This window comes from Papilio machaon, chromosome 1, assembly GCF_912999745.1.
Source record: "Papilio machaon chromosome 1, ilPapMach1.1, whole genome shotgun sequence".
Classification (NCBI taxonomy): Eukaryota; Metazoa; Arthropoda; class Insecta; order Lepidoptera; family Papilionidae; genus Papilio; species Papilio machaon.
Genome location: NC_059986.1, coordinates 3349999 through 3488178, shown reverse-complemented (window position 1 = coordinate 3488178; position 138180 = coordinate 3349999). Strand labels below are relative to the sequence as shown.

Sequence of the window (138180 nt, the reverse complement as noted above, 5' to 3'; positions counted from 1 at the left end):
AAATATCCATCCATCCATACATCTTAAAATTCGCATTTATAATATTAATGTGATAAAACTAATTTTACGCACATCCTTGTCTTGGTTTTCCACCGACACCTGTACAAAAATATAAATACGATTAAAACACATACATAATTATGGTACATGTACGATGGTTCCATGCGCCCTGACAGGATACAGCTAAATATAGCCGTCGTTTGCACCATCGTCAATATTGAGTTAATAAGTTGTGACAGAGGAATTCAGGACGCCCGGAGGTACGGAGCATTCGACCGTTAGCTCACGAATATGACCTTTGTTGTTTAGTGCTTTACAGAGCATAATGTATCTCAAAACCCATTAATGACGAAATATCTACACAAATATTAAACCACGAAAATAGGTGCCTCAAGTCTATTGCTTTCATTCTGTCATCCTCAATCTGCTTTTGAATTTCTTGCAAAACTGTCTGTGCACCACGTCGTTTAAAAATGGGTAGGTCACTCTTTAACAAGCTGGTCGCTGGTCGTTTAGTGATCGACGTATAATCATACATTTTCTACAGTTTCTACTGCGAATCAAATTATCAGGTCAAGATAAATAGTTTGAAGGACATGTGAAATAGCCGCCTGTCTAGAAACGAAGTCTATGTCCAATAGTACATTTAAAACCTATTCCATTGAAATATATTTCGACAACAGTCGAAATACTTCACGAAATCTTCATTCAATTAAATGCTACTGAGTATTCAAATTGTTATACTAACGCAAAACTTAAAAAGGTCTTTTTATAGATATAAAGTAACAAATAGACACCATTATGTACGTTAAAGCGGTCTTTGTTCTCCCACAGGGCTAACAGGATTCCAGTCCTTGAACTTCAGTGTCGGGATGAAGACATTAGACGTAGACATAACGTATTCTTTAAAATGATAGTGAAGACAGTACATAAATAATATAAGAGAATAAAAGTGGTACAACTATGAAGGTAATTGCAAAAACATTAGTTCATCAGTGATTTCTAGATCAACTTAGGCACGACTTAATTAATATTTTTGTACAATAACTACAATGCAAACGAGATAAATAGATATTTTAACGTGAATTTCCTTTATCATAACAATTGTAACACATATTGATGTCTTTGTTTTTGTTGAAACCCTCACTTCGAACAGTGCAGTATTGTGGCGAATCCGACATTTGAAAGGAGTTGTATAACACATGCTAACATAACCGCAAAATGGCGCGAGTCTCGTCATTTCTTACGTCACAGTATTCACTTCATATTAAGCAGTGCCAACGACCAGACGATAAAAACAGCTTCAATACAAAATTCAAGGTCGCCTGGGAAACAACTTCAGACTCCTTTTCTGTAAAAGAATTTGACAGGTTCTATAAAAATGTAGATCACTCGTTACAGTTAATTAACTTGATGACATTACAAATGATCTATATAATCTTTGAAATGAATTAGAAATAAGATCGAAACAGGAAATTTTGTGATACTGGTTACGTGAATATATTTAAAAAATGACCCAATTAATTATAATTTATGATACAATTTATATTTTTTAGACATCGATTACCTATTTAAATATTAATTTTTGCTAATATAAACTATGTTTTTTTAAGAAAACCTAAACGTGTCTTTGATCCCCCTTTTAATACAAGGACACCTAGTAAAGGAGCCAAGGTTATACAAAACCTGAAATCAATATTCGATCCTTGAAACCGATCCGAAGATTATTTTAATTACACTCGGACCTGGATACGCGCGAAACCTCTATAAACGAGTCATTATCCAGTCCCGATGGACGACATCAATAAGCGAAAAACTTCTGTTAGAGTAAAGCCTCTATAAGAGAAAATATTGCGTTCCTTGTACTCTCGCTTATCTAAGTTTGAATGTACTTTGTTTCTACAACAGAATACAAAAATGTGTTTGTGTCATCTAAAATTTCACGAAAATTGATAACCAATAATTTAATTTTTTTTTACATAGCTTTTTATAATATATAGAAGGTTCTCATTGAATTTAGAACAATGAGTGTCAATTCTTATTTACTTTGATAATATTTGATTGATAAGTTACGTTCGCGAGTTTCAATGCAAAGCGAATTAAGATAAATGACTTTAGTATTATGATATAGAACATTAAGACAATAGAAATATCCGTCGTGTGGCACATTATGTGAAGATATATTCAATATACTTATTTTCAGGGTTATGCATCTCTGTTTAAAGGTGCAACTAGACTGTATATGTATAGAGGTCTTGTATAATCGACATCGTTCATATCTCCTTTCACTTTTGGCGCCGTTCGGATCTCCGGTCCTATTAAATAATTGTATTTAAAAGAAAAATATTATGTCACTTTAATTTTAATGACAAAAGTGATTATGCAATAATATGGAACAAAATAAGTTGTCTTGATTAAATGTAACAATTGAGTAAGAAATTTTTTCAAAGTTTATGTTTATATAATTATATTTACATTTGGAGATTAATTTTCAATTAGCAATTGTTAAAAATTATTCGCCATTACTTTTACAACAAAATCAGACATTTTTTATGGGACATGCTGCATGCAAACAATCTTTTCGCATAATCAAAAGGCACCCTTTGACTTTAGACCTTTTGTCTCTTTGTAGGTAAAAACTTTTTAAGTGGTTTACATTACAACAACTTTTCGACTACTTAAACTGTGTGCTTTATAAAAAAAATCAGCTTGGTAATTTTCTGATACAAAATTATTGCATATTTTTTCCATTGCTGCTGCGAAAAAGAATAAAGATAAGCATATTTTTGTATAGCTGTTTCGTCAATAGAAACTCACAGTTAGAAGAATTTGAATATGTACTATTTGAGTTGTTTGTCTGTAATAACATGTTCGGCTAACACAATTCGAAACGCTACGTAACAACAATAATGTAAAACGCCAAACACGGATTGATATTTTGGATTTTTTTATTTATTAATTTAATGAAATAAAACATCGATATAGTATAAAATATTTTAATTGCTTATAAAATTAATGATATAAAGTTCGACCACAATATACTTTACGAGGAGAAAAACAAGTTTTTAAACAGTTATATGGTTTTCATTATTTATTAACTGGGTATTTGAGTAAAAAGTTTATTATAGGTTTATAAGTTTTGTAGGTTACTTTAATGTTTGCAGAATAACCACCAAGACAATTCATTTTATTATCCTTTGGCAGTCCAAAAACGTGACAAAATATCTGGTCCTCTCAAAATAAATAATTTGACTATAAACCAAGATGCCATTTCGGCCTAACTCTTGTCTCACTTGATGAGTCTTTGATTTATTTATATTACTATACGGAATATAAGAACTATAGAATAATTCAATTTGTAAAAACTTATTAAAATTGTATACATTAGTTTTGTTCTTGCGGCATACGTATACACTTCTCCCAATAACGATTCATAGTTCCGTATCTATGCATGTTCACGCCAGCCAAACTGTGTGCTTCGTCCGGGTAAGACTGTAAAAGTAACATTAATCAAATAAATAACACTTAATAAATTGATATAATTAAGTTAAAGTAATTACGGCTATTATAACCGTGGTATTCCACTGACAATCGGTGATCGGCGACAATTAAACTTACAGTTAGGACCTTCGTACACAAGGCAAGTCGCGAGTATTTGTCCGCGCTTCGTATATACAACTTTGAATTGTTTAAGAGACTTTTCTCATGACGATCTTGACTAAAATATTGCAAGCGACTGGTTTTAGTGAGTTAATAACAAAATAACAGCGACGCGTGTCTTTGTACAAACCTCTATGACATTGCATTGCGTAAGTGAAGATTTAGGTTGCCTTGTATACAAATGGCCTTAAACTTTATAGTGGCTCGTGGTTAGTTGCAGTTTTTTAAAGGTGGGATGCAAGTGGTAATAAAGGAAATCGCAGGAATGTGTCTTGCCTCTGCTTCAATTTACATCCTGCAAATACCGTCATGAAGTTTGGATAGCACTATAGAAAACTTGACAGGAATACTATGCGTTCATAACAAAAGAAAACATAATTTATTTATTACAATCTCTTGTTCTCTGTCCAAGTATTTAATACTCTTTTCATGAGTTACAATTAAAATTAAAATATTAGTACTGGCTGTATGTAATTGGGAAAATTAATATTTATTTGAAACTTCTTTCTGACAGAGGTTTTTTTTATTAAAATCGGCGATATTTTAAACTAGTTAGTAATAAATCGGTTAAGATATTTAATAGTACGCATGCACAATTTCACGTGCATGCGATATTTCACGCATACTTGAGTTCAGATATATTCTTTAAAATGTGAATAAAATCACGCATTTATAACAAAACAATATCGCACTGTCTCATTGAAATGTGTAAAAATAATTTATAAATAGCTTGAACGCATCCTAGCAACTATTCGCAGTCGAATTAATTATTTGTCATTTACGCCTGTATACTCTATTTCACAGCTTGCATTACATATTAAATGTCGCATTTTGAATTTTAAACAGATCGATAGCGCTTCTAATGAATACTAATTGTCAATTGCCACTGATAAGCAAATTGATTTTTGATGTCTTAATACAAGGCAAGGTTCATGAAAGCTAAACAACAATATAAGTGAATGAAGGAAACATATTAAAAATACTACTCCATACTTTTCTTCGCCCATTTGTAATGTTCTTATCCCTTTTTCCGGAGTATTTTTCTTACCAAGTTGTTTTTGCACCATAAAAAGATTGATTTAGATGCGGATGTCTATTGATAACTCTGGTCACTTTGGTTATTTCGATGTAGACAATAGCTCTTACAAGAACTAGCTTTGAACAATATAGAAATTGTCTCTGCCGCACAGCTTCCATAGATATAGCAGTGCCAAGAGACAAGACAAGATCGTGTCGAGGGCCAATTTGAGAGCGGACTTGAAACTCTACAGCAGAGTGAAGGAGGACGTTGAAAAGACGTGTATTAAAAATCTGATACTCTTTTAGTAAATGAAAATGTAAACTTTAAAAACTTTTGTTTATAAAATAAAGCGCGCTATTCATTGTAGTTATTTGGTTATTATGAGATATGAAATATCTACTGAAAATAATGTTTGTCTTAATGTTGCGAAAGGTAAAACTTTAGATTAGGAACAAGCAAGTCGGCGGCAGCAACTTTTATGGCGAACACAGTTATACCTAAGGACTTACTAGCCAAAGTTAAAATTTGCGGAAATTCGTAGATTTTTAGTTATTGAATAAATAAAATTCGTATTTTAGGTTAGATTTTCGACTAGTTTTGACGTAACTTTGACAATTTTTATGTATAAGTGGCCAAAGGCTTTATTTTATACAGCCTTACTTAATTGGAATAAATAGTTACAAAGACTTTTCACACCCCTATATCTTTATCATTAATATTTTATGACAATAAAGCTAAATATCTAACCATTTGTTGGAAAGGTATATTGAGTTCCTGAAGCGCCCGCATCAGCTTGGCCGCGTTCTGATAATGCACGTTATCGTCGGCATTGCCGTGCATCAGGTAGAAGTCGTGGCCGCGCAGCTTCTCTGCCAGCAGAGTGACGTCACCAGCCTCGTACCCTGACAGGTTGTCCTCAGGAGTCGGCAGGCCCATGTACCGTTCCGTGTACATCGTGTCTAAGTAAAAGATGCAGCTATAAAAATTGTTCTTTAATTTTACAGTGGAAAAAAGTAACTAGTTATTCAAATTCGAGTTTAAAAAATATTCTAAATTTGAATTTATCAAAATTCATTCGTTTATTCAAAAAAAAAATGTAAAATGTTGGAGAAATCCTAACGAATTTGGTAGATCGTATCACTTTCGCTCAAACAATCGAGGCCTACTTACTGTAATAAAGCCATGATGTGACAGGTGCGGTGGAGACACCGCATTGGAAGAGATGGTCATCATCATGCACCAGAGTGAGGAGCGTGGCGTACCCGCCGTAGCTGTGGCCCCAGATACCCACGCGGTCCCGGTCAATGAACTCGTACCGGTCGAGCACTTGTCTGCAATCACATTCACTCTAGCATGAACACTTACGTAACCTACAAACTATATTTGTGCATTTATAATACATAATGCTATGCCTCAATTATTTTGTCCTATATAATTTTTTTTTTTTTGTTACACAATGAAAAAATTTTGAATTACTCCTCGTATACTTTTTATGTTTTAATTTGTATTTTATTGTATTAATTTCGCCATGTATTAAGGTTATATGTGTTGGCGATACATGTTATAAAGTCGTGTTAGTTAAACACAATATAATAACCTTAATATGACAAAATGGTCTTCAACTTCGACAGTTCCCAGGGCGTTGTTGAGAGAAAACAATATGTCCTGCCCATTGAGGCCGGAGCCGCGGCCATCCGCCAACATATATATTGTGTTACGGCTCGTCGTCAAATATGAGAAGTAACCTGACAAATAAAAAAACACAAAATATTTATAATTCTCGTTAGTATTGTACCGTGTAAATATTTGAATTGTCGAACAAGAATTGAGGAACATAATAATATCGAAACATGTACTTACCAACGGTGAAAGAATCAAATACTGTGTTCGTGTTGGGACCTGAGTACACATAGTATACCATGGGATATTTGGTGTTGGTATCATTGACGTCTAAACCGGGAGGTAACCAGAGGCGAACCGGAGCTGGGTATCCATTTTGCAAAGGCACTGTGAAGATCATACTATTCGGTCGGATCTTTTCCCTCAAACGCTCACGAACAATAGCATTGTCTTCCCAGGTAAAGAGCACTCGATTATTCTGTAAAAAATAAAAGCTATATTCCTATATTTCACTGAATATCATATAATTATCTAGTCTGGTTAGGTATTATTGAAGAAGAGACATCAAATATTGTCATAAATAATAAAGATGGAATGTTAAGAGTGGATTAGTCATACCAAAGGGTCAACGATGTATGTCGCGGAAGGTTCATTGGTAGAGGAGCAAGTGATGGTGAGGTAGGAGCCGGCGCGGCTGGCTGTGGCCGTGGCCCAGGTGCAGCGTCCGCCGTCCGGCAGCTGGATGTTGCAGCTGAGGCACTCGGCGCGAGCCCCCGACACGTGCACTTGCGACTGCCATGGCGCCCCCGCCACCGTGCGTGTGTAGTAACTACACGAAGATTTAAATGTGTGAGTTTTATATAAGAATTTACTTGTATAAAACTCACACATTGTCTTCATCTTTTTATTAAAAGTGCTCATTCAAGATAAGCAAGCTATTTTCTTAATCTTTGTTAAAATGATTTAAAACAACATCTGCATACTAACTAGGACAAATTATCCTCATCCATGCCAACGTAATTATTGACAGTAAAACCACCAGGAGTGATAGAGCTGGATATGATCTGTCCATTAACGCGGATGCTCACGTAGAGGTGTTGCCATATTTTGCCGTCCGCCTGCTCGAGGGACCATCGAGTTGAGACGAAGAAGTCACCATTTCTACTAAATCGGGGCAATGCAATAGGGACCCAACCATTTGGCTGTTGACGGGTTTCTTCCTGAATACAAACATAAATAAATATAGTTTTTATTCTTCATGAAAACGATAAAAAGTAGAGTTTGATAAACTTACCTCACAAAAACCAGTATTGACATTACAAATTCTGAGCACAGTATAATTCTGTCGTCTGTTAAGCCAGTGCGCGGCAACTTCATTGGCAGTGGGCCACACCACGCCACCCAGAATGTGGTCTTCAGTCACCGCAGCTGGTGGGGCCAGGGTCTCCCAGCGAACTTGATTTGTTAATACGAGATCCGTCAAATTTACTAGACGCAAATTAACTGTAGGATTAGTACGACCCACCTAAAAATTAGTACACCATTTTTAAATTGCAGCTTACAAAAGGCGCACTTTATACTGAGTAGGATATATATCTCAGTTTGACTCTTAATCTTGGAATAATGTAAACAGTGTACTTACCTTAGGATACTTTAGATCAAAGAGTTCAGGATAAAGATCATCAGGGTCGGTCTTATCGACAAAATAATAATATGAATACGCTTCGACCTCAGTGTCGTTGAAGCTGGCAAAAGCCAAGTATGAGCCGTCAGTAGAGAACCACGTCGCTTGCCCAGTGTACATCACATCCTCTGTGTACGTAACGTAAATTAAAATAAATTAAAGACATTTTAAACTGTGGTAAATCTTGCAACAACAATGTTTGTTGAGTGTACGACAGGTCAACCGATGAAATGCCACGACTACACAGAAGACCGGCGCGATGTAAGTAACCGCGTTTCGTCTGATGAGTGTGGTGCCGGTGACCTAATTAGTTCTGTTTCTCTTCCCACCCTTTTCTCATAAGGATAGAATGAGATGAGGCAGTGGAATTGACGGAATCTCCCAAAAAACTTAATAAACGGGCCACGTAATAAAAAAAATCTTGTGTAGTAGATTATGAGATTTGATACGTTACCTTCGTACACCCAATCAGTGTGGCCATTGTAAATAACTCCCGGTATTCCATCGCTTGTGATTTGTATAGCTTGTGAGGAGTCCTCGGGGAGATAGTAGACGTTGTTATCCAGTACATAGGCTAAAGAGTGACCGCCGCCGAAAATACATAGCTGAAGACGCTGGTGGTTCGCTATATATCTTACATTCCTAAAATGGTATAGTTACAGTAGTTGAGTAGATAAATGGATCGTTTACTATTTAGTTAGAAATAATTATAGAGACCTTACCCAGTAGCTATTTCATAAAGCGCGAAACGAGCTGTAGTAGAATATCTGTAAACCTGAAATGGAACAAAATGTTATCGCATTTCATTGCAAATGGGACAAATACCATTTTCATTGGTATTCCTACATACTGAAGGGCTTATTCAAAGAGGAGCGCTATGTCTCTAGAATCCTTACGCGACAAAAGTAATTCATAAAGTTCGAAAATCTGGAGTTATATTAGACGCTATTTTATTTTTAATTTCTAATTTTAACGGATAACGTCGCATAATATACAGCAGATAGATTAAGATAATATTAGAGATAACTTTATCATTAAATATTTTACTACACCGTGATAAAAATATTTATTACCATATGACTTAAACCTTGTATAATTTGTATATATCTTTAATTCCTATCGAATCTATTTCAATTTCATGTAAGAAAAAGCTGGAGTTAACTTTTCTATCTTACTAACATTATAAACGCGAAAGTATAGATGGATGGATGTTTGTTTGAAGGTATCTCCGGTGCGGCTGAACGGATCTCGGTGAAATTTGGTACAGATGTAGAACATAGTCTAGAAGAAAACATAGGCTACTTATTCAGTTTTTTTAATTCCGCGCGGACGGAGTCGCGGGCGACAGCTAGTTATTTTATATTTTAAAAATATTAATCAATTGTACTATATAGAATGCCTTTTAAATATTTGAATAATTAAGGATACTCAGACAGAATGGAGCCCTAATTACTTATGATTAATGAGTTGGCTTTAGAGTTTCGTATACACAATGTAGCTTGAAATTATGATTTGCTCCTTTAGGCGTACATTCAATTGGGAACCAAATAACAAAACACTTAACATACGAATAAAATACTGGATCTATAACTTCCAGGCTTTTGCCTGTCTTCTGATAAAAACAGAAATATACTTACAGATTGAACTTCACTAGGCGCTAGAATATATTGTCTGTCTGCTGATAGAATGGGATTACTGGTGTTGAGGAAAGCCTGTAAAAATTTTTACGTTAATTAATTAAAGGCACTTATTGACTTATATAGTCCAATATTATGATTATACATAAAATACGTACCAGCAATTCGCCTGACACTAAGACACTTCGAGTAAGAGTCGAGACATCAAACATGTAAATACCAGGTTCTCCAGAAATTGTGTAGGTGAACTCCTTGTCTAAAATTGATAGGAATTATTTACATTCGTCATCAGCCTTTTTATCTTATGCCTTAGCTCCACATTCACCCAATCAATTTGTCAATATTCCATAACCTCCTAATAACTAGCACATTATAAGTACTCTTCGTTGCGTTAGGAAAAAGAAACTCCGTAGGGTTAGAAACCTGCATCAATTATTACCTGAAATCCATGTTCCATTAAATGCCCTTTGCGCAAACTGGCCTCTTACGAAATCTTCTAGAGTAAATGGGCTTTGTGCAACAGCGAATCCCACCAGCACGGCCCAAACAAACCATAAACCCCGCAACTAAAAACATTTTTTAACGACAAGATATTATATTCGTCTATATAGAGCAGGAGTCCAAATTCCGAGATAAATATTAAGATATAAATAAATAATCATTTTGCCCTTATTTTTAACCGACTTCAAAAAGCAGGAGGTTCTCAATTCGTCTGTATGTTTAATTTTAATCCACGATAAATCATTTTCAACTGGGCCTCACTAAAATCTACTTGTGAACCCATTCCCATTTAGATAGATTCATCATCATCATCAACCTGCCCTTATCCCTATGGAGGGTCGGCACAGTATGTACTACTCCTCCATACATCTCTATCAGCCGTCATATCTGAATTAGATGGATTATTTTATTTTATTGCACACTGTTAGCTAGTACTCGTGTTTACTTGCTCTCGGACTGGATACCAGTCTAGATGAAAATTAGCGATAATTTGTGTAAAAACAGTTTGCATTAACTTACCATTCTGATTATATAAAAATCCTCTATCTAAATAAACAGCGGTTGACGGTTTTGATCCGCCAACGCGACTGTTCTCAAATAATCTATCATAAAACTGCTTACTCTTATCCCAGTGATAACATACTATCTATTGATAATAATAATTATTGAATTTACAATCATTTTAATAGGTCGATTTATATCACTTACCAATTACATTTTAGTAATAACAAAATCCCTATAACTTTTTAACTTCCTAATTAGCTAAACATTGTGACTATTTCACATTAGGGTACTATGCATGTTTTTTAACACGAGACCAATAAGACTATCATATCTTAACTTTTGGGTCTTCTATTTTAGCCTTCTATAGCTCAATCTTATTTCAAATCGTTTTACAGTACTTTTTTTCTATGTATCCCCGAGCATCCTACTGATCAATCAGCCCAATAGGAAAAATTTCCCTTTGGGGCAAACGACTCTGTGGATTCAATCGGCTTAACGGGACACAACCGTTTTTTATTTTAACCGGCATAGTTTACGACTATGTTAAGGTGTTGTAAAAATTTATAATCTTTATCATGTTTTGTTTGACTTTTTTTTTTTGTAACAAACAAAATGATAACACGTTAATGTAAAACTATTGGCATGTCCATTTCCTTTTAAGGAACTTTACGCTTTGACGTAAGAGCTTGGATCGCCTGTAATGCTCAAAAACAAAATTGAGTGTATACTTAGAAAAATTTGATTGTTTTCATTGAATGGGCTCCTCAATATCGAATCGAACAATTCTTTCATTGTTGCGATATTATACTATCCCTTTGTTACATAGGCTAGACTATATTTATTACTTTTTATTTAATTTCATGCGAACGAAGCCAACCACTAGTATTTTACTATTGTTGTATTACTGACCTTGCCCTCTCACGTCATTAATAACAAACATGTAGCAAATCTTATATCCTTCGTAAATCCGTGACATTATTAGTAAAGGTTAAAAAATTAAAAAAAGAAAAGTTTGTCGGAAATCCTTTATTAATGCCAAAGGAATGGATTTACAACACATACAATACAGTCTCCCATACTTTTATAAAAGTCGAGGATTTATCCTGGCTACATAACTATTTTCAATTTACTCCTTCCTAAACGTTGAATCCTTTCATATTCTCCTATTGTCAAGACTTCCATGTTTTAGTTCTGGTACAATGCTTAAATATACTACATATCTCATAGTCTCCATGTTTCACCGTAACTGCCGAAGAAGTTTTGAATGTCCACATCTGCATTCAATATAGATTTTTCAGAGATGTTTGCGCATACTGATGATTCATATCTTTGCAACGGATTGCTTGTAGCAAGTTACATGATTGTTTGATGACTGGAACGAGGTCAAAATTAAACGAACGTCGATTTCAACACATTGATTTTCCTCCAGTGGAATTCCATTACATCTCGTCGAAGCGAGTCCCCGCTCACCACTCGCGACCACGTTCGCGGGATGACTTTCAAAATCATTGGATTTCCTCCAATCGTGCCTTTCTATAACATTTTGTGTAAAATAAATCCAACCGTTCAATCTCTTGATATTATCATCCTTTAAGGGTCGTCAATTTTTTTTTTAACCTAAGCTTATTACATAAGAAATATAAACAAAATACTAATTTATGAAGCCAATAAAAATAAAACATAATATTCATTGACTGCTGCAAAATTCTGAAAGAAATTACTGACAAAAAACAATGTATTAAAAATGTAAGAATGTGTGTGAGTGTATTTTAATAAGTAAAATTGTGTGTTAAATGTATGTATGTGTGTGTGTGTGTGTGTGTGTGTGTGTGTGTGTGTGTGTGTGTGTATGTGGGACGGACCATGCTAATGTCTGCGGTGTGAGCCACGGCGCAGTTCCTGCAGCCGCCTTTCGTGCTCAGCCATATGCTGACGTCTTTGCTCCTCCTTTATGGCAATCTGAAATACATTGAAAAAATAATTATACAAAAATATATTCGATACCAATAAGTAAATATAATAAATTTTCACATGACATTAGCTCACCGTTTCAGCTGACAGAGGCAACCAGTAAATGCAAGGAGTGGTTTTTGTCTTTCTGAATAGATCATCCAAAAGTTTTGCGGGTGCTTCCTCTTTCTTCTTGAACTTCTTTGCTAGAATGTTTATAAAAATCACATTAATTTCCTTTTATAATTTAATTTCATTTATTTTGTTATAATTTGAAATGTTATGAATAGTTTGAATAACTTTAATACCTGGTTCAGGACTCCTTTCAGGTGTATGATGTCTCCTTTTTTCCAGAACTCTGTCATCTTTTTGTAACCTATCTTTTTCTTTCTCCTGAATTTTATCATTTTTACCCAGATCCCATTCCCGCGTCGACTTTCGCTCCCATGGTCTTTCCTGAAAAAGTAAAAAAATATACCATAAATTTCAGATACTTCAGACTTAAAATCAAATGCAAATAAGACGCAAGAAGAAAGATGCGTAGAGTAGTTAAATATTTATTATTTTTGAACATACCATTTCTCCCTTTTCTCTTTTCATATCCTGTTCTCGTAGCCAATCTTCTACAGTGCCCGGTATACTCGTCACTTGGTTGTTTTCATTTTCTTCATTATTCTTTGCGTGGTCAAAATCTTCTTGAGTTGAAAAATCTACATGTAATGTTTTAGGATTTGATACAGGCCATGTCACTCCATGAAGGGCATGTCTCGTTTCTACTGCCTGACTGTAAAAAAAAAATGTAAATTACAATAATTGTTTATAGATTAAAAATAAACAAATATACTGAATACAGCAACACTTACTCTTCATTTTCGTATATAACAAAACATTTCGATTTAATTCTATCAATCCAGAAACCATTTTCAGTTATCCTTCCAGTCCTTTGTAGTAAATTCCTCAATTGTGATAAAGTAAACGGCCTCACTAGGTTTGTTATATATAAAATATTAGACTGTTTATGTTTTGGGGGGCTCGGTGGTCTAATCACTGCAGCATTTTCAGAATCCTTGACAATAGATATTTTTCTACTTGAAGTTAAATTATTTGTCTCTTTCATGGGTTTGTCAATCTCATTTCTTTCTTGATTTCTTTTATGCTCCACATTTTCTGTGTTGTCAATCACAATTTTGGGCAATATTGGTCTCTCTATTTTTTCTAAAACCTCAAAACGCTTTTGTTTCTTTTCTTCAATAACCTCTTCAAACTCCACTGGCTTAACATCTGGTATAATTTCCTTAAGCACATCCGTAGAAATTGTTATTGACTTTTGAGTGGTCAATTTAGGACGGGAACCCCACCTGCGTTTTCTATTAATAACAATAGTTGAATTATTACTTCCTTCATTGATTACTTGTGAAGATTCTGATTGTTCTGGAACTTTCTTCATAGCATCATCTGCATTTTCACTTTGTTCTTGCGGTGAACTTTCCTTAACTACATTATCCGATTGTGCTACAACATCAGGTTCATTAATTGACAATTTTATTTCACTTTGAGGTGGCTCTCCATTTTCCTTACAACTTTCCACCATTTTATCTTCAGATTTACTTACCTTATCCCCGGACTCCTGGCTTATTGCTTGCTGTGGTTCTTGTTCTCCTGGAACTTCATTTTGAGCCTCAGTAACTTCCTGATCAGAAATATCGGCTTTACTTTCTTCAGCATGTATCTCAAGTATATCAGATTTATCAAATGTCATACTTCCTTCTTGTGTTGCATCATTTTCTAAAGTGTCTGTGACTTCATGTTTTTCTTGATCACTTTCCTTAGAAATATTCTCAGATGATTTGCTCTTTACATCTGAAATATTATCTGATGGTTTGCTCTCTACATCTGCAATTTTGTCAGATGGTTTGCACTCTACTTCATCTTTATCTACTGTTGAGCTACATGTTTCAGGCGTTGAAGTATCTGTTTTTTCTGAACAAACCACATTTTGTACACTATCACTAGTTGTTGACTCATTTTGAACCTGACTCAAACTTTCTTTTATCTCAGGCGGTGCTTCTTTGGCTTCACTTGAGTCTTCTTTTACACTGCTCGAGTCTACAACTACCTCTCTCAAAGTTTCTTTTACCTCCACTGTTTCAGTTATCAACTCATTAGAAGTTGAAACCTCAGTTACTTCTAGTTTTACTGAATCTCCAGTTTTAACATCACTTTCTTCCATGTTAACCTCATCTTTTAGATTATTTACCTTATCATTCATATCAGATTTACTAACTTCAGATATTATTTCATTTGATTCAGTTGGAACCTCTTTTGACTTAAGTTCCTCATTTGATGAAACAGTTAGTGAGTTTGTTTCAATTTGTGAGTCCCCTGTGTTTTTGGCAGGAACACTGTCTACAACTACATTTTCTTTCTGTATACTTATTTCTGAATCAATATGAGTAATATCATTACCCTTTTCAGAGGTTTCACTTGAATCGCATGCTGAGCGCCTCGTGCGGTGTCTATTCTTCTTTTTATCATCTGGTGTCTCAACACTCGTCGAATCACTAGAACTCGTAGCACGAGTATGTTTCCTCTTACTTCGAGGAGATTTATCTCCCGCCTCGGGAGTTGACGGGGGACGTTTTAAACAAATTTTTAATTTTTGTATTTCACCTCCATCACCAGAACCTTCAGCAGTTTTAACTTGCCACACTTGATCTTGTGTCTCTGGCGGACTTTCCTCTTTATTTGATGTTTGAATGTCGCTTTGAGCTGGTTCAGTTACCTTTTCCGGTACTAATGCTGCAATAACTTCTTCACCAGATTCATTTCCAGAAGATGTGGATTGTTTTCTACGCCTACCTCTTGTGCGCCTAACCTTTTCTACCTTCTTTTCCGGTGAAGCTTTGGATTTAGCAGTGGTACTTCTTTCTCGTTTACGGCGCATTTTTACCTTTAACAAAGAAAATTTTATAACTCCCTCGCGTTAATAAATAATATTATATGCTTTACAATTAAAACTTACCACTTTTAATAAGAAATTTGATGAAATACAAATCGCTACACGAAATTAGATTGTGCAAAAAAACAGAAGCACAAGCTTATTTTCGGCCATGTTGAATTGTTGTTTTCAACCAAAGAGTATGAAAGAAAGATCGATGACAAAGTCCAAACTTGGTTCGATTGTGTTTAAAGATCGATTTTTTTACAATTATCGAACAAAATAGAAACAAAGTTTGATTATTCTTGTTTATTTGATCAATACTCCGTCAAGTATTACTTGTTGTTTTGTCTTCTGTTTTGATTCACAGACTCATAGACAATCTATTGCGTGTTAGCTCACTGGCTACATTATGTACTACTATGACTTCTTGCACTTTTTAAAAGTTAAAACGTTAGAACGCAAGCAAAGAGGTCACGGTCTATTTTCATGTCTATGTATTTAGTCTATGATTTTTCTTAATATTATCTATATTGTAACTACAATATCTCAGATGAAGAATTATATAGATATGGCATGCGCGTTCACCCGTAAGGGACAGATAGAGAGTACTATAGACTATACCTATATATAAGTAAAAGGATTGGGGTTACCAGTTATTTGTTTTGTCCCGAAAATGAATAATTACGATATAATTTAATATAGACCAATTTATATATTCCCAATTAAATTGTAATTAATAAACGTAATAAATATAAAAAACAATGCGTAATTTTTGTTTATGTGACTAAGATTACATAAACAGATTTTTTTAGTAATACTTAGTCAGGTCATAAATTCTGTTACATGTTTAATATAAAATAATTGAAACAAGTTTATTCATTATGTGACCATTTATATACCAAAATGAACTTAACAAAACATAGATTCTTATGACACTAAAGTTTATTCAAAATGACATCCGTGATTTTGAATACAGGCCTTCAATCTGCTCGGCCAGTCGTCTATCACAGCACGAACGAGGTCCATGTCAATATCGGCGGCTGCCTTAATCAAGGATGTCTTGAGTGACTCCAAAAAAAGAATTTCCCGATATTTTTTTCCCGCGTACTGCTTCAACAAAGCGCGGCATCTCTTCAGTCTTAGGTCCATTAGACGAGCATTCAAACGATGTCCTATTTTTCTTCGATATGCACGAAGCCCTAAGTCTTCATAAAAAGCTACAAAAAACATACCAATATTATAGTCATATAATTTTAAATTACTCTGTATATCATTACAGTGAACACTACATGTAAAACTACTTAATATTAAACTATTTTGATTGTAATTTCTAAGAAACAAAATTTACATGGGACAAATTAAAAAGCATACTCTTTAAAATCAACGGGATAAGAAAGTATCAAATATTTAAAAACACAGCATATACCAGAATTAAAAACTCCTTTTGAAATCTGTTGAAAATAGTATAAAAAATGTGAATTGTTTCATTTATATACATTATACATACTATAATTTATTTCCCCTAAATTCAGGGTAATTTTTACAACAAGATGGTGGTATTATTTTTACGGGTAATAACCAACCAATTTGAAAAGAAGTTTAATATGGCCGCTTGTTTCCCAGATCTACAGTATATTATTTGACACAAATGACATCTGCGTTTGGGCGCATAATGTTCGAAAAATACTATTTTATTTTAGCTGATATTACCCGTATTTTAACATATTAGTTATTACAAAGACTGTAAAGAACAACTAGTTTGTATTTTCTTCCTTATTTTGTATGAATACATGTGAATAAGTGCGTAGTTTCAGTACTTACGAGTGAAAGGTTATGTTTTTCTCTTTTCGCTCACTACGGCTTTTACAACCGACGATACAGCAGTATACCATGTTTTATAAACTTTACCTTACTAAAACTGTAATATCAAAATATTTTTGCACAATTACAGCCACTAAGTACTCACAATTTTCGAAAAATAGCACGAATGTCAAACTTTGTTAGGGACAACCTAGGTTGTTTGTAGGGGACAACCTTTGTTCCAAACAAAGCCCAAACCCTGGTACGCAGAAAGGGACGGAAGATAGTTATCCCTGTCTTTGTCACGTCACAGGAATTGTGTATAACTGTATCTCTCTCACTTACGGTATTATTATTACCGTGTCATAGACTTGTACAATATGTACTCTTTGTTATACAGCTTAAAAAATGACGTTAGCTTGCTTCATAATCTTGCTTTGCTTCTGTCAAAGTTAAAAAATGAATTCTGGTTAAGGTTGTTCTTAATTTATGAGAATGATATATTTTAAAATATAACTACAGAATGATAAAGGTACAAAATTTATTACGTTCTTCATATTAGAAATTGATTTAATACAGTATACTATGTATGTTATAGAATATTCATAACTTTTGTTTCAGATATTATGGGCCATATATGTCACCTTTGCGAATCGGCACTCTATTTATGCGTGACTTAAAGTGTGTTAGAATTTGCAGAATGATAATTAGTTGTGTTTAAAGGTCTACATTTACGAATAAAATGGGAAACCAAAACAGTTGTTGCTGTTACCGTAGCCCGTCTCCGATCAGGAAAGATATCGTAAAGTTAGAGGAATATCCCCAGGAAGGAGATTTAAGTTCTAATAACATACAACATATAAGTGAAAGAGAACCCGATGACGGAGATATTGATCCTTCTCAAGATCCTATAGCAGGTACTATATTTATGGAAAGATCCAAAGCTTCAATTGAGAATGGCATGACTAGAAAGCGTAGCCAACATCAAATAGCAGATAATAAGTTGAAGAAAAGTAGTTCCTGTTCTACGATTTACTTAGATGATAGCACAGTCTCCCAGCCAAACTTGAAAAACACAGTTAAATGTGTAGCACTGGCAATTTATTACCACATAAAAAATCGAACATCTGAACGTAGATTAGACATATTTGATGAAAAGTTACATCCTCTGAGTAAAGAAGGGGTCAGCGATGACTACGATAGATACAACCCTGAGCATAAACAAATCTATAAATTTGTCCGAACATTATTTAATGCTGCCCAGTTAACAGCGGAGTGTGCTATTATTACATTGGTGTACTTAGAAAGACTCCTTATATGTGCCGATTTAGATATTGCTCCTTCAAATTGGAAGAGAATAGTTCTGGGTGCAATTTTATTAGCGAGTAAGGTTTGGGATGACCAAGCCGTTTGGAATGTGGACTACTGTCAAATTCTCAAGGACATCACTGTTGAAGATATGAATGAGTTAGAGCGACAGTTTCTAGAGATGTTGCAGTTCAACATTAATGTGCCCTCAAGTGTTTATGCTAAGTATTACTTTGATCTGCGCACACTTGCTGAAGCTAATGACTTAGCTTTTCCCAGTGAGCCACTAAGTAAGGAAAGAGCACAAAAGCTAGAAGCCATGTCCCGAGTAATGGAAGATAAGATATCTGCTGAAATAGTAAAGAACGGTATTAAAAAGTGGTCCAGCTTGGATAATGTCAATTCAGGTGCTGGTGTGAGGCGTAGTGTGGCCATATTGTCTTAAAAATTTAGTCATGAGTCGAAATTTTGTATCAAAATTAAAAAATCACATCCCAATAGGTATTTAGAAAGTTTTGCAAAATTTTTTTACAACTAATTGGCACATTGCTTTAGTATTTGTGCATGAAAATGCTAATAATTATTAGATATAAAATTTGTAAAGGATTTCTTAATAGTATTTGGATAAATTTTATTTTATTTCCAATTCCTAATTGATATATAATTAAGTAATATTACTAAAATGCACAAATGCTAAATATAATAATACTGAACAGTTATATTAATATTTTGTGGTCATACAATATTAAAGGGGATAGTTAAGAAAGAAAGACTTGTAATGTGGTCCAATACTTTTTCTATAAAACTGATGATTACAGTTTTTCTACTTAAATCTACTAAGTTTCTTTATCAAGTCCTATTTTTAATCATTTTATATTTTGACACAGTAGAAGTATTGGCTTTGAAAACTAAAACATCTTAGTATAATGTTAGATTAAAATTGTGCATTTGTATTATGACTGAAGTTTTTGTGATTGTGGTATGAATGTAGTAATTATTGTTCTTTTTTATAATTTTACATTATTTTATTGCATTTAGACATCTGAGATAGCGTGTATATGAAATTATGCCAAATTAATTTGTAAATGAAAATCATGTAAATTGATAGTCAAACATGTTTCAATTAATTAAATTGTACATTTGATATATACTTATAATGTTCTCAATATGATGTTTACATTTATTTTCTATGAAAATAGGAATTGATTAAATAATTCATAACTATCTAGATTATGTTATACAACCAATATTTTATGTATCATTAATATAAATTAAGCAAAATAAACATTTTATATGAGACTTTCACACTGTTTTTTAATCAAACTAAATATGTGTATATAGGTAGACTTAGGTGTTCCTCCAAAGTAAGGTTGGCGACAGGCAGGCGGCCGGCCGTAAAAAAACTAAGGTTTATAAAACCTACTGCGCTGACCCCACGTGAGTGGGAAAAGGCCAGGGAGATGATGATGGGTAGACTCCAGAAGAGATGGAAAGGTGACATGATCGAGAAGGAAGTAAAGATTGATCGGTATGGAGGACAAAAACCTGGTGAGTGGATCCTACATAAGTGGAATAAGATCAGGGAGATGACAATTACAAAGCAAGAGTACATGTAAACCACCTTGTGAATGCTAACCATTTATCATCAAATGAACACACAGCTTACCTTCATTATTAGTAAGAAGAGTTATAGAGAGAAGAAACATGTCCTTAAAAATAATACTTTGAATTAGGACTGGATTTTAATTGCATTTGAAATGGTCCGGCCTCTATGCTAATAATTTTTAATCTCAATTAAACAAGATTTTGTTTTCAGAACAAATATTTACTGTGGTATAAATAATCTTACTTCATGAGTCTATAGAAACAGTTAAATGTAGCTCACATTTGTTTGGTTAATATTAGCACAACTCCACTTGCTTGGATAAGCTACTGAAAAAGTTATTGGGTTCCACTTGTACAGTGCCACAAGTTGTCAAATGATTGGTTTGGTAAAGATATGATTTGACGTGACAGGCTTGAAAAGTGTTAACCCTTCTTTTTGCATTCATCTCTCATAGGTTCGTTATAAAATGAAATAGCTTTAGAGTTACACCCATCATCATAGACCAATCATAGCCCCTTCTACTATAAGTTAGACCAACAACTGTTTTCCGTTCATATAATTAAAAATCTGTGTTGGAAAATTAACTTCTTCTAACTGGATTTCAATAAAACAAACTAAAATTTGATAATTTGATTTATATTGTTTACCTTTTTGTTTTTATTTATGTCTTAAAAACTCTATTCATTATCTATCTTATCTATGTTAATTGGACCCTGTTAAGCAGACAAGATCCAACCAACATTATGTTACTTTTGAGTAAATATAATTTGAAATTTTGATGTGATTTGATAGAATATGTGTTGGTACATATAGTATGTTTGGAGAAAGTTATGAGACTGCTTAGATCTTTTGTGCATATATTTATTTCGATTAGTAGAGTATTACTATATGTAACTCGACTTTTGACAAATTGTTGGTTATATCTTTTCTGCTTAAGCGTCCAATTAAAAAGCTACGTCTTCAACATCTGTTACAATAAACTTTATTCTAAAGGTTTTAGATCTTTTAAATATGAACTGTAGTTTTCAAATATGTCTACAACATCACTCTTCTGTGTCATTTTCTCATCATACTCTGCACCGACTGCCCAAAGAGTTTCCAAGTCATAAACAACTCGAGCTTTATCTGAGAATATATGAAGAGCTATGTTACCTGGAAAAAATGGCATTAAAGCAATTATAAAAATGTAATTTGTCAGACGTTGTCGTTTATTTAAAACCATATTTATCTATGTTGTAATTTTATGTTTAGATCAATGATTAGGTAATAGGAAACACTAACCTCCCTAAATTGCACAACAACAAGTTAATGTGGAGAATAAGGCATTAACCTATTTTTGTAAAAAAAAAATATTTATATCTTTTTTATTATGAATCATGGTCAAATTTTAATCAATAAGTGATTACTGCCATAAGAAAAACAATTCTCATTTGGAAAATTACAAAATTTTAATTAGATTACCTACCTAAATCTAATGCCATCCATTCATCAGAATCCTTTCCTTCTATTCTAGGTATATGATCAGATTTGTAACATTTTTTCTTATAAACCTTCCTTACAAACTCTGCTAATGCTTTTACATGTCTTTTACTGCGGCCACTAACAACGCAAATGTATTCCACATAATTAATTTCCTTTGGTACAGAAGCCACAAAGATATTTTTGGAATTCTCCCTCTGCAATAAATCAACAAGATCTTCGATTTCAAACACTCCATTTTTTCCTCCTAAAATAAGAAAAATACAAGTGATATTTGTTATTACTATAGCAGTTATAGCATGCAACTGTTATATGGCTATTTAGAAATTTACACATAAATCTGCAATATGAGTAGTGCATCATTGGACCAGAACTTTTATTTTTTTTATTGTACCATACACCTACAGTTCTAAATACAGCAAAATTGTATGATATTGGTCAATTAATTGCCGATAAGAAAAATAAATGAAAAATTAATATTTACTCACTTTCGAGATTAATTCCATCAAACTCATCACTAAGAATGGGATATTTTTTATCCATGTGAATTTCATCTGCAGTATGTTCTATTACGGGTAAATTTGTTTCATTAAGGATTTCATATTTTCGCGATATAGCTGCGGGGAAGGATTTGTCTTTTGGTACATTTCTAGGACTTTCAAATACAACCGATCGATGTAGAAACCTTTGGAATCTGTTAAGATCGTATTTACATTTTAAACTAATATTAAATTTATAAAAATTTGATGCTGATGATATTAAAATACTTTTAAACATTTCGTGTTAAGTATAGTCTTATTTTTTTTATATGTTCTACTACAATTTCTGTTTTAGCATTATTTATTTTGCTTGTTATAGGTTATAAAATCTGACTTTTGGTAGTTGACACTTGACAGCTTGACAATAACATCCGTCTTGAAAGACGGAAAGGTAACAAGAATTTCCTTTCAACAAAGTAATATTTTCATGGACTATTTATCGACTTTATTTCAAAATTAATTGCATTTGGAACTAGACTTATCAAGTGTTACTAAAAAGGTTTATTCTGGGATAAGATATTCTACACAACATGAGTTAAGTCGTAACCGTATTAATCCACAACTTACAACGTTATGTTTGAATTTTTTTATTCGTAATAAACTATCTTAGAATAGGTATCATATCATCTATTAAAATTAATAAGATTCTAGTTTAATTTAAATTTTTTCTCTAATATGTGACTGAATATGCATTAAACTTAGTTGTTTCGAACGATACGTAAATCAGCTACTGAAATTCAGTTCGTACAGAAAAAGGAAAAGAAAACAAAGTTATCTATTGGCATTGTACAATAAAAGTATGCCATGGTTGTTATCATTCTGAGTCAAAAGAGTTTTATCTAATCGGAAATTATCAATGGGTGTGGGGAAAACATTGCCAAGTTTTGTTTTATTCACTATTTTCAACTTTGTAAGATCGTACACGATTATGTTTAACAGCGAATATTTAAATTTATTGTAACATATCTACTTTAAAGCCAAGTTGTCTATAAAAAGTTGTGTTTAACTTTTAAAAGTCCTTCTTTCTTTTTCTAGTTAAATATAATGTTCATAACGTAGTGTAATCAGTGAAAATGGTAGTTTGTGAGTTAGACAAAGAAGTTTCAGGGGAATTATTGGGCAAGAAGTTACCGGCATGGCAGGCACTCTTTTTACACCGGGTCCTGCCATCGTGTGGAGGGCTTATTGTCTACTTGACTGTTATTTGTTACGATATTACACTTATCTATGAACATTTTCGAAATGGTGATGACGGGTAAAACATGTTTTTAACTTCTTCTATCTATTAAAAATTAAAAATATCTCTTTCAAATCTTAGGTATCTTTGCAATTTACAATTGTATATTTTGGTCTGAAGGTCAAATACTAAATGGTACACTTTTTGCAGACTTGCAGTGTTTTGTATTGTCCTGATGGTTTTCCCGTCTGTACTCTCATTAGTATTTACTTTGGCATCACCTCCTCCGGGCCTGCAGACTGAATTAACTGCATATACAGTGAAAATAGAGAAAAATGATATCAAATGGGTTTTAATGCAAATTGTAAATGCTATATTTTTTCCTATTGCTGCTATTGGCAGGTTAGTATTGCCTACGTTTAAATATTATGGACAATCTACTTGATCTGCTGCTCAATTTGTATATTATATACAAATTAGTACAAGAAATGTTCTAATGTTTCGTTTTCAGGTATTGTTACCTAATTTTCTGGTGGACGGAATCTGTCTTCGCATCGCATTCAAATGATGAGGAGCGAACTGAAGAAGCATTATCATTAGCAAGGGCTGCTTCACCACTGGAACTGTATTTGTTCTTACAAGCTTTTATACATTCAGCGCCTCATGCGATTGTTAACATTTTAGACCTTATGTGGCGATTTTCAAATCCAAGTTACGACAAAGGTAATTAAATGAAACATAAAAATAATCATCGCATATTTATTATCATATATAATGTCTCTGTTTATTTCTGCACGCCGAATATACATTTTTATTTGAATACGCTTAAATACTGTATTTTTTTACATTTTTCAGGTTCAATACAAGCTATCAGCATAATTGTGTCGTGTATGCGAATGTCAAGTACCGCCACTTTCTACAGAAGATTTGAAAGAGAGAAAATTTGCGGTCGCAAATATCCATGGAAAGACAAAGAAAAAGTGGAAAAATGTGAAAATGAAAACATAGTTGTTGAAAATAACGAAGATAAACAATCGGAACATATTTATGAAACCATTAAAAGACAATCTAGCATTTCTGATAAATCCAAAAATAGCAGAAGTGGAGCAAATGATGACTTAATTCAATTTTCACCACGAAATTCAGAGATGGCTTCTTCTTTCTACAATGACAGTGCGTTTGATTCAGATTCTAGTTCAAGCATTTTAGCCTCAACGGATCACGGCAATCTTGAAAGCGACGATGAATACGTTCGTCCAATTACAATAATTGACAGAGTAGCACCTCGGCGGCAAACAAGGGAATACGTTATTGAAAAAGTGTACGTTCCTCCTCCGCCAGCAATGGACGCACCGAGACCTGGTTCACTAGCGCAATGGGCTGAGAAGTTTGTTGAAAACGCGGAAAATATACCTACTTGGTTGTCTGCCCCACCGAGGAGAAAGCATTGGGAAATAGTTCATTCGGAGCCTGATATTCCTCGTCGTGTGCCAAGATCATTTGTCCGGGGCCTCGAACCTCAGGACGTGACCGCTGGCCTTGTACAGTACTTGGGCTGGTACGCCTTTTTCATTTCACGATTGCTGTCTATTGCAGCGTTCATTAATTTTTTTCCTTTTGTCGCTATCATAATTCTGTTCTCTCACTATCAAGTAACTTTACTGTTTTTAATTGTTCCTCAGGCGCCTACAGTGAAGCGAGCGTTTTATGTGTTCCTCGCTTTTATTTATTTGTTTTGTTTAATGGAATTTAAGATACGTTTCCGACACGTGAGAGTGTGGCATATGGTATGGATCGTAACGTGTACCATTGAAAACATTATTTTCACCGCGTTATGGGCGACCATTGACAACTATCTCGATAGCTGGTGGAAGAGTTTCGTCGTGTATGTAACGTTTGGTAGCATGATATTAAGTTATACGTGCCTTCTTGTATATTTTGTTTTATTAAAACCGAGAGAAGCTATAGTTTACATAAATAATAAGGAAATGGTTCAGAAATGACAATTTGTTTTATTTTGTTTATGTGATCTATGCATATCTGTGCATAAGTGATGGATACATCATACATCACTTAGCTGTTTTAAAAAACCATTGTTAAAAACAAAACGCAACGAAAACGTCTTAGATGTTAAAATTGTTATGGACGTCTACCATAACTTATCAAATATTTTTGTTAGAAGCTTCCGGAAGTGTTCTATTTTGAGTCTCAATTGTACAAAAAAGAAAAAAAACTTTGTATAATAAATTATTCAAACAAGGTAGTATCTGTCAGTACCGTTATGGTATTTACAATGTGAATTGTTTTAACCCATTCTTCTATGTACATTGCTGTCTGGTGTTCCGTAAGAGGTGCATAGCGTAACACAACAATGGCAATAAACACAGTGCTTTGTGCTGCGTACTTCAAAGGATATGCTCCTCGACGGCTGCGAGTGAAGTCATCCGTTTGGTTTGTTAACGTTATCGTACAATTTTTAGCCATGTCCGTTAACTTGAACACATAAAAGGTAAAAATATCCACCTGCTACTTACTCGAAGTATACTTATAACGCCATTCGATATTAATTTTGTCCGAAATTTTATTCTAATTATTTTAACAATACTAGAGTACTTGGATAATTTAAAGAATAGGTACCCATCTTCTTCATTATCAGCCTGGATTTGTCCACTGCTGGACGTAGGCCTCCCCCATCGATTGCCACAATGCCCGGTCCTGTGCCGCCCGCATCCAGTGCACTCCCGCAACCTTGACCAGGTCATCGGTCCACCTTGCAGGAGGCCTACCCACGCTGCGTCGACCTGTCCGTGGCCGCCACTCTAGGACTTTTCTGCCCCATCGGCCGTCCGTTCTGCGGGCAATGTGGCCAGCCCATCGCCACTTAAGGTTTGCAATTCTTCGGGCAATGTCGGTTACTTTGGTTCTGCTGCGGATCACATCATTTCTGACGCGATCTCGCAGAGAGACTCCAAGCATTGCCCTCTCCATTGCCCTTTGAGCGACTTTGAGCCGCCTAATGATGCCCGCAGTGAGTGGCCACGTCTCAATTCCGTAAGTCATCGCTGGCAACACACACTGGTCAAAGACTTTCGTCTTGAGACACTGCGGTAGATCTTGGGACGAGAGGATATCTCGCAACTTCCCGAACGCTGCCCATCCGAGTCGGATTCGGCGATTGACCTCCTTCTCGAAGTTGGACCTACCTAGCTGGACAGTCTGCCCCAGGTAGACATATTCGTCGACAACTTCGAGAGTATGGCCTCCGATGGTTATCGGAGTGGGTGGAACATGGATATTCGACATAACCTTCGTCTTATCCATGTTCATTTTTAGACCCACTCGTTCGGAGGCTCTATTGAGGTCATCGAGCATTGTACCGAGTCCCTCCATGGTCTCAGCCATGACTACAATGTCATCGGCAAAGCGTAAGTGCGTTATGTACTCGCCGTTAATGTTGATGCCAAGTCCTTTCCAATCGAGGACTTTGAAAACGTCTTCTAACGCGGCGGTGAAGAGTTTCGGAGAAATTACATCACCCTGTCTTACACCGCGCTGCAGTTTAATCGGTTTCGTATCCTGACTCTGTACTCGGACTGACATCGTGGCGTTTTCGTACAAGCACCTTAGCGCTTCGATGTACCGGTAGTCGATTTGGCACCTCTGGAGAGACTGCAGTACCGCCCAGGTCTCGACCGAATCGAAGGCTTTCTCGTAGTCCACAAACGCTAAGCATAGTGGCAGGTTATACTCCTCGGTCTTCTGTATTACCTGCCGCAGCGTATGAATGTGGTCTACGGTGCTAAAGCCTTTACGGAAACCGGCTTGTTCGGGAGGCTGGAAGTCATCAAATCTGCGAGCGAGACGGTTCGTGATGACCCTCGAGAACAACTTGTAGACATGGCTCAGAAGTGAGATGGGCCTATAGTTCTTCAGAAGGGCTTTATCACCCTTCTTGAAGAACAGTACCACCACACTTCTGCTCCATGCCTTTGGCGTACGTCTCTCGAGAATGACGGAATTAAAGAGCCTCTGTAGAACTCTGAGTGCTGGCTCTCCGGCTGCTCTCAAAAGCTCTGTTGTAATTCCGTCATCCCCGGGCGCCTTATTGTTCTTAAGGTGTTGGAGGGCCACACTAATCTCGTCGAGACTGACGTCTGGGATGTCTTCGGTATAGTGTCGGGTTAATCTGGCTCTGGGGTCTTCAGTCAGATCGGTGACGGGTTTCTGCGTTGCGTAGAGTCGTCCATAGAACTTCTCGACCTCACTCAAGATGTCAGGTCTAGAGGACACAACCCTGCCCTCCTCAGTTTTCAGCTTAGACAGTTGGCTTTGTCCAATAGACAGATCTCGGGAGAACACTTTGGAGCCTTTATTCTGCTCAATAGCCTTTTTAACACGATTTGTGTTAAATCGGCGTATGTCGCGCTTAATGCTCGTCGAGATCTGTCTATTGAGCAACCGATACCGTTTCGCATCATCTGCAGAGTGCAGAGTCATGTCTCGCCTTTCCCTCATGAGCTCAAGAGTATGGTTCGAGAGTTTTCTGGACGAGCTTCTACGGTGGGTCTTAAAGAACTTAGTACCCACCGCCTGAACTGCTTGCACGAACCCGTCATTTATATCATCCACGCTACTCCCTAGGCAATCGAATCTGTTCTGGAGTTCCAGCTGAAAGTTTTCGGAGTTTTGGATTAGGATTGGTGCTGTCCGGAGCGTAGACTCTAACAGCCGACGGCGCTCAAGCTTTACGTCGATATTCAATGTGCCTCGGACAATTCGGTGATCGCTCCCGGTTTTAACCGCATTGATCACTGAGACATCATTGAATATTTGCTTTCTCGTCGACATGATAAAGTCTATCTCATTTTTTGTAGCACCGTCTGGGCTCATCCAGGTCCACTTTCTTTGCTCTTGCTTCCTGAAGAAGGAGTTCATCATGTAGAGTCCCTCCTTCTCCATGAAGCCGGCCAGCAAGTGGCCCCGGTGGTTGCGCTGTCCATATCCAAAATTTCCCACTCGCAGCTCTTCTCCGTCCCGTTTACCAAGTTTCGCGTTGAAGTCCCCCATGACAACGGTGTAAAAGGTTTTGGAACTATGCATGGCTCGTGAAATATCCTCATACATAATTTCAACCTCTTCATCGGAGTGTGTCGAAGTCGGTGCGTAGACCTGTATGACCTTCAGCGAATACCGTTTGGTTATTCTGAGTATCAGGTACGCCACCCTAGTCGACACACTCTCGATCTTCACTACATTGTTCACGAGGGACTTGTGGACGATAAACCCGACACCACCCTGCGACTGTTGGTCGCCCTCCCGGAAGAAGAACAAGTTACCGGATTTGAGGATTATCGTGTCCTCCCCCTCTCTTCGGACTTCTGATAACCCTATAACGTCCCACCGTAACTTGCTCAGTTCTTCTTCCAGCTCCGCGATCCTCTCATCCGTACGCAGTGTACGCGTGTTTAGTGTTGCCAGGGCCAAGGGTCGTCGTTTGTGGTAGCCGGATCTGAACCGGGGATTCTTAGCACCCCTTGCCCCACCGTTACCCTGGCCGCTACCGTAACCAGGAACAGTGGGGCCGCCGGGTACTAGGGGCCATGGTCGTGTAGCCATCATTGGGGGGGTTTGTGCCATAATCGCCACGCTTGGCATGCGGGTTGGCGATCGCAGTAGTTCCACCGTATCCTAGGGACGCTGCTGCCCGTCCTCCGGTGGTCTGGACGCAGTTTAACGACGATACCCGGGTCAAACCCATCTTCTAGGAAGTAACAATTCGACCCGCTTGAGATAAATTTGAAATAAAATATAAGTCGTATAAACTGGTACAAAAACGTTACAGAATATTCCTAAAAGCTGCCAAAAGGATTTTATAATAAACAAGTAAATTATTGTAAAAATATCTTTATTTTCAATTAATATGTATCGGAAAACCGAACAAATATAGACAGTAAATGTTAATAAACTACAACTACTAACTGACATTGCGCAAACATTTCGATGAAGTATTAATATTTTAATCTGTATTTTATAACAGCTTGAGTTTAGGTCCATATAAGCTTTGTAACATGGCCAATGACCATATATAAAACTCGACGTAAACTGCAAGCGCATGCAAGCAGTAGTGCAGTATTACGCTATTATTTTTTTTGTTATTTTGCACTTTTAGGAATGCCTAATGTACCCATTGATTGCTCGCTACTGTTTAAGTAACACTTTGAATTTGCAAAAACACCAGTTTACTTAATAACCAAAGGTTTAATGATTTATCTTTGAAGCAATGTTCAAAGTGGTTGCAAAATCAGTTTTGTGTACTTCCTTACAAAGATAAATTCCTTACTTACCTACCTTTAAAGATGATGCGAAAGATTATTAGGAATGAGTATATGATTAATTTTATAATGATTTAATGTCAGTATTCAAGACTTATATTAGGGTACATTGAGCTCATGAACTCAACATACGTTTAATGTAATTACGCGGCGGTGTCCGCAATCGTTCGATCTGAGATCGAAACATTGCCGGGCGGCACTTTGACGATTATTTTTTGCTAATTCACCGTGCCCCGTGTCGATGGAAGTCCGGAGATGAGCGAACGTAATTACCATCAGACGAACAAGAAACTGCATTATAATATGCACTCCCTCTCTCCATCGGCCGCGCCTGTCCGACCCTTACTTACCTCGATAAACACTTGATATCTGTCTGTACTTATTCAATAAAACGAAATTAAATTTTGCCTTGCAGATCTCTGAGAAGATTTCAATTCGAATTCGAACATTCGTCACGATTTCGTAGTTGGTATTATGTTTTTTTTTATTAAATTTAAGATAATAATAATATTGAGAAAGTTTTCGTAACGAAGCAATCCTTTCTGTTACAGTTTAGTATTAAGCAATTTTTACCAAAAAAAAAAAAATGTTCTACAATTTGTCTTTTCAAATAAGGTAAGATATGATAAAGCAAGTACGTTACCTTACCGCTTAACCACAAAGAAGATAATGAGCTTTCATTTCGCTTCTATTTTTTTTCTTGTGGTTTTAGACGTAAATTGTTTCTTGCTATCGTATAAGGATAGGCCTTGAAAGCTTATTTAAAAGTTCGTATCTATAGCATTGACCTCAATTTGTTAAAAGCTCGCTGAGTAATTTACGTAGGTGTCTGAATTTCGGTGGAGGACTGACCACGAAGTGCGTTGATAACTATTGATGTTTTTTTCCTTATTTAATATAGGTAACTATATAATAATGAAATTCAAGACGAAATATAAACTAATATTAAATTCAACAAATAAGTAAAGAATTTTACATTTAGTTTGTTATACTATTACTTTTGAAATACTACTGATTTTGCTCTGAATGGAAAATCAGTGTAAAGACTTGCAGGGCACGATTAAAAAGCATTGCTTGTTTTGTCTATGTATAGAGCATGAATGGAAATGTCCAATACGCTCGTTGTTTTCCCATCGCTCGGTTTGACAATCTGGCTAGATTACAAATGCCATGACTGCTTGACGGTCTCATACTTTTATTACAATCCATTGTATTTTTTTTAAACATGTTCGTCAAGATTCAATATTTTACAATAAAAAGAGAAAAAGTGATTCGAGTCATTAAATAAATTAATCATGATACCGATCTCTGAATGCAAAAAAAACTGTATAATTTATAAAATGTGCATTTCAAGTACTGCAATTGAAAGCAGAAAATATAGTGTGTACGTGAATTAGTGGTCGGTGCAGTGGAGGCACGGGCCAAGGGCCGCGTCGGACGCCCGTAATCCGATACCTCTTGTACTTGATGTTCTCTACTAATTTGCGGGTCTCTGCGCACTAGGGCTGTTAACATTTATTTCATTAGCTTAAGTTTTAATAAATACTTTAGTTACGTTTAGTTTTAGAATTGAATACTTACCTATATAAAAGTGACTCCTCCTGAAAGTCGAAAGTTGTAACAATCGTTATAAAAACAAAAGCTTCCTAGGTAGACTAGACTATACTAGACATTTTCCAATGATTGTATCTTTGCGATTGTTCAAAGAAATCAATAAGTGTTGGTTTATTTGCACAGTTTAACACTATTTCAGTCTGATTGACCATTAATGAAACGGCGGCGGTAGTTGGACGAGTTCGTTAGAGCGGGTAGAAACGCGATAATATCGGATGTCGATAGCCCTGACGGACGCCATCTTGCGACCAAAGAGGCGGAACCACACAACGGATCGCGTTGTGTCGACCCGACGATAAATCGAATTTCGCCAGGGACAGCGGTGAAGTACGTCGAGATGAACACCACAGATATTTAACTATGTACTTTTTTAAGATAATTATAATTAATAGCTGATTATTTGAAAACTAATATTATTTTTATTATCTCAACTAAGCTCTAAACTTGTGCTAAATATCGTTCACAACAATATTCGCGTAGCAGGACGAACCCACGACCACTTTAATGGTTTTCCGTATCCTTAACCATTAGGCTAGTGGCGTAGTTAGTTTTTTTTTTTTTCAAGTAAAAGCTTTTAATTGAAGACTATAAAAGCTTTTTGTAAGAATATAAATTTGGCGCAACTTAGACTCCTTCGGAAAAAATCAAGGACAGTATTTTTTTCTAAACAGTTAATATTTTTGCAACATTTTAACTAACATCTTGTTAAGTAAATAAAGTCATCAGACGTTCTATACTGATTCGATACTATTTCTAGTTGCGAATTGCATATTTCGATTTCATTTTATTTTTAGCCTAATAAAGTGCCTTGACAAATGTTTAGGTGCACAAAGTTCAAGAATTATAATCAATAAACATCTCTTGGTCACGCAGGGACAATGCGCCTGATAACCGGCAGCGGGTCGTTGTTGCGCGCTGCGGGCGTACATAGATACATTTCTCTTCGACTCCCTGCCTGATAACGTAATGACTTTCTAGATTGACTCACTCTCGCCTCGGACACATGTAAACAACGACACAATATATACACGTATATACGCGAGTAATTCAAGTTCTATGAACTGTAGACAGGGCGATATTAAATTTATGTCAAGACTTATCTGGAATGAATTTTGTAATGGCACGCGCTTTCCGGTGCACTTTGCGAGACTGTTATTGGTGAAATTGTTTTAATCGAATGTTTAATTGCTCACTTAAATGTAGAACAATTAAAGCGAGACGAATATGGTAGCTTGTCTTAAGATTAATGAAGTGAAATGTGAAAGTTTGCTGTGTGTTTTTACTTATGGACGAGTTGCGATCATTTAAGTATCAAATGCAAGATGTTTAGAAATATCTAGATGATGTAGATGTAATTAGTAGTTATACACAATTATATATTACTAGCTGTCGGCTGCGACTCCGCCCGCGCGGAATTAAAAAAAACTTAATTAGTAGCCTATTTGTTCTTCTAGACTATTTTCTACATGTGTGCCAAATTTTAGCAAGATACTTTTAGCGGTTCTGGAGATACATTCTAACAAACATTTATGCATCCATCCATCTAAACATTCGCTTTTATAATATAAGTAAGATACGTGGCTCTTGTCGTTATATACCCGCAGTGGATCATTGTTGTTTTCTTCTTGAAATTGACAATTTTTTTTTTAATTATGTCCTTGACATACTAATTTCCAGTAATCGCATATCAGTAACATATAAATGAGTTTGCTGGTACAATGCATATTGTCTTTGTAATCTGCGACACTTAAGTTGTGTCAAGAAAAATGTTCCCAACAATAGTATTAATTACATAGTTAAGTTTAAACTAATTAGCCGGCTTATTATCTTAAAAGATTGTAACGATGTTCGTACTTAAGATAAATTTTAATTTATTACTCTAATTCGGTATTAAGGACAGTAGTCATAAATAGTTTGTTAATGTTTAGAAATTAGCATATGTATTCTAGCCTAGATATAAAATCGGAGTGTATTTGACATGATATTACTGCGAAGAGAACTCCGGGAAAATCCAACATTTAGTACCTTTTGCATGAGTTGAATTCTACCACATTTTCACGGAAAGCGGATGTAAAGTAAGTTATAATTTCATACTATGATGTACAATGGAACATTCCGTTTCTTCTGTACATCCTTTGGTTTCATTAAATGTAATTTCTTTGGATACTCTGTAAGGCACTGTAAAAAGTTGGCACTAGTAACTATAATTTACTACCTGTTGCCCGCAACTCCGTCTGCGCGCAATTAAAAAAAACATATTAGATAGCCTATGTGTTCATCTAGACTATGATCTACATCTTTGCCAAATTTCATAGAGATCCGTTGAGCCGTTCTGGACATACCTTCAAATAAACATCCATCCATCCATCCGTTCATCTGAACATTGGCATTTTTTATATTGAAAAAGCTAGCGCTTATAATATAATATTAGTAAGATTTTAAATAATCCATAGATAAAATCAATGCCATTAAAAAGTATAGCGCTTTACCATAGATTCCTTTTATAGGGTAAGCTTCCGATATGGAAGAAAGGGTTAACCTATCGTATGTCGTAGTCTCATATTTTGAACAAAAATAAAATGGTAATTTTTAATCTGTAACATAAACTTACACTTGTTCCGGTTGGGATGCGTATACTTCCTTTTGTTTCTTGATTTGTTCCGTCCGTGCATTCCTTTCTTTATGTTATTCTTACTTCCTGAGGAAATGCTTCCTTAGATTATATTTCAATAGACATTTGTGATATGTTAGTTTAACTTATCATTACTCTTTTCTCCAGTAAGATCAGTAAGATCGCATAAAGATGATAACTTTCTAAAAGTTATTATTGAAAGTATGACAAGGGTTGATTACTAAATATTTTGAATAAAAATTTTCATTCGGTCAAATAACTATATATATTTATGTCCAATGAATTAAATTAATGTTTAAGAATAAATGTAAACAAGCGTCTCATAGATGTTACATGGATTACTGATTTGCTAAGTAATAAGTTAAGATGGTACTTAATATTTATTTACTAATTCATACGGATAGTACTCACAACGATTATTACATGATCATTTACGTTGAGTAAAGTTAAATCAACTAAACATGCGTGAGACCTAAATGACTAGGCAGATGTAACAACACTTTTCCGACAACTAACAAATCTGTTAACAAACACACTAATTAGACAAATAGTAACTTTCTGCTGTACACAAATAATAATGTAATCACTAAAGCTATTTGACGAGTTTGTATGCGTAGATGTATTGATACAGAAGAATCCAGAGAGTGAATGTGTAATATTATGCTTACCCTTGTAGGTTCCAAGTATGATTGTTAATCTAAGTATAGACCAACTTTTGATTAACTAAACACAAACCTATGATAGTTTAGATTAGATTCATCGTTGGTTTCTAAGACTAAAATTCCCTCTAAAATTTATTGTTATCTCTGTTTTGCCAAATGGACAGAGATGACGTTATGTTTTATACAGAGGTCTTGGTTTATTTATTTATTAATATTTATTTTCATCAATCGAATTCGATTTCACGATAATCGAATACAAATATTCGATTAGTTGCATAGTTCGTTGTATCAAGTCGTAACATAAGTTTTTGAGTTACGTTACACTAACAACAGTTAAAACTAAATAGGCTCACTATTTAATAACTGAGTCTGACAACGCAGTTGACATTGTGACAAGTCAAATCATCGTGTGTGGTCAAACGTTGATTGATATATCATTGCTGCTGCATTGTAATGTTCCTCAAGTATGGATTGGTCAATCTCCTTTTGTCATCACTTGCGTCATACTTCCTAAACAATGGGCACGATTTGACATATGCCACGCTCTTTGTTTAGTTAATAATATTCCGAAAAAAATAGTAGAATGTCAAAGAATGTATTAAGAATAAGGACTAACATACATGGACTGCTATGCAGTAGGCAGCTTCTAACTAACAGCAGTTAATGCTTCTGTACACGAACCGCAATTTACAGACGCCTCTAAAAAAAGATTCCATCAGCTCGCCGATTGCTTGAAGTACTTCAAGCATCTTCAGGCAATCGGAATTTCATGCAGTCATAGATGTGAGAATATACCAGGAAAGTTCATAATCAAAATCCATAATCTCTGTCTACCACTCTAAGCTAAAGTCGTGAGTGTACTCAATTGCGGGAAGCATTAAAACTTTGATGTGCACTCTGTAACTTATTCATACAATACAATAAATTGCCGCGAACTCAATTTAAATGTTATTCCTAGTTCAACAAACATTTCAACTACAATGTAATTGCGGTAGCAATTCAGAATAGCGCCAAAATTAAATGTCAAGTACATTTAGTGTCAAATTTGATCTATTCTGTAATCTTACTAATATTACAAACTAGCTTTTACCCGCGACTCCGTCTGCACGGAATAAAAAAAAACACATGATAAAAAAGTTCCTATGTCCGTCTCCTAGTTCTAAACTACCTCCCCATCAATTTTCAGCTAAATCAGTTCGACCGATCTTTAGTTATAGTGTAACTAACACGACTTTCTTTTATATATAAGATTCGAATGTTTACATGGATAGATGTTTGTTTGAATGTATCTCCGGAACGACTCAATGGATCTCGATTAAATTTGACATAGACGTATAGTCTGGAAGAACACATAAGCTACTTGCGGACGGAGTCGCAGGTGACAGCTGGTGCTATAGATTAATAAATTTAAAAAGTACAAATTAAAAAAGCGTCAACCATTGTTTTTTTTACTCTATGTTTATTAAATTAGTATCTATTGTATATAGGTTAGAAGTGACATGAATCTTATTATAGTTAGGTTGGTTGACCTAAATCTATTACAATTAGTGCTTGTTCCTCAATCGTGCAGCGTACGTTTCTTATTTATAGTTTGCTATTGGTCGATAGATTTATATAAGGTTTTCATTAAGAACAGTTGTATTTCATTCTTGTCACGACTATTATAATTGGATAGGGAAAATAAATATTTTATGAGAGATTGAGAAAGCTTTGGCTTCGAGTTGATTACATTTCAGATACGATTTTATAGGCTACTTAAAGTGATTTCAAGCTACATTAAAGCTACTTTAGTAAATACAAGTTGTTGCTGTCTAATTACTTCAATCGAGTTCCATAAATATAATAATTTATTTTATATAATTTAAACACTAGATCCTTCTTTTGACGAAAGTTCTTACAATGCTAACAATAACTAAATACTTGTAATTTTAGAATGTAGTCACAGAGTAAGTAATTTATTGTGTTCCTATTACTTACTACTGCGTATTGTTTTCGTGATGCGTTATCTACATACGAATTGTGCAGAACCTAGAGCAATAAAGAGGAATTGTTGAAGCGGTATAACAACGATCGTTTGGCTACGTGTGGAGAAATACGTCGCAGGTCGCGAAACAGCTCGTCTTTATGTCGTCTTATTATTCAATCAGCAGTCGAGTCGAAGAAAGACATTATTGTGAAGTATTTTAACGGACGAGTTGTGAGAACAAAGACGGACACAGCGCGTACTACGGTAAGGTACAGTCAGCGACAAATCAGCGTCTAGTGTAAGTATTAAAATTTTTAAATGGATACCAGAAAAATATATTTATTTTTACCTTCACAGTACCTGCTCAATACTCGCCATATTTTATTACCAGTTTAATATATGGAATAAATCAATTCTATAAATTATATGTATAAATATTGCGATGCAAGTGTTATCTGATGTTGTCATAAGGAGCTATAGTCAGGAAGTCAAACAAAAATGTATAAAAATACACAATTACAACTTTAAATTAATAAAATTATATGCATAAAATATAAATAATATGACAAAGTATTCTTACAACGTTTATTAAGGCTTTCTAGATGATTCTAAATGACTGTCTCAATTTATATATTGACAATATTAGGCCGATTGGATTCCCTCATTCGCCTTTCAGACAGATCATCGATGTCTTACCTAGTCCTTTAGACTTATCTACAATATCCAACTAACATATAATTTAGCGGGTTATCAATAGAAATAAACGCACTCAGAGGCGTAACTGTAATACTTAGAGCGTCCTTAGTGAAGTTTTAGTATAAAAATGTTCTCTAAGGGACGCTTATGTGTAATGTGCGCGAGCGTGCGTGACGGCGTTAACCTATATCACAACAGTACGTCGGCGTTTACCATTCAAACCGCGGAAGCTGACGCATCTCATTACCATTATTTACGTATTGATGCTGCGCAGGATTCTCACCTCAACTATCTCTATTGGCAACCTATTGAATCTATATATATCTATATATATTATACTCTCTACTTATCTTGAGTAAAAAGATATGTACAATAGTTGGCAAACTTCAAACATGTTTAGCACGGTTCAATGACCCCTCAACTTATGACCAAATTAAAACAAATAAAATGGAATAGGAAGAAAATAAGGAAAGTGATACAATGACTCCTAAATTTTGGTGGAAAGGTGAAAAGAACACATTTAACTCCTATATACTTAGTTTTGATGGATAGTGTCTCCTGAAAAACAAATGGTTCTTAATTGTTTATTTACTCAACCCCAACATGTTACTATACTTTCTGTTCTGTTATACACTTTCTCATAACACAGAGAGGCTTGTACGTTTCGCATACTAACCTTCCCTCGAAGGTTAATCGTGTCTAATCAGGCGTCGCGATTTGATTAATTTGAAAGCAGTCACGCACTCGCGGATCGCAAGCGGCCAACAGACTTGCATACGGTCATAATAACAGGAAACATTCGCTGGGTGCCAAGTTCTATGGGAAACATTTCTACTTGACTCACACGAATTGGACTACATAAATTTGTATGTGAATCGACATTTAAATGACATAATTTTAAAATAATTTTCCGCTTTTTTGTCTGCAAAGTGGAGCCAATTTTGCAGAAATACTGAGATAAGAAGTAAGGTCATTTTAGGTTGGTCAGCGACAATAAATGCCAAATATATTCAAATTTATTTAATTTCCAATCTTGCCACGTTTGGACAGAATCAATTTGATGAAACGTATTACGAATTTATTTGAGATCCATAAAAGTGTGTGTTTTTTTTAATGAATCAAGATGTCCAATGTCGAATACGTTACAAATGACTTTACCTTAAATATTTTAAACGATCATGAATAGTGGCATCTTAAGTGTGACAAATGACTCGAAATGTTATCATAAACTTTATGTGGTTATAAAACTGTAAAAATGATCAGTCATATTGTGTGCCTGACTACGTAAACGTTCCATCTTCGGAATAAGGGCAGAGATAACTCTGTATCTCAGTGAAGGAAGCCCATATTTATGGATGCTGCACAAAGGTTAGTTTACATGTTTAACCTTAAAAGGGTCGTCTTTGTTTTTTCGATAAAAATACATTATACGACGTATGTTCGATGTTAATTTTATTGTTTTTTAATGTCATCGTTTTATTTTGTTCTTTTTCGTTTGTTTTTATGAGGTTATTGAATTGAATTATGCAACTGCATACTTATTTGTTGTTTACATTAGCAGGATTATTTCAATAAATTATTTTTTAAAAACCTACAAGAAAGAAATGTTGATTATTAATAAAAGAATATCCCGATATATATGTATTTATTTTTAAAAGTGTTCAACATAAGTTATTAGTAAGCAAAATTTGTTGATTATTGACAAATAAATATTGTCTTTAAAAGTGTTATGTTATCACTTATGAATACTGATAGAGTAAATATTGTGTTTACAAATGTTACTCATAGCACTGAGATAATTTGTAATAGTATACGAAATCTAATGAGATGTTATTTGTATAGCAAAGGGGCAAGGACACCGTATACAAATTGATTTGAATAATTAAACATGTGAGCGTCGTGATTCGTTCTACGCATTTTTATCGAATGCACCGTAATATTTAAATTGAGTGCAACGATATCAAAGATGTATCGGGTCCCAGTTTGTATGATTGATTACTACATGAGTTTACTCAATCTCAGACATTTAAAAATCAGAATTTTAACGTGACAATACAAATATTTACTCGACAATTTTATTTTATTGTATTCATTAATATTTTAAGAGAATATGTAGAGATATAAACTAACTTTTAATAACGTTTTACCAATAAGAACTTGAATATTAGGGGTAATGCCAAAGTACAAGAATTACATTTTTTATTTATACAAGACTGAGAGAGGAGGGAGAGGCAAAGGGGTATTATAAGAATGTTGGCATTATGCCATACTAGCTGTCGCCCGCGACTCCGTCCACGCTCAAATAAAAAAAAAACTTAATTAGTCGCCTATATGTTCTTCCAAACTGTGTTCTACATACATGCCAATCTCAATTTCAGCGAGATTTGTTTAGGGATTCTGGAGATATCTTCTAACATCCATCCATCCATCCATCTAAACATTCGCATTAAAGAGAGTACATATCATCAGAAAATATCGATGTTAAATATCCCAACCGACACACTATCAGTTAGAGACAGACCTGTGATCGGAGCGGATTCATAATTGGAGCCGTGAGTTCTGCGACACAAATAACCAACATAACTCGTCTTTAGGACGATAAATACTAAATAACAAATCGTTTTCCAGCATTGACAGTGCAGGTAATGGGTGCCGGCATGGTGGTAACCATTCAAACGATTTATTACCCTCTTAAAATATGCCGCGGCACGCTTGCCATATAGGCGTGTGCAAATTAAATCATGACTATTCCAACTTTATGCCGCTTTCTCTCTTAAAATGTTGCATTCTAATTGATATTACTTTTGTTCATACATTTTTTAATTAACATGTGTTAAATTATATGGTAGAGTATCGCACCATCTTTTGCTATTGTTGCCAAAGACTAAATGTTTTCAATTTATAAAAAAATAGTAATACCAAAAAGTTTTAAAATAGACAGAGATTCACCGAATATAAAAATATTAGATTCAAAACTCATATTGTTGGAATTATTTAATTAAAATGAGAAATATTATTGATAAAACGAACTTCGAAAATATTTTAAACTAGCTTTTACCCGCAACTCCGTCCGCGCGGAAAAAAAATAGAAAACGGGGTAAAAATTATCCTACGTCCGTTTCCTGGTTCTAAGCTACCTGCCCACCAATTTTCAGTCAAATCAATTCAGCCGTTCTTGAGTTATAAATCGTGTAACTAACACGACTTTCTTTTATGTATATGAATTATTCACAGAAATTTTATTTCACGACCCTGAAACGATACCTCAAACAAACACTTAAAGATTCGGAGCTTTTTAAAATAACTTTGTGTACTAAACCGTTTTATTATTTTTTAATCTGATATTTTTTATCATGATGAATTACTTCATATTTAAAATAACTTTAACTAATCTGATTTACTTTATGGCGAACTCTAAGAAACCCGAAGTGGATCTCCCGTCCGCCATATGGACATCCTTATTGGAAATATCTTTGATCTCAGCACAACAGAGGATGTAAGTATAAAGCAAACGGAATGCGGAATTTTATTAAAAATCAATAGAATAATATTATTAACAATGAATTAAAATAAATACCTAAGAGCCCGTCCCTAATGGCAAAGAGTGAAAAGTTATGGAAGAGATCATAAGTTTTTTTAACAATTTAGTTATTCAAATCAATGAAAGATGGCCTCTTATTTTGTAACGGTTACCTTTTAAAGGCAACGCTTCGAAAATTAAGTTAAATAATTCTATTACAGTCATTTAAAAGACTACAAAATAGTCGATCGAAAGTTTAGACGCGTTATTGTAGTACTTACTTTTTTGCTTTATGGATAAATTTACAAGAAGCAACATAATATATGAATGCTTATTATCATAAACATTTATACGCTAACATCTACATTGAAACCTTCAAAGCTATTGATGGATAACTTATTGCGAATAATTTGAGTTGCCAATATTCCGAGTAAATCTGTACTCAATTTGTATTTGTTCATCGTAAGTCAATAAACATCATAGTAAAAGATTCTAAAATTAACAGACAAGTTATAAGCTTACGAAATATCACGATAAATTAACGCTTTTGCAGTAAATCTATCAACATAAATTTATTCATGCAATATATCAATTTGCTAAGTGAACACCATAAACGATGAGATTTGTTAAATGCAATACTCAAAGGTAAGAACCTGAGGAGGTTGCGTCGCCGTCACCCGCCTTTATAATATTACTATTTCCAATCCACTTTGATCGCTTACGTAAATTTAATTAAACATTTTATTGGCTCTTATTTAAATATAATATCTTGTATAGAAATTATCGACTCTAAAATTAAAGTTATCTAAGAGAAATCTTCGTTAATGCAACTACTAAAAGTTTATCAATGTCGTTCCGTAAAACAACAAGTCGTATTAAACCCTTGGTAAGTCGGGTTAATGTCGACAACCTGACCAGATACTTTTAATGTATAGAGAAGGATGTTACAAGCTTCTGTGCTATGCCACTTAGAGTCAACTTAAAGGATAGCTTAAAAATTACTCACAAAGTATTCTAACAAATCTGTAGCCGATCAATTGAAGAATTGAGGCTCAACACAGGTTATGGTTTCGTCCAGTACAGCAAATAACTTTAATCAATCAGTTAAGTTACTAAGTACTATAAACCATATTTTAAAATAACCAATGAGTCAATGAGTAAGAATATATAAAAATTTATAATTGTAATATTTGTGTAGAATCTCGACATGGCATGGCCGGGACTGAATGATTAAGTGACGTTTTAGGTTGATTTATTGATGAGGTACCCGATGTAGCAACAATGCGGCTCTCTGTTGTATCGGGTATCTAATTAAACTGCATTGTGCGATGTGATTTGATGATTAATGGACAACTCAACGACCCCATACATTCGATGTATCAATTTGTTATTCATTTGTTTCGATACGTTAACTTTTATACGAATTAATTTGGTTATACAGTTTGTTTATTAGTGATTAACTAAAATCAATCTAACTTCATACTAAAAAATAATAGTAATTACCGTAAATGCATGGCGTAGTAGGTATACTTTTTGTAATTTACGAGTACCTTTCATCTATTATATTATCAAATTAACTATCGAAGTTTACATTAATTAGACTTCTCAGCATATCTGTAATTACACACAAGAGGAAACTTAAGACTTTTGGAACGTAAAATCTTACAATCACCTGAATTACATGCATTCATCCACCCAAATAATGTTTTTATTGAATCCTCTATAACCTTACTTCACAAAGTAGTGAATACATTTGTACTAGAAATGAACAGTAATTTCTTTAGAAAACTTTAGTTAAATTGCTACAATCCTAGCTACCATCATCATGGTTTTCCATTTGCAATAGGGAAACGTGTAACTAACTAGATTGGAGGCGCGTTACGTCGGAGTTTTGTTGTATTTATTTCCTGTACACTTTAATTTGTAACGCAGTTGAACTAGAAGTACGTTAACTTGTAACCACTGCGCTGGCCGCGCTAATCGACTTGTCAGTTTCAGTCGCATTTAATTGAATGAAAAGATTATTTTGTTATATTGTAATGATGGAGAGACTTTTAATTTCTTTAATACTTTTTAATGCTTCTGCATTAAGTCAACGTTACAATTGGCATGTTCAGGTAATTTAAATTAGTTCAGGACTATTCTGACTTTTTTAGGATTTGCGCTTTAGCAATTTTTAACAAATTGATACAATGGCTAATTGACCAATGCATCTCTTTTCATATATCTTGGCGGTCCAAGGCGCGCCCCGTTAAAGCTAAAATTTTGTTTTGCGCAACGACTCGCTCTAAGTAAAGTTAAGAGCCGCCAAGATATCTGAAAACTGTACTATATACATAATTGTTCTCTTTTGTTCATTTACTATCTGTTGCCCGCGACTCCGTCCGCGCGGAATTAAAAAATAAACTTTATTAGTACCTTATGTGTTCTTCCGGACTTTCTTTGCCTTCTACATCTATGGCAAATTTCAGCGTGATCCATGCAGCTGTTCTGGAGATATCTTGTAACAAACATTCATCCTTCCATCCTACCATCAAAACGTTCGCATTTATAATATTAGTAAGATGAATAAAGAATAAAACAACAGAGTAAACCACAGCGTATTTATCTACGGCGTTTTATAAAATTTGATTGATCGCTTGAGATTAGAGGCTCCTCAAAATGACACGATCTTAATCCACGACCTACTGATATGGAGTTGGTCATTTACCTTGTAATGAGTCATCCTATTGCTACCACTTTGGATAATTTTAACAGTTGCTTTTGATATAATTATTCAAAAATATTGCAAGTACTTAGTTACAGAGTCACACGTAAGAAAATATAAATATTTACACACGCACTGTAACAACACTTTAAATATGTAAACGAGGATATCGAATATATTAAAAAAAGTCTAGGCTCTACAAATACCGCATGTAAGCCAATACTACTGCACAAACTGCGGCAGTGTACCAAAGTACTGTCACCGATCTGTTATAAACCTCGTCACTTTCCAATTAGACTAGAACTTATTAAATGTCAGCATGTTGTGGAGAAAACGTATCATCTGTTATTTGATTCTTTATGAAGATATTTTGTTTAGTACAAAGTAAACCATCATTGTCTTTCAGTTTAATTTACACTTTAAATTATTTACACAATCAAAGGTTAAATTCAATAGTTCTTATTTAACGTTTATCTACTATCGAGAAATTATACGTAAAATAGTGGCTCCATTCTCTTTTTCATTAACAGTATGATTATAAAATGTCGAAGTTCATAATTTGTTGGTAACTGCTAAGATCAAGTACAATTTGTATGCGACGTCAATACGAAGAGACGTTTATTACTAGCTCGCTTATAGTCATTAGCTTTTAGTGGGGTAAAGCTCTCGAACATTAAAACGAGCAGAGTCGTCCATTAACATGTAAGGCTTCCAATTTGATCTTAAAGCCTTCAGAGACTGCAAACTAATTGCACGGCAAGTGGTAATGTAAATACACAGTTTCATTGGCTTGTTAGCGACTCGCCGACACACTATCTACATACAAACTACGTCGTGGTGCGTTTTGATAATATCAAAGCTACATTAAAGTTATAAGAGGGTTATAAGACATCAAAATAGTGTATTTTATATTGCTCCTTCGTAAAAGTAGTCATACATTAAGTTGTTAATGTTTAACACGTTTCTATATTTATGAGCTATTTATTGTTACTTACTTTATAGGTCAAATAAGCAATTTAAAATTTACTTACAGTTTTTTTGTAAAAATTGACTCTTGACCCATGGGACTCTTGTCATACTTCCACTGCTGCGATTTTAATCTTTGTTGTCCTAATAAATACTTAATCGGACGTGTTAGAGACGTCCGATCACAATTAGACTATAGGCACTTAAATTACTTTGAACAATTATTCCGAAATAGGCGGTATCTACAGTTGATAGTAAATTAATATATATGTAAAAGTGAACATTTTAACATTTAGAGTAGATTTTGTTCGGCGATCATTAAAAAAGCAATCTGTTTCTTGGAATCTTTTAAACAATTTTTTGATTGAAAAATACATCTCGCGTTGGTAAATTGGCCTATAGCTGTAGCAAAATAAAAGAAATAATTGCGTTCATGTAATGAAATATGAGAAATGAAATACAGTTTGTGAGCTCACTTTATTATTGTTCAATCTTAGATTGCATTAAGTTATTCGTTATGTACATTCCTAGATATTAAAACGTGAGGATTACTGCACCTCCATATTAGAGATTGAATACCGATAGTACAGTGAAGTACACAAGTATAAAATAAAAATAAAACTTGAACTGTCAAAAGAGATAAATGCTAGATAACTGATATGTATGTTGCACGCTTGCTTGCTGCTACAAGGCTTCCTATTAAAGGCTCGGACACTGTAATTATATTACCTGTCTGCAAGTGATAATTCTTCCAGAGATCGTTGTTATTTGATCAGATAGGGATGTAATAAGATTGTAATAAATGTTGTAATGCCGTGCAAACAGTCCATGCGTTAACATTTCATCTGTCCTAGATATTATCTATACTCTAACTATAATATGAAGAGAAATGATTTCATTGTTTGAATTTATTCAATTCCGATTTGAAAAACTTTTCAGTGTTGGGAAGCTATACTATCACCGGGTGACATAGGTTACTAGATTATTTTTTTAATGCTGCGTGGACAATTTCGGAGGCAACTGATACTAATTTGTATTATAAATCTGTTGTTTATATTTTTACATTTTTTTTATTTTATAAATATTTTTTTAAGCATGACATTTCGTATTTATTCAAAATATTATGACCAATTTTGAAGAAGACAACAAACAAACAAACAAGGTAACAAAAAGTGTTGGCGTAGTTACCCTATCAGCCGTGTGATTCTGGGGCGGGTTGTTACTATTAGTGAGGGATAATTAAATGGGGTAAGCAGTGATTTATCCGAGCCGTGAGGCGCGGGACGAATGGGCGGCGGCGGCGGGACCAGCGCGTGCTAACAGAGGCGGGCGCAGGATGAACACTCCGTCACTTGCCCGCCGCGTAGCGTGACGTATCTCGTAGCTCCGTACATGTCACTTCGTAATCGCATACGACTTTCAACGACAGCGTGACAAATGCCCGCCAAAATCTCTAGTGACTGATTATGTGTCTATTTTACAATAAACTTTTGAGTGTCTATAAAACATATTACAGTGATTGTGCACAATTTTAAGTAATGAGCGTAGTTCGCTTTTAAAACCGTTGTAAAGATTTGTTGGTTGCTGTTTTATTTTTTGGATTAAACTATTTTTGTGATGCACTATGAGTATGTGGTAAGAAATTATAAACAATGAATATAAGAGTGAAAAATCACGTTCAATCTACTGAAAAAACAAATAGGAAGCGAAGGGTAAGTGTTAAACTTTTTTATGTGTATTGTACGAACTAAAAAATCTTATTAATAAGTAAAATTTTCGGTCTATGTTCTGTTAAGAAAATCTTTATTTAATTTAAAAGAAGCTACATATAAATATGGTTCATTGCTTTTGCCTTATTTTTTGCATACGTAATTGATAACAACATAACGCCGCAAAACACTTTTTACAATCCTACATTTATTTTTAATTCGTATTTGCTAAAGAAATTATTATTCATATATTTTTTTAATTCGTTGCTTGTAAATTAATAATTTCCTTTGTTACAAAAATTTTAAAGTTTTAGGTAATTTTGTTTTTCCGCACTTTCCATTTGAAGTGACAATTTTAGTTTATCTATTTACTTATGTATTTTATTATTTATATATGTATTTTGTTATTGTGTTATTTTAAGTACCTATACAGATTTATTATATTTCATCTAAACATTCAAAATTTCTTTTTTCCAAACTTTGGAAGATCTTGTTATTCATTGGGCCGCGTCAAAAAATTGTTTTCAATACAATTCTGAACGAAGGTAATTTAACAATTCAATTAAATTTTATTATTTAAAAAACAATGTTTTTAATTAACACATTGGCCATTTGCTTAAAATATGTAGAAATAAGGAAAGTTAAATTAAATTATTCATATTTTCGGTACAGGAAACTGTGGTTTTTACCTCAGTAAGTCATTTGCGAACATCATGTGTTTACAATGACCAATTTAACGTTAGTAACTATTAAAAAATGCAGGGAATTCTCAACTTTAAATAATTACGTTAAAACAAATAATCAATACAATGGTAAAAATAGAATGAAATAAAAAATGTTTTTATGTTGATATTGTAGAATTCGTTTACATTACCGTCTGTAATTAAATTATGTTTCATGTTGTAGTGATTAGTAGCTGATTAAAGTACGGACGATAGTTCAACGATAAAACAGCGCATTCTGAGTTATAAACCTACAAAACTGGGGCCTAAAGTTATCTTGATATTATATAATATTAATAATTTATATATAATACAAATGGATTGCGTAAGAAATGTAGGTATTCACTATAATCGTACATGTACATAAAAACGTTATTAGCAATACGTTAAGCGTCTACACCTTCAGTTTTAACTGAAAAGTCTGACTTTTCAATCAAAATTCTTCAATTTCCTCATATTTATTTTCACGACTAAGTTAAAATTTAAGCTTTTTTTATTTATCCATTTGAATTAAATAACTTTGAATGAATTGAAATAAAATGTTTTTCTTTGTTATACAATTTTAATAGCAAGAGAATATAAAATTATGCATCTTTATTTAATTTAATTTTATAATTTAAACTAATTATGTACTATAATTAAAGAAGCTTAATTTGAGTAAAGTAAATGTTTACTTAAGAGGGAACAAAAAAAGTGTAAATGTCTATTAGTTTATTTAAATACATAGTACTCGTTATCATGAGGTTATGATTCAAGAAAAAGGCATTTTGTTTTACATAATTTTTCATGTAAATCAAATAGAAACACACTATCTAAAATACGATCAGGACTCGAGTTTGGTAAACTTACGATAAATCTACATTAAGTTCTGTTACTATCAATAAAATATCTGTTGTGTAAACTAAATTGATAAACAGTTGTTATTGTAAGATAATAGCATCATTAGTAGAGGCTACTTAATTCCGATCCCTGTTGGTATACAAACCGTCTTAGTCAACATCCAAATATAGCTACGTGTTATTAGAATTAGTTCCATTCATCGGTTAGTGTTGATCTAGTGGCACAAATATCGATCTGTAATCGATATTTGGGCTGTTTATCGATTAAAGATCGATATTTGTTCTGATTTTATAATAGAGTGCGAAAATATCAACCGCTTTCTTATGATATAGAAATTTTCTAACCTAGGCGTTAAAAATGAAACAATCTTGCCTTTAAATTAATTAGGAACGGCTTAACTAACTGACGTATGATCTTCCGTTGACGGCACCGACTAGTTTCGGACCCGTCGGGGGTCTTTCTTCAGGGCGAGTGTTTATTTTGAGTTCTTCGAGGTAGAAGACTTCCGAATCTAGTCGGTGCCGTCACCGTAAGATCATACATAAGTTAAGCCATTCCTAATTCATTTATTTCAATGTCTCACGAAAGTTTAAACAATTTAATTCGTGTCTTTTTTAGTGAATTAATTAATTAGGCATTGAGGTAAGCTTGTTTCCAGCAGTGGGCAGACAAAAGCTGATGTTGATGATGAAGTAAATGTTAAAGAACAGAAGAATTGTCTTTAAACAGTGAAATTACACTAATAATCTATTTTCAACATAAAATATTAGTCACTTCATTCTTTATTGTCGTCTTATTTAAGTATCCTAACTTAATATACACATCATTTATATGAGGACAATACAATTTCAAAGAACTCTATGTATTAACAACCTATTCTATAATGTTATTTGAGACCTAACACTAGCAACTATCTTGTCTATTATAATGCAACATCTGCATAGAAGTTTCTTAGCCTTTGAAAATGCAATAACTCTCTTTATTTAAGAAGAGATTTTAACACGAGATTGTTAAGACTATAAATCATTGCATTCAAAATGTATACAGTGGTCATAAAGTTATTGAAATTGTCTCTTTTTTAACTTGACTAAACATAATATTAAATATAATAGATTTAAAAATAATGAAGGGATTTGAAAGCATGATATTAAACAATAAACATTAGTTTTCTAATATGAGTATTAATCCATTTATGTAAGTAAAAAGAAGTTATATATTTTATCAGAACAAGATTTGCGGAGCTTTTTAGCGTCTACCAGCACACAGTTCTTTTAGGTTATCTAGATTACTTTATAATAACTGAATAATAAACTTTTCCTAAAAGATAAATTGTGTGGTCTTCCTATGTGGCGTGCGGGTAATAATAACTGTCCTTCTTACTAATCTCTGCATTATATTAAGGGACAGGTTAATTAGTAGAGACACGTTTTACCCATGAATTGTAACAAATTAATGTTTTATGAGTAATGTATGTTTGTTTATAAGTGTATTTATGTTTATTTATTAATTGGCTTAATCTAATATAGTTGCGAATATTAAGATGGATGGATGTTTGTTGGAAGGTATTTACAGCACGAATGCATGAATCTCGATGTTTGGTAAAGATGAAGAACACAGTCTGGAAGAATACCAAGACTACCTATAATTGTTATACTTTTGATTCACATATTTACTCTTTAACGCAATGGATCAATACATCTTATTGGAATTTGGCACAGATATATAGAACATAGTCTCACATAGAGTAAATACATGAGATACATTTCAGCCCTTTTTTCATTTTGTACAGACGAAGTCGCGGGCGAAAGATAGTATACATATAAATCTTTGAATTGATTGTCCTTAAGGCGGTAATTGTTTCATGACATGTCTTTGCTATGGCTTTACTAATTACCTTTAACATATTGAGAATTTAGCTTTCTTATTTGTTTTTATGGTAAAAAAATAACATAAAACAAAACTAATTATAAAAATGAAGAATAAAATTGCGACAGATTTAAAAAAATTACTAATTTTTCTCCTTATAAGGCAAAACGGCTGCATGAAAAAATTGATTTTTAAACACAAAAAATCAGAAGGCACGAAATTTGAGTGTAATGTTGTGCAACTTAAATAACGAGACAAGCAAACCCTTCGACCAACCGCCGAGTTTCTCTACATATTTAAATAACGTAACAAATGTAATAAAATTTATTGTATTAATATCAATAAACTTACATCGATATTAAACTCTAAACATCTATATAAAGGCCATCAATAAAGACTCAAAGTACGATTTCTGAGATAAGATTCAAAAATGACTATTTATTACTCACATATACAACAGCAACGGGTTACCTTATGAATGGAAGTGCTATTGTCAACATGGGATCAACTCGTAACAAAACACATATAAATTCCCATTTGATAATAAAAACTGCACGCGCTTCTAAAATGTTTATATTTTAATATCGTCTCTATATAACATAACTTAGAATGAGCTGTATGTTGTCATATGTTAACTTAATCTTAACTTAAGACAAACTTCATTCCAATGGTAATATTGTCGTATATTTAAGAATGAAACTATTGTAGTATTATCAATATGTTATCTTTACTTTTAATCTATTATTATATGACATCCATTTTGTGATAATGTAAAAAAGATCTTCCCATCTTTATTATGTAATGGCAACTATAGTAATCTTACTAATATTATAAATGCGAATGTTTAGATCGATGGATGGATGTTTGTTTGAAGGTATCTCCGGAACGGCTGAACGGATCTTGATGAAGTTTGGAACAGATGTAGAACATAGTCTGGAAAAACACATAGGCAGGCTACTTATTAAGCTTTCTTTAATTCCGCGCGGACGGAGTCGCGATCTAGCTAATATAATATAATTATATAATTTATATATCTTTACGCTTAATTTATGACCAAATATACACCAGGCTCGACGCTACTGCGCATAATACCATCCACATCTCTGAAAATCGCACAGAGTAGATAGCTGACAAAGAGAAAGGTCTCGTCCCTCAGGGATGAGGGAACGATGCAGAGAGAGATGCTTAATTTCGGAATAAACTGGCAAATAAGCTTTCAAAGAATGTATTGTTAAACGATTACATAATAAATAACAATTACTTTCACTAACTAAAATCGCTTCACTTCTATTTGACGTTCGAATACATTTTATTAGATGTATATCTAATATATAAAATTCTCGTGTCACAGTTTTCGTTCCCGTACTCCTCCGAAAAGGCTTGACCGATTTCTATGAAATTTTATATGCATATTCAGAAGGTCTGAGAATCGACTACTATCTATTTTTCATACCCTATTAAGATTTTTTCAATTGCGCGCGGATGGAGTCGCGGGCGACAGCTAGTAGCATATAGAAACGTAACGTATAGAACGTTAAGTATGAGTGTGGAGGGATACACCGGTAGAGGAAGGCTTAGGAAGAGATGGATGGATTTCGTGAAAGATGATATGATCAAGAAGGGGGTGACAATGGAGATGACGACAGACGATTCATTTATAGGACGGAAATACGGTGAACCGACCCTACGTAGGTAGGACAAGGTCAAGGAGATGATGATAGCATATAGAAATAGATTAATTATAAAAAAAATTCCTTTGTATAACATTACTTGATATGTGACTTTCATGGTTATAACATATAAGGATATACTTTAAAGTCACCTAGTTTCGCGCATCTTCAATGTATTGCGTTTCTCGGTTGTATTGTAGCAAGGAGTACCGTTGAACGAAATTGCCCGCTAAGGGCAAGGCGCTGCGCTTTCTCGTTGGGCTATGACTTGTGCATTCTGCACCAATACCGTCTCCGTTACTTTACTTAATCCGTGGAAAGTTTCAATAAATGTTTAATAAAACTTTTGTATCTCACAAGTGACAAGGATTTATATATAAATTCTAAGGAGTTTTCTAATATAAATTAACAACTTCTTACTAATGTTGTTGACGATGGAATCAAAGCCTTTCATGATATTGTACATTAATTCTATTTGTATTTTAACTGTATTGATTTTGTACCCTTTAAATATGTATCTTTGTGTATTTCATATGAATTTGTACTCTGTATTAATACCATAACGTACCGTTTTATTATCTGTGAAATATTGAATATTACCAAGGTAGTTAGAGAAAATGTTTGTACATTTGAATTTATAAAAATAAAGGAATCGCAAGGTAGTCGACACAAAGTACAGTCCCAACCCAGCATTCGGACAGCGAACTGTGCGCACCGTATTGAAACTTTGTGTTTTATTCCTCTCCTCATCGCCGCCATCCTCTACAAAATTGGTCGCTTCGAGCCGAATCCTTAATCAGTGGCAACATTCTCGTGGAGCGTACTGTATATTTTTTCGCGAGGATACCATGGATACACTGGAGGGTTCACCTAATATGGCGATGGAGGAGACACCGCGCACAAAGAAATATTCGTCAGCGTATATTGCGCGACGGATGCAGCTGGAGCTGGCAGCTGCACAGGCGAAGGCTGCAATCAAGATGCACCTCGCCAAGCTGGAAGCGGAATTGGCACGCTTGATGGCAAAGGACAAAGCCGACGACGCCCCAGCACATAACCAGTTCGAAGGCAGCGAACGTGAGAGGAACAGCGCTAGTGAGTGGGTGGAGAATAGCCAAGTTCAAACTTCGGCAGCCTTCGAGCCTCGAGCTCGGAACCTTCCAACAGTCATTAGCAGCGAACCGTTACCCCAAGATGACACGTCACAGGATGAAGATGTAAAGCATGTACAGAAGGAGATGACGAGTCAGCTCTGCACAGCACAAGAGGTCAGTAACCTAACCTGCCAGGCGATCACCCCTGGCAGTCTACAGAATAACAGCGGCCGTTATAATAAACGGTCACATTTTAAAATTGAATACAAAGAACCATTTGAAAAATTGAAGCCAATAAAGGCGATGCAAAAATGTCCGTTATTAAAATATTTTATCGCACGACGTCTCCGAGAATGATGCAGAACATGGTGTGTGCAACAAAGCAGCGCGCATGCCAGCCGCCGCGTACCAAGACACCCGGTCCCAGCCGGCCGCGCCGCCGTGGTTCCCGCCGACGAGCACAGTCGTCATCATCCACGCAAGTCACAATGGACCACATAGCAGCGCGTAAGCAACATAAAACAATGTGTTATTTATTGTGGCTAAAAGTGATAGAAGTGTCATTACGCGTTTCGTTAATTATTATTATTAAAATGTATAAAGCGAACAAAGTCAAAATGCGTTAAGAGAATTTGTATGTTTTCAGTCTAATTATTTTTAATTTTTAGTTGTAACATCTTATTTTCTGAATTTTATTTACCGTTGTTAAGTTTGTTGATTTTTAATGCATGATTTTTGTTAAATAGTTAAAAATTTCATGAATGTAAACATCTATTTAATAGGCGAATATTGCATTTTTACAAATCGCATTGCATTATACAAATGATTTTGCTAACAAAATGAACCTTATGTGTCTTTAAATAATGGTTAATGTTAATTAATACTGCGGTCGCACTCACTCACCAAATCATTCATTTTATCGTTCACCGTAATGGCGAGCACAACGAATATGCAACTTCATGTAAACAAGTTATGAAAAAATTCTTATTGTTAAAAATCTGTTGAAATGTCATCCTTATCACACTGAAAGTAAAGCTCATTATTGCGAGTACGATACTGTAGATTATTCTTTTCGTAATGTGTAAGTTTGTAAAGGAAACAATTTGACTGAATGTATTGATGATGCTTTGTTGACTTATATTTTATCTAACAATTACTTTAGGAAATATAGCTGTGATTATGCAGAGACGTACAGCAGAGAAACAAAATATCAACGCAGCAGATAATTAAGGTCAGTGTTGCACTAAATTATTTTTTGTTTTGATTTTCATCATGATTTAATTATTTTTATTTTCTTTGTTTTTTCTATTTAACGCGATGCAGTGGTGATGTACTTGCACGCATGTACTCATTGCGACATGAGTGACATGTCTAAGCAATGTTTATGTTTTTACGTAGTTAATATATGTTTATTTTCCTTTAACTTTGAATCTTAAAATTTTGAAAATTAAATCGCATGCTTACCCTAAAGCCGTAAAGATTGCGTAAAGATTTTAATCTTACAAGCGACTTATTAACTATTTGTTTTTGGACACTTCACTTCTTTGATTTATTGTATTTTATAGCGACATAAGCCATGTCAACGTACTGTTTAGTTTTTTTCATAATGTTTATTTTATACCTTAGCATTAGCATTCTGCTACTTAAAGTTACTAATGCATAAGAATGCACACCTGGAGACCGTAACATATTGAAGAATAGTTTCATAAAGAAAGTATTTACATTTATTTTTTATTGTAACGATTTACTTAATTACAGTGATAAATATTTTTAAATTTAATATTTTGCTATTAATATTCTTTGCAATTAATATTATTACTGACTGTAGTTACAATAGATTATTAGTTAAACCACAGTTATATTAGATTCAAATGCCGTGAGATATTAATTAAGAAATTAAATCTTACGCACAAATGATTAGGTAATGATTTACTTTGTTTTTTGATATTTAACTTCTTTAATTAATTTATTAATAAGATTTTTAGTTATTTCCACTTGATCACAATAACTGAAATTGTCGACAACAGTGAATTGTTTTAAACTAACTAAACAATTTCAATGAAATGATTAATTTGTTGTGGTTGTTAATACAGTTTTATTAAACTTCTTTAATTGGGTCAATATTTAGTAATTAAATGAGACCTAGTTCCGATAGATAGATATGTCTAAAATTTGGTACACATTTTGTTGTGATGATAATACATTATTTTGTTAGTTGGTGTATTACTTTGAGGTTTAATATTTTTTGAACAAATTTGTTTTGTAATAATTTAGAATATCTGTCATGAATCAATATGACACAGGTCAATGATTACCTGGTCTGCAACCAGATTCTCCTTTACCAGTATTTTGTAATACATCTGGAATTTTTAATGTTAAAAAATACAATTTTTTCGGATTTTTGAGATACTGAAATAGAAGTTTATTCCCAATCATTATAAAATAGCCTGTACATGTATAAATAGGTTTAGCGATTAGCAGGGGCAAGTAAAAGGAGCCACCAGTGAATCTGATAGAAATTCATGATTACATGCGCACTTGTTTTTGCAGTTTGGTATTCTCCAAAATGTAACATGTAACATGAACATAGATAGCAAACTGTTAATTTGTTCTACCGAATCATTCGAGTTATGTTTTTGTGTATTTCTTAGTCTTAATACTTTTTTATATCAAAAGATGGCAAACGTGTATACGTCCATAGAAATCCGCAATTGCAGATGCGTTGCCTACTTCTAATCAACGTAGAAGGAGACGCCTAGAAAAAGGATTTTATCTCGTTCTTTGAGTTTACTAAAAGATCCATATATTTACTTTTATTAGGATCCGAAATATATTGCTCAAGGCTAATAAGACTGTTTAGTAAAGCCTATACAGTTGATTGTTAAAATATACTTGCTTTTGTTTTGTTTCCGTGTTATATTTCGATGTTGGAGCACCTAATATAAAATGAATTAACATCAAAACTTAAAGGAGTGAGAAAAAGATTTTTTGCTGACCAGTGTAACATGATTTCTAATTCCACTTAAAACAGGTGGTCTTTGACAGCTTCATCAACACATAAACGCACTTTTGCGATGCTTTGTTAGAAGCATACGTAGCTGTTCTGTCCAGGCGTTCCAACGTGTTGATGGTAAGGTATTATGTTTGTTTACCACTCTGGTCGGAACATCAGCAGCACTGATAGCTGCACTTATGGCGAGCGCACTCCCGACGCTGACCGATGTCAGCACAGCATGGCGCCCAGGGTCTGCGCTGCGCACCTACGTCTGACCGAGGTAAGTTTGTGAACTAACTAACCTGATCACCATTGAACATTTTTGAATTATATTGTATTTGTAATAAAGCAATAACACTAGGAATTTCTGATCGTCTTAAGACATGGCGCAGTGAGTGCGGCACTAGTCGGATTAGGTCTGGCACCTGGTCGCTCAGGTAGTCTGTCTGGACGATAGGTCGATAGCACATTGATGTAGTGCTGAGGAGTCAGCACTAGGGGGCGGTGTTGACGATGGAATCAAAGCCTTTCATGATATTGTACATTAATTCTATTTGTATTTTAACTGTATTGATTTTGTACCCTTTAAATATGTATCTTTGTGTATTTCATATGAATTTGTACTCTGTATTAATACCATAACGTACCGTTTTATTATCTGTGAAATATTGAATATTACCAAGGTAGTTAGAGAAAATGTTTGTACATTTGAATTTATAAAAATAAAGGAATCGCAAGGTAGTCGACACAAAGTACAGTCCCAACCCAGCATTCGGACAGCGAACTGTGCGCACCGTATTGAAACTTTGTGTTTTATTCCTCTCCTCATCGCCGCCATCCTCTACAAATGTTATGAATGCAAAATTTTGAATGGATAGATGAATTAATGTTTATTACCAGATAATATAAACTTAAGTTCGGCTGAACAGATCAGAATTAAATGTAGATCAGATACATATACAGTCGAGATAGATAGATAACAATCTAAAATAGTTCTACTAACTTAGTTGTTTTTTTATTGTACGTGGACTATAGTCAGTTTTGAAATAAAAATTTTACAATGAAGTGCGCAACTATTTTCATATCCATTGACGGAACTGAATCACGTTAGTCAATGTTATGGTAATAGTTATTTTTATAAATCATTGAAATATTTATCTACATTAAGAAAAAAATGGAAATATAAAACAAAGTAAGCCAAGAATCAGTAAGTACAATAAAAATCATCAAAATTTCCTCAAAAAAAACACTAACATTTAATTATTGTTATTATACAACTGCATTCGCCTTCAATGAAATACAAAATATTAACCATATCAAAACTTAAATTCAAGTTTATTATTATAACGAAGTGACCTCTGACCTTAGGCGGCGTTATCGCTAAAACTAAACTACGAAATTGTACAAGAGTTAGAAACATTCATGAACAAAACATGACGTAATGTTCATTGAAGATAGCCGCGTGCAACGTGCGTTTCCTTAATCAACATCCTAACGTATTCAGAATTGTTGTAAATATAATTATTACGTAGACGTTATACGAATGCAAGATGTAAGGGTTGCTTTACACGGACAGCTTCAAGCAGGCGCGCTGTTAGTAATATTTTACAAGTGACAACACTGCGGCTTGTACTGCGCAAGGCAAGCGAATCTTCGACTGCTCGAAGCAGTCTGTGTATTTTGGCCTTTAGTTGTTTGCTGCATTTCTTCAACTGCAATTAATCTTAAAAGAATGCGATGACTGATACTTTGTAAGTACGTGTTAACAATACTGATTGAATGACAAGTTTCTTTCAGTAAGAAATACTGTTCCATAAATAGCGATATATCTGCAATTCTTTTCTTAATTTAAATGTTTACGAGAAACTAGCTATGCCCGCGTATTTGTCCGCGCGGAATAGTGTTTTGGTTAGCATTTGGTAATAAAACCGCAAATATCACATCAGAATAGCTCAAATGTTTTTTCTCTTGTCGCAAACTTATAAAACATTCACATAAACCTTACATATTTTAGTTTATTTATTGTTATTTTAAACTATACTTTCATATAAATTCCCCTCCCTTTTCAACCCCTATTTCACATTAATAAGTATGCTATGTCTTCTCAAGCTATCCGTGTATCAAATTTCATTTAAATCGGTTCAGTAGTTTTGGCGTAAAAACGAGACAGACAGACGGACAGAGTTAATTTCGCATTTATAATTTTGGTAAGGAAGTAATGATTAAGGTACATGAAAGAGAGAATGAATGAATTTGAATTTTTATTGATGAACACTTTTATACACGTTTTATAAACACGTGTCTAGATGTACAATGAGAAGTGTGGGGCGCCCTCTCTTCTGATTGAATGATGACCGCTCATGTGCAGCTGAAAGTGGCTAAAGAGGATTATTATTATTATTAAAGCAATGAAAGCAATGAACTTAAGAAAAAAATTTTCTTAATATTATGTTATGTTTGGGTATTTCCATAAGCTTTTGCATAATCTACGAATATTATTATTATAGTTATTATCTGTATCTGTATCTCACCGTGTTCATTTTATAGCTATTTCCTATTTGACAGCAGCTAAAAAGCACATCGAATACAGATACCACATCACATGGACTAACTACAATTTACGTTAAAAGACGTAAAATTACAACACTTTTTCTCACATAACATTAGGTAATATAACAGTTGCTACTCTTATTTCATAATATCATTTACTCTATGAACCAATTTTCATAATATAACTTAAAAAAAGTCAAATAATGGACGCAGTGTATGAAATTTGACATTGCTCTTTCGACTAAATTTCGGCTTTGAACAAATAATAAAAGAGAACCAAATTGATGTTTTTGTTTTTTGCTAACGTTTACTTATTTGATTACATTGTGATACAAAGAAAACTTTGTACTGAAAATAGCAGACATTAATAGCATCGGATGTTTCTCCAACCGGCAATGGTAGGATTATTCGATAAGTATGCGGGCCCCGGGCGCGGCGCGAGGACCCCTCGTGTCCGGTGCCCAGTGTGCTCGCTATCACTCGATTTATTTTTAGATAATGTTCTTCGAGTATTACATCAGGTCTTGTTTGTCGTCTAACAAAGCTCCAAAGCCGCTGTCATAATTTAACAGGATAATCAGACAGAGCAAACAGATTACAAAGCGAACGCTGTTATCACTACACAACTGACGTTTAATGACGTTGTACATTTTATCACGACGTCGGATCTCTGACTTCCAGAATGGTTTATCGTAAGAAATACAAGTTTAGCTCACGGCAATGCTTGTAGGTTTGATAACTTTATGAAATAGATAATACTAACCACTTACTGTAGTGTATTGTTACGAGTTACGAATTGTATCTAATCAATTATGAAATATTGTATTTATATTATTGTATATAAATATGTATATTATAAAATTGTAACATGTAAAATTACACAGCCTTAGTGTCTGCATCCTCACAGTTATGTTTTGTTCAAATTATAACTCAATAATTTCACATGAAATAATTCTATTTATGTATATGAATTTGTGGTTTTAAATTGGTCATTAACTTAATTATTAATGCGCGTATACTAACAAATAAATAATTTATAAATACATTAATAATATGTGTCTAACAACCGTTAACTTCGAGCGATCCATATTAAAAGCGAGAACCTAATCTACAAATTATCGCTTATAGAACACATCCGAAAATTATGGCGGGCATCTATCAATTTCTAATTACCATACGCCTACATTTAAACTATTTTACAACCATTAATGTCTTGTCTTGTGTCTTAAATCAAGCACTGAATAAAGCTTATCATCAGATCAATTAATAAAAGTCGAGGTGGTCCAGATTATAAACGAGAGAGGATGTCGATAAATCTGTGGTAATCAGTGATCATAGTTTTTTCGCTCAAATTCGTTAATACCAAAATGTTCCAAGTAACACACTTAACTGTTTGAACATAAATGCCTAACATTAGCTACTCTTTACAATATCACTTCACTTAATCCCAATATTTTCACGTAATAACTTAAAAAATACAATAACGCATTGGCTGCCATGTTTAAAATTTGACTTTCCACTGTATAATTATTTTAGGTGTTATAAAATTTAAATATAATATCGAAGCTCAGCGAAGCTACCCCTATATAGAGTCACTGTTGGTTTAAATTAATTATTTTGGTCCGGTAAAATACGTTATGAGATGTATTTATTTGTGTTTGTGAATATAAGAGTAGTTGGTGAGATGGGCGGGCGGCGCACGGAGATAGCGGGGTCACGTTCCTAAGATAAAACGCAAGATAACGACGACGTCTTCACTGCACGATTGTCTCACTACACATCTTATTATTTGGAATTGGTTACCAATCGTACAAGCTAATACGATTCGTAAAACATATATTTGTAAGACAGTTAATTTGATTTAAATGAAGGTCCGGAAAGTAAAAGGTTTAACATGAAATTTCCTATGGGCAAAAGGTTTAAAACATAAAGAAGAAGGAAATAAAATGAAGAAGTACAAACTGAAGTTCGATAAATCGAAGGTGATTAACTATACTCATTACATCTAACAAATGACCCATGACTATCTATAATGCATGACTTAGAGTAATAATCCTGTCGATTCATTCAAACATTATCCTTCGTTATTTCAACATAGGTATGAATTTCTCTGTAAAGATACAACATTAAGTTACAAGAAAATGTACACGCTAGTGGATTGATATCAATATAACTGGACTGATCTTTGTAATATTATTTTACCTTTGCAAAGAAAGAAAGTATATAAAATATTATAACAAAGTAGAAAGCTTTCTTTATAATATTATTCTAGAACATAATTTTCTTGTTCTTAAAGAAATTCAAATGTATTTAAAATAATTTATTTAATGTCTAATCTCTTCCAAAGTAAGCAAATTGATTATAAAATATTATAATTAACGTCAATGTGTAGGGTAAAATTATATGTAGAGAAGCCTGGGGCTTTCCTCGACATGCATTTAACTAAAATAATAACGTATTTGGTATTGAATCGCCTAAGGAGAACTGGTTAATGCTTTTTAGTAAAGCCTATATATAATTTAATTCATTCTTGATATCATCTAAATTATAAACGATTCAACATGAATCAATTGCCCAGTAATCGATTATGGCCTAAAATAATTTGAAAACACAAGTTTAATAGATTTTCTTTTAATTATTAATTCTGTTACGTACTCTACCTAAAACCGCAATAAAAATAAATAGAATATAACTTAATGTAAAATTTCAGGTCTTATTTATTTCGTATGTAAAAATTTTTTTAGGCCATAAATACGCCGAAGAAACAAAGACCTAAAACCACGAGAGCGAAACTGCGGACAACAGCTAGTATTTAATAATTCATACAATTATTTATGTATTTATATTTTTATACTCATAAATTAATAATTCTGATAAACTTTATCGTGTCATGTGAAATCGGTTTCCTCACTGGTCATTAAATAAATGGCCGTTTCGTTGACCCAATGCATGGCTACGTGTATTTCCCGCTAGTGTCAACCGTCAGTACATTTGTATTCTAAGAAATGTTTTTAGAAATAAAATTTCCTTATATACAATGTTTTTAAATTGTGTTGTAGAAACAAGTTAAGTTAAGAATAACCAACGTTTTTTTTTATTTCTGATTTTATTTTAATTATCTTTTATAATCTTCCAAAGAAGCGTAATGTGAAATATGAGGTCCTTAATTGTTAGTTCTTGATAATCCTGGACGTAAAACACAATTAAGCTTTATACTTTAACGTTAAAAAACTAGACAGATCCATATTAGCCTTATCTTATCTGAAAGCGTTAATTTCTTAATTAGAAAAAAGCAACATTATAGACGCAGATAATGTTAACAATCGTAAAATATAGTCCCAAGCATAAGGTACGTAGTCTACTCATAAAGGACCTAATTTTGGTTATCAATAATATTCTTAATTAATTATAAAGATAAGATAGGAAGTCTCTTGTAGTTGAGTTTATAATGGACACATTATTTTAAAATTGACATCGGTAATTGGCAAATAATGCGTAAGTGTCTATTCCATAGATGGTGCTCAATGACAAATATAGAAGATGGCTATCTCGTTAGTTTCAAGATATTATCTGCAAGGCGCGACGGCAAAAGTATCGTTACCGCAATTTCTATTTGATTTGTCTTGAAATCGCTTCTGTGGTGATTTCTCTCAATAGTTGGTAAGTTTATTTGAAATTCAATAGTTATAGAATGATTTAAGTTTTATTAAAATAGTTTAGTTTACTTTAAAAGTTATTAATGTGACATCGATAAGAGGTTCTAAGATGAAATAATTAATAAAATCATAAAAAATTTTACTGCTTAAAAATCAATTCTTTTTAATATATTATTTGGAAAATCCACTTAACTAGGTACCGTAGAAAATAAAAATGAAGGATTGAAAAAGTATAGATTATAAATCAAATGATAGACAGTAGAACCACAGCGAGGAATGGTGTTTGCTTGTAGCAGTGTAGTGGCATGTCGTTGACGAGAAATCTCACGATAATTTTAATTACTCAGATGAATTGATTTATCATAGATATCTTAGATGCTTGAACCCCAACATCAATATATCCCCGACATAAATATTCCGAATGCCTTTTTCTTTTTCAATGAGTGAGTAACGTCGAAACGTAGGCGAGCATTAAATTTAAACAAACAACCTTTAATTTATCGATGCACACTTAACAATAAGACTTCTACGCCCACGGGATTGCCTACGCGGAATAAAAAAAGACAAATGAATAAATCTTTACACCTTTCGGTGAAAGAAGTACACCTCATTGTTTTAATTTAATTTCTTATACAACAGTAGATTTTTATAACTTTTAATCTCTTTAATTATTTCGTCACGACTTAACCCACCGTGGATTTCTGAGAATCTCTGTAAAAACATATCATCATCCCTGTCATTATCTTTGACAAAACAGAGATAAAAACATTTTTTAAACGGAGTTTTCGGTCTCAGAAACACTCGACCAGTCTGTCATTTTAACCGCCATTGAAAAAGACAACAAATGACTGTCGATATTTTGTGGTATTGAATTTTCGTAACCAAATTGTAAGCAATTTAGTAACTTTTTTATCAAATTTCAAATGCAACAGTTACTTATCTTAAAGTTCTGAGCCACGAATTAATTCTTTCGAAATCACTTACCTATATACTCGTATATTGATACAACAAAAAACTGGTTAGACAGATTTAATTATATTGGTCAATAAAGAATAATGTATCGTGGTAACTCACTGTCACTTCTGTATATTGGGTAAATGTACTGCCACTTTTTCTTACTGACAAATCTAATTAATATACAACAAGTTTAAATTCTTGTTGCCATATCGAAAATAATCGGTCGTAGAACCTGTTCGCGTCTATCAAAGAACCGTCAGGAGATATAAAATCACTGATCACTCAAATTAAAATGTTATTCAACGTGTCTTATTGCGGTGATCGAACATTATTTATGATGTTGTTTAATGGTTGACAAATGCCGGTGTTGCCCGATTCAAATACCTTGTTTCGATTCGCTCTATTTGTAATGATAACAATTTACGAAAATTTATTGATTAGATGAATTATTTATCCACTTAAATAAGCTGAGTAAATTTAATTACAACTAGCCGTGTAATTAAAAAAAAAACTAATTACTAGATACGAGTAGCATCTGTGTTCTTCCAGACTATAATCTACATTCAAGCCAAATTTTATTGAGATACCGTTGAACCGTTCTGGAGATACCTTCTAACAAATATCCATCCATACATACAAACATTTTCTTTCTCATATAACAGATACAATGTAATAACAAGTCAAGCTTAAGTGGTGTAAGAAATTAAAGAAATATATCTTATTTGTAAAATCAACTGTAGTTTTACTAAATGTTAACTAGATTTCGAAATAAAATGTTTTTTCTGAACCTATGTCTCCAAAATTAGTGCGCAAAACCCTATCTGTGGAGAGTCCTGTAATGGGATCCACGGTTGGGCACTAAATCACGGTACACACTTATTATATAGTGTAATAAATTGGAAGCAGATTGGACTAATACATTTTTCAATTCGACTTTCTCTAGGTGTTAATCGCCAAGCATTTTTTTGTACTAGATCAAATTTGGGACTAGTTTGGACTTTATTTTTAATGATAAGGAAAAAAAATAAAAAAGAAAATGTGTTAAAAAGTAAGCGTGACTTTTTCAAATTCAATTATTTATTTAACGCTTTTTCATTTAGCATGTTTTCATTCCAATTGCAATTAATTCTTAACATCACAAGCGTGTTCAAACTTATTATCTTATTAATATTATAAATGCGAATGGTTGGAAGTATATATGGATGGATGGATGGATGTATGTTAGAGGGTATCTCCAGAACGGCTCCATGGATCTCGGTAAAATCCCGCATAATGTAAAACATAACCTGGAAGAACACACAGACTACTAATTACGTTTTTTTTTTAAATTCCGCTCACACGAAGTCGCAGGCGACAGCTGGTTTCAAATAAATGGGTACAATAAAATCCGAAATTAAAAAAATGATTTCACTGAATTTTTGATGGCTACGAATGTAATGACTTATTTCCCACATTCCTCGTGACCGCTTTCATCACCCAACTATTTCGAAGCACTCAACATTGTTATGCGTTTTATGTTTTAATTATAAGAGTGATGTTTAATGGCTACGTGGTACAGCGGTCGGAGTATTTTACTATTATTTCGTGGGTTCTGAGTTTGAATTAAAACAAGGTTTTTCTTAAAATAATGCTTTCGAAATATATAAGTACATATATTGACAAATTAAAATTACATTCGATTTATAATTATTTGATTCAACTTAGATCGTTCCTTTCTTTATTTTTATCTTATAGTCATTTACTAGTGAGCTTCTATTGTTTAAACACCTATTGGTTAAAATTTAGCAAATGAATTAAAAGTGCCACCTTTGATATGTATACAACAACAATATTCTGGCAAATTATACTAAAATTTATTGAAAATTAGTACCACATGTCAAATAAATTTTATCCGTTTGTATGATTTGAGACGGCATCTCTAGTAAGTAAGGCGAGTGTGGTAAATGCTTTCTCGATGGTGTATCGCGCAAAAATAGCCAATATCGACGTCGGCGTTAACGTTACCTAAGTGCTAGACGACAGTCGAATAAACAGTTCGCGGCCGGCTCAAGGGCGCACAGTTTTTTTGTATCAAACTGCCCACGCTTCAGGCCAACAATATTCGTGTACGCTAATACAAGAGCACTTGCGTATATCCAATCATTCATTGACAATATTAATATTTAAGGCAGCCATACTTTGTTTTTATCCACTAGGAGCTTACGTCAGATTCACATTTAAACGAAAAAAAAGTGTTTGTTTATTATGTTTGTAAATATTGTAATAAATATAACGTTGAAATATTTGTTTATAAATCAACGCAAGGGTATTAGAATATGTTTTTTTTTAAATTTACGTGCTTTATCGATTAGGTTGGAGGATGGACGTCTGATGCACGATCCGGTGGATAAATTGTCCATTATTTGTCCACTTGTCAATTTGTTGACAGTTTGTAACGTGCCTAGTCCGATTATAAACTTCTAATTAATAATAAATAATTATTGTTCGACATTTAAAATATGGTCACCGATCAATTCTAACTTTTGTTTACTTCACAAACGCTTATGAATTTTTTAGGTGTATTTTAAACTATCTAAATTAACAATCTATCGGTCACATAAATATTTTTTGCTATCACAGATACACTATAATATTCCGGTTAAGTTTACGTCATTGAGTCACATTGATGTCGCTGATGAAATTGCGTCCGAATAATCTTACAAAAAATCTGTAACCATTTTGAACAAACGCAGCTTTGTGTAAGGCTAAGCTGGATATAAGTAGGGCAATAAGGACACTGTTAATTCTACCCGGATCGGGTTACCAATGACACGATTATTTATAACTGTGCAATATTGTAACATAATTAAATCCAATTAAACAATAAAGTTTAACATATATAAGATATATTAGATTTTAAAATTAGCAAATGGAGCTTATTGCTTCAAAGAATTTTTCTAAACTTAATTTTACGCAGAAAAGTAACAAAAAAATATTTATAATAATTTACATTAATTCCATCAATTTGTTACGTATTACACAAAAATGTAAACTCTAAGGTAAATCGCGTATTATTTTATTTATCGTTTACCTAATTTAGACAAATATGTCACGTTTGAGCAATCTATCAAGTAAATCAGCACGTTTCTTACTAGGCCTATCTATTATTTCGCAAAATGAAACCATATCTAAGTGCTTTTATTGAATTTTTCCAATACAATTTCAAAGAATAAATTTTCTATTACAATGCTTTTTATAAAAGTTATTAAATTATAATCGAATATATTTAATTAATATTCTAGATAAATACCTATTATTTAAAGACTGCTTGACTACTTCTCATAAAGTTTTCATTCATATTTTATAACTATACTACCTTTTGCCTGCGACTCCTTCCGCGCGGAATTAAAAAAAAACTTAATAAGTAGCCTATATGTTCTTCCAGATTATGTTCTATACATCGCCTCTTTACAAGAACAAAGCCAGAAGAGCAATTTTTAACATTTAAGCGTTAATAAATTCTAAAATACTGATAATTTTAGTGTCGGAAAACAATTAAATTGTTGCGGTAATTAATGTGCTTTCTGAAAATAAGAAAAAAAAACTCAGTCTAATATGAAATTAGAATTTATCAACGCTTAAATGTTTCAAATTGCTCTCCTGTAAAGTTGTGTTTTAAAAAATATCACGTTGTTCTTGTAAAGAGGCGATACGTAGCATATTTCATCAAGATCCATTCAGCCGTTCAAACAAACATCCATCTATCTAAACTTTCGTACATAAAAATTATAAACTTGGAACAAATGCAATCGTATATCTGATATGTCATGCCATAAATTACCAACATGTCTTGTATACTGTTGTTCTTGGTGTTACACGTCATTAAATCAAAGAAATGAATCGCGTGCTTGCACCGCATCTGCGCTTGCGCTTTAACAAATTATTATCACTTTGGGGTCGCAGCATGTAGCGTGCCTGACACTGCGTCTGACCCTCGCTTCCAATCGTATCATGTTTCCGCCGCAGTTGCAGTGTCCAAAGAAAGCTTATTCGTTCCCACTCGTTTTTAAATCAATGATTTATCACTTGGCCGAAACTCCAGTGGCTTAGTCAGCGATTACTTATTTAAATTCATTTCATAAAACTTTACAGAAGACCGTGGACGAGATATTTACGCTATTTACTTTTCTTACATTATATCGGGACGTTTAAATATTGCTAGTAAATAAAATTGATTGAAAAATGAGTGTACATTTGCAAAAGTTAAATCAGTTAATATTAGTAGTAAGTCAAAGAATTTGCAACATATACATTTGAAATTAAATTGAAATATATTGAGAAGGTATCACAAGTAACCTAAAATTTTTATGAAGAAAAAATCATTCCTTGTGTGTGATGCACACCAAAATAAACCTTTTGTTGTTAATAACAACAAACATCTACGTTCTATGATTTCTTCAAATATTTTTCTTTCCCTTCTAAGAAAACGAATCGTGAAAACAACTCAGTAAGAAAAAATAGGCAATCATTAATTTTTCAGACTTAATCCAAAAAAATCAATCAAACTTCTTCCATTTATAATATGAATATGGACAAAGTTATTCCTCTTTTGGTAATATTAGTTACTAGCTGTCACCCGCGACTCCGTCCATGTGTTCTTCCAGACTATGTTCTACATCTTTGCCAAATTTCATCAAGATCCATTCAGCCGTTCCAGAGATACCTTTAAACAAACATCCATCCATCTAAACATTCACATTTAAAATATTAGTAATTTATTTAATTGTATTCATACAATGATTTTTTTATCACTTGAGATATAAGTTAAGCAAATAAGTTAACTAAAGTTGATTTCTAATCTGCGAATCAAAGAGTATATAACTACTTCGTTGTATTAATAATGTTTAGGGTAAATGTAATTAACGGAATGTAATAATAGCTTGTGGCACATTATCGTCTCTTTCCATCTTTTAGGTTAACGTATCATGTTTTTAATTAAATTGAACCTTGTAAACCGTTCAATATTATTTTGATTCACCGCTGATCCAAACATTAGATTAGGTGACGTTTTGTTTATATTACGCAACCACTCTTTTTGTAGACAGCGGGCAGACGGCTCACAGGTACAACCGTGACTCACATGCTTTATGGTTATAACTATTAATTTGCATCGTAAGAAATCCATAGCAATCAAGCACATCTGCAATCTCGAGAGTATAATAAACCATCTGAACCCATAAAGCATTGCTCAATGCAACGTTATGGGTTTATAATTTCTAATTAAAGTTGATCGAGGTGTATGAGTTAGTTCACGTATTGTAAGTTCTAAATAGGACGCGATCAACAGACCTAGGCACCAATTCGCGAGCCCCAAATACATGTTTCCTAGTCAAGTCGCAACTACATTGTTGACGTGATTGTTCACGTGGTCTCACGCTAAATTAGACATAGGTATACTTTTTATTATAACACACTTAAACTATTAGTAATACTAGAGGGTCGATGTCGCAGTTATTAAGCGTTTGATAAAAAAGTTATTGAATCAAAATCTATACCTCCAGGTTCAATGCCCGCCATATCTGTGTTCTTCGATTTTCGAATTTCTTATGTACATTTATCCATGTGATGCAACCTGCACATATATGCAAAAAAATGTATGAAGGCAACGAATCAAAAAAAGTTTTAAAGTAACAACAGTTAACAGTTAAAAAGCTTTACAAACTATTTACAGAACCATTGATTTCTATTTTTCTTTAGACAGAGTGATTCGATATATAGGAACTTGATAGTTGAATATACAATCAAATAAAATGGAAAATATTCAAATTAGTACATAGTAAACCCGAATAACAGAAATAGCATCAAGAGAATCGGGGCCAACGCTAAAACATTTGCAGGAAAGTTTTATTGTAACATAAACTTAAACAAACCGTTTCGCAAACCACAATACACAATTGTATGTCGGATTGCAGTACGATGAATTCACAAAAAAGAATATCCACATTTTAACAAGAAAAACGTTTGATACATCAAAGGAGTGGCCAACCTTTGCGGAAGGATTATTAAAAACAAACACTTATGTTTGACGAAATCGTTGCGTTTACGGGTTGATGGCATAATAAAATGTGTTCATTTTGACACCAATCTGGTGTTCATTATTTGTGAGCAGTGTGACCCGTCGCGGCGTAACCCGACACCGCGCCGGCTGCCGACACCGACTCTTGTTTGATCTACTGAGAGCTTTTTAAACTTTTTATGTCATAGTTTAGTGCGCTTTAGGCGCCTTTATTGCTGAGTAAACATTTCAGGATTATAGTTCATAGCGGCGACGCGCGGCTAGAAGATCTTTCTAGTTTTGACAGTTCTTGCGAGGTTCCAACCATCAGTTTCTATTTTGGTAGTTTTGACAGGCGGTGCATTTTTCCAGAGGTTAAGTCGAGACATTTTATTGCATTATACCACTTCTGCGCTTCTTAAATTCTTAAAAAAACATGGAAAACATTTTTCTTCGGATTTTTCTCTGTTCTTTCGCAAGTAAGAGATTTTTTTATCAATAATGTCCTTAAGTCTTTTTGTAGGAAATTGAATTTTGGCATAAAGCAAGGTTACGGAAACCACCAAACCAATCTTAGGAGGCAAGAACCAAACTTCTAGTACCTAAAAAATTATGTTCCAAGATAAATATTAAATGCATACAGTAACTCCGAAACCTTTTCATTCACATAACAAGAAATAAAAACACTATGAAAAATCAAATCAAATTGAAATGTTAAATTTGAGGTCTAGTATAAACAAATATAAATAATGTTTAGGTAAAAACCTAACCTTTAATTTGTAGTGCTCATGATATGTTGTTTATGTTACAGAAAGACTTTTGTTTTGTTAAATAGCCGTTCGAAGGATTGCCGAGCGGCCGGTGTTCCGAAACTTTAGGAAAATAGACAGACCAGAGTTGTAGGCAACGGCTACTATAAGCAACAGTGAACCATCACGAGAAGTTTAATAAATTGCCGATTTAATGGTAAATAAGTAAAAACTCATTAAATGATAAAAATAGCAAAGAATATAAAACATACACTATATTTATATATATAAGTTAGTAAAAGTAAGATATATAGTATATATGTTAATATGTTATTATATGTTAATATTTCAATTGCCAAATATTGTAGTATTGAGCTTCACATATATGTATGAGGTCAAAAAATTGAAAAGTTCTTAGAAATAAAACACGGATCATTTTCGATGCATTATTTTATAACTCTAAAAAGTAACTTTACATTTTAACATCTAAAACTCTAAAACCTGTCAAGCTATTTAAGCTACAAGAAGTGACAATAAAATTAACATGATATAGCATAATGACATTTCATTTTTATTTCTACCTACGAAAAGTATAATCCTTCTGTCGTTAGAGCAAAGTGCATATTTATAATATCCTTTTGATGAGTAATTGTTCAGCGAAGCCTGAATGAATGACGAGCTCTTGCATACCGCCGGCCGGCGTTAAGCGGTCGGATTTTTAAATAAACATTTTTAATGACCACGCCGCGCATGCGCGCTGCCAGGTGTGCGCAGACGGTCCCTATCCCTCCCCTCCCTTCCCCTTCCCTGCCCTCCTAGCCTCCTCCCCCCACTCCTGCACGCACCTACTTCTTTTGTTCCTATTCATAGAATCCGTGTTTCCTGACATGACCTATAATAATAATTTAAATTCGATCATCCTCCATATGGTGCATCGTAACCCGACGTCAAATGATAGGAAATGCGTAGGTTCAAGATAAACTTTACTCGGAAATCTTTTCCAATCATTTTACAGTAATATTTAAAATAACACTTCAGAATTATTAAAATTAAAATGATGTTCCTAAAGTAATATTAATAGTCAAGCTCAATATTTAGTATTTCTAACTAAACCCTGTCAAAACTGCACATTATTCCAAAAAAAAAGGATTAAAAAAAGACTCCCCTAAAGATAAAAATGTTGGATAGAATAATATGCAACTGGAGATAATCCTATGAACGAATCTTATAGTTCAAATAATAATCAATCCTTGTCTTAATTCAACTCGTGTAATAGTTTGAACAATATCTCGGGTAATTATTAAGGCACATGATCATGACTTGCTAATAATTAAGCCTCAAACATCATTATTTATCAGTATACATTTATATACTGTTAGAGACAAAAATCAACACTGTGCCGGTGTATCGGCGCAGCACTAGACATGTCAAATATCAACGCTTACGTCGCCTCACTACAGCTATCTGTCACTTGGTTTTGGGAACTTTAGCGCGCAATACGCTCGAGATGATCTTGACTAATAATTCTCTAAAAATACTAAAAAATCTACCTAAGAATAGTTGGTGCTGGCCTAGGTAACTCACTGATTAACTCTATTTTGGTGATACTACTATAAAACAAAAGAAAATCTTTCACCATAGGGTTACAGTACGTAATACTCGTACTAATCCCAAACCCAAGTAATTTATTAAACGAGTTATCTTAGACAATAAAACTAAAAAAAACTGTACTCTAATTTGAAATAATTAGTTACCCATATATTTTTAATAGTATGCCAACTACTTCTTTGTCAAGTTAATATTAATTACAATTATAAGTAGATTATTCAATAACTAGATATAATTACAGGCTTTCCCGCGCCCGCGCACAGTGACCGCTAGCGCACAGCTTTCGCTGCAATTCATCACTGTCAATGTTATAATTATATCTATTCGAATCATAAACCCAACGCTTGTGAATTGTGAACTTTATAAATGATCAAATCGAGATATTGTTCTGTTTAGTAGCTGCGGGGCGCCCGCCGAGCGACGCCCGGCACTTTGATAAAATCGTTTAATCTCGTGTAGGTGTGACTTAATAATTAAAAGTGTTACTTACACGTTCATGAACCCATATGTGTGAAATTAAATGCACTAAGTGTGAGATGGGACGCGACACTAATTCATAACTCAGATAAACTCATTCTATTCACCCTATAGGAGCATAGGGCGCATCTATTGTCTTGTCTTGGTCAGAGATCACCGCTTTATCGTGACTTTAGCCGCTTACGACAGTAGATCGAAACAATATTTTCATCCCATTTTTTTAATTAAATTAAATAAGTTTTTGCACAGGTGTTGCAAATCCAAGGATTATCTATACTAAAATAATAAGTAATAATGTTTCACGAAAGTTATAACAATGAAACTAATATCTGAAAATCAATCAATATGTGAAAATACCTATATATGCTATACATATATAGGTATTTTGAAATTATCTTTGCTATATATATAGCAAAGATAATTTCAAACAAGACGAAATGTATCGACTCAATAAGCCTTAGTACAAATTATGGTAATAACTTTAAGTAATTAAAACCAAAGACTTATGAAAGGCGAATAATTATTGTAAAAAAAATTACTTTCGAAATTATCTTCAATTTCCAACACGGGATTCACTTCAGGTATTCCCAATCTGATACCGTCTATCCTCCCACTGCACCGCAGTGACATTATTTATGGGAACATATAAATTTATAAATAGGTGCACACGATGCTTTTATTAGAGATTCAAGAGATTAATTGCTTAAATAAAAGTGTTCTAAGATCAGCATTTAGTGGACTTTAAATCTTATTAACGATGAAACGCATTGAATACATAACTCAATTGAATAATAGCGCATCAAGTCTGTACCAGGAGAAGTTATAAAAAGGATATTAATTTTTTAAAGAATAAGAAGAAAAATCCAATACGATTAAACTCTAGTTTTAGACTTAGATTCGAGAAAAAGATAGAGTTGTTTAAGCTCCCGATATTTCGACACAGTTGCATGCACCATGGTGTCCAGTCAGTCCATGAGTATGTAACGTACAGTATATTAGTAAAAACGAAGAAAAAAGATAGAGGTAGTAACAACAGCAGGATTAACATGCCGACTCGACACCATGAATATTTTCTTAATCGGTAACTAGTAAGATATGCGCTTCGTTTGATAAGTGGAGTATCGCAAGCCCCTATCTCTTCACATTTTACCCTTTTCCTTACGTCCCATAACACAAAAACTACGCTATCGATAAACATAGATTTTAAAATATAGATTTTTAAAGCTATTTAATAGCTTTAAAAATCTATATTTTGAAACGGCTTTCATTTCGTTACCTTAATAAGTAAACTTTAATATAAAGTATTAATTTAATTCATAAACGATATTTATTTAAAGATTTATATAAGATAAAAATAAATTGTTTAAAATTTCCGTTACCCCTTTCACTTAGTCTGGAAAACGTAATCACTGTTGACCCCAATTGAGATAAAAGGCGAGATTGTTTATTGGCACTGTCGTCGAGCATTTGGGTGGTCCGCCCCCGAATATGTATAATCTCACAGCAAACCCCAATGGTTTTTTTGAAAGTTATTTACGTCTACAGTTTACTTTGTACTTGCCTTATGTGATGAAGGTATTTAGATATAGGTAAAATTTTAACTTTAATAATTAAATCATTACCTGTCACACTCAGAGTTAGTGGGTCACTAAGGGAGATCCATCAGTTAGATTTAGTGTAATTTAAATAACCATTTACTACTCCTAGCCCTAATGATACCTAGCACTTTTTGTGCAATTTCTAAAATCTTTCGTGTCTCTTTTGACAGAATATAATTAAGAATTAGAGTTTAATTTTAAAACGAATCGCGGAGGGCAGTACGTGTCCTATCATTTCATTCCAAAACTGGAATCACTATAGAGATCGAATTTTGTCACGAACACGGAAAAATATTTTTAACTCTTTGCCTTGTAACTTATCAAGTCTGATAAATTTCCTAAGCCGCATCAAAACATCTTCATTTTATTGATGTATCGATAGTTAACACGCGTATGCCAATGGCAGTAATAAATAAATTAAAATTACATATCATGTATAACACCTTCATGATAATACGAGTGAAATACTCTGCACGTGAGGTTGAAGTAAGAGTTATGACCAACTAGCTATGGACCGCGACTCCGTCCGCGCGTAATAAAAAAACCTAATAAGTACCCTATGTATGTGTTCTTCCAGACTATGTTCTACATCTATGCCAAATTTCATCAAGATCCGTTGAGCCGTTCCGCATCCATCCATCCATCCAAACATTCGTGATTATGATATTAGTAAGAAGATTATTTTATTATCTATGACATTAATTAGTTAGGTTTTTTCTTATCCACTATTGCTTGAATTGTTAAAAATTGTGTAATTTAATTAGCTATTTATCTATGCTTGATGACAATTTATCCACAGACTTCGTTACGTAGTAAGTACTGTTGTGTAGTAGAAAGGCTATTGTAACGTAACTTGATACCTTTGACCGCATTTACTGTAAATTATGACCGTTATCTATGTTTAGTTATTTACAGAATTCTTACCATCGACAACAGAAATTATAAAATGGATAAGAAAATTCACGTATTATGTATCTTAGTAGAAATATAAGGGAAAATAAAAAAGTTTCCTAAAAGCAAAAATACAGCTTCGACAGTTAAATAGCTTGTACCAACATACCAACATTCTTCCTATATAAATCTTGGTTGCTTATAATAATATGGTTATATACATTTTATTATTCCTCAATTTGATGTAAGAAAAATTGTGTAGAATTTTATCGCTCCTCAGGTAAAACCAATTGGCTGAGAAAGTCATACGAAAAATAAATATTATTTATTGGCTCATAATTCATCTTATTTAAATGTCTCTATAAATAATGTTGATTAATTAATGAATTGCGTTGATAGATCAGTGACTGCGATCTAACGAAGGATCGATTACGAGACAATTTGTAGTTAACATCTTGTGTTTACGTTTGTATGTGAAACTATGCGTTTCCACTGCCAAATTACTTTTACAAACACAAATTGTAATCTTTGTTCAAACAATGAGAACAACAATGTGAAGATAATTGAAGCAAGAAAAATCATGAAAATTTTAGCCTTTATAGAGTTACAAATAAGCTGCCATTGTTCTAAAACTCGCTATATAGGTACCTTCATTTTTAACTGAACGGTCGAACAATACAATTGAAACTATCTGTTTAAACTGAAGGTGTGTAGCCGACATAATAATAGTTAAAATATAGATAGTAAAACAATAAAACAATACGTTTTATTCAATTAAGAAACAGATGAATGTAATGGAATAGAGCCTACAAAATCTCACTAGCTAGACAAGAATAAATCTTGTAACAAATTATTCAGAGCTGGAACTCCATTCAATTTGAATCAGACTTCTCTGATTATGATTATAGATATGATTATACGAAAATATTGCATGATAATACGTATTCTATGAGCATAAAGCCAAGTACTGAGGCAGTATGTTGCAACGCCGTCAAGTGGTCGCTCGTCGTTCCGGCTTCGATCACATTTCACTCGGCCACCACAATGAAACGACTCGTTAACCAGCCGTCAGATGAATGCTGTCTTGTGCAATACACCCTGCAATCTAAGAATATGGATTTTGTTACACGCCCTTTGAACGCTCGTAAATTCACGTTACCGTATTCATAATAGCGCTTTATACCAATTTTATGGTTGTAAAGTTTCTAACAACGAATATTCAATTGAAATAAAGATACTATTATGCATGAATGTTTATCATGAGTATCGTATTACGACTGAACAACATTCTACCCACACTGAACACTGAACTAACAACCCGATGACCCTAAGTTGGCCTTAAACTTGACCAAACTGAGTTGTCATGAAATTAAAATGACTTTTATAAATACAAATCCGCGAACAAAGTTATAACACACCAAACGAAATTGCATCCATATTTTCGAAGTAAAGTTATAAAACAAACTCGTATAGGTTAGTATCAGTGCGCATTAATTCCCCTCGATGCCACGTGTAACTAACACAATCACAGTTCAAACTACGAAATGAGATTTCAGGACAAATATTATCCTATTCACGTTCCATTTTCCACAGAACGTGCTGTATCTACGAACCATGTTTTGCATTAAACAATGCTACTGTAGACTTTATGATGTCATCCCCATCGAAGGTTTCGAGCCAACCCTTAGTTAGAGGACGCTAAATCTTAGTTAATATCGCTGGCTCAGTAGATTGTAGAGCTAATACATGGGTATAATTAAAATTAAAAAATTAAGTTTTGCATTTCATAAATAATGGAAAATGTTAAAACGGCATTAGCATGAGAAAATTTTATATTTCGTAATCTTCCCAAATTTTTAGAATTCAAGCACAATTGAAATGAGATTAACATGCAACCAATATTGCTTTCTAAATTAATATCATTGTATCTTTAATCGAATAACTAGATATATTTTTTACATATTAAATGCTATTAATCTAGCTCTGGAGTGGGTCCCGCTAGGAACAAGGAAACGTGGCTGGCCAAAACAAATGTTGCGGCTGCGGATATGAAGACGTTCGGGCTGACATGGTCGAGCCCAGAAAAGAGCGAGATGACGGCGTACTGTGGACGCCCTCCGCCTCTCGACCATTAGTCAAGTCAATAATTACCAAACATGACACTTTAAATATTATTGAGTGACAATAGTTTCGAAGTTATGGTTGCTTTAATTCAACATAACATTAACATTTCCAATTCTCATGAAAATAATACTCGTATATTTTGATAGATGTAATTGCTCGAAGCAATGGCCGCACGTCGATAACATGTTCAAAATAACTCAACAAAACATCTCAAACACTGGCCAGATAACACCACTTATTATAATACTTCTTTCAGTAATGTAACTCAATGAGTGTCTTTTTACAATTTAAATATAAAAAAGGTAATTCGAGAACGTTTTAGTTATCAAATATTTTTTTTTTCAATTTTGATAAATATTAAAAACCAAAACTAATTTAATCATTATCGATAAAACTAATTTGTTTTTATTCCAAGGTGTTAGTATCAAATGTTTCTGACAAGGGTTATGATGTATGACCTTTAGCTTATCTCGACGATAAGTTTTCTTGGGTATTAAAAAATATAACAGTAGATTATAAGTGGTCGCGACTGTCAATCAACTTTTTTTATCTTCAAGTAGGTTCAGTTATGCTTACCCTAGGGAGATTCCTCTCTTTGAAAGTAAAAATACATACTAGAAAACATGAACATATGTAACTGTCAAAACAAATTAACCTTTGTCAGTGTCAAAAAGGTTAACTGAACAAACGAACGAATTAAACTATATTAGGAACAACAGATCAGCCAAGCCTTAAATACATATATTTAATATTTATGTTGAGTTATAACTATATAGAAATAATATTTACATTATATAAATTAATAACATATAAACATACCTTTGACTTACGAACGACTAGTAACCCCATTATCAGTTTGGCTGCAATAAATTTAATGATTTAATATATGTTGCAATTGATTTGCAAATATCACATAAATTTCAATTAGCAACTGAACGACACGACCGGAGCTGCATTACCAAACAATAGCCTACACTTAAATCATTAAAAATTTATAATCATTGGAGTCAATACGTCGACACGGTAACCAGAGAGATCGTTCACTATCGCTTTACCTTTTTAAGCGCTGTGTTAAATGTATAGATAAATAAAAATACCTAAACTTTATCAGAACTTAAAGCACTACAAAATGTGTGATATAGTACTTAGAAGCAATTTAATATGCCACAAAACAATTTGTAGAAGTTCATCTTTTAGTAAATAGTTACAAGTACACATAAACTCGGTAAATATGAAGAGACTGCAGACCTTTAAAAGTGAAAAAAAAATAGAAAGGGAAGCGGCAAAGATTTAAAAATCTTGAGAACTTATAGCTATTGGCACATTTATTTTTTTCTTGAAAATTACGTGAACGTTTTGTTTTATGTAAAATTGAAAATCTATGAATTATAAATTTATAGGTAACTCGCACTTTGTAAATATATAAGATTTAAAACGTGCGCACTGTAATTAATATGCTGATCTATTGTAATTAATGTCAGGAATCAGTTGTTTAAGAGCTATTTGGCATGTACGACGGACAACGAGAAGACGCCTGCGTGCCTTTTTAATCCGACGTCTAGAATAATTACCGCAACTCATAAATAACGTTCACATTCCTTTATTTATTACCTACAAAGGAAAATTGTTGTTTGTAAAGTTGTAAACAATCATTTGTTTGTTGCAGCCGCAGCGGAAGAATGGTGCGAAGCTCGCAAGGGTTGCTAGAGAGGAGGCTCGACCTACGGTGCCCGCGTCGCAACAGAACTCTACAAGTAAGGAATACTAATTTTCTTAATGTTCAGTCAGGGATTCCCTTAGTGTAGATTTGGTGTAACACTTAAAGTTTGATTGAGTAGGATGGCGGCGGTTAGATATTCGAAACATTTGTTTTTAAACCAAACTTATTACATTCAAATTAAAAACTTAACTTAACTAAACTTACATAATTTTGATGCTTCCTTGTCATACAAAGTAGAGATATAATTAATTTTTATGTTATGACGAACTTATAATAATTAAATGAATATTGACAAATTCCAACTAAAAAATTGTGTTGGTGCACGTTGTTTGTTTACGTTGATTGCGTTTTTATCACAAATTGATAACTCAGCGGAGAAAACTTGGTCTGTTTAATTCGAACATGAAGATCAAATCAAAATCTAATTAATAAATTCATTGATTTCAGATTAGATCTCTAGCCAAGAAACTCATAAATAAAACGTGGACACAAATCTTAAATATAACTGGCTTGACATAATTAATAAAAAAAATTAAAGTACTCGTTTCAAATTATTATTACAGAGTTTGTCTGTGCCTTACAAAATATTGTAAACAAATATTGTTGTTATTGAATGATTTTTTTTCAGTTAAATTCATCCAGGGTGGTTGTGACCTGACTTCGTGCCCGGAGGATGCGGCTTGCATTCAGTTCAACAGTACAGTACACTACTGCATTTGCACATCAAACGCTGAACCCGCCAAGGATGACTTAAAGTGCCCGCGTAGCATCGGTAATTACGGAAACAGCACGTATTTTTCCACGCGATAAAGGAATCATTAATTAATTCATTAGTCCTTTTTTACTTCTTACACAGAATTAGCTCTTAATTAATTTACTTTTTAAATGCAATATAAAACTACAAAATAATATATAGTATATATTTAACTACTAAATCAATTTATACATTAATAAAATTCACTATTTTTGTATTTAAAGCTTAATTATGTGGTATTATCTTAAATTTACCCGATTTTACATATATATACCTTAAAATTATTAAATAATTTTGATATTAAAATAAAGTAAAAAAAAAATCAAGTTACAATAACGATCATACTATTGTATTACACCATATCATATTTTTATTGAAAAGTCATTACTCTGGGCTTTTGGCTAATTACTTTGTATAATGCATACATTTTCAATTATGAGTATGAATTATTGTAACATTCTATTCTCAGTCAAGATTTCACGTAACATAAATAACAATCAATATTTCAATCGTTAAATGATCGACTGGATGAATAATGTTGCCTGCAGTTATTATTTATGTTAATTTCACTATCATTTGGCTGCGTTTCGCTTCAAGTTCTTTATTTATAAACAGTTAAGGTAACAATTTATTGCGAATTGCGTACATTAATTGCGAGTACAAAACATTTGCATGTTTTTAACTGCTCAGCTGTACGCAGGGTGGGGCCTTGTGTTTGGCAATTTACACTATAGAATAACAAACTCACGTATCCGTGTATTGTTTGATCAAAATAATTAACAAATAAAGTTAATTCAGATCTAAAAGAATAAAGGTTATTCTTAAAATCTGTTGTTGATGACTCTATCATTGTTAATATTAATCCTCATTTCCAAGAGCTTATTTTTTAAATGTGCATATTTCAACTATAAGCTACTTACAAATACCAACCAGATTGAAGCATTAATATTGTTGGATATTATTAATCAAGCAACAAATGACGCGAGATATTAGGTACTTCTGTCTTTTTTATTGAAAATAATTTAGTAATTTATGTTTTGTTTTGTGTTTCAGTACCATTGAGTCCGATTGCGATACACAACATCATCCCACCTTTAACGTCTAACAGCTCAACTGATGGAAGACTACCATCTTCATCTGCACAGGTTAGTCTCATACAATCAATTCCTTTTTCATACAAACAACTATAACTATGTATTTTTATATCGTACGATATCGTACAATAAATACCGAGTTAGGCTTCGTTCAAGAAGGGATTAAATAAAGTAGATAAAGAAGTTCACGTATTTTCGAAGGTTTTCATATGACACATTTAAACTCACTGTTTTGATTAACTTTATCACTGTGTATTGATTTTGAGATCCATTGGCGTCAGAATGGTAAACGAAATCAGTGCTTTTCCATAGCGACTGATAAATATTCATAAAAGGACCGGCGTGATAACATTGACAACGTCTCCCGCAAATTGGTGGACGTGCAAAAAATAGATGAAATGTTGATTAAACATGTTCTTTTTTCGCCTACACATGGCATCATAAAGATTTTTTGTAGTTTTCTTAAATGTAAGATCAATATGTATTTTTAATAATAGTATAAATTTAGATATCTTCCTATTTTTTTGATTAAATGCAATATAATTATATGCTAATATTATATTAAATGCTAACTTTTTTACCTTTGTTAAAAATCTATTCTATTTAATTAGTCTCACGAAAATTTAAACAATTTAATCTATTCTATTTAATATCTATTCATTTTAACAAGTGAAAATTTTGTCAACAGTCCCCAAAATCTCTGGTGAGCAGCGAAGAGTTTTCGGAGTCTCCTCTGAGTAATACTTCGTTTGTGAAACCGGGCGGCAACATTGGCGCTAGTGAGCACATACTTATTGGAGTGATGGTCGGCGGTGCACTTCTTGTCTTCCTCATAGCTTTGGCCATTTTCCTCTATGTAAGAAGACGCATGTGTCCTGTCGACGGAAAAGTAAAACCGGTAAGAACACAACCACTATTATTCGTGTAATGATAAAATATACAATTTTACATTATGACAGGGATTATTTATTTACGTTTAATCATAAAACGGTATTATGAACACCAGCTTACAACGCAACGCGATCAGTTACAATGTTAAAATATCGATTTCATAATGATGCGCCAAAATTATCACCAAATACTTAACGTTTTTATTTATATTTCATTTTAACAAAGGTTTCTTTTCCCCTAATGTTTATAAGTGTCTTCCTACAGACTGTCTTTCATTCACATTTTACAATTTTAAAACTCTCAAATGGTACATGCTACTATTTTCTACAGCTATTTTAATTAAAACTTCCGTGAATCGCCCCAAAATAGATGAGATTGTGTTTGTAGCGTATCAGACCTGGGGAACCACTGCTTGCTGAACGGTATATAACGAACCCGCAGTACGGCGTGTGCGGCGCAGTACCGGGCTCGCCGAGCCCACGGCGCACCGACGACAACGAGCCACAGGTGCCTCTGCTCGACCGCAAGGCGTTGACTTTCTTAGAGGAGGTCGGCGAGGGATGCTTCGGGAAAGTACATAAAGGTCAGTATTATTACCATAAAACAATTAACACATAATACCCAACAAGAAAAATAGACTGGATTCTGAATCTACAACCCATAAGGATGAAAAAGACTAAGCAAGCAGTGTAGGTTTCCTTTACTATGGCTGGCCAAAATTCAGACATTTCAATTTGGTCAAATCTACTGTTTTCTTTTGCAAATTGAACTTTATAGGTATATTTAATGAATGATAAATTTTTACAGGAGTTCTAAGAACCAACAGCGGCGAACAAGTCGTAGCCATTAAAGTGCTGAAGGAGAGCGCAGGGCGTAGCGCTGAAGAGGACTTCGTCAGAGAAGTTTCCATAATGTCCGCATTCCGACATCCCAATATTTTAAGTCTTGTGGGAGTTGTATACAGAGGTAATTTATATATTTATATTATAATATCTTTAACCAGATAATTCCTAACATACTTACTTGCTTATTGGCTTCTGTTTATAAAATTAATGAATAACATTGTGTTGTTATTTAATTCACAGATGATATCAGTGCAAGTCCATGGATGGTCTTCGAATATATGGAATGGGGAGACTTGGCAGGAGTGTTACGGGGGTCAAGAGGGGGCGGCAGATCGGGCCCGACGCTGGACAAGCCGAGCTTGCTGCATGTCGCTCTGCAAGTGGCACTCGGCATGCAGTACCTCGCCGCCCGACGGTTCGTACATAGAGACCTCGCAGCCAGGAACTGCTTGGTTGGCGCACATCTCGCCGTAAAAATTGCAGACTTCGGTATGTCTAGGGACGTCTACACCTGCGATTATTACAAAATGGGAGGAGAAAGACCAATGCCTGTACGGTGGATGTCCCCAGAGAGCATAGTTTACGCTCGTTTCACTCACGAATCGGATGTATGGTCGTATGGGGTCGTGCTTTGGGAGATCTACAGTCGCGGCAAACAACCATTCTACGGACACAATAATGACGAGGCTACCAAATTAATTTTGAATGGTATAGTTCTAGTTCCACCGGAGGATTGTCCTATATTTGCGTGTGAACTGATGCGCGCCTGCTGGGAGGAAGATCCTCGCAATAGAATAGGCTTCGACGAAATCTGTAGCAAGTTGAAGGCGGCGGCGGAAGCCGGAGGCACGACTACTCAAATGCGATTACCGCGTCCCCCCGCGCCTCCTCAAGATTCTCTCGGATACTTGGTGCCAGCGCGGAATCCACCGGTCAACTATTTCCAGCCGCTCCCAGATCCCGATCCCGAATCCGAGTTTAGCGAGGACGAGGACGATGAGGAAGAATATACTTGACCGTCTGCGATACCGTCAAGCTCGCAATATGTCCTACGTCATTCGGCGCAGGAGCTGGACCAAAAACTAGATGGCGCGCAATTACAGAACCCGCCGCGAAACAGCAAGGATAAATCTCTTTGCTAGATCATATTTCTACATCAATGTTACGACTATCAAACATGAAGGACTCGAAGTAATTAATTAATACTCAATATATTAGTGTGATATTTTTTTCTTTATAATAGGTATAGACAAATAATATCCAACATGTTAAATTGTTACCTTTCAATATCCACAAATATGATATATTCGTGCGGATATGTTTATGTATCTAAATATTTTGTGCCATAAAACATACCAAAATGTAAAGAAAATAGGTATAATTGATTTTTATACATTTATCGAAATGTAAAAAAGATAGGAGATAACAACAACGTTGACTTAAATACGTCGAAAAAAAACAGAAATTATTTCCTACTTATTACTTTTATTTAAATTAAGTGTAAATTGTTTGTTCATATATGTCTTAATATAATTATACAATATGTAAAGTTTATTAACTTTATTTAAAAGAAAAAGTACAACTTATAAAAATTCTCAACGAAAATCAACGATGATTGTATGTATTTGTTCTCGTAGGTACAAAATTATCTACAAATGACTGATGAGGTAGAAGTAAATGGAACAACTACCTCAATCATAATTTATTTATATTAATTGTATATAGTTACGATTGCATCATGTAAAATCTTTGTAACTTTTTGCACTTTAATATAATATATTATTATATATCATCACATATTAATTTAAGGACTATTGTATACTTCTGCATTGGAGTACTTTTTAATATAAATAAATTTTCATAATTTTTAATTGGATGATATTACGAAAACCAAAAGTGTCAAATTGATAACGTTTCGTTAATTATTACACTGTCTTGTTAGTGTTTTTAGTCTCTCTATAAAATTTTAATTATTTTACCTAAACCACTACAAGGTTCAAAACTCTAAGATTAAGAGAAGACTATGTTTGGCGTGTTAACATAGTAAAAAAAATGACCACATACTATAATAAATGAAAATATGTATGACTTAAAATGTTTATAATTATGTATAATCTACATTATGGCAGTACCATAAATTGAAAAAGATAATACGAAAATTGTAATATTTAAAAGTGTGAATAAATTATTTCTCCCCACCTTTTTTATTTTGTAATATAAGGATGGTTGTTAAATGTTTACTATTAATGTACGTATATGGAATATTGTGTGTAATATACTTAGCTAAAGGTGAGATTCGTAAACCAGCAACTGTATTAAAAAGAATCTGTATTAAAAATTACAAAATGAAAACCTACACTACTACCGTTTTTTATTTCTTAAAACATACATCACAATTACCAAATTATTGTTGAACTGTGACATACACTTACACCTACAACGGTAAAAGGCCCTTCATCTGTTAAAAGTACCTAAGTCATGATCGGTATACCATATAATCCCTAAAAATTCATTAATTAAAAAGCCTACCTATGTAAGGACTTCGGACTACGGTACTTACTGGTGTAAGTGTAAGGTGATTATACAAATACAAAATTTTACTATTAAGCTTCAGAGTTTTCTGAAGACTTGCTTGTTGTGGTACTTAGACTAGTTAGTTCAATTATCTAAGATATCTGAATCGCCGATTACTCTACAATCTTAAATATTGAAGTATTAACACCCATCGCAAGAGTTGACTAGTACGAGGAGAGGCTTGACTATAATTTTTAAAGGAAAAAAATTAATACAATTTTAACTTTTCATCCGTTTATCATACGTTTTCATAATAACATAAAATTAAATAAGTAAATAATGCGTTTTTTTCTTTTAAAATCCAACACTTTGTACTAATTTATTTATGGCAACATTTAAGTTGCGAAAAATCAACTTGCCCTACCAAGTTTTCTACTGATCTGCGGTCTACGGGAACTGGCAATCTCATCTTGCGTCAATGCCACCGCCTTCTGTCATATCGTTTTTCGCTCTCATTAGAATTTTTCGGCGTTTGGTGTTGTGAATGTTGTTCGACGTGTTCAAAATGTAAATAAGTGAACAAGAAGGAGTAAAATAAAAAATATTTCATATGCAGTGTGTCACTTTAATTCAACATGCCCCCTGTCAATTCTAAAGCAAAAAAGAATGGCGCTGAATATGAGGTAAACATTTGTATTATTTAAACCCGTTTTATGCATTTTTCCATGTAAAATTAGGAAGATATTGGATATCTAATGATTCCACTTTTCATATTTCACGTTAAGCAAGATTCTATAATCTGATGGATTTTTTTAAATTATTTCCTAAACTTTCATATGCGCTAGATGAATATATTAGAAGTACAATACAAATAGACATATGGATTTAAAAAAATATGCATTTACAAGACCTCGTATATTTTCGAAAAGATGCACTTTATAAAATATAAAATATATACATACATATTTTACATCTTTATAAAATATGCATAATCAAAAAATTATAGCTTATGTTATTACCAAAAAATATTACGAACCAAACGCACAAGACATTAACATTTTTATTTCATACTTAGCCCGCTACTTGGTCAATGTGGAGTTTAAAAAAATCTTCCAGTAAAAGTCCTGTCAAAATTGGTACATTGATTACCTGAAACAAACTCAGATTTTTGGACTGACAGGGACCTAGAAAGAAAATAATTTTAAAGATTGTATTTTCGTTCATGACATATGATATTTTTTTATATGACATAAACACTCCAAATTTATTAATTATAAAAAAAAATTGTATCAAATAAGTATTTAATGTAATTTTATGGTGACACATTATACAAAAGTAACTTTGCATTGTTCTGTTAATTTGTTTGTAATGTTTATATAACATTTACTCTGTGTCTGGTATTGTTAAGAAGGGCCTTGTTTTGTATGAGATAATAACATTAAGTCATATTTATAGCAAGGTATTATGATATACTGTTTATATTGAAGTCTTTGTTAAGCTCCTACATTAGAAGTTTTACTTTGAGCATTTGACATTTCTTACAAATCTTGTCTAATATGGTCAGTATTTTGTGCTAAAATAATTTAAGAATAAAAAATACACATTGTATATGTTTTGCTCATCAAATGATTAACTGTTTTAGTATCATAGCTTTGAGTATCAATTCCAATTATATGATAAAGATTTATGGTTCTTAATTTTTTGATTGAAAATTAGCATCAGTAGAAGCCTAACCTTAGATTATAAAGCTCTTATTAATTACAATATTTATATACATGCTACATTTACATTTATTAATTTATAAAATCATTTTTAATTGTTTCAGAATATAGTTGGTAATAAAACCACAGTGTTAGATTTTGAACAATACATTCAGGAGAATAAAACCTTATTGCTCAATGATCCTCTCAGGGATATACTCTTATATCCTAGTGATGATGTTTCTGTAAGTTCCTTTAACTATATTTGCCATTTACTTTTGACCTATGTACCTTTCATTTAATTATATATTTTCTATTATATAGACATTTACATCTTCTATTAATACAAAAATAAGTTTATTTTACATATTAAAGTTTTAATTTTTTTTTATATACCAACAAATTGCAAAATATGTATGTGAAAATATTAGTTACATTATGTAATTTGTTGTACAATGAGTACATAGAGAGTATTTTGTATATGTATAGAGTGTAGTTCTGCCAAGACGATGGAGAACGGTAACAACAGCTGTGCCGGATGTGAGGACAGCAGCAACATGTCCTCTACTGACACGGCAGGCACTCCTCAGCTATGCCTCAAGTTGGAACCTCATACACTATAAATACAACAGCTACTCAGGAACATGTCTCAACTTGCCAAGGTTAGTACATATATTGATATTGTGGACTCTATGTTGTTAGCAAACAATTGTTAACTGTTCTGTTTTAGATTATGTAAATTTTGATATTTACTGTGTTTGAAAATATTTTAAACTAGCTATCGCCCGCATCTCCATCCGCGCGGAATTGAAAAAAAAAACGTAATAAATAACCTATGTGTTCTTCCAGACTATGTTCTACATCTGTGCCAAATTTCATCAAGATCCGCTTAGCCGTTCAGGAGATACCTTTAAACAAACATCCATCCATCCAAACATTCTCATCTAGATTACAAGATATCAGATGCTAACTTACTTAAGCATTACCATTGTTAAAAAATTTAAAATCACAGTAACATTTTGTACTTATTTACTTACAATTTTAACCATATATTAGAAATATTTCTTATTAAATATACTGTTTTTCAAAATTAACGTAAAAATATCCGAGGTTCAATTTCATTAAAAGTAGAGGAGTTATTAAATAAGTAATCTCGTTCGTATTTCAATCTACGCGACGGGCGGAGGGATCATTACCTCGGTATACGTTTTTACTTAACTTATAACTGTACCACAAATGATTTCTCTTCGAGCTACCGACTTAGCTTGAGTTCCGACCTCTAAATAAATGCATTTGTCGCTAATGGTCAGTAAATATTGTAGAGAAAGTTTCAAAGACTTATGCATTAGAATAAATATTGAGTCTCATTTACGTAAATGTGTTTGAAGACTTCCGGTCGAAATTAGTCGACTTATCAGTTTTGTAGGACTCTTTATCTGATGGTACACAATGTCATGCCTATTTCATTCGTACTTGTCATAACGATGACGTCATAAAGCTAACATTATTTAAATTACCGCTTTTAGCGTAAAGAGATACACATTCGTTTGATAAGTTGAACTACAAGCATTACAATAAAACGGTTATGGAATATAAAATATTGCGAAGTACAGAAGCCGTGACCTCGAGATACAAACTCTATTAGATTTCATTGAAGTCAGGTCGTAATTTGCGCAATACAGTATATGATGGCCGAAAATTATGCACACTGACCACCTGGATATCCGCCGGGTTTTGTACAGAGGAACTTTAAAGATTCTCCGAAAGAGAATTTCATAGGATTGTATACTCAATCAAAGGTCTAATCATGTATTTACACTGCCAAAAGACTTGTATACAAAAAAAAATAACAATTTGTTTTTTCCTACATGTTTTGGCAGTTGAAATTTACGGTATGAATGTTAACAGACCCTTCAAATCCTTTCGACTTTGCTAACATTACCTTTATTATTTGCAAATACACATAACGTAACAAAAATACATGTGTACCCAATCCGTAAATACTCGTTCCATTGTTACAAATTATATGGTTTACGCTCCATTCTATTATACATCACTGATATACACAAAAGAATGCTACAAAAGCGTTAACTCTCCACATATCAGCTCATTTGCTTATTAGCGAAACAATTAACATAGAGCACGGCCATGATAGGATTTTTTTTAAATTTGTAATGTTTCCTCGACCGTTATCAAACTGCGTATTGTTGTTTCCTGTAACACGAAATGTTATTCATTTGTAATGAGCAAATATGTTCGTAATCGTGACGTATTATTTTGTCCTGGGGCTTCCCATTGTCTTACAATGCATCGTATAGCTTAAACTAATGCAATTTTGTTGTCATAAACATAACACGTGTATATATAAATGAATATAACATTACGTAGATATAACTAGCCGATGAAAAATATTTTTTTGTTATAAAATTACAAAGTATTCAACGAATAACAAGGATGTTAAAGCCATAACAACCTTTAAGTTCTATTAGACGGATTTTCTGCAAGCATAGACGGGTGAGCAAATGTTATAGCAGGATTCTTACAAATTAACTGTAATATCAATGGCTGCTTATCAAAAGAATTATCTACAAATGTTTTTTACCTTGCATTTTATTTTACATCTTTCATTTATTTACGAACTTCAAGGTTTTAAAAATGCTTAATCAATTTATACAAATTTATCCTTTTTATACGATAAATATAGCATAAAATTCTGATAGTAAAATTAAGTAATAAAAAAAATAATTTTAATTCTTCCCGAACAGACTCGTAGACAATAAATTGACCGAGGAAGTGTATGATATAGATGCAGAAAATGAAAGTGATAATGAAGCTCAAGCAGCCAAAGTGGATATTGGAACCAAAGAAGGGTATCTACTTAAAGGACCCGAAATTGGCTCAGACAGAATATTTAGTAATCTTGCCTCGAAATCGTTCAAGAAACGGTATTGCTCAATGGTCAGAGAAGCGGACGGAGCTTACATACTCGAAGTATACAAAGATGATAAGAAAACTGACACCAAACTTACCATCGTTATGGACTTTTGTTCCGATGTTGTTAGAGTAAGTTAGACTTTTGTTTGTTTTCATTGCAATTTGACTCGATTTTAAACATCGACTTTTATTTGTAGAACACGAAACGTGGACGATATTGTTTCGAATTACGTATGGCCGCAAATAAAGGTTACACTTTTGCAACGGAAAATGAAGAGGAAATGAACGAATGGATAAACGCTTTCAAGGCTGCGTTAAAAAAGAATAGTCAGGAAAGTCAAACAGAAGAAATATTAGACAAAGGTATGACGGTACTTTGTTTTTCAGCATCGACACAAGTGACGGCGTGACATAAGATCGTGACGAATAATTACGTTTAATTATAGATTATCACTATCATACAGTGTTAATGTACCAATACAAAATACCTTAGTTAATAATAATCGTATTGTTCTAGAAAAAAATACTTTAATGTTTTTCGATTCGAACTTTATACAGGATGAAGGATTCACAGCTTTGAAATGTATATAAAGGTTATATATGATCAGAATTTATAAACACAACTTCATGGAGTTGTAATGAATACCTATTTTAGTTTTTTTATACGAAACAGACAATCGTATAAATCTATCATTAGACAGTACAAGGTCAAGCTCGCGTATGTTGAAAATAACAATATTTCGTTAATATTGTCTGCGATCGGAGATATGAATTGTAAAATTAATTGGACGTTTTCTGGGTCATTGTTAATAAGAATAAATTAAATGTTATCTTACTTTTAAAGGTGAAAATATCGAGTTTTGAGATGTCTGCAAATAATATAAAAATAACCTTTTTAGATGCGGATATATCTCTAACTGCGGAACCTCCTCCTCCTACTTACGGAACCCTGAAGGGGCTGGAACAAAGTATGAACCCGCTCCTGATGAGGTACTCGAGGGAAACTGACATGTCTATAGCGGCGGCGAGGAACGAATGTCGATCAAACATCTTCTATCTACCTTTTAAACGGACACCATCTCCTGAACCACAATTAGAACCATTTAAGTACGAGTATTTCTTATAATCTCTTTATAATACGTTAGTTAAACGTGAAAAGTAATTCTAACAATGACTAACATAACTATAAACTACAGCTGTTCTTAAAATTTTCAGAGAACACTTTGGTCAAAGAATTTTGCTTAAATGTGAGAGTTTAAAGTTTCGCCTCCAAGCTCCGATAGATGGTGACAAGGAGCTACTGTGCCAAGTGGAGCCATACTACACGCACCTCGCGCTGTACGACGCGAGGAGCGGCTGCAAGCTCACCGAAGACTTCCACTTCGACCTCAACCACCCAGCTGTGGCTGATCTACTCAAAGATACCGAGTGCACCAAGTCACTAGTCGAGAACTTCAGTTATGACGTCAAGTTAGATGTCAGACAAATACCTGAAGACTGGTTCAAGTCGAAGAAACAGGTATCAATGTCTTATAGAACTTGTTCCAATTAAGTGTGACGTTTTTATGCTAGAAGTTTGCAAAAGGGAACGGTTTACCTTAACCATAGTAACGGTTTAAGATTAGTAGCCATTTGTAATAAATAAGTATTACCCAAGAAAAGAAATATCAGAATATGTGGATAAAAATGTATGGATGAAATGATTTTTACCGCTTTTGATTTTCAGGTGGTTTTATCAGTGAATAATCCTCATCCAGAATTGTTCCTGGTTGTGAAAATAGACAAAATCCTTCAAGGCCATGTGAGCCAAGTTCTAGAGCCGTACCTGAAGGCGACCAAAGACCCTCGACTTGGTCTTAAAGTTCATAAGACCGTACAAGCGTATGCAAATCGCGTTGGAAACTATAGAATGCCTTTTGCTTGGGCTGCTAAACCTTTATTCAGGTAAAGTTTTTAATTGTACATATCCACAGCATTAATATGTCCAGAAAATAATGTTACTATCTCTGTTACTTCAAAGAGTATCACAAAGATGGTACAGTCGACCGTGAATAAGAAACTACTATAAGCGAGTAAATAATCACGATCCCTTGGGTTTTAGCTTATTCTGGTTTGACTGTACTTCTCAGTAATATTAATAATTTTCTCTATTTATTTTGCAGACTCTACAGTAATGATTTGGATACGACGCCAGAATTTCCCGCCATATATCGACAGGAACCTAATAAAATGTCAGATGAAGATTTACTTAAAATCCTATCGGATTATAGAAAGCCTGAGAAATTGTCTAAACTGACAGTGGTACCCGGCTGGCTAAGTATCACTATACAACATAGCAATGAACCTATACCAAGTAAGTGACATACTACATTTTATTGTGTAATCCTTCCTAAAAATAAAATTGTTCCACAGCCATAATAATTCGTCATAAGTCGGTCTCTAAAGTTGCCTTTAATATCAATTTGTATGAGATATCTATATTTAAGGAGTGCCATTGACGTATCATACATAAATTAAAAAAATGGTTACTGTGATAAAACTATAAAAGATAGATATATGCTATCCCGGACTTTTATTTAGCACATTTGAAGAGCTAAATTCTTCCATACATCATTTTTATGTAGGTCCTATAGTGTAGCCTATGTAAGCGATGAAAGCAAAATTGTCCCTAATTTTCGCAACGCATTTTGAAGCTTAACTCAAAATCTACTAGTTTTCTAGTTATTTAAAATGGGACCCATCTGCAAATACTACCTTTCGATTAAAATATTTTTTATCAAAATCGAAGCACAAGGGGCGGAGATTCGCGGTAACACACATTAAAAAAATACAGTCGAATTGATAACCTCCTTCTTTTTGAAGTCTGCTAATAATAAAACAGCCTTAATTTATCTTTTTTTGTATCTAACAATATCATGATCTTAATAACCATACAAATAAACCATTTTCTCCTTAGATTGTATGACAAGTTCATACGCAGCATTGAAACCTTTCCCATTACCGCCTGCATTGCCGCTCACGTTAGAACTAGCGACGCTGAACTTGGAACCGGAGCAGCCGTATGCAGCGTACATACATCATTTATACGTACGACCATTGTATCTCATATTCGAGTCACAGAAAGTGTTCGCACGTGCGAGGAATATTGCTTGTTCCATTGAAATCAGAGATAATGATACGGGAGATAATAAACCTTTGCAGGTTAGTTATGATTTTTATAATAATTTGGTATGTTTTTTATTTTTAATTAAGAATCTGGTTAGGATATAAGCTAATTTCATTTCAATATATCCAGTTCCGTTTTCCGTATTAAAAGTAGCAATTTTTTAACCTTGCAATTTTATTCTCCGGTTTGTAGTTAGATTTGTGCTGAATTAGTTTTTGTAACCGCCTATTTGTACGTATAATTAATTTCAGGTGATCTACGGTCGTACGGGAATGATATCACAATATCGCTGCTCCGTACTCCACCACAACGCGAACCCGAGCTGGTGTGATGAAGCCAAGATACGGCTGCCCGCCACCATCACCAACAAGCATCATCTTCTTTTTACATTCCATCATATTTCTTGTGATCTTACAAAGAAAAATGATACTAATGTTGAAACATGTATCGGGTAAGTTCTAGACTATAAGATTTTTTTTTAATTCGGCAAAATAGCGAGGCGATCTTAAATGCATATGTGTTGTCTACCTTTAATCAACGGAGAAGGGGACGCGTAGAAAGAGGATATTTGCCCTTGCAATGCGTCCCCTCTTCTGCCAAATCCACTTCCGCTTCCCATAATTTCCTTATAAGAAAAGGGTGGGAAGGGAAAGAGGACTCAAATTAGGTATCCAGTAAAACACTCAGTCTTCTGTGTGGTCTTGATATTTCACCGTTCCATCCCGCCCATTTGTGCACCCAACAAATGTTGTTGTGGGATCTACCATCTGTTAAAAACACAAAATATGAATAGTAAATGTTACTAATATTTTTTACTGTTATGTTTTCACAAATAGACGTATTTAAATTTTAGGTATGCTTGGGTACCTTTGATAAAGAATGACAAATTAATTGAAGAGATAATAAATCTACCAATAGCGACACATCTGCCGTCTGGTTATCTCTCTATCCAGCCTCTTGGACTTGGAAAAGGGGTAAGTAATTGCACTTGTACTTATCCTCCAATTTTTGATGTGAAACATCTATAGGATCACTTGTACACTGAATCGTTTGCGTGGCGACGCTTGCCGTGGCGACGGGTCGCCAAGCTATACTGAGGTATACATTATTATTATTATCATTATTTTATCTTTATTTTATCATTATTGTTATTATTATTCATTTATTATCTTATTATTTATATAATACATTTTATAAAAAAAAATTAACAAAATATATTATATAAAATCATTATTGTCATTATTATCATTATCATTATTATTTATTTAATTATAATATTTAATATTTAATGCATATTACTTGTACACACACGATGTTTCACATCTGGCAGGCGTCCCATGACGGCTCACAAGTTTTTTATTTTAATAATAGCATACTAAAAGCAATCTATACTTACAGAACACAGGACCCGAAGTTGTGTGGGTTGAAGGTGAGAAACAACTGTTTAGGTGCCAACTGGTGCTGGACTCTACAGTGGTGACGAGAGACATGCACCTTCACAACTTGTTCACACATGCAGAGAGGTTGATAAAGAGCAACTCTCCCCCCACCTCCCCCTCACCACCCCCCTGGAATGACGTCACCAACGCACTCAAATCTGCGCACGCTATCAAACTTAGCTCTCTCATTGCATTCTTACCAACAATCTTCAATCAACTGTTCGAACTCATGGTAAGATTTTTTTTTTATTTTTATTTTATTTATAATTTTGAATGTCATAATTGTACTTTCATTTATTTATGTTTATTAACAGACAGTGGAAAAAGGCTACTCCCATGATATGGGCTATCAGATTGTGAAATTAATTGTTCAATTCGTCCACATGATTCATGACTATGGAAGGAAAGACTTACTTGACAGCTATGTGAAGGTATTTCAACAATCTTACTAGTATTATAAATGCGAATGTTTAGAGAGTTTAGAGAGCGTCGATGGCTCAGGAGTTAAGCACTTGTCTTGCACTCTGCAAGTCCTGAGTTCGAATCCCGCCATGTACCAATGTGTTTTTTGAGTTTCGATTTACATATTTATCCTACGTTTTTACGGTGAAGGAAAACATCGTGATGCAACCTGCACATATCTGAGAACAAATTCAAAGATATGTGTAAAGTCATCCAACACGCACTGGGCCAGCGTGGTAACGTGGTGACGTATATGCTGATGATGATGATGAATGTTTAGATGGATGGATGTTTGTTTGAAGGTATCTCCAGAGTGACTCAACGGATCTTAATTAAATTTGGCACAGATGTACAAAATAGTCTAGAAGAACACATAGACTACTTATTATTATTATTTTTTAATTCCGCGCAGACGAAGTCGTGGTCTACAGCTAGTATTTAATAATGCTTAAAGTTGTCACTTTGATAATATTATTGTTTTTTTTTTCAGTATGTGTTTAACTGTGTTGAATTTAAATTGCACACAGTGTTAACTGCGCCTCTTCACATGTTTATAGATCCAAATCAACAAGATTTTTTGCTTGGTCAAAAATTTATGCAGTATTCAAACTTTTTCTTTGATATTATTATAAAGAGCATGGCGCAATATCTTATAAATACTGGAAGAATAAAGGTAATCTATATTAATTGTAAAGAGGATTTATTTGATTGTTTGTTTAAACCAATTTGATTTTTTTTACTGTTGGGAAGCTACTGTATCTTCGGATGATATAGGAATATTTTACTTGATTTTTTTACAGACAAGAGTCAAAAAAAATATGTATTTTTCATGCATTTTTTATATCCTGCTCGAAGGACCATAATATTAATTTGCAGTTTTTTTTTGTAATTAATTAATGTATAACTTTATTATGACTATTTTACAATATTTTTTTTAACTTTTTTTCTTGAAAAACAATCAATTTAAATTAATTTAAAATTTTCAGATGTCACGTCATGAAAGATTCCACGCGGATTTGTTAGAAAATATTGACAAACTGGTAACAGTTGTTGAACCTTCATATATTTTACAACAACCGATACAAACCCATATATTTAACAAAAATCTCGCTTTATTTCTAAAGGTAAAAAATAATTTTTAAAGAGACATAGTACAATAGTTTTCTAATCTCATCTGAGTTATTTTTTTTTTTTTCAATATATTCTTGTTTCAGTCTTGTCTTTCGTTCATGGATCGTGGTTTTGTTTTCCGGCAAATAAAGAAATATCTAGACAAATTTAAATCATGCGATCCAAAGGCGTTGTTCGATTTTAAATTTACATTCTTACAAACGATTTGTTCGCACGAACATTTTGTACCATTTAATTTGCCGCTGCAAGCTAACAAACTATTCAAAGATAGTGACGAAGGTTAGTTGGATGTTTTTTTTTTATTTCAAATAAATAAATTTTCCGTATTGTAAAAATTACTTTAATTTTCCACAGATCCAGCTAAATTGAAGCTCACTGATGAGTTTATTATGAGGCATTTCCTTGCTGGGATCCTTTTAAAGCAGGTAATTATTTCATTCGAATCTTGCACGCGAAATATAAAGGTTAGGGTGGGTCAAAAAAATCAACTATTTTTTTTTTTACAATTAATACGGAAAAATGGGTTACTAGGCACCTTAAAAAAATTCTCACCAAATATGAACTCTTAATTTTAATAGGAAGATCCTCCGCATCGCAGTTTTTCATTTTTTTCTCAGTCCAATAGAAAAAAATTCATTCCTCATCATTAATTGGTCGTACAGAAAATTTTTTTTAAGAATTTTGTAGGAAATTTAATGCTCTACAAAAAAGATATCTTATGTTTTTTCCGTAAACCTCACCATTTCACTAATATTGAAGATTTAAGATTGATTATTTTAAGTCAAATGTCACTTTTGTTTATGAATTTTATAACTCGACAAGAAATGGCTATTATTGAATGCGCAATAGAAATTTTTGTAGCAAATTAACTGCTCTATAAAAATGGTATCATATGTTTTGGCGATTAAATTAAGCGTTCAAAAGATATTCATCATCAAACTTTCATGTATACCGATTTTAAGAGTTTTTGATCAAATAATCGAAAAATTTCAATTTAATCTATCAGTTTTGAGAAAATTTCATTTTTTGTCTTTAATGTAAGTATTATTTGAATTTTGTTTTCAAAATTTTTATTCAATAATTCCAAACTTTTTATTTTTCATCATTAGAAATCACGATCATGTTGTTTTTTTATAACGTCTTCAAAACGTCTTAAAAAATTTTTCCACTACAGCTGTATATTGTCCTTGGGAAAATTTCTTCTGTAGAGAATTTTTGTTTTGTATTCTATTTACTCTGTTTCCCTTGTGAACTAGCGCCACCTACATTTTTCTTTATAGTTATATTGTTTTTATTTGTTTACATTTTCTACAGCATTTCTAGTGTTTCCACAAGTTATGATCTCTTAAACTCTTAAAATCGGTATACATGAAAGTTTGATCATGAATATCTTTTGAACGCTTAATTTAATCGCCAAAACATATGATACCATTTTTATAGAGCAGTTAATTTGCTACAAAAATTTCTATTCCGCATTCAATAATAGCCATTTCTTGTCGAGTTATAAAATTCATAAACAAAAGTGACATTTGACTTAAAATAATCAATCTTAAATCTTCAATATTAGTGAAATGGTGAGGTTTACGGAAAAAACATAAGATATCTTTTTTGTAGAGCATTAAATTTCCTACAAAATTCTTAAAAAAAATTTTCTGTACGACCAATTAATGATGAGGAATGAATTTTTTTCTATAGGACTGAGAAAAAAATGAAAAACTGCGATGCGGAGGATCTTCCTATTAAAATTAAGAGTTCATATTTGGTGAGAATTTTTTTAAGGTGCCTAGTAACCCATTTTTCCGTATTAATTGTTAAAAAAAAAATAGTTGATTTTTTTGACCCACCCTAATAAAGGTATTTTGTATTAACTCGTGACAAAGTCGACAAATGAGCGACAATGAGGCGAATTTAGATGAATCCATCTAAATTCGCCGAAATAGCGAAGCGACCGCTGTCCTTAGAAATCCGCAATTCCAAATACGCTGCTTACCTTTAATCGACGGAGGAGTGGTTATTTTCCCTTTTTATGTATCCTCCGTCAAATCCCTCCCATCCTTATAAGAAAAGGGTGGGAAGGGAAATAGTACTAAAATTAGGCATCTGGAAGCTTACTCATCAGACTGTACGTGGAATTGCTTCCACTTGACGCCTGTCTTCTGATTGGTCGTGGTATTTCACTGAGCATTGCTGGTGTCTACCACTGTTAACTGGAACATCAATATGTACTTATAGTACTTAATTTGTGTTACTTCTTTAGATAGAGCAGTCGTTGCGCGAGGCTCCACAGAAGCGGCGCAGTGCGCTGGGCGTGCTGCGCGCGCTGCTCACCAAGCACGAGCACGACGACCGCTACCGCACCCGACAGGCGCGCGCCCGCCTCGCGCAGCTCTACGCACCCTGGCTCACTATAGTACTCGGTACGTGGTCCACTTTAAAATGAACTCACACACATGTTGTATGAAAATCTTACATTCCTACATTTAATGTGTTTCTTTTTAAATTAATATTTGAATATTTAATGTACATGTATTTTATCTGTAATTGAACTTTATTAAATAAAATAATTTCACACAGATAATGCTCATCGATTGGTGACAAAATCACTGGCTAGTCCGGTAATAGAGAATGGTGATGATAAAGTTGATGGGGACGCTACCGCTACCTCGATATTAAATAGCACGCAGAAAGATGTCACCTCAGCCAACAGTACGCCGAGAAGAAACAGATTGACGTTGCATTTTGATCACACACCTATTAGAAATTCAACACATTTCAAGGAACCACCAAATATGCAGCCAAGTAATATGTACGGAAAAGGTATTTTGATAGAATGTTCCATTTTTTTCTTTATTAATTTTATTTGTTTGGGCTATCATAATGAAAGTATATTGCTTTTTAAAATTTTATTTTAAGGGATAATTACTTCTTTAACTAAGATCCAATTTCCACTGACACATAAACAAACGGGCTACCCACTTAGTGGAAATAGGCACTAAATGTTGGTGATTTGTGGTGTTTATTACGTAATGGGTACACAATGGTTTTGTTTTGTAGATAACACAAATAACATATCGCAAAGTTCTCTCGAGTCTGTATCAACAATGTCCGGCGGAGATTCCTTACCAAGGAATACGAAACTGGATTTCACCGATATTGGTGATCAAGTTAACCGGTAATTGTCATTCATTCATTCAACTGAATTGTCGACAAACTTTTTGTACGTGGGACTATGTTTGTTGTAGCTATTTTTTTAGACTAATTCATAGGTTTATTCGTATAGAGGTTCATTTAGACAAGCCGGAATCGTACGAACAACGCAGGTCTGAAGCGATTACCTCGCGTTATTCGTACGATTCCGGCTTATGTCTAAACGAGTCCTAAGGATTTTTTTTTTTTAGTATACTAGCACACATCATTACAGACTCTTTTTAAAAATGCGTAAGAATTATCGAAATAAAAAAAAAACATCATATAAAAAAGACATCGTCGATTGGTCATTCACTTATTAAAAGTAATTTTTATAGAATTAACCAACAAACAAAACATTCCTGTAATATTCGATTAAGAGAAAGTTCAAGAAGTTTGTCGCCATTTTGTACTAACAATGGGTTGTGCAAGTCATTTATGTTGAGTGTTGTCTGTCTAGATTCGGAGTGATGTCCCCTGAAGAGGTGCGCGATGTTCTCTTGTGTTTTCTATTTGTTCTCAAATATTTGGACGAAGATAGACTCATAGAGTGGTGGAGGACTCACACACAAGCGCAGCAGCAATCTTTCTTTAATGTTTTAGAGTAAGTTACATTGTTATTGTGGGGTAAATTGCTGAAAAAACTCGCAAAAATTTTGCCAAAACACAAGTATCGATTTTAGTATATTAGTATAATTTTTTAATAAGTCTTTTTTTATTTCAGAATATGCGCTGAACAATTTCAATATGTTGGTAAGAAGAAAATTTTATCAGAATTAAAAATACCGACCCCTGATTGTAATGGAAAACCGAAACCAATGAAAGCTAGAACTTTGCCGGCAAGAATGAGTCCTCCTGATTTCTCTAAAGAACCTCCTATTATAGTTGAGAAGAATAACACAGTTAATAGAGAGAATCTCGTCACCACCACTGTAACCACAGGTAATTTTAATTGGCACTTGGATTATTTAACTAAAACCTACTAGCTTTTAAGATAAATACTATTTCTATGTGTTATTTGAGACTAAGTTCTATATTTACCTACCAAATTTCATCGAGATCCGTTAGTAAATTTCGATCCATCTAAAAATTCGCACTTATATAAGCAACCACAACGGCATCTTAAACATTATTACATTTTTTCAGTTATATTTTGAAAATTGTAAGGTTCAGTAAAGTGATAATGTATAACTTGAATAGCTTGTATTTCTAGGTATTATTGTGTATTTAATATTACTACATATTCCAGAATTGGAAGCGATGTCAGAGCACGCGGTGTTGACGGCAGGTAGTTTGGCTACAGAGGTGGGTCTGGTGATCATTGACCGCGCCTGTCTCTTCATGAAGCAGGTTGGGGTGGCGGAGGGCGCGGCCGCAAAGCCCTATCTGAAGCTACTGCAGTTGCCACAAAGTGAAACTCTGTACAAACATCTCTTTGCCGCATTGAGAGCTTATATTAATCAGTTCTCTGAGACACTGTTTGAAGGTAAAATTTACTTATTAAGTAATATTTTTTTCTAATTTTTGATGTGTGAAATTTATCTTATATTCAACACTAGGTGGCAGCACATTATGCGCGGGTGTGGTGAGCAGTGTGGTGCGACTGTGCGGCGCACGCGCAGCCTGGTTGCGGCGCGAGGCTGCTGCCACCCTCTACCTGCTCATGCGCGCCAACTTCCAGCACGGGGCAGGTGGAAACCTCACCAGGGTACATCTGCAGGTCTGTATTATAACAAGTAATTGATAATACACAGTTCAATTATGTAAAAAAACGTTACTGTGACAATATATATTTGGCTAACAGGTGATAATAGCCGTGTCAAAATTACTGGACACAACGACTGCGCTCAATTGCAAGCGATTCCAGGAATCTCTTTCCGTCATCAATTGCTTTGCGACTGGTGATAAAGCTATGAAAGGCACTGGTGAGTAATTTTATAGTTTTTTTATAATTTTATTTTCACAGTTGTGTGTATTTATAATTATTTTGTATAGGATTGTCAAGTGAAGTGGCTGAACTGATGCGGCGCGTACGCACAGTAGTGGGCGCTCGTGTGCGCCTGGCGGGTGTTGGAGGTGCAGCTGGCTCAGGTATTTATATATTTACTTAACTGTTCTATAAATTCTATTCTTTTTTCTTGCGCATATTTTTTTTTGTTTGTATTTTGTAAAGCTTTCAATTGCAAATGTCAAAGTTAATACACTCAAATAACAATTGAGCCCCAAAGGTCCAATGGCAAACCATTGGCTGAGAATTACCGTTACCATGACAACCATCGATCTTTGCTTTTTGTCCTTTTCTCGCATAACTTTTTTTTTTTTTTCAATTCATCCCCTTAGATTAATGGTGTGAAAATATTTAGTCTAATGCGTGTCGTAAATAAGGGGTTTTTTGTTACAAAAATAATTATTCCAAAATATCCTGCGTTATAAAGAAGTGTGTTTACGATTTATTATATTAGTACATATCTTTAATATGGACTAAAGTTAGTTTAAAAATTTTAGATTCATTGAATCTTAGTTTAGTATTTGAGAATAGAGCCTTTGTGAGCTGTTATAATTATTTAGTTGAATTAAATTACATTTGAAAATGTAATATTTGTTGTATGGTATGTGAGGTGGTGGCAGCGTGCAGCTGGCGGAGCTGCAGCATGCGCTGGCGGCGTCCTGTCGCGCCACACCACGACTGAGACATGCCTGGCTGGCAACACTCGCAGATCATAACGCGAGAAACAACGACCACGATGAGGTTACTATATTTATAACATCACACCACCCAAAATGCGTTTTTTTTTCATTCTTAAATACTTATTACAAAACTATACCTATATTTTCTATAATATTTTATCGAACTCTATTTAACTAAAATCTCGTTAACTAGTCGACTTCCCGCGCAATGCTCTCATTTTTTCCACTATCTTTTTCCACAGTTAAAAAAGGCAAAGGTTCTCAGTGGTATGCCACCTCTATGTCCGAATATTTAATCTATGTCCACCAAAGAGTTTGGATACGTAATTCTACACTTAACAGTGACGTCAAACAAGTACTCAAATGTATGTGTACATTTGAGTACTTGACGACAACAAAGTACATTACTATCAGCCTGTGTCAGGACATAGACTTTCCTCAAAGCATTCCATATTCTGAGATCCTCCGTTTTTCGCATTCAGCGACTTCTTTTCGTATAAAATATGCTAGATGTAAAAAAAACGACTGTATTGCTGTCACATTCTAAAAGAAAAGAACATGGATTTATTAGGCACGATAACGCTTCAGAAGTGTGATAGGACTATGCCAATTGTATACTTGTAATCTCTGGCTACCTTAATGATTGAACATAATTATTTTTTCATCTAGGCTATGTGTTGTCATCTCCACATCGCCGCACTCATAGCGGAGTATCTCAAACAACGAGGTACACAGAGCTGGGGCGCGGATGTCTTCGCTGATATATCTATGAACATACCACGAGACGAGACCGGACTTAAGATAGACGAAGGTCAGTAAAACACAACTCGATACTTGTACACTTTATTTTTTTTGGAAATAATCTTAACTGCCACATACAGTCGTTTAATGTTCAATAACAGTTCAGAGAACAACCTTAGTAAGACTGAATATGGTTATAAATCACTTATCAAATTAATAACTCTAATTACACTTATAATCCATCTTTATTTATGTCTGTAGAGACTAACTTGCAATCTTCTTTGTAGTCATAAGACAAAACTTGTTGCGTCAAATGTTTGAACGTTTCCAAAGAGCAGAATGGTTCGCACCCCACTACTTCTATCAGACGAGGTTCCGCCGAGTCATCGTCCCAGTAATATATCTAAGAAAATGTCGACGAATTAAAAAAATATTAGAAAATACGTAGCTATGTCTTACATGAGTATTATTTTTAACATAAAAAAAATCTTATCGCTTAATGTTAACATAACTTAAGTGGTAGATTATGAATTATCTTAAAAATAATTACGTCATCCATTGACAAAAAGATCTAATAAAAACTTTTTAATCTCTTCGGAATAAATATTGAAATCCTATATCATCAAAAACATGAGTACAGCTAGTTTCAATATTTTCAATTCCCATCGTATTGCGTCCCGATATACTTTAAAATTGTCTTCTACTCGGTTATGTTCCGAGGCGCCAAGATGTTTGATAATTTTATATAGTTCATACCTTAAAACCGTATCGTTTCGCGATCGAATCGATAGCTTTATGGTCCTTGGAGGGCAATTTCTCGTGTAGCTCTATGATGAGTGCGGCGCCGGGGTCGGGCGGGCGCGGGGGCGGGGCCACGCACGCAGCCAGCAGCGCCGCCACCGACACCGGTGTACCGATACGAACAACTAAACTGCGGCTGGGTATCCCACTTTGTAGAGATTCTTTTATTATCTCGTGAAGTAATGCTCCTGAGGACAAATACTACAAGTTCATTGCGATAAACGGATTCACTACTCTTGTTTTTTTTTTTTTTTAAGATAAAAATTCGGTAGTCGCTAAAGTTTGTATTATTTAAGTGTTTAACGAATCCTAAGCTATCTAATGTAGACTTAAGATAAATAGAGTCGGTTAAAAAATTATACATACTTATATAGTATACCGATCTCCGATGTAAAAAAAATCAATCTTGTCTAGCGTACAACATAGTTTTATTAGTTTTTTTTTTAATCAATATATCGTAGAATGTTCAACCTTGACATTAGGATTTCAAAAAAACTAAATATAAGAGGAAAATTGCAACATCTAACCAGTTCTTAGTCTGATTTAAATTTTAAATATGAATTTAAAAAAATCGTTGTCTATTAGTCTTGTTGTATTATACAGGAAAAACGTTAATAAAATATTATTACAAATACTCACCGCCGCTCAATTTCTTCAATAGGTTGTTGTGAAACATCATCATAAATTCAAGTCTTGCTACATCCATTAACTTTCTTTTAACATGTTTAGCCCACTTTGGATTTGCGACTTTTATATCATCCTTTAAATACAAAAACATAAGAATGTTGAATCAATAAACAACTTTTTTAAACATAGAAACGATGAATGCAACATAAATGTACGTCAATTGACTTAAAAATAAATGTAGGAAAAATCAAAAGAGTTTTCCTACGATCGCGTTCAATAACGTCAAAAAATATTTATAGTAGCTTACTTGTATTGTGAAAAGATTATTAAGGTAAAAAGCTTCTCTCGGCGTGCTGAAGTTAGTATTAGTGAGCGTTGCGATCTTGTGAAAGAAGTCGCGGTATGGCGCTAAAAGTCCTTCCTCTGTGAAAGCCTGTAGTATTCTCTCCTTCTCCTGGTTATAGCGCGGACAGTTCTCTTCGTATAATAACTGAAATTATTAAATTGTATGTGCTTTTTTCATTTAATAAAACTTTCGTTAATGTGTGTATATTACAATTTTATTGTATTTATAAACACACTATATTCTACTGATTAACCGGGGACTCTGGTTTATTAGCCGTGAATTTCTGAAACCATTATCCCTGTTTAAAAATAATTACAGGGATGAAGATATGTTTTATATAGAAACTATGGCCTCAGAAACCATCGGTTATTTTTTTATTTGCTTCCCACTTTGGATCGAATATCGAACTACGTCTACATATGAGCTATATAATTCAGCATCTATGTATGTTACTATAACCGGTTTTCGACCTGCACAGTGAACGACAATGGCATTGCAACGAAGTTGGGTAGGAAATAAACGTCTTAAACTGTAAATAATACACAGTGCAGTAACAAACGACGAACAGTTTTACCACTCTATACGTACGTAGTCAGTATCTCTTGGTGGGTATGAATAAGGCACAGGTTGCCATTGCATAGTGTCGTTCCACACCTGCTCTGCGGGAGGCGGCCACAGGCCCGCAGATATCAGCAGCGCGCTTACTTTGCTTAGATCAGTGTCCGACGTTATCACGACATGTTTACCTGAGAATTTATAATCGAAAATATTATATAGATGCTTACTTTTATAGACTGTGGCACGTGTTTTGTGTGAGATTTTTTTAATAATTTTCTAAATACGTAAGTATCTTCTGAACATGCTTACCATCTTCGTAATAAGGTCCCAAGAATTCATTATATCTTTTTCTAAGTAATGCGCCCATTTCGAACGTTGCCATTTTGCCTTCCTGAAAATTAACACATTCCATTATAACAAGTAGTTATTAATTTAAAAAGCAAAAAACTTATTAATGTTATGTACTCAAGGGGCGGTATGGCATTGCGACAAATCCCCTTTAATAACTAAAAAAAAAATGTTATGTACTCGGTTTGTTATCAATCACTGATTGTGTTTAATACATTCAATAGACAATTCATTGAAAACATCGTATGATCGTTGGATGTTGAAACATAGACTAAATCGTATTTAGTAGGTCAACGAACTGGAAATAAAGTCTCTATTTTTATTTTTGGAACGAAGTTCCTTATCGCGCGTTGTGAAAGGGGGCTAGACGGAAAAAATTCTTACGAAAAGTTGTCACGACACTTTTTGCTATCGTAAGTATGTTAACGACGAATGAGCGCTACTTCACCATGGCAACGACGTGACAATGTTCTTCTTGTGAAGACTTAAGATTTTTATTCATAGAATAAACATTGGTTCCTTCACTAATTAATTGAAAGGAACTTCGTTCCATCCGGGTGTCCCTGACACCTCTCAAGTTTTTATTTTTTATTTTCGAATTTTATCTGTTCCATTCTCCCTCTATGATGTATCATAAACCCAAATATTTTTTTTGCTCATTAATTTTTTCCAAGGATTTTGATTGCTACTTCTTATCAATTATCCTTATTATAGTTTATTTTAGTTTTACTACTTTTTTTTACGAAATGATACTCTGTCTAATGTTCTGTGTGCAGCGGGCAATAAATCATTATTAGGCGCGGACGGCAATCTGCGTGTACGACACCTCGTTCCTGTTTAGATCGACCTTCGGCTTGCGTCTCCCTCCCGACGTCAGGAAGCTAATCTTTCGGTTGATACCAGTCGTTTGCACGAATTATTGCTATGAATGTGTTGTCTCACGTGATGTACGATATCTTTTAAATGGTGACAGGACCGTATTTACCGTTGGTTTCTGAGACCAACATCTCTGTATAAAACATGTCGTCATCCCTGTCATTATCTTTGACAAAACAAAGTCTTAGTTATTCTGGTCTCAGAAACCTGCAGTAAATCACCTTTCATTCCTTTTGATTTTTACGTATTATACAAAAATTTCCTATCTAATGTTTCACCGTATCAATGTAATGGATGTTCTGTTAAATAGATAAAAAAAACATTATCAGTAATATATGCTACGATAATCTTTGGATAGTCGGGATATTGGATGCGATGATCCTTTAAAATCCATTCGATCGTATATTTGAAAAAAAATACTATCGCTAAAAATAGCTCTGGATAATCTTACTTCTTACTAATATTATAAACTAGCTTTTACCCGCGACTCCGTGCGCGCGGAATAAAAAATAGAAAACGGGGTAAAAATTATCCTATGTCCGTTTCAGACAAATTTTCAGTCAAATCGATTCAGCCGTTATTGAGTTATAAATAGTGTAACTAACACGACTTTCTTTTATATATATAGATAGATGCGAATGTTTGAATGGATGGATGGATGTTTATTTGAAAGTATCTACGGAACGGCTCAATGGAACACAACATATAGGCTACTAATAAAGCTTTTTTTTAATTGCGCGCGACAGTTAGTTGACAATAAATATTAAACAATTGTTTAAACAAAGTCTATTCTTCAATTAGTAATTTGCTATTAATTTGGAAATTGTTTAATTTAATCAGATTCTAAAAATATGTTATTTGTTACGGTAAACATGTTGTATGTTGTTATAAATAGAGGAACTACGGTGGCGGCCTCTTTTGTTAGAAACAAATCTCGTTCGATTCCCACGCGATAACGTGCATCGGTTTTGTACAAACAGAATGTCAATACTTCAATACAAATTTATTGTTTGCAATCTCTTTGACCATTCCAATTTATTTTTCTATTTCTTTCGTATAGTAAATAGTCAATGTATACATAATAATTCTTCCTATTTAAGTATAATCTTTTATTATCATATTAAATTGCGTCTTTATGATCGCAGAAGGTTTTATAAATATTTATCTAGTTGCGTCTCTAATGGAGTATTTTACAAAAATCATAACTTGACTAGTATTTTTAATTATTTAATAAACAAAATTATGTATCTTTATTGAATGATAACGATAATTTAATTAAATAAAATTATGGTTATTAATTTTTTTTTCAGCTAATATTAACTGTTTAAGCTGTGTAACAATCAATTAAAAAACTAAAGGTCCCAATTACGTCTAGCATACTATACCATATAAAGTTATAAACTTACATTAGTCAATGCGCCGGCGCCGTAAGGTGCGAACACATGTTCGGGTGGGGGGGCGCCTAGCATCGCCAACTCGCGTTCGCTTGGGGTACGCTCGCCATGCGACATTAGCTGCACGTAAAAACACATAACTACTTTATTTATTACCTTTGAATTACTTTATTTAGTAATTAATAAAACCTATCTCACCGGGGGATAGTGTAGTTCCCCAACAGTGATATTTCAAATCAGTTCAGTAGTTTCGAAGTCTATTAATTTCAAACAAACTTGCCTCTTTATGATATTAGTAAAATAATTTTAGTATGGATCAGGATTGCAAGAGATTTTTTTCTCTTGTCTGCAAAGCACTCTAGCTAAGAGAAGAACTCTTTACTTTCTAAAACGCTACACTACACAATGTTTGCTGAAAATCAAAATTATGTTTAATTGTAACTTGTATTTACTCACCACATGGACTTGTCGTAGAACTGTGACTTCGACTGTTGTATCTTTCATTAGAATCACAGCAACGAGGGCTGTTGGAAATTGTAAATATTAAAAAAAATAGTAATGCTGTGTCATTTTTTTTTTTTTAAATATAAATGTTCAGCAGTCGACTGATAAAGGCTGACCACATTGGTTTACAAATAATCTGATTTCTTTCGGAAAATGGGCGTTAGTTAACTAATGGGTATTTTACTCACCGGCGATGAGTGAGACGCCCACCAACACGCCGAGGCAGCAGCACGTGCGCTCAATGCGGCTACCTTGCACCTCCTCCGCCGCGTTGGTCGGCTCCTCCTCGCGACCGCCCTCTTTCCTAAACATCGTACACACCTATAACCATCTAGTCATACGCACCTATCGAATGCATTTTTTAACCTCTCCGTTCCTATATATGGCCTACCTAGTCCAAATCATGTCTCCTGACGTACTCCTCAAACGAACACTTCTAGTATCCCTCTGGGGTAGAGGGATACTAACTTACTTAATACTTTTTGCAACAACCGCAACGGACAAGTACTATATGTGTCTTCCGCCGTAGTCCTCAAATGAAACTGATGTGAGCGCTCGTTAAACGCTTTTGATTAAAAATCATTTTAAATAAGACATTCCCGTTGTGCGATGTCTCAATATTTGAAATGACCGAATGTTTCATTTAGAATAGATACAAAGAAGATGGCCATTGATTGGGTCAAAGGCAATCAAAGAGCTTTTGTTTTTCGTTAGTGAAGTTTTTCTATATTGTACTGGGTAATTTTCTTACTTACCTTAAGATGATGATACATCGCTTTATGTTAACTCAACCTTATGTATTACTTTGTTAAATAACGAATAAATAACAGATTTTATATTCGTAATATGTAAACGGTTGAATGAGTAAATAAACTCAACTACTAATTGCCCTTCTGATCGCAATGTCATTAATCGCTTCAGAACTAGTCAAGTGAATTGAAACGTACACGTGCCTACAGACTTTATCATTCCGGTTGACGTTAATCAGTAGACAGAGAGACACCGCTGAACGAATTTATGTCAAACACAACTCACATTTTCCTCCGACGAGTCGGCAGCTCTACATCGTAGGTCGGACGTAATACGGCTTTGAATTTAATTATGAAAGTATATATCAATTGATAACTACGTTCGAAACATTTAGACAACACTGGCACTAGAGTTCGTGGTTCTGTTTGTGGGGTGTTCCTTTGGATGTGAGGCAGGAAGCGCTCGAGGCGGCCCACTGCGTCCCACTGAGCGGCGCGGGTCGCGGGATGCCCGTCGTATTCACGGTCGCTGCGACCTGCCGTCGCGTCAGATGATTGACTTTGACCAATCGATTGTGGCCGGCTATCTTAGCACGGTGCACGTTCGCACGACAATGCGAACCAGTCAGTTCAGGCTCCCTCGTAACGCCCTTGCTGACGTCACATTCAATGGACGGCTCGGATTTTTCATTACGGCTCGTGAACCCGGCAGAACAATCGTCGTTTACGTCATTCTGTTGTGATACAGTTCGTTTCATTCGGATCACATAATGCTATTCGACCAACTCTTTGGACTTCGTTTTTCATATATGTTGTAAATCTTTACATAACTTCATGTGCACTAGGAATATAGGTATAGTCTTAGGTTGTTTATATTTAGAACGAATCTGTGGTAGAAGTGGTACAATTGAAGATTGATTCGGATCCCCTCGCGTAGTCCTGTCCTCACTGTCAACACGCTGCTTTGATCTGTCTGATGGAGTGAATTAAAAGATTGCGCGCGCTGCGTGCGAACGAAACATATCTTCCGCTTTCAAGCTAAACCACGACTATATAGCAAATGCATTCTTTATATACATATAGGCTTTGTAACTAGAATAACACAATTACCTCAGATGTTATCACTGTATCCCTATTTAAATCTTAATTAACATTTGATATAACTAATGTAAACAAATGTATAAGTACTTACCTTACGCACAATATACTTGAAAAATTTACCATATTAGTAATGATCAGTAATGTTACAAAAGAAATAAAATGAAACACTAGTCACAAACACTACAGTATCTAGACCAGTAGCGTGATCTATGTATAAAGCAATTGTCACGCAACACAATCATTCGTCTTTCATCTAATCTAAAACAATTTAATGAACAATCTCTTATCTTTTTATAGATCATTACTGTTAGCGAACTATCTTTTCTTTCGCTTTGGAGCTTGCTTCTTACTTTACTAGTTACTGAATAATATAGAATAGGATTATTTATTCCCATCAAAAATGTTACGTGTTCAACTCATTTGCCCGATGTGTATAACTTAATACAGTAACGTATATAAATATTTAAAACCTTTATTTGTTTAATTAAGGTTATCATTTAAACTAACTCTATGTCTATCATTTGTTTGTAAAGCTATATGCTAAAGCCATGAAAGATATGTATCAAGTACACGAATGTATAATTTTCATATTTAAATATTTTCTTAAATAACTAAAAGTAAAACTAGTACCTAAATTACTCGTAGATGATATTAAAACGATGATGTTCGTTATAAAAGAAACTAAAGATAGATCAAACTAAATTGATATTGTCCGGGACAGCTTTAACCGTAGGATTACAGTGCCGAAACTTTTATATTAATATATTATGTTACTATCTTACTTTATTTGAAAGATAATGAAAGAGATATTTTTTTTAATAATGTTTCCACAGTGAAAACCCACAGCTACGCAGATCGGTTTAATTAAGTAATTTTCAGCCTTGTGCCACTATTGAAATAAAAGGATAGAAAAAATAATAATTAGAATTTAAATCACAGCCACTTTATTCTTCTTTATTTCACATGATTACAACCAATTTATCTTTTAGTACCATCTTAAAATAGTATTTTCTCTGTAACATCTCCAGTGAAAACGTAGGTTAAACCAAATATAACAAGCCTTCTTAAACATGTAAATTTCAGTTAATCGTTATGCTAAATAAGTTTTTTTGCAAATGTATATATTACTACACTGGATTTTTCGCTAATAAATTCGGTGGGTAACATGAATCATTTTCAAAGTGTCGATTTACCAGTTTTTTATTAATAAACCGGTTTGTACTTAATTTCAGAGTAATCATTTGAAGAACAGTTTATCTTAAAATTATTTAAAACAATCTTCCTCGAATCTTTCCCTTGTATTGACTACGTTCTTGGTGAGACTTAGGAAAGTGTCGAAATCACAGAACAGTGAGTCTCCGCAGCCGTCGACTGGCAGAATTACATCTGGACCTCCCGCTATTGCAGCGTATACCGCCTGTTAAAATTACAAAAATTATAGTTATAACAACATATGTGATTTTACATAACACATTAACAACCTAGTTAGGCATGTAGCATCTCAGTTTTTTCAGATAGAATGATAAAGACGACTACTTTTTCTATAGCACAATTGGCACAAGAGCTTGATTATGCCAAACATCGACTTCATCGTAAACCTGTTCTACCTCATTACCCGAAGAAACATATACATTTTTATTTCCCAGCAATATACATTTTAACGCGGTATTTTCCTGCAAGCCTGACCAAGAGGTTTGTTTGTCTTAAAGATTGCTAAGATCTTGTACAATGCGTTATTTGCACGAGCATAAAATTAATAATTAAAGTTAGTATTAATTGCTTAAGAATCCTTTTTTCTAAATCATGGTAATGTTATTGCAGTAAAGTGATGATTCCTAACATTACAAGTTATCGAGTAGGTGAGAAATTTTTCATTAAGCCGCAAAGCGCGAAATCGAAACCGTTCTTATGTTTTGTTACAAATTAGTTTCTGAATTACGTGTACGTATTTTATTTCAATACATTGTGATAAAAATTGATATGATTTTTTCATTATAGAAATTTTTCCACTATATGTATGAGTATGTTTTTTTTAATTCATTTTAATAATTAAAACCCGTATTCACTTAGGAAGGACTAAGCAGTAATGGAATTTCTTTGGTGTTTCTTTGACATCTCAAGAAAACAAAACGTCTAGATCTTATTTTTTGTATACTATGCATACCAAGAATCCATATTGGCCCGTATCATTTCGTCTCCTCAACTCCAATGAGAACGTAGATCCGTATTTTGGCTGATGTGGTTGGAACACCCTAGCTGCAGCCATCAAGCCAGCCACGTTGTTCTCGTGTGCAGAATACAATCGCATTTTCGGCTGATCCAAATCACCGGCCACTGCTAATGTTGATGCATTTACGATGTCTCCTAGAAGTACACCTGAAATTATTTAAAAGGGTTAACAATGTTGCTGCTGTAAACTCTTCAGTTGTTCAGAAGCATTCTTATTACTGAGTTAATTGTAAATTGAGTCGTAATAATTTGATTTTTACCTGAAGCTAGTCTTATCAAATCATCGTCGTAGTATTCTATGGCGTATTCAATTTTTGTCATCTCTTTGATTTTCGGCATTACCTCTTGCGCCCATTTCGGCGGTTTAACTCCAACATTTTCCTAAAATGTACCGTGTTATTTGTCCCATTGTAATGATATATCAAATTAATGTTTCAAGATAAAATGTACTTACTAAAGTTTGAAACAGGTTATCTAAGAAGAAAACATCTTCGGGGGTAGTTATGTTTGTGCCAGTTTTGTCACTCAAATAAGAGTAAAAACTCTCATACGGCTCTATCCACTTTTTAACTTCGGGTAATTCGTACACGCTGTTCCTCAGTTTTGTATAACGAGGACAATTGTACCAGTACAGGAGCTATAAAAATAAATATCGATAGAAAACAAATATAATTTACATAGTCAACATGTTTTAAGCTAGAACTACCAGTTTCTAATTACATTTAAAATAGTTCCATATATATATATTCCATACTTATTAATTGGAGATAAAAGCGGCGTTTGTACGATTATATAAGCATAAGAAATTAGTCTGTTATAGACGCATGCTTTAACTTATTAATGACTAATTTATTTACTAATAGTATAATGTTGAAGTCTGTGTTTTGAAGTAGTCTTTTCTCTCGTTGTTGTTTTTACCTTGGACTTATTCTTAAGGATAGTCTCAAAGAAACCTTCTATACACACATCATCGGTATACATCGGGGGACTATACTTACGTCATCGTGTTGATATTCGAGCGTGTCGTACGGTACAGGTTGCCAATTAAGTGCTGGGTTCCACCGCTGTGGTGGCAGGGGAGGGTACAACGCTGACATTGCCGTCAATGCCGTCATCTTTGTACGATCGTAGTCCGTGGTTCGAATCTTAATCTCATCTGGTAGATACAGTTGAGAGATGAACTCGTCGTATCTGTCTCTGAGGTACTCCCCGACCTTGAAGCCACGCTGTTTGCCTTTCTATTAAACAAACCGACTGTTACTAATGATAAGAAAAACTACGCTTAATAATGACAAACAATGCAGAAATAATTAATGTATTTAAAATCGTGTAAGAAATACGTAATCTCTTAAATCGTTACACTAGTTATTTTATGGTACGTGCATAATTATTATAATAAGTCAATCCTTTTTAATGTGTGCCATGCTAAATAGTTCGAGTCCTAATTTACAAACTGGTAAAAAGCAATCAGATCCCCTCCCGAACCAAAGTGTTATTTGTAATAGTGTTTCTCAAAGTGTGCTCCGCGGAGCCACAGGGCTAGGTTACTTCAAAAACAGTAGGATAAGGTGAGTATGGTCAAATACTGCGCTTCCCAAAAGGGTTCCATAAGCAAAACAAGTTTGATAACCGCTGGTAATAATTGTATTATGTTATTTAAGAACAAGAATTTACACGAACAAACATATTCATCGTTCAAAAAAAATGATACCAAGAATAAATATCTAATATATAAAATTCTCGTGTCGCGGTGTTTGTGGTTAAACTCCTCCGAAACGGCTTGACCGATTCTCATGAAATTTTGTGAGCATTTTGAGTAGGTCTGAGAATCGGCCAACATCTATTTTTTTCATACCACTATCAAGTTTTTTTAACTGCGCGCGAACGGAATCGCGGGCGACAGCTAGTAAAAATATAACATTTTCCTGACATTTATCAAGTTATGTACAATATTATTTTGTATTATTTATTTTCTGCAAAAGTTTTACAAGTTACAATAGCATATAATTTAAGGTGCAGTTCCACGACTTATCAGCATTTCAGTCGACTATTAAACTTCCACTACTTTTTTTTGCATGCATAAAGGATATTCAAAATAGGTTCTCTAATTTAGTTATCTCAATATATGAAATAAATTTCACAGCGACCGCGAGTATTGCATTTGTATTAAGGTAACTTTGCAGTACATACATTTTAAATACTAGTATGCAAAAGAAGGCAATTAATGAAATGTCGTCCTTTATATTTCGCACGTCTGGTCAAAAATATGAATAGTTGACGCCAAATGTATTTAAATTTACCGTAACATTGTTAGAATACAAATACATTAGCACCTAAACAAGTTTATTTTAATGTTAAAACGTTAACGCAATTTTTCATCCAATTAAAATATTTTCATTAATTAATAATTAAGTACCTACTGTATATTTTATTCCAAATCTATTAACTCACATTGGTCAGAGCTTTCTTTCCAAATGGAAAGAAAAGTTTGTCGCTTTTCTCTTCAGCCGGATATTTATCCAGTTCCTCTTGGTCCGGTGTTCTGTCGCCATGTCGGAAAATCTACAAAAAAAATACTCCGACTGTTAATTTAGATATAGTATTCCTATATGATGATATATATCATGTATTAACTAAAGATATGCCTCTATCCACTATGACTCTATCCACTTAAACAATTGATCTAATATAGTATGTATGTATTACGTATACGGACATCCAGATTCTTTGGACAGATTTCATTATCTAGGAACGATCTTCAATTATCAGGAAGTTATAGATGATATGCGCGAAGTGGCGCGAATCGTACGTACCGAGAAAACTAGCACCGGTTCAGTGTTATCAATGCTGCTATGCACTAATTTATTATTGGATTGTATAGCCGCGGGCTTGTACTTGCTGCACCCGCCACCGCCCAACCCCACCGCCATCAGCAACACAAACACCAGCCCCATTTTGAAACGGTTTCAAGCGTCGGACAACAGAGCGCGCCTTATCGGCATTATGTACGCGCGGTCGCGAGCCAATTTCGACTGCCATGCTCCGACTCTTTGCTTCATTTATATAGATAGATACAAGAGGGCCGAGAGGAGTTCGCTATTTAGTATTGAATAGGCGTCTATACTACCATTTATTTTTATATTTGCCAAATATATTCACATGTTTGTTTATATACAGAGTATCCTGGTAACTTAATTTCATTTGCCTAATTAAAATCTGTACGATACTCAGATCTTATAAAGTTACGGTCCCTGGCTTGAGGTTATACCTGCAATATAAAGTATGCTTAACAATTTGTGATTAAAATGTATTCGATTCTGAAGGTTGCTTGCTTTATCTTTGGTATGGTCTCGCATATAATATTATTTATAACATTTAAACAACTACCAGTAGTAAGTAGCAATAGATACCAACTTTCCTAATACTTAGAAAATAAAATAACGTAGCTTAGAAAACCCATTTGTAATTTTCATCAATATTTCCCGTATTTCGGAGAAAACCAAACTAGTGGCTTATATAAGGAATTTTTAATTTTATCTCTTATAATTCTACAATTCATAGCAACATATACAACAACATCCAAAGGTTCCTTGAACTGATGTTTATCGATTCATTTTTACTGATATTAAAATTTCGCAGAATAGTTTGAATCCTAAAATGAAATACGAAATATTTAACTTTAAAGATACTTAAGTTCTTATTAAGCTATATTTATATTTTATAGGAAAAGGTAACAAACTAGCAATCACTTTTAAATCAATCAAAAGTGTAAAGTGTAATGACTGAACCAATTTTGACTAGACTTTTAGTAGTAGTTATCTTATGTATGCGGGAGTGACTTCGATATTTTTTTCCTTTTTTAATTCCACACAGACGAAGTTGCGGCCGACGACTAGTTTAAATATAATATTTCTAGTTAATACTAGATGTAACTATAATAATACAAGTAATAAGCCATATTGAAACCTTGAAATTTCACGTGAATAGAAAACACGTGTTCATTATAGACATTGCTTTAGGAATATTTAATACAATGCCCCTATATTAGTTTTTGCTCTCATTAGCTTAAACTAAGTTATTCATGTTGTTACTATGTTAAAGACCGGTCATTTAGACGAGATCAACTTTTTCTCTAAAATTTACTACCAAATCTCTAACTCTAACCGTTCAAATTTTAATGAATTTAAAATGCAGATACAGCGTGTACTAATTTTAAAGAATCCCCTTTTCCCGGAAAAACCGACTTGAAATCTGTGGGGATTTTTTCTATCGTTGACAATTAAAATATTTGACTACTGAATAGTTTGTTTACCTAACGTTTATTTGTGACGTTCTTTAGTTCTCTAAATTAGTACAGGTAACATCATAGAGTTAAAACCTTAAAAAAATAATTCTGTTTAGAATTTAGCAAAATATCTAACCTCAGTCATTTAAAACAGGTGCTATTTCGTATATTTCAGGCATGACTGACGTCCATTATAACGAACAATCATTCTTAGAGCAACTGATGGTTTGCACCGAATACGTCGACAAGGCGGAGAGATACGAACTTCTCGGTCCATTGTATCGTCTTATAATACCGATCTACGAGCGCAAGAAGGATTACCAAGCTCTTCTCGCCTGCTATCAGCATCTCACCAAAGCATATGCCAAAGTGATAGAAGTTACAAACTCCGGGAAACGATTATTAGGAAGGTTCTACCGTGTTGCGTTCTTTGGTAAAGCTCACTTCGGTGAAGACGAAGAAGGCGTGGAGTTTATTTACAAGGAACCGAAATTGACATCACTCAGCGAAATCTCAGAGAAGCTGCAAATGTATTACGAACAGAAATTCGGCGCCGGCTCTGTCAAGATGATTATGGATTCTGCTCCGGTCAGTTTATTTGTTGGTAATTTAAATAAGATTAATAAATGTAAAAAGATTTCTTGGAATTCCTGAGCAGGTTTTTTTGTTATATTTTTAGTGTTCTATCGTTTTTTTGCCTATTTCAATCGAGTTTTTATTACAAGTCCGGTCTAGTCCTTGTATATATCCTATATTGATAACTTAAATTCTCTAATGATTTTTTATAGTAATTAACGTTTTAATTTGCAGGTGAACCGTGATGAGCTGGACGGTAAGTTGGCCTACATCCAGGTGACGTGGGTGCGCGCGGCGCCAGAGGGGCGGGCGGCGGCGAGCGCGAGCGGCGAGGGCGCGTTCGAGCGCGCGCACAACGTTCGCCGCTTCGTGTTCGAGACGCCGTTCACACGGGACGGTGCGCCGCGCGGCCCTGTACATCACCAGCGGCTCAGGCTCACACATCTCACTGGTAACTGACACTAAAATAACGTTATCTCCCCTTTTGCAAGGACCTCGGATGGCCTTTCATATAGTACAAGGTGCTCTGATAGGTGTGCTGTAGCCTTAACTTTAATACTTATTTAAATATTTATCATTAGTTAATTTACATTTCATTGCGTACATTAACAATATTTTTATCAAAACTATGTTATATATAATTTAAACACTATAATTGAGTGTAATTCAGTTTCTGGATGATTAGGTAAACTAGGCTAACAGGCTTAGATGATTAATTTAGTTCTTTGCATATCAAATAAAGGTAAAAACATGAAAAGAGTTTTCTACTCAATCAATATAGCCTTGGATGGACGTGAACTTAGTTTGGTATTTAAGTTTACGGAAATATATCTGATTAACCATATTTTCCAGCTGAATATTGGTTCCCGTACGTAAAGCGGCGGATTCCCGTCATCGAAACTCAGGTGGAGGAAAAGAGTCCCATTGAAGTGGCGGTCGCCGAGATGGAATCGCAAGTCACAGAACTCTCGGAGATTGTCAATGCGAAGGCGACAGATCTAAAGAAACTTCAACTAAGGTAATGAATTCAATATTTATATTTACTACAAAAAACTATACGTTAAATTATAATTTGCTGGTTAGTTTACACTTTCCGATAGTGCCAGTAAGATTATAAACTGACGATGTTTACGATAACACATGATATTTTGCAGGCTACAAGGTAGCGTGTGTGTACAAGTGAACGCGGGCCCGCTGGCGTACGCCAACGCCTTCCTCGACCCCACACTCGCACAGATGTACCCAGATGAACTTGTTGACAAGTTAAAGTCCACATTCAAGTAAGTCAAGTAATCAAACTATTGTTTACAGTCACACAAGGATCTTATGACAGTTTTTTGACATTGACAGGAGGTGACAAGTTTTAAGGGTTACCAGTGAGCAAAAATTTGTATATGTCGCAACTTATGACTTGAGTTCTCGCAGTAATTCCTTACTATTTAAATTGATACATTCAAACACATTAGCAAATTAACCTACATGTTATAACATCATGTATGATATTTTTTTGGAATTTTAGAAATTATAAAAATGGCAACATTAAACCGTGCAACTCCCGCTCCCATTATTGGTTAAAATATGACACTGTTAAGATGACATTTTTAGTTCAAATTGTATCCAACTGCCATAAGTTTCTTGTGAGACTAACACTCCTGTTAATTTTGAGATTGTCAAGAAAACATATTCTGACTATATTTCTGCATTAAATAATTTTACATATTAATTTATTGACATTATGAAATTCCAGAGAGTTCTTAACAGTGTGTCATTCAGCGTTGCAACTGAACGCGAAGTTGATCAGCTCCGACCAGGTGTCTTACCACGAGGCACTAGAGGCCAACTACTACAAGCTTAGCGATGCGCTAGCTGGTGTGCTCGGCCAGCCGCTTCAAGATATACTGGTCAACGGCAGCCTCACGACCACCGTGACTGGCGTCGAACTGGACTCCAGTAATGCTTGAACTCTCATACCTGATACTAAAACATTAGGTAAATATTGACCGTGTTAAATTATTTTGCCGACTCAAGGTAATTTAAACGCCCCCTCCCCCTCGCCTTGCATCCATTACACCATCCCATCCCTAATTACACCTAAAATTTTATTCTGCGTAGCGAGCGTTTAAACGTAAAATAGATATGGAATAATTTTTTAATAATTTTAGTTAATATTGCGACTAGCCTATTTAGCAAAAACTACACAATTAAAATAGTCAATTAAAAAGATACGACCTTTTTACTATGTCTGGTATTATTACTAAATCGACCCGTGACATAATTATTATCAATAGAGACAAAGTAGTGAACAAAAATATTAAGAATACAACGCGACTAACATAATTTGATACTTGCTTAGAATGTGACTACCGTCCGTTTTGACATTTTTTGACTGCGTCTGTTCTTTATACACTACTGACTTAGTTTCAATGTTTCAATTGCGACTGCCTGTACCATAAGAGTCTTGACTGATTTTAGTAAAAACAGTTATTTTAAGACAAACATAATGTTTCTACAATGAAAACTGACGTTAATATTGTGATTGTATAAATCGATGTATTGGATTTTTAAAATGAACTATAAGTTTCTAGTAAAATGACCGAAGAAGATAATTAAGGTTCATTTAGACATAAGCCATAATCGTAAGAACAACGTTCGGCAGTCGATTCAGAACGAGACAAACGTATGGGAATATATGAGACCGCTATACAGCTACTGACGTCATCACCGGACAGTTCTAACTGTACGTACGATTCCGGCTTATGTCTAAATGAACCTTTACAGTTTATCTCTTATTACTTTATGACGTAAACTATTTTGAACACTTTACAAGCACGATGACGTCATCGTACTAGTAATTAACGCTAATCCAATCTATTCTACTGTAGTATGTAAGATATTTGTCCTATTCGAGTAATTAAGTTCCTTTATATTCTACCATAGCCACATCTTCACCATTTCTATTAGGATGTAAACTATCATTATCTTTAAACACTGATCTCTATAGATACACGTTGGATAGGTTACTTGAGTACGAACACTTTTGCATTGTTCGTACAAAAAATCGTTATTTGGATAAAACTGTCAGCTAATTTCTATTCGGTTCGATTTTCAAATACTGCTTGCGATAGCTTCGACATGGCGAAATACAAATAGGCACAAAATATGACGGCTTTAGCCTCGCTAGTAACATAGAGGTCAGTGATCTTAAACATACGAGTATGATGTATTCTGAACTTTTGTTAATGTTTCTTTAATATCATTTTGCACCAAAGTAGGGACCTGATTATTTCCTTAATCATCTTCGATTGTTGCTATGTTTCGCTAATTTATATTATAATATTTTTATTTATAGTCGAATTCAATGGAAATTAGAAATTATATTTACATATTTCACTGTCTGTCAATGTCAATTATTGTCTATAGATTTAAAATAGAAAGTTTAAGTGTCTAAATTCATGACACAAATATGTCTGTTTTCAAAAAGTCTGTGATTACAGTTTTATAAAGGTAAAATTGCTTAGATATTAAAATTTCTCATTTCTATTGAATACGACTATAAATTCACGATTTGTTTCATGATACAAATTAAATGTTTATGTGAAAATATTTAAAATGTCTTTGTTTAATTTATTTTGTTAGATATTCATCGAATAAAATAGTACTGTTTTTTTTTTAAATAATTTTGATTGCGTATTTTATTTGTAGTAATATTAATTGAGTGTAAATGATGTATGACATTCATTTAAATTAATACTCAGTTCATTCCACAAATTATTTATTGACCATATAATTATATAATATAATTAATACTTCAAAGGAAGTTTCTAATTATAAATATTGATAATTTCATTCGAATAACTATCGTAATAAATTTTAAAAGTATATAAATTCACTCTTTTAAATAGTAATATATGTTTGGTCTTATTTTTTATCTGTATTTAAATATTTCCACCCGGTTTCTGAAAACTTATCAGTTTATCAATTAGAGGTTAACGTGCATTCGTTAACTCGTCATTAAAGAGAAAAAAATGTACGTTTTGCAACTTTATATCCTAGCAAATTTATATCTTTATTTTTCAATCGGCGCAATCGTGTGACGAGGAGTTTAGTAATGCACGTTAACTTTAAAATTTCTGTCAAATTGTTATGTTAAATTGTAAAATAAGCATCAAACGTTATACAGATATATAATTCAAATTTTGTTCAACAGCAGTTAGTAAGTAAAGATCAATTGGAGTTTAAACTTTTCAGAAACCAGGTGTTAATGTTTAAAATATGTTTTTCAATGATATCCTTTTACACAATTTTAATTTTATTCAAATATTTGTTAAACAATTTTAAGTGAATAGTACTTAATTTATAGGAATTTTGACAAAGAATTTTGTGATTAATTATACCCTTTAAGTCAAACTGAGTATGCCATAAAACGTTTATAGTGTTAGGATATATCCAATGTAGTATTTGTATTAATATTTGAATTGTGCACAAAATAAAGACTTGTGTGATTTACTCAACTGTAATCTCGATTTCGCTGTTTTAATACATTTTTAAAAACAACTTGTGGTTTTATTTCTCTTTCCTCAGTAGTTAACTAAGAAGCAAATAAGTTAATATAAACTTGGAATAAAATTATGTACACACTAGCTGTCGCTCGCGACTCCGTCTGCGTGAAAGTAAAAAAATAATAGTAGTCTATGTGTTCTTCCAGACTGTGATTTTAATCTCTGCCAACTTTCATCAAAATCCGTTTAGCCGTTCTGGAGATACCTTCAAACAAACATCCATCCATCTCAATATTAGCATTTATAATATTAGTAAGATTGACAGATATTTTAAGTATAAAGTACGTCTCTGATTACTTGTGCTATATACTTGACTGACGCGATGCAATTAAGCATGAACATGGTTTTACTAAATTTTTAATTAATGTATTTATATCCCACACGTTCAAACACCAACTGCAAGGGAATTTACTTGTCCACGAATGAACGCCGTGCTTACACCGCGGCTTCATCATAGACAAACATCAGATATATTCAGGTTTTTTGTTGCGTATTGTAATCATGGAATAGTTTTTATTTTATCCATTGTTCATCATATTCAATTAAAACGTTATTGATGTGACTATTAAAAAAATTAATCCTTTTTATAACATAAGTTTCTACTGACAGTACCGAAAACAGAAAATATACATTATCTGTGGTATGTGCAACTGACCTCTATAAATTGACTGACTAAAAGACGGAGTATTTGTGCCTAATTGATTTTCGCCATTTTGGCGCTGATGGTAGCGGTTTGTAGCGGTGGTGTAGATTTGAACTAATAAAAATAAAGAATTAACTGTCACGCAATATCAACAGGCGCGTATAAATCGGAACGAAGCAAAAGCTGTTATTTTCAAGCATTCGCCTATCTATTTATAGACATCAGTGGCAATACAAATACAAGTACAAGTGTTACTCGATGGGCATAAGAATTTTATTGTAACAAATAGTTTTATTGTACGAAGTTTATTAATTTTAGTCAAGGACATGGAAGACGAATTAGAGGACAGAGTTTTACACCAAACATATTTGTCTTTCATGAAAATTTTTTCAAGATTTAGCAGCAGTGTTGCGTTTGATACTCCGGTGAGCTATTTATGGAAGATGGTGCGTCTGTATTTACTTCGATCAGAGGTTGTCGTGTTCACGTTAGGCATAATTATATTCTTCATGTATCTACAAACAATTGAATTATGGAGTCGAACATTACTCAGCAGATTGTCTCAAGCTATGAGTCCACTGAGTGCAGTTCAGCGTATGAAGCTTATGGAGGGTTCGGATTCAGATAAACAGAGCTGGGAATTAAAAGGTTCAGTGAGTGCAGCTTACGCAATCAAAGGCCGGCGAATGCATATGGAAGATAAGTTTATTATTAATGAAAACATAAACAACACTGGTGTTTCCTTGTTTGCAATTTTCGATGGACACGGTGGTGAGTTTGCTGCCAATTATGCGAAAGAGCATCTCATTCAGAATCTGTACAACAAAGTGGTAGAATTAAATGCATTTAAGGATGGCAAAGTGATCACGCCATCCCCATTGAATAGTCCAGAAGAACCAAAGATAGAACAAGAATCTAATGTTGAAAGGAAGACTAGTTTCAAGAAGTCCATTAGTGCTGCTGACGATACATCTAGAAAGGAAATTACAGATCCAGAGTTATTGGCTCAGCTATCAAAAGCTAGACCCATTACAAGAGAAGTGAGAGCAAGCCCAAAACCTATTAAACATTTTACGGTACCACTAGCTAGCTATTTGGAAAAAGGAAAAATAAACTTTGGCAAGTTATTGACAGACGAAGTTTTAGCAGCTGACAGACTTCTTGTAGAAGCAGCTAAGAGGTCTTTTAATGTAGCAGGCACAACAGCATTGATTGCAGTATTAGAAGATAATCAGCTGATTGTGGCCAATGTTGGTGATTCCAGAGGGGTTATGTGTGATTCCAAGGGAAATGCTATTCCTGTATCATTTGACCATAAACCACAACAGGTACATATCATGTTTAAAAATGTTTTCTTTTTTAAATACTTTATTTGCAGATTCAACATTAATGTTAGTAACTGCTATAAATTTATAAAGATCGTTTCCTAGTTTATGATGATAGAAAACATAAACATTGTAGTGCATTTTATGGTCTATAAACAGAAATGATTCAAGTTACTTTTTGGTTAGTGTTATTGAAATGATAGATTTTCCAAAACAATTTTGAAGACATATTTTATTTAATTTTAAAGGTTTCTAAGGTCTAAATTCTCCATTGGTCTCGAGCTTTTATTAACTTTGCCTATAGAAATAAATACACATAATATTTAACACATTATGTACTTTTAATTGAATTTTTAAATTAAAATTATTTTAATCTTGATAAAAAATTATAGGTAAGGGAACAAAAGAGAATAGAAGCTGCTGGAGGTTATATTGCTTTTAATGGTGTGTGGAGAGTGGCTGGTATCCTTGCAACATCCCGTGCGATGGGTGACTACCCTCTAAAAGATAAAAAATTCGTCATAGCTGATCCAGATATACTTACATTTAATCTCGATGACCACAAACCCATGTTTCTAGTTCTTGCTTCTGATGGACTCTGGGACACATTTACTAATGAAGAGGCAATCAAATTTATAAAGGAAAGGATTGATGAGCCAGATTTTGGCGCCAAAAGTTTGACACTGCAAGCATATTACAGAGGGTCTGTTGACAACATAACTGTTCTTGTCATAAATTTTTTACAAAATAAGTTTTCCACATCAAATTGAAATTGATTCTTGTAATATGAAAGCATAGATAGAAAATCTATAGATACATAATCTGGATTATAAAAGTGAGGTGAGTGACTCATGTCATGACTTGTCATTTACAATACAAAATGACTAAAAAATCTCCTCTCAATTAGACATCAAAGTTTAATCAATATTTAAACAGGTTATATATCTATGTATGGACATAATTCCTATGAAGGTGTGTCAAAGATTAATTCACTATGTTTAAGGAATTGAAGTAAAGAATACCAATAGTATTGCAGCTATTTGTGTCATAAAATGTTGACGGTAACTATCAAACTATTTAAACATATATATTATTGTAACATTTGAATTTATTTTTAATGTAATTGACTTAAAATGCATAATATCTTTACCTGAAAATGTTATGTTAATATATGTATATAGTTGTCCTGTACAAAAAGGAAAATGTGTTTTTTATTATAGTATATCACATTTTTAATGTATCAATTTAAAAGATTTTTGAATGGTTGTGATTGTGTATAGATGTTTGTTTGATAAAGTATTGTTTTTACTGTAATCTTTTGGTTTTAGTAACATTAACTTTGATCAGGAATGGTTGGATTTTTTCACTTAATATTAGGTGTACAATTAGGGTGTATCTTCTGTCCTTAAAACCTTGCCAGTACATAAAATAAAAATTACAGATAAATTATGTATTCTTTATATATATTATTTTTAAATAAAGTAATAATAATTAATATATATTTTCAAAGCATTCTGTGTATTTACGTAATTTTACAATGTTATCATGTTTTTACCTTGGGTGCTAGTCATTGTTCATTTCATTTTAGTTTTGCATAATTTGTAGTATGTAACAAATTATTTGATGTACAAATAATTTTATTAAATAATATGACTTAACAGAGTATACCTTTACAAGATCTTTTAAAATATATTTTTATATCAATTGAACTTTAACAATTTATCAATTAACTAAACGCTTTATTTCATGGGAATATATTTTATAAACTTTTTACCAAATATTGGCCTAAATCGGTCTTTTGTTAAAGAATTGTAAATAAAATTGGGGCCAAAACTTTATAAAATAACCATATTTTGGCTGTCCAAAAAGAAAACAATTTTTCGGCTACAGATCTTCAAAATTTTAGTGCCAAAATACTTATTAAATACAATTGACATTTAGCGGACTTATTACATTACCCATAGTATTGAAGTAGATTTTAATATGCTTTTTGTTTGTGCTTTATAAAATTTATATGGCCATATGTTAGGCCATGTATTGTGTAAGTTGTGTGTTAATTTTCTTAAATGATAAATGTTTAATAATTGTTATTAAAGTCTGTAATAATATTCTGTGCAACTATCCTATGATTAAAAAAAATTATATTTATCCCTTAATGTTACCATTTTTTGGGATACCTACATATTAAATGTTTAGATTGTGAGAATACTCTTTTCTTTCTACCCTACCCTTTTATGGATCCCACGTCATATCCATAGATATATAATCTTTTTATACCAAATCCGGAAAACAAAATTTAGACGAAAAAAGGCCTCCAAAGGCATTTAATTTCCCTCAGTATGGTCATTACAATGTCATTTCGAAAATCGACTCTCGATTCGATGTCAAACTTGTATGAAATACCATCTATAAGTTAGGTGTCTATGGTTGTAGGTGTTTCTTAAGCAGATTGTTAATACAAAGGCGTGATATATGTACATAGTTTAGAATGAACACAATAAAATGTCACATTACTAAATTACACAAGTAATACTATTCAAAGGGTACTGTTACGTAAAATGTTCAAATTTATGACTCGAGTAGTAAATATTGTAGTTTTCAGGAAATCAGGGATAAATTATTACAAAATGGCAAAATTTCTACCTAATATTATAAATGCGAATATTTGGATAAATGTATGTTAGAATGTATCTCTAGAACAGCTGCATGGATCTAATTATGTTTTTCTTTTTTAATTTCGCGGACAGAGTCGCAAGCGACAGCTAGTCAAATAATAAACAACATTCTATTTCAATATTTATTTATTATAAAAATAAAACACAATCTTTGGTTTTATAACCAAACCAAATGTAAGACAGATACAATAATTAGGTTATATATGTTGCCGCAATATATTTCAAATTATACTGTATAATAATATGAGACTATCTAAATTACTATAATGGCAATATGTTTGGCATTATTGGCACTGAACTGTTCCAAAATATCACCAAACATTTTGTGGCATTTTATTTTTTAGTTTTAATATTCGAAGAGAGCAAAATTTCATATATAATAAATAGAATCTGGTTTTGTGATAATTTTAAAAGAACAAATATAATAAATTTGAGCTATTATAAAATTTATTGTGACTAGTCTGATATAAATTCACTTAAACCATGAATTTTCACTGCCCAAATACACAAATATTGTTATCTTTCTCACTGTAAAAAAAGGATAACAATTTTTTGACAGTTACCACTTTAACAGTTACAAACCAAAATTGGTAAAGAAAATCTGAAGGCAGTATCAATATATATAATTTGTATGTTAATATACATTTATAAAAGGCACTACGGAAAAAATTGCCAATGTATCAGTCTAAATATTCAGTGCGGTAAGCATAATATATATACAGAAACAATATTGAAATATTTTTTCAAAACAAAAATATTTAAAGCTAGGTACAATATTGTTGCAATTTGCTTAAATTATAATCCATATCGACTATTACTATAAAATAATTAAAATAATATATTTTTAATAACATATGTATTGTGATGCATATAGAAAAAAGAACATAATTTTTACTTCATATAATCTCAAATTCATCATCTGAATCATCAAATTGTCTGTCAACATCTTCAAACTCTGGAATACAAATTAATGAAAAATAAATCATCAATCCTACTTATATAAATGATATAATTTGGATTAATTAATGTATAGATTATGTTACCAAGTAACTCAAAAATTTTTAGACAATGGATGGATCAATGGATGTTTATTTGAAGGTATCTCCGGAACGGCTTAACAAATGTTGATGAAATTTGACACAGATGTAGAACATATTATGGAAAAACACATAGGCTACTTAATAAGTTTTTTTTTAATTACTCGCTGACGGAGTCGTAGGCGACAGCTAGGAGCTGAATAAATGTGGATTTGAACCATGGATAAACCAACTTAATTTTTTTATTCTACTTGAATCTGCAAAAGCTAGTCATATATTGAACTAATTATGCAATGATTGTTAATTTTGTAATAAGTTACCTGTAAATAATGTTGTGTTCTGTAGATCAATGTCAGCAGTGGAAGGTCCCCAATGCGGTGGTCGAGTTTCACACAACTCAAACAGCGGCTGAGACTCGCGCATCAAACTCTCCTCTATTATAACACATAGCTCGTCAAAGTCACTCCTTGTGCGGCAAAGGAAACACTGGAATTGTAAGCAAATGTAGCAGTTCAGTGTTTTTTAATGCACAAATAGCCAATGTAAGGAAACTGACTAAAATATCTGCAATCCGACAATTGTTTAGATTGTTAAAAATGTAAAAATTATATCTATATATATAAAAGCAAGTCGTGTTAGTTAAACTATTTATAACTCAAGATCGGGCGAACTGATTTAGCTGAAAATTGACGGGGAGGTAGCTTAGAACTAGGAGACGGATATAGGAACTTTTTTTTATGTTGTGTGCATTTTTTTTATAACGCGCGGACGGAGTCGAGGGTAAAAGTCAGTTTTTAATAGATTTTAGAACATTATTACGATTATTTTTTTGTAAGTAAAAAATCTCTTTAAGTGACTTACAACAGCTACAGATGGATCCATGGCAAGTATTGGTATTCGAGATGCGTATTTGCAGTGATAAGAACAGTCCATCTCCTTTTGCTCATCTGTTGATTTATTCTGAAAAATAATTAACATAACAATATTCAATATAATTTTTCAGCGTACATTTTTATTGCAATATGTTACTCACTTCAACAAGACCAGATCTTTGTGTGGTGTGAGGATCTAAATATAAAACTTCATCACCAACACAACCAACGAGATATAGAGCTTGATTTGGCTTTCCTCCTATAACACCAACAGATTGCGGAGATTGGAAGCAAATCTATAGAAACAAAACAGTTATTTTTTTATTGCTATGACCTCTAATTAAATCAACACAATTGATTAAATATGGAATATATTTTTATGAATTTTTTTTTTAATAAAAGATAAAGAAATACATTATAAGCTCAAAAATATGTTGAGAAAATATGAGAGTTCATTTCTTTACCTTAAGCCCATTAACATAAATTGGATTTATTTCACTTAGTCCTAATCTAAGAGGTACAATTAACAATAGAGGCATCCAATCTGACACTGTTGAACATTCTGACGACTTTGACGAGTCTCCTCGGTCATTCGTAACAATACATTGTTGAACTGAAATCAAGAAAATATAATTTATATGTAGATAAAGAGTTTGTTACATAACTAACATAAAATGTTGAGATCTCATGAATACTTACGTATGTCTTCTTTTACAACTGTATTGTCTAAAGCCACATGTATTATTAATGAACTCCATTTATCATATACCACTAATTTTCTAGAAAGAAGAGTATTTTATAATGGAAATTTCATATCAAATTTATAATTATATCAAAATAGAAAAAAAACATAATATTAAATTATTCTTACTTTAAAACTTGTGCTATTGTATTTGGTCCAAACCATTGACCGACATCTTTACCCTCACTAGCTCCCATTAATGCAACTTGATGAATAGAATATGGTGCTTGCTTTCTCTCTTCAAATCTCTGAATAATTTTAAGGTATGTTGGATCTCTGTAAAAATGTTGAAAAACATTAAATAGGAAACCCTTAAGTTATGCTATAATTACCTATAAAAATAAGTTCAACACATTATCATTGATGTACAATAAATATTAGATAACTTCAAAGTTTTACAATGAATTCAATAGTTAACCTTGTAATTTTAATATTGTGAAATCTTGATCATCATACACATGTCTATTATTGAAATGTCTGAATTGAAAAAATAAGAATCTTGCTGAAAATGAATTAATTCCAACATATATTTATATTAACGTAACATTAAACTACACATTCTTGTTCAGTTTTTATTTGATGGTATTATTTACCTAGTTTCTGGACTCCAGACCCAGTCAGCACACAAGTGAACCCTGACCAGTGCTACACCAAGAACCATTTGTCCACATCGCAACATGCAGCCCCAACCTTTATCAGACGTAAGCCCTTCATCTCCTATTGGAACAAACCCCTTTCTGTACGTACACCAAATAATTGAGCTAATATCTCGTCTTATACGATCCAAATCTGAAATTTAAATATAATTCGATGTTATATCTATGAAGAATTGAAAATTCACTTAAAATTGTAATCTAAGCACCTTGAATTGCACTATATTTCTTCCCCAAAACCCAAACATTTTCCTTTGTCTTAGGAATATCATCGGGCTCAACAGTTGTACCGTCAGACGATAAATAGTAAATATCAAACATCGCATCCATGGTGTAACATAATTTTCTAATTCCTGATTGGAATTAAAGTATAAGAAATATTTATTGAGATTCAATGAAAGACCAAGTCACGGGGCATTAAAAGAACAACGAATATTGAAAATTATGTTTTGTAAACATGTCAAACACAAATATCCATATCCATCAAATAGTATATGACATCCAGTTCTACAAAAATGCATACACAGATTACAATATTAGAAAAGTGGAAGGTTTTAATGTCACTTATGAAGTTTCATGCTTAAGAAAAGCTGAACTTATTTAAGTAGCCTTTAAGCTTACGTTTTGTGATATATAAGTGTAATTTCCAAAAAACAAAAAAACCTCCTCAACAGAACAGTAGGCAAGCATAACAAAAATTTACACTTGACGTTTGTCAGATATTTGAATTGTCATTTGTCAAAAATTGAAGTTGACTGATGATAATATTCTTCAGTTCTTTAGTAAGTGTTTTTAAAAACATCTGCTTTTCTAAATACTAACATAAGTTCATTATTTTCTTTTTATGAATTTATAACATTAAGTCAAAAGCTTACTTCCACTTTATTTAAATTGTAATTTCTCTATGAAAGTGGTATCGGAATAATATTCATCTTTAGTTCTAAGCGTTATTTTACTATATAAGAGGAGAAAATATAAGAAATTTGTGACCCACTTGTTAAGGAACCATGGAATCGAGTGCGGTAGATTTCGTGGCACAATCCTGCATGGATTTATCAGAAGTACTGAACACCGCAGGATCTGAAGCAGACAGGGATAATTTGATTGTTAATCATATAAAAAAAGTTTCGTCTGTAGTTACTGCTGTTGAGGATTTCAAAAAAGGTATATTATTTAATTATTTATATTTTTTTCTTACTTAATGTTTGATTGTTTTATTGAATTCTAATTTTTTTCCAGATTTAGAATGGGTTAATGTATCGGAGCCTATTTCTTTATCACAGCACTGTAGTGACAAAATAGTTGTACTGGACTTTTGGACATATTGCTGCATTAATTGTTACCATGTTCTGCCTGATTTGGCGCATTTGGAAAAGCTGTATAGTGTTGAAAATGGACTTGTTGTGGTTAGAATTTTTCATTACTTTTTACACACAATTTGAAATAAAATCAATTGAATAAGAGAGGAATCCAAGGGGCCGTCATATATTTATCTCTTATACAGGTTGCTCTCTAATCCACCTTCTCACTTATGGAGATTGTCTGTCGGGACTTTTTAAAAGGGTTTATAATGTGTTATTATTATATTAATAGTAGAAGTGTAATTTAAATATAATATAGGTAGTATTCACATTATTGTCCTCCATTTTTTCTTGCAGATTGGAGTCCATTGTGCTAAGTTTAACAATGAAAAGGATTCATCAAATATTCTTGCGGCTGTTAGGAGGTATAATATTCACCACCCTGTTGTCAATGATGCAGATAGTTCATATTGGGAAGCTCTCGGAATACATTGTTGGCCTACATTACTCATATTAGGTAAATCAATAACTAAACAATTTTATAGCTGTGAGGGATAACTGAAACATAATTTTTCTTAGCAAACAGTACTACAGAAATTATAAATTCTATACTGTACACAATACACTGAAAAGACAAAATTCACAATTTAGTTGTATTTTTTCAGAGTTTTACAACGTAATTTACAGAATCAAAATTTGGTACAATTTTTCAATCGTTATGTTTTACTTCTCGTGTTTATTTTTAATTATGATTAATTTTTGTCACAGGTCCAGGGAATAAACCATTATTTGTGCTAACTGGTGAAGGACATAGAGAAGAGCTTGTATCTTTTGTTGGTGTAGCTATCCGACATTTTGGTCTCCGTATCTCCACAGCTGAAATACCTATGTCACCATCTAATTATATTAAACCCAAGGATTGTGATGTTTTACAATTTCCTAGTAAGGTTTGTATAATATTAGCTTTATTTCATTACTAGTTGTCGCCCGCGATTCCGTCCGCGCGGCATTAAAAAAGACTTAATAAGTAGCCTATTTGTTCTTCCAGACTATGTTCCACATATGTGGCAAATTTCATCAAGATTTATTTAGCAGTTCCGGAGATAACTTCAAACAAACAACCATCCAGCTAATCTATGACTTCTAGGTTATTAAGTAAACAAGTCATTTGTTTATCCTTGTCAGGTGGCATTAAATCCATTCTATCGTGGTAGAGGCGAGGAGCCGTTTCTAGCGATTTCTGACACAGGCAACCATCGTGTAATTTTGACGGATTGCTCTGGTATAATTTTGCGCATTATTGGCGGACCCGAACCTGGATTTAAGGATGGCAGTGAGTATATTTGTCTAGGATTTAAATGAAAAACTCTCACTTAATATTATCTCAACTGTCTTATCATCGCTTAAAGTTGCTTGTCTTGTTTCTTAGATGCAATTTGGTTTTAAATTAAATTACATTGATTGCTGAGTTGATGTTCACATATTTTAGCAAAGATTACGTCCATCACATGATGTTGGTCGAGTCTCGTGTTACGTTAATTAAAGCGTAAGCTTGATAATATTTAATTTGTTTTTGCGCAATCCTCGGTCGAAACCCCATATTTACATAGTGTGTAATAAATACCGCCTTTCAATAATAGAAGCTGTTGATATTAGTTTAAATAATACGTAATATTTCTTTCGTACAAGTGCTGTAAGTATGTTTTTCGTTTTCTGTTTTCCACTAGTGCATAAACTTGTAGACTCGTATTTAAAGAGCCAACACCAAACCAACATCCCATTCATAAAGTTTACCATAGTACCAAGATAAAGCAATAAGTACAATTTTTGAAACCGTGACGGTTTTTGCTTAACCAGCATTCTTGTCGAGATTTCTACGACCCCTTTTTTTATCCTTCTTTTGCGGGAGTGGGGGTTAACAGGATTATGTGAGAGTGTAATTCGCAGACCTGTGGTTCCCCTTTCTGTCCAGCGCCCTGAGCGGTCGCTCAATGCGCTCAGCTAATGACAACTCTGTGTGACACAATATGATGTTTACCAACTGTGCAGAGCTGAGCGAGGCGCGGCTGAACTCGCCTCAGGGCGTGTGCTGGTTGTCGGGCAGCGTGCTGGCCGTGTGCGACACCAACAACCACGCCGTGCGCGCCGTGCACCTCGACGACGGCACTGTCGAGGTCCTCGTCGGCACGGGGGAACAGTCGCACACCGGGGATTTAGGTAAGGCTACGATATATGTGTACAAATCAGATATTTTATGGCGTATGTTTCGTTTCTGTGTTAATGGGACAGGGTTCGTCGTTAAATATTTCTTTCGAAGACACCTTTTATTATTTTACCCTTTCCAACTAGATCAAGACGCACAGAAAAGAGATGTATCCATTTTGTGCGTCCCTTCCGCTGTGCTTTAAACATAACACAATTGCAACGTTTTTCAGATATCACAGGCAGGTCACTTAGGGCGAAATAAGGTTACCGCTTGTTGGTTTGACACCGTTTACTAAAAAAAATATCTTTGTACAGGAGGCAAGTGTCTCGGCATGCAGGCGCTGTCGTCCCCGTGGGATGTGGTGTTGTACACGACACCAGATATGGACATGTCCATCCGTCCGCAGCTGCCCCCGCCCCCGCCCGCCTCGCCCTCAGCCCCGCCCACAGCCCCGCCCTCAGCCCCGCCCTCAGCCCCGCCCCGACACACAGACAACCAGACTAACAACGACGACGAAAAAGGTAACAGAAGTAAAAAAGTTATTGTTTTTTTTTAATTTGATTTGGTTTTCATATAATTATTTTTTATTGTTTTAGAGAAAGACAAAAAAGATGAGAAGCGTCGCGTGTTGCTGATAGCGTGCGCTGGCTCGCATCAGATCTGGGCTCTCTTCCTCGACAACACCATCTGGTGGAAATATAAAAGTTATGCCGAAGGTGAGTTCACTTACGTAATATAAATATGTAAGACCACAAAAAGTCAACTTCCTTAATGGGGAAACGGCGACTGTTTTTGTACATAAATATAATTTGTTGTTTGTAGGTACTTGTGTATGTATCGCGGGGTCTGGTGTGGAGGCTGCGCGGAACAGCGCATACCCCAACACTGCCTGCTTCGCTCAGCCCTCCGGACTCACATTGAGGACTGGTATGCACAACTACTGAGATACTCGGTTTCATACTAAATCTATATTTAAGGTGATTTGCTTTATTCGGAATCCGCACAAATTTATTTTAATTCTACAGGTACGAGCCCGGAGATGTTTATCGCGGACTCGGAAAGTTCCTCCATCAGAAGACTGACGTTGTCCACTGGACAAGTATCTACGTTGTGCGGCGGCGACCGGAACCCTTTGGTATGTTGTTGATTTTATATTCATAGTTAATAATTAGTTATTAATTTGCACGATAAATATATTTTGTTTGCAGAATCTCTTCGCTTTCGGAGACGTCGACGATATCGGTGTGGAAGCCAAACTTCAACATCCGCTGGGCGTCGCCTACTGCGAGGCTAACAAGACTCTGTACGTAGCGGACACTTACAATCACAAGATAAAGAAAGTTGACATCGGACCTCAGAAAGTTACAACATTGAATCCGACTATGATCGAAACATCGGACCCCGCCATATTCAACGAGCCGTCCGGCCTCTCCGCCAGCGCTGACGGAAAATATTTATACATCGCCGACACCAACAACCACAGTATTAAAATTTTAAATCTGGCCAAGAACGTGTGCCAAGAGTTCAAAGTGCGCGTCCCTGATCCCAAATTCGCGGAGCCGGAGAATCTTATTTTGTACAAGAACGATTTGTTCATCCACAAGAAGTGCGGCAATCTTATCATTCACTTCAACATGAATTTGGAAGCGGACCAGAGCAAGGACGGGAAGACGAGCGGTCGCGCGCCGCAGTTCACGCCGGGAGCCCCACAGAACTGGCACGTCTGGATCAAAGACGACAATAATAGAGATGTCACCCTAGATGAATTCGAGTTCGTGTCCGGCTCCCGGAAAGGCACAAAACTGCCCGGACGAGTCGAAATGAAACTTAAACATCAGACGGATAAGACTCATTATCTCTTGTACCTCAGTTTCCAAACGTCTCTGTGCGATGCTTCGGTTTGCTACTCCCACTTCTTTACAGTCAGGTCGACGATCCTCGTCCGCGACTCTGTGAAGCCCGTGGAGTCGTACAGGATCACCTGCAAAGTGAATCCTGCAATGACTCGCGCCAGCAAAGCCGAACAGACCAAGAGATAATTCTGCACTTGCAATCGTCCGCTACTTCCATTGATTACCTTCAAATGTAGTGTTAAGAAAATACTGTTGACATTAATTCTTATATTTAAGATGTAAAATGCTTTATTTTTTGTTTGTTTTTATATCATTGTTATAAAAATGCGTTAATAAACTTTGTGCACAATTAAGTTCGTTTCTATTCAGCCTTCTCTTAGATAGTTCTTCTAAAACAGAAATAAAAATAAAGAAGCAAAGGGTAATTTGTAAGAGATGGATAAAATCCCTAAATTCAATCAGGGATCAGTGCAGTCAGTGCCGGTTGTTTACTTCACACATATTTTCGATTTCTCGCAGATGTTTTCCTTCATAGTAAGAACGTCGGATAGATATATGTTAATCAAAAACACATTGGTACATGGCGTGATTCGACCCCAAGACCTGCAGATCGCAAATCAAGTGCTTAACCCCTGATCCATCGACGATATTTATCTGTCAGGAGTCATTCATAAATATAGATAGGGACCAAATAAAACGGTTGCTATGAGCTGTGCTACGATCACGATAAGGAAAGCGGCCCCGACATTTATTGGCAGGAAGCGTGTCCTCTGCAGTTACGTTTTTACCAGATCATGATGATGTTGACCTTATTGATTCAAACGACGGCTTACCTGCCGCTCTGTATTACACTAGTAATACAAATGTCGACCGCCACAGACTAACTTGAATGTAAATGTTTTGTATAATACAGTCAAACCTTTACGGGATTACCAATGATAGCTAGAATTAGGGTAGGAATGTTTAACTACTTCATTTTAGATGGTTGTGCCACTAATTAGTAAGGTAATATGTAACATCCATTCATGATACTGACTCGGCTCTACTGTCTAGATTCCAGCCGGTTCTAAAAAGTTTTTTATTAACACAGACCGGTATTTAAATGCTTATTATTTACAGTACAGAAAAAAAATATTACTCTAATTCTTACATCTTCGTTAATCTGTACATTGCAAAAATCCAAAGCTCACAAGGCTTATCACGTTAAAGCCAGTGATAATGGTCAAGAAAAGGTCAGTTACTAGGTAACGCGGTTACATATCACGACAGACGCATCAGAAATCAAGGTCTTTTATACATACTAAGGTTTAATCAACTCTGAGGTCTTAAAATTACGTCATTGCATTGAAATTAGATCGGCGTAATTGCTTTGCTCTTTGCGACTGGACAATACTTTAGTGAAATTATTACGTAAACCTTTTAATAATAATCTTTACAATACATATAATATCTCGACAGTTGTTTCTTGTTATTTAATCCGAATGAATCTCAGACAACTTAATAACTTTGAATCTGATGAATAGACTAAGTAAAAACGCCAGGGCTTTAGTAATGGGTGGCGCAACGTCAAAACTCCTACAAGTTTGCTCGGTCATTGTAGGCCTAGATCTTTGTTTTCCCATAAGACGAAGCATCTATCTTTATTGACAGATAACAGTAACTAAAATTAAACATCGCGTTCGGTTGTACTAGAATTTCATATCTTTTATTTTTTATACCAATTGCTGGTGGTAAATGCAATCAAACCTGGATAAGCGAGAAACGTCTATAAGCGAGAGTTCTAACGACGTCTATAACGTCGACATCCATAAGCGAGGAACTCTAGCTAGAGAGAAACCTCTATAAACGAAAAATATCCCGGGCCCTTGAAATCTCGCTTCTCCAGGTTAGATAGTATTAAGAGAATAATATAGCGAAATTTGTTAAGAGTATATTGTTTCTTCGACATAAGATAATTATTTATTGCAAGAGATCTATTCATACGAACCCACCTCGCTGAACTTTACGCATGTAAAACATATTCATTTGTTTAATGGAGACGCATTATGAAATTGAGGGGTACTTATTTAGTAACTGACCTTACCTATCTTCTATTATACGTTTTGTGATTAGTACGATTGCAATCTCCATGGTTAGGTCAGCGATCGATGACCTTTCGGATCGCCAAGCGTAATGACAATAGTTTGCAATTTTTGTCGTCTCGACAATAGTCTATCCATTGGTCAATACTTTTAGAATAATCTGAAAGTGAATGTATTAGGTGCAAGTAATAATTAATTTATACTTTTTGTTTCATGTCATCACAAAATATAATTTTGCCAATATAACCTCAATGTATGCAATTGAAAGTCCTTGAAACGAATGCAGCGATGTCTATCATTGTTGGGACCATAACGTGCTTGTAATCTTTAATTAAGACTCTACGAACAGAATAACAGAACAATAGGAAAATTCAAATAAATCAAGAGGCCAGTATTCAGATAACAAATATATTTTGTATAAAGTATGTTGTTAAAATATAACTGTGTAAATGTAATAACAACTACTTAAAATATAAAAAAAAATGATTTGATATTGAAAGAAAACTATGAAATACAATTTATGTTGATTGTCCTTTAAGTTCATTTAAGTAACGTTGGTTGTAGTTTCATTTCTTTGGATGATGACTGAAATTATCATGTACTAAATCGTAAATCCGTGTTCCTGTTAGTAACTGATAGGTTATAGAATTACACGCACGAGGTAATGAAGTATCGATAATATAACATTATAATTAAGTCATCTTAATAATATTATAAATGCGAATGTTTAGATGGATGGATGGATGTTTGTTTGAAGGTATCTCCAATTTGACACAGATGTAAAACATAGTCTGGAAGAACACATAGGCTACTTATGAAGTTTTTTTTTAATTCTGCGCGGACGGAATCGCGGGCAAAAGCTATTAAGTATATAATTCCACTAAACAATGTTAATTAAATAAGCGATAGGCGAGGAAATTATTAACGTTTTTACATAACTTATATATTTATAAAGTGATTATAATATTCATAAATATACTTCATCTGTTGAGCTTTATTTATAAGTCATTTATGTAAAGTTGTATTTGCATGTGGAATTTTTCCGGCGCGAGTTTGGTATGCACAAGCTCTACATCGGTCTCGTCATGCAGAAGGGACGTTGTAGGCTTGTAATTTTACCTTTGCACAGCCCGAGCTATTTTGCACACAATCTACTAAAAAAAAAAACTGAACAAACATTTTTATTTGAAAACTTAATCCCAGTTTCAATGCATTTGTTTTTTTTAATATTATGTGAGAATACGTTTTGCTATACAACTCCGACATTAAAAAAATACTTTGTCGCTTACTTTGAGTCAATTATCTTTTTTTAAACATGAGTATTGGCTGGTAATAAATTGAGAGCTAGGTTGTCATAAATCGCTACTGTGCGTTTTGACTGCACAGACACTTGTCTCCATAATGATTGCTATCTCTCACATTTTCTATTAAAAAACAGAAACAATATATGCCAATAAAAGTAAACCATCAAAACCCATAGCATAGCATAAATGCAACGAGTGCTTTTATCCGAAAGGTTGTCTGCGAGCGTCACATGACCGCTTCTTGTGTTGTGATGTTGCGATATTCCTTGAGATCTTTAAATATTATGCTACGAGTCATGTGATTTCGAAGGTGATGTCTGTAACCGTAGAATTCCACTGCAGTAACATTTATATTGATACATATTGCTATCCCTTTCATTTTCTTTGATAAAACAAAGACTAGGATATGTATTTATACAAATGAATTTCCACGGTAATGTTTTACGAATACGTAGGGGTAATACTAGAGTATTGAGGTATCGAACATTGCTTATTGTCTCCTACAATTCATTCTCTCGCCTCACAATTACTTTCCCACGAATTTTTTTGATCAAACAATAGAGTATGTTTGGCAATATTTTTTAAGTGAATTACAACATAGGTTTGCAAAATGTAACATCTCTATTTAATGTAACTTAGTATGATGTGTTAATTTGTTGCCGATAGTTTTAGTTTGTAAAGAATTGGCACGAACACGACGTTATTTCGTTTTCTTTTAATACTATTCTTACAAATAAATATATTTCATTTCATAATGTTTTTCGACAAAAATTATGTACTGATTTTTTATGTTTTATCGCCTTTTTGATGAACCAAGACTTGACTATCATCGTCTAAACCGCCTAAATGAGATGACCTGGCAGCTATTTATACTTGTTTCGATGTAGTACAAATTATCGAAAACAGACTCCAAATACCTCACCCAGCGTTCTTAGTTGGGCACTTAGGGAGTTTGTGTTCCATAATAAATCTCAACTAAGGATGGTTACGGTGAATATGGAATAGAGATATATTGATGCGTACGTATGAATAAACTATATTCAGAAGATTATTCTCAAATAAGCAAATGCAAGAATGTAGTATGTACATGCATAAGCTGTATAATGATACTCATAAAGTAGCCGAGCAAATGTTAATCTGCATGTGATATAATACATATTCAGTACCTCGTCTTCCTGTTTACTCTATTAGTAACTAGCTTTTACCCG

The 138180-nt window shown here is 33.7% G+C and overlaps 11 protein-coding genes across 12 annotated transcripts; 6 read left to right on the top strand and 5 right to left on the bottom strand.

The window, feature by feature from the left end:
* Nucleotides 1–3007: 3007 nt before the first annotated feature.
* Nucleotides 3008–15797, bottom strand: LOC106714198. Its single transcript, XM_045679930.1, has 21 exons — nt 15600–15797; nt 13441–15527; nt 13154–13361; nt 12886–13033; nt 12674–12783; nt 12495–12586; nt 10569–10710; nt 10062–10188; nt 9781–9878; nt 9623–9697; nt 8708–8760; nt 8440–8627; nt 7944–8113; nt 7596–7826; nt 7289–7521; nt 6920–7130; nt 6542–6779; nt 6279–6426; nt 5852–6012; nt 5429–5640; nt 3008–3492 (listed from the first exon to the last, which is right to left on the bottom strand). Exons 2-21 carry the CDS (start codon nt 15519–15521, stop codon nt 3385–3387), a joined length of 5034 nt encoding a protein of 1677 aa, XP_045535886.1. The 5' UTR covers nt 15522–15527; nt 15600–15797; the 3' UTR covers nt 3008–3384.
* A 1959-nt stretch (nt 15798–17756) lies between these two features.
* LOC106714223 (cyclin-Y-like protein 1) lies at nt 17757–19226 on the top strand. The gene is made up of 2 exons (XM_014507201.2): nt 17757–17850; nt 17940–19226. Exon 2 carries the CDS (start codon nt 18061–18063, stop codon nt 19069–19071), a length of 1011 nt encoding a protein of 336 aa, XP_014362687.1. The 5' UTR covers nt 17757–17850; nt 17940–18060; the 3' UTR covers nt 19072–19226.
* A 1658-nt stretch (nt 19227–20884) lies between these two features.
* Nucleotides 20885–22659, bottom strand: LOC106714197. The gene is made up of 3 exons (XM_014507167.2): nt 22200–22659; nt 21698–21958; nt 20885–21384 (listed from the first exon to the last, which is right to left on the bottom strand). The coding sequence occupies exons 1-3, from the start codon at nt 22486–22488 to the stop codon at nt 21215–21217; spliced, it is 720 nt and encodes a 239-aa protein (XP_014362653.2). The 5' UTR covers nt 22489–22659; the 3' UTR covers nt 20885–21214.
* Nucleotides 22660–23277: 618 nt separating this feature from the next.
* LOC106714222 lies at nt 23278–25445 on the top strand. The gene is made up of 4 exons (XM_014507200.2): nt 23278–23505; nt 23638–23829; nt 23939–24150; nt 24283–25445. Exons 1-4 carry the CDS (start codon nt 23324–23326, stop codon nt 25428–25430), a joined length of 1734 nt encoding a protein of 577 aa, XP_014362686.2. The 5' UTR covers nt 23278–23323; the 3' UTR covers nt 25431–25445.
* A 20434-nt stretch (nt 25446–45879) lies between these two features.
* LOC106714211 (BDNF/NT-3 growth factors receptor) lies at nt 45880–82700 on the top strand. Of its 2 annotated transcripts, none has more exons than XM_014507185.2 (8): nt 45880–46234; nt 77729–77816; nt 78411–78554; nt 79590–79681; nt 80319–80528; nt 80963–81104; nt 81329–81487; nt 81607–82700. In XM_014507185.2, the coding sequence occupies exons 1-8, from the start codon at nt 46175–46177 to the stop codon at nt 82380–82382; spliced, it is 1671 nt and encodes a 556-aa protein (XP_014362671.2). In that variant the 5' UTR covers nt 45880–46174; the 3' UTR covers nt 82383–82700. The 2 variants fall into 2 exon arrangements, with proteins under 2 accessions (XP_014362671.2, XP_014362670.2); XM_014507184.2 differs by having other exon boundaries at nt 80909–81104; nt 81607–82699.
* Nucleotides 82701–84325: 1625 nt separating this feature from the next.
* On the top strand, nt 84326–119030 carry LOC106714196 (dedicator of cytokinesis protein 9). Its single transcript, XM_014507166.2, has 34 exons — nt 84326–84563; nt 85706–85825; nt 86070–86242; nt 88346–88643; nt 88712–88877; nt 89414–89621; nt 89730–90033; nt 90241–90458; nt 90677–90867; nt 91471–91715; nt 91932–92131; nt 92534–92654; nt 93079–93351; nt 93434–93550; nt 94072–94254; nt 94568–94705; nt 94796–94991; nt 95067–95137; nt 96970–97129; nt 97287–97529; nt 97767–97884; nt 98359–98502; nt 98623–98840; nt 99148–99384; nt 99458–99618; nt 99703–99823; nt 99894–99989; nt 100517–100647; nt 101256–101397; nt 115321–115733; nt 115956–116172; nt 116574–116739; nt 116876–117001; nt 117469–119030. Exons 1-34 carry the CDS (start codon nt 84516–84518, stop codon nt 117680–117682), a joined length of 6177 nt encoding a protein of 2058 aa, XP_014362652.2. The 5' UTR covers nt 84326–84515; the 3' UTR covers nt 117683–119030.
* On the bottom strand, nt 101461–108187 carry LOC123721181 (venom acid phosphatase Acph-1-like). The gene is made up of 10 exons (XM_045678986.1): nt 107817–108187; nt 106970–107085; nt 106734–106801; nt 106290–106397; nt 103969–104050; nt 103690–103847; nt 103063–103245; nt 102768–102888; nt 102084–102316; nt 101461–101730 (listed from the first exon to the last, which is right to left on the bottom strand). Coding segments are annotated over exons 1-10 (1242 nt in total). The 5' UTR covers nt 107819–108187; the 3' UTR covers nt 101461–101559.
* LOC106714254 (venom acid phosphatase Acph-1) lies at nt 109576–113883 on the bottom strand. The gene is made up of 7 exons (XM_014507237.2): nt 113674–113883; nt 113312–113422; nt 111859–112098; nt 111315–111497; nt 111121–111241; nt 110796–111007; nt 109576–110048 (listed from the first exon to the last, which is right to left on the bottom strand). Exons 1-7 carry the CDS (start codon nt 113812–113814, stop codon nt 109896–109898), a joined length of 1161 nt encoding a protein of 386 aa, XP_014362723.1. The 5' UTR covers nt 113815–113883; the 3' UTR covers nt 109576–109895.
* Nucleotides 119031–121050: 2020 nt separating the features above from the next.
* Nucleotides 121051–123097, top strand: LOC106714212 (protein phosphatase 1L). The gene is made up of 2 exons (XM_014507186.2): nt 121051–122251; nt 122641–123097. The coding sequence occupies exons 1-2, from the start codon at nt 121250–121252 to the stop codon at nt 123016–123018; spliced, it is 1380 nt and encodes a 459-aa protein (XP_014362672.2). The 5' UTR covers nt 121051–121249; the 3' UTR covers nt 123019–123097.
* A 2691-nt stretch (nt 123098–125788) lies between these two features.
* On the bottom strand, nt 125789–128714 carry LOC106714236 (cysteine protease ATG4B). The gene is made up of 9 exons (XM_014507217.2): nt 128437–128714; nt 128168–128363; nt 127704–127850; nt 127532–127611; nt 127297–127445; nt 126994–127128; nt 126822–126920; nt 126281–126446; nt 125789–125878 (listed from the first exon to the last, which is right to left on the bottom strand). The coding sequence occupies exons 1-9, from the start codon at nt 128555–128557 to the stop codon at nt 125820–125822; spliced, it is 1152 nt and encodes a 383-aa protein (XP_014362703.2). The 5' UTR covers nt 128558–128714; the 3' UTR covers nt 125789–125819.
* A 389-nt stretch (nt 128715–129103) lies between these two features.
* On the top strand, nt 129104–133930 carry LOC106714195 (NHL repeat-containing protein 2). Its single transcript, XM_045686603.1, has 11 exons — nt 129104–129391; nt 129467–129633; nt 129886–130045; nt 130297–130475; nt 130714–130861; nt 131578–131745; nt 132049–132255; nt 132331–132450; nt 132557–132661; nt 132760–132869; nt 132943–133930. Exons 1-11 carry the CDS (start codon nt 129235–129237, stop codon nt 133771–133773), a joined length of 2352 nt encoding a protein of 783 aa, XP_045542559.1. The 5' UTR covers nt 129104–129234; the 3' UTR covers nt 133774–133930.
* The last annotated feature ends 4250 nt before the right edge of the window (nt 133931–138180 follow it).

Coding starts and splice junctions, on each gene's coding strand:
- LOC106714196 (XM_014507166.2), top strand. CDS start 84,516: ATGCCCCCTGTCAATTCTAAAGCAAAAAAGAATGGCGCTGAATATGAG. Junction 98,841..99,147: donor CACCACCACTGTAACCACAG/GTAATTTTAATT, acceptor TACATATTCCAG/AATTGGAAGCGATGTCAGAG. Junction 100,648..101,255: donor GAAACAACGACCACGATGAG/GTTACTATATTT, acceptor TTTTTCATCTAG/GCTATGTGTTGTCATCTCCA.
- LOC106714198 (XM_045679930.1), bottom strand. CDS start 15,521: ATGCGCCGTAAACGAGAAAGAAGTACCACTGCTAAATCCAAAGCTTCA. Junction 6,013..6,278: donor GACCATTTTGTCATATTAAG/GTTATTATATTG, acceptor ATGTGATTGCAG/ACAAGTGCTCGACCGGTACG. Junction 5,641..5,851: donor CACATCATGGCTTTATTACA/GTAAGTAGGCCT, acceptor TCTTTTACTTAG/ACACGATGTACACGGAACGG.
- LOC106714211 (XM_014507184.2), top strand. CDS start 46,175: ATGAATATAAGAGTGAAAAATCACGTTCAATCTACTGAAAAAACAAAT. Junction 46,235..77,728: donor AAACAAATAGGAAGCGAAGG/GTAAGTGTTAAA, acceptor TGTTTGTTGCAG/CCGCAGCGGAAGAATGGTGC. Junction 77,817..78,410: donor GTCGCAACAGAACTCTACAA/GTAAGGAATACT, acceptor ATTTTTTTTCAG/TTAAATTCATCCAGGGTGGT.
- LOC106714197 (XM_014507167.2), bottom strand. CDS start 22,488: ATGTTTAAAAGTATTTTAATATCATCAGCATCAAATTTTTATAAATTT. Junction 21,959..22,199: donor TGATGGAATTAATCTCGAAA/GTGAGTAAATAT, acceptor TTCTTATTTTAG/GAGGAAAAAATGGAGTGTTT. Junction 21,385..21,697: donor ATGGATGGCATTAGATTTAG/GTAGGTAATCTA, acceptor CATTTTTTCCAG/GTAACATAGCTCTTCATATA.
- LOC106714222 (XM_014507200.2), top strand. CDS start 23,324: ATGGTAGTTTGTGAGTTAGACAAAGAAGTTTCAGGGGAATTATTGGGC. Junction 23,506..23,637: donor TTTCGAAATGGTGATGACGG/GTAAAACATGTT, acceptor CACTTTTTGCAG/ACTTGCAGTGTTTTGTATTG. Junction 23,830..23,938: donor CCTATTGCTGCTATTGGCAG/GTTAGTATTGCC, acceptor TTTCGTTTTCAG/GTATTGTTACCTAATTTTCT.
- LOC106714236 (XM_014507217.2), bottom strand. CDS start 128,557: ATGGATGCGATGTTTGATATTTACTATTTATCGTCTGACGGTACAACT. Junction 127,612..127,703: donor ACAATAGCACAAGTTTTAAA/GTAAGAATAATT, acceptor TCTTCTTTCTAG/AAAATTAGTGGTATATGATA. Junction 126,447..126,821: donor TGGATCCATCTGTAGCTGTT/GTAAGTCACTTA, acceptor TTACAATTCCAG/TGTTTCCTTTGCCGCACAAG.
- LOC106714195 (XM_045686603.1), top strand. CDS start 129,235: ATGGAATCGAGTGCGGTAGATTTCGTGGCACAATCCTGCATGGATTTA. Junction 130,862..131,577: donor ACCTGGATTTAAGGATGGCA/GTGAGTATATTT, acceptor CCAACTGTGCAG/AGCTGAGCGAGGCGCGGCTG. Junction 132,870..132,942: donor GCGGCGACCGGAACCCTTTG/GTATGTTGTTGA, acceptor TTTTGTTTGCAG/AATCTCTTCGCTTTCGGAGA.
- LOC106714223 (XM_014507201.2), top strand. CDS start 18,061: ATGGGAAACCAAAACAGTTGTTGCTGTTACCGTAGCCCGTCTCCGATC.
- LOC106714212 (XM_014507186.2), top strand. CDS start 121,250: ATGGAAGACGAATTAGAGGACAGAGTTTTACACCAAACATATTTGTCT. Junction 122,252..122,640: donor TTGACCATAAACCACAACAG/GTACATATCATG, acceptor AAAAAATTATAG/GTAAGGGAACAAAAGAGAAT.
- LOC106714254 (XM_014507237.2), bottom strand. CDS start 113,814: ATGGGGCTGGTGTTTGTGTTGCTGATGGCGGTGGGGTTGGGCGGTGGC. Junction 113,423..113,673: donor AACCGGTGCTAGTTTTCTCG/GTACGTACGATT, acceptor TTTTTTTTGTAG/ATTTTCCGACATGGCGACAG. Junction 111,242..111,314: donor ATAACCTGTTTCAAACTTTA/GTAAGTACATTT, acceptor GGTACATTTTAG/GAAAATGTTGGAGTTAAACC.
- LOC123721181 (XM_045678986.1), bottom strand. Junction 104,051..106,289: donor GCGCCGGCGCATTGACTAAT/GTAAGTTTATAA, acceptor GTTAATTTTCAG/GAAGGCAAAATGGCAACGTT. Junction 102,889..103,062: donor ATAATCTTTTCACAATACAA/GTAAGCTACTAT, acceptor TTGTATTTAAAG/GATGATATAAAAGTCGCAAA.